Source organism: Ochotona princeps, chromosome 15 (assembly GCF_030435755.1).
Source record: "Ochotona princeps isolate mOchPri1 chromosome 15, mOchPri1.hap1, whole genome shotgun sequence".
In the NCBI taxonomy this organism is placed as follows: Eukaryota; Metazoa; Chordata; class Mammalia; order Lagomorpha; family Ochotonidae; genus Ochotona; species Ochotona princeps.
The window spans coordinates 6,409,205-6,529,629 of record NC_080846.1 but is presented as its reverse complement, the minus strand read 5'-3'; the positions used below and the strand labels follow the sequence as shown (position 1 = coordinate 6,529,629).

At 56.4% G+C, this 120,425-nt stretch overlaps 4 protein-coding genes across 11 annotated transcripts; 1 reads left to right on the top strand and 3 right to left on the bottom strand.

The window, feature by feature from the left end:
• The first annotated feature begins 20,678 nt into the window (after nucleotides 1-20,678).
• PICK1 (protein interacting with PRKCA 1) lies at nucleotides 20,679-32,693 on the top strand. Of its 5 annotated transcripts, none has more exons than XM_058673660.1 (13): nucleotides 20,679-20,960; nucleotides 21,195-21,292; nucleotides 22,539-22,650; nucleotides 25,653-25,781; nucleotides 26,718-26,784; nucleotides 27,475-27,564; nucleotides 29,170-29,223; nucleotides 29,832-29,894; nucleotides 30,473-30,624; nucleotides 30,715-30,807; nucleotides 31,206-31,256; nucleotides 31,601-31,745; nucleotides 31,948-32,693. In XM_058673660.1, the coding sequence occupies exons 2-13, from the start codon at nucleotides 21,252-21,254 to the stop codon at nucleotides 32,214-32,216; spliced, it is 1,266 nt and encodes a 421-aa protein (XP_058529643.1). In that variant the 5' UTR covers nucleotides 20,679-20,960; nucleotides 21,195-21,251; the 3' UTR covers nucleotides 32,217-32,693. The 5 variants fall into 5 exon arrangements, with proteins under 5 accessions (XP_058529643.1, XP_004589569.1, XP_058529642.1 ...); XM_004589512.3 differs by having other exon boundaries at nucleotides 20,680-21,102; nucleotides 30,491-30,624; XM_058673659.1 differs by lacking the exon at nucleotides 20,679-20,960 and adding an exon at nucleotides 20,967-21,102.
• A 1,440-nt stretch (nucleotides 32,694-34,133) lies between these two features.
• On the bottom strand, nucleotides 34,134-38,106 carry SLC16A8 (solute carrier family 16 member 8). Its single transcript, XM_004589754.2, has 5 exons — nucleotides 37,893-38,106; nucleotides 37,338-37,481; nucleotides 36,943-37,218; nucleotides 36,361-36,897; nucleotides 34,134-34,468 (listed from the first exon to the last, which is right to left on the bottom strand). Exons 1-5 carry the CDS (start codon nucleotides 38,104-38,106, stop codon nucleotides 34,134-34,136), a joined length of 1,506 nt encoding a protein of 501 aa, XP_004589811.2.
• A 1,667-nt stretch (nucleotides 38,107-39,773) lies between these two features.
• On the bottom strand, nucleotides 39,774-60,873 carry BAIAP2L2 (BAR/IMD domain containing adaptor protein 2 like 2). 3 transcript variants are annotated; one of them, XM_004589511.2, is made up of 14 exons: nucleotides 59,744-60,873; nucleotides 58,821-58,896; nucleotides 58,011-58,097; nucleotides 57,470-57,531; nucleotides 46,562-46,633; nucleotides 46,279-46,395; nucleotides 45,824-45,970; nucleotides 43,057-43,209; nucleotides 42,660-42,798; nucleotides 42,378-42,546; nucleotides 40,934-41,056; nucleotides 40,605-40,800; nucleotides 40,201-40,244; nucleotides 39,774-40,090 (listed from the first exon to the last, which is right to left on the bottom strand). In XM_004589511.2, exons 1-14 carry the CDS (start codon nucleotides 59,792-59,794, stop codon nucleotides 40,015-40,017), a joined length of 1,512 nt encoding a protein of 503 aa, XP_004589568.2. In that variant the 5' UTR covers nucleotides 59,795-60,873; the 3' UTR covers nucleotides 39,774-40,014. The 3 variants fall into 3 exon arrangements, with proteins under 3 accessions (XP_004589568.2, XP_058529640.1, XP_058529641.1); XM_058673657.1 differs by having other exon boundaries at nucleotides 40,605-40,779; XM_058673658.1 differs by lacking the exons at nucleotides 39,774-40,090; nucleotides 40,201-40,244 and adding an exon at nucleotides 40,254-40,383.
• Nucleotides 60,874-60,882: 9 nt separating this feature from the next.
• On the bottom strand, nucleotides 60,883-106,299 carry PLA2G6 (phospholipase A2 group VI). 2 transcript variants are annotated; one of them, XM_004589509.2, is made up of 17 exons: nucleotides 106,179-106,298; nucleotides 93,724-94,099; nucleotides 88,306-88,521; nucleotides 87,209-87,392; nucleotides 85,342-85,529; nucleotides 82,002-82,098; nucleotides 80,835-81,017; nucleotides 76,249-76,357; nucleotides 75,230-75,391; nucleotides 73,638-73,716; nucleotides 72,025-72,188; nucleotides 70,435-70,585; nucleotides 63,931-64,067; nucleotides 63,495-63,649; nucleotides 61,720-61,887; nucleotides 61,208-61,281; nucleotides 60,883-61,113 (listed from the first exon to the last, which is right to left on the bottom strand). In XM_004589509.2, the coding sequence occupies exons 2-17, from the start codon at nucleotides 93,930-93,932 to the stop codon at nucleotides 60,969-60,971; spliced, it is 2,421 nt and encodes an 806-aa protein (XP_004589566.2). In that variant the 5' UTR covers nucleotides 93,933-94,099; nucleotides 106,179-106,298; the 3' UTR covers nucleotides 60,883-60,968. The 2 variants fall into 2 exon arrangements, with proteins under 2 accessions (XP_004589566.2, XP_058529639.1); XM_058673656.1 differs by lacking the exon at nucleotides 75,230-75,391 and having other exon boundaries at nucleotides 106,179-106,299.
• Nucleotides 106,300-120,425: the final 14,126 nt, after the last annotated feature.

Genomic DNA, 120,425 nt, shown 5'->3' with positions numbered 1-120,425 from the left:
GACTTCCCCGCAGCTGCAGGCCTGGGGAGACAATTGGGTGTTTTAGAGAAATACATTTTTGGGCTAATTTGCCATGCATAAGTTTTCTCTTACTCTTTAAAGACAGAGAACAAAGAGGTCTTTCTGTGCCCAGGCAGGCTGCTGGGGAGGGGACCGCAGCTGTACTGGACTGGTGACCCTCCTCCCTCTCCCCTGCCCTCCCCCTAGCTTGCAAGCACCCCATCCAGGCTGCCCCCACCTCCTCCCCCACTCCCACCAGCACAGACAGCCTGGACTTTCCCAGCCATCCCTGTCCCCTGCCCTGGCTGCCTCTGAGGACCCTCTGGTCCTACCCCACTTCAGCCCCCCTCCCACCAGCTGCCCCAGGCTAGAGAGAAAGTGTGGGTATGGGGTATGTGGGGGGTGGCTGGATGGGGAGGGGTTGCACTAGGAGAGAAAGCAGGGATCTACGCGGCTGGGGGCTCAGCTCCTGGGGAAGGAGGGTTGTCTGGCTACGTGTATGCTGGCGTCCCCTTGGTCATGGGTACGCAAAGTGGCCAGTCAGCAGGTGACTTATCGGTCTCTAGGGGGATATGGTTCACTCTGGCCATTCGTTTGTTCATTCGTTCATTCAACTATTCACTGTCCTGGCCTCTTAGGGGGTCCCCATCTGCGGGGGGGTGGGGAGATGGCAAGGGGCATCCCATTTGGGGGGGTGGCACCACTGGGCACGGCCACCAGAAGGAAGGACAGTGCCAGCAGGAGGGGTATCATGTGGGGCTGAAGGCCAGCCCAGCATCCCAAGGCCTGTATATTGCTTTGCAGGGTATTGATGTTCCTGCAGTGCTGGCCACACCTCCCTGACCTGACTCTGCCCTTCCCTTCTCCGGAGGGTCACTTCCCATCCCCCATCAGAGCTTGGCCTACTGCCCACCACCTTTGCACATCTGCTCGCCCCACTCCTGGATGCAGACGTGGCTCACACGGGCACACCCGAGCGTGCACATGGAGGCCTGTGGGCGGCGCTCCCTGGTCTGCCCCTTCTCCCATCTTGGTCAATTCAGGGTCGCCTTCTCTAGGCACCCAAACCTGGGTGAGAGCCTACAGATAGAGAGGGACACGGGGCTCCTCCCCTAACATCCTACAGCCTGCTGGGGAGGCACGCGCCCTGGGTCCCAACTCTGCCCTGAGTCACAAGACACAGAGCAGAACATGACTTAGAGAAGCAGGGCGAGGGTTGGGACTGTGGCAGGGGATGGGAGAGCTCTTGGCACTCAGACGTGGTGACCCATGAAGGGTGGGAACCCTTTCTAGCAGTCCTGGCGGTCTCCCCCATGGCCAACAGGCTCACCTCTGGGGGCTACTTCAAATGCCAGTGCAGGGTGGCTGATTGGGGGCTGCTGGCTGTGTGTGTGTGTGTGTGTGTGTGCCCATGCATGGCACTCATGCACATGCATGCCTGTCCCTGGGCATGTTCGGGACATGGGGGTGCAGGCAGACACTGGCAAGCATGAGGTAGGGAGGAGGGGCAGCCAGTTACCCCCTGCACATCCCCCAAGGTCGAGGAGGGGATATGGCTGTTTGTCCTGGGGCCTCGACGGTACCCCACCCCCACTCATTGTGATGGGCAGGCGGCTTCCGGGCCTGTCTGAACGGGGAACCTGCCAACCCGCCCAGGGCTCCACAAGCCACGGCTGCTCTGTCACAGCCCACTGATGCCGACCAACCATAAGCCTGGCTGGTGAGAGGCCCAGGTGGGCGGGCCAGGCCTCTGCCCTTACACGGTCTGGGGGCACCTTGGAAAATGGGGTGCAGGGGTCCCAGGAGTGGCTGCCCACTGAGTGGAGGAGCAGTGAGTGAGCTGGGTATGGAGGGTAGATCCTTCTGGAATCCTGGAGTGGGAGGTAGAGGGAATGACTGAGGGTGCGGTATGGGTTCTGTCTGAAGATGGTGCCAATGCCAGTCAAGTCCCCTCCTCACGCAGTTGCCCAGTCCCAGCTGGCTGAGGGCCTAGTGGCTGGTGGACACACAGGCCTTGTCTGTGAGTGCAGCCATCAGAACTTGTTCCAGGTGGAAGTGGGATGGTGAGGTTCTGGTTGGGCAGGAGAAAGGAGCAGCTGGCTTGGACTGTGAGGGATGCAGATGAGTTCACCAGGCTGACAGAACTGGGAGCTGCCTCCTGCCTGTCCTTCATGAGCCCCAATGCAAGGAAGGAGCAGGGACTGGGGACAGGATCCCCAGGGTCCCCAACCACTACCCTGGCAGCTGCTCCCCGTCACCGCAGTCCCCTCCTATCACACAGAGCCCTGCCGTTCCTGCCAGGCTTCAGCTTGAGGGCTGATAGAGAGCAGTTGGGTTTGAACCCAGCGGATGTGCTGGGGTCAGTGAGGGGGTGGGGGACTGAGCACCCTCAGGAGGAGCTGGGAATTTCATCAGAAGCAAATGGGAGGCGCACACAGCTCAAGAACTCCAGTGACTCCCCAGGAGCCGGAGCCTGGGCTGGGGAGAACCCTGAAGCCTAAAGGTGGGAGCCTCAGGCAGGGGGTGCTGGAAGATGCCCAGCCACCAGCTCTGTCAGAGTGGGTGTGGGGCAGAGGGCAACCGCCGCTTGGCACCGTCAGGGCAGGCTCTGAGAGCCCCAGGCCGCATGGGCAGGTCTGGGAGAGGGTGTGCTCAGCCTGCCACCCTGGTCTAGATGCTGCAGCGGCCTAAGGGTCAAGCACTCAGTGCCCCTCCTCCTCCTCCTGACCTGCACGTGGGAGCCCAGGGATGGAAAAGTCCCCTGAGGCTTGTCCCACTGTGGTCTCACACCTGGACTTGGCAGGCTCCAGCCTCAGCCCCAGCTGCTGATGACACGCCCGTCTGCGGTTGCGTACTTTTGGGCGACAGGGGGCCGTGCAGTGGGCAAGTGTGGTTGAGGGGGTGCTGGCAAGGCCTGTGGAGCTTGGGCTGTGGTCCCCCCAGGAACAGGAAAACACTCTACCCCTAGCTCCTTTGGAGTGATACATCTGTCAGGTCACGAGACTGTCACCAGATCGGGCAGCCAGTCTGTGAAGTGGCTGGTGGGGGTGGGGGAACAGACAGCCACATGCAAGGCCAGTGCAGGAGGTCAGGAGTGGGCACTCAGCAGCTTCCTGGACCCTGCTGGTGTAGGGTGGGACTGTGGCCTTGGCACAGGGTGGCCTCACCCCTCCCGGGCACCCAGCAGGCATTAGTGCCAGCTCAACTTTTCTGAGAAGCAGGGGCAGAGCATGCGGGAGGACTGGGTGGAATGTGTGACCTTTCTCAACCTTGGCCACAAAAGCTGGACGGTGCTACCTTGGGGCCTATAGCAAGGTGCCATGTGGCAGGCATGGAAACACCTGCTTCTAACAGTAGCTATTCCCTCATGGCCGGCCCTGTGGGAGCCTGGGTGCCTCGGGTCCCCACCATGCTTAGGGTGTCCCTTAGATCAGAGGCATAGCAAAGCCTGAAGACAGGGAACGGTCAGCCCAGCCCCACACCTGGTGCCAGCCTCACCCTGCCAGGGCCCCTTGCAACATGCAGTTCCCTCATCCTGCAGGAGGCTATGCCAAGAAACTACTCCTTCCTTGGCCCCCACCTCCTCCTCCCGTGGGACCCTGGTGACCTCTGAGGTGGCTTCCAGTCCCAGACGCCATGTGAGTCCATGGCCCAGACCAGCCTGCCCCCAAACCAGCCCACCCCACTTCCCTGCCCCATCAACGGCCCCACTGTTCTCCAGTGACCAGGCGAGAAAAACTCTGGAGTCATTTTTGACTCATCTGCCCCTGTGCCCCTCCCTGTCACCCAGGAAAGTCATCAGCTGAGAGCGAGCACTGTCCATGTCCATTGTCGTCCCCCACCCCCGCCTGCCCCCCGCCCCAGTCTGAAGTCTGACGCTCCCGTCTGCTTGGTCCCCGTCCCTCCTCTTCCACCCTGGCCACCTCCCCAGAGCAGCTCTTCCATCCTATGTCAGGGGCTGCAGGGGGCTGTGGAGTCACGAACAGTGGCCCTTGGCAGGAACCTACCTGGGGCTCAGTGGGTCCAGCAGCAATTGTGGCAGCAGGACAGAGAGAAGCACTTTCAACTTGGACTTTCTTTGGAGCAGGGCATGGGGCAGAAGGACCTGCACTGGCCAAGACAGGCAACTTGTCCCCAGAGAGCCCTATGCACTTGCAAGGGACAGCCAGCTGGGCCGGGCCTGGAAGGGCAAGGAAGGATCTATGGGTATGGATTTGGAGGGGCTGGAAGGGGCCAGGTGGGGCTGAGAAGGGTTGGAGAGGTGGCTCCCAGCCGGAAGTGAGCAGTCTTAGCGGCTCCTGTTAGCTCCCCTGCCCTTCTGCTTTCTGTCCCCAGCTGCAACTGACTTCCTAGTCCAGAGGCACTTCCTATTGTAAGCGAGGCCCCCCTCCCCAAATTCTCAACAGCCCTGTGTGACTGGACCTGGCAGAACTTGGGGTTCCTATTTTATAGAAGGGGAAGCTGAGAGCCACTGGGGTAGGGAGGACGTGCCCAGAGTGACCCAGCAAATTCCTGGCCCTGCATCCCAGAAGTGGCTGTGGAGGAAGCTGCTACAGCAGCCTGTTGTCCCAGGATCTTCCAGGGAGGGGTTAGTTTATACCCCATCCTGCGCACCAAGTGGCAGGACCCACAGGGCCTTGCCAGCGTGCACCACCTGGAGGACCTGGCCTCTAGCCGGCTTCTTTCCACTTGATTTCTTACTTGTCTTCTAAGGACTGGAGAGGGATCCTGGGGTGGTGGGGAGGAGGGGGCGGAGGCTGGGACACCACCGGAAGGCGCCACAGCCCCCGTGTGATTCGACCAACTGACGACAGCGCTGCCCACGTGGACGGCCTCGAGGCTTCCGGGCTGCCAGGCGGGTGGATGACGTGGGCCAGGGAAGCATGCTGGCACGGCCACTGCCCATGTGACGGCACCAGTGCTAAGTGCTTTGCCCTTTTGGGACCCCGACCCCTTTGATTCTGTGAGATGAGACAGACAGGCCATGAGCACCTGCCGACCAAGTTCTTAGTGGTGCTTGTGAGCAGGTGCCTGGGGCCAAACCTGTGCAGGGTGGGACAGCCCCGACACTGGGGCTTGTGGAGCATCCTCAGGTTTGCCCAGCTTCCTGCTGGCTCCTCTTCCTTTTGTACTCTCCTTGCTGAGGCCACCGTGCCCTGTCTGGCCGCCTTGCCACCTACCACGTGCCTCCGCACTTCTCCTGGCCTTGCTGCTCCGCCCCCAGTCCTCCGGACTTGGGACACAGAGTGAACAACCTTCCCCCTACCTCCTCCCAGGGCAGAAAGTCCCAAGTGGGATTCCTACTGGGGTTGGGTCCTCCTCTTCATCTGTTTCTCACCTTCATCTTCTAGGGGAGAAGCCTTCTGTTTGGTTGCTCTCGTCTCCCGGGGCCAGGTAGCCTTCCACTGCTGCCCTCGGGCCTGGCCTCTGTACCAGTACCCCCTCCCCCATGCCCAACACTCAGTGTTTCTCACAGGTGCTGCCTGGAGCCCAGTGGCCCTGCTGCTCATCCAGGGCAGGGAACACTGGGAGATGCTGCCTTGCCTAGCAGGTGGCCGTGAGCAGTACACTTTCCCTCCCTCCTTCCTGCCTGGGAAGAATCAGCTGTCTTCTCGGAGCCTACGAATCGGCCAGGTGCATGTAATTTTTCTAGAAGAGGAAAAGGAGGCTGCCACAAGCGATGGTGCTCTGAGGGTGGGGGTCCCCATGGGACCCCAGCACCCCGACACCAGTGACCCCGTGGGGATGACACCAACTGTCCTAAGGAGACATAGCTCCCTCTTAGCATGGTGGGTGCTTGCTGGGGGACAGCCCGGAGAGGAGCAGTCTGGGGGGTGGGGGCTTTGGTAGCGATCTGTTCTCCAGTTTCTGCCCCTGACCTCTGCAGCCTGTTGCCCACACAGCAACCAAAGCTGTGGGCTGACCACACTGGCCCCTGTTCAAAGTCTCCCTGTGCCTCTCCCTCACACTCTAGCCTGTCCTGCATTGCTCCTGGTTTGCTCTGCTGCAGCCACTTCTGGCTGTCGCTAGGCCCTCCTAGAACCTTGGCCCAGGCTGCTCCCACCTTCTGGAACATTCTCTCACCCTCTATCATTCTTTTCCTTCTGATTTCTTTTCTTTTTTTTTTTTTTTTTAGATTTATTTATTTTTATTACAAAGTCAGATATACAGAGAGGAGGAGAGATAGAGAGGAAGATCTTCCGTCTGATGATTCACTCCCCAAGTGAGCCGCAAGGGCCGGTGCTGCGCCGATCCAAAGCCGGGAACCTGGAACCTCTTCCGGGTCTCCCACGTGGATGCAGGGTTCCAAAGCTTTGGGCCATCCTTGACTGCTTTCCCAGGCCACAAACAGGGAGCTGGATGGGAAGCGGAGCTGCTGGGATTAGAACCGGCGCCCATTTGGGATCCTGGGGCGTTCAAGGTGAGAACTTTAGCTGCTAGGCCACGCCGCCAGGCCCTGATTTCTTTTTTTAAGATTTATTTACTTGAAAGGTAGAGTTGAGAGAGACAGAAAGGTCTTCCACCTGCTGGTTCACTCCTGGCCCAGCCGCAAAGGCTGGGGCTGGACCAGGCTGAAGCCAAGAGCCAGAAGTAGTTTCACCAGGGTCTCTCATGTGGGCGGCAGGGGTCTAAGCATTTGGGCCATCTTCTGTTACTTTCTCAGGTACACGAGCAGGGAGCTGAATGAGAAGTAGAGCAGCTGGGACTCCAACGGGCACTCACACAAGATGCTAGTGTAGCAGGCAACATCCTAACCTGATATACCACAACTGTGGCCCTCATCTTCCTCCAGATTTTGGTCAAATGTCACACTTCTTGCAGGGCCCTCCCTGGCCACCATATAACGTCCTGCCATGACTCACAGTGCAGTGGGTGCCACCTGGCGTTGGCTGGCAGGCTGGCCTGCCGCCTGTCCAGCTCCTGGCTCTACCAGGGCAGGAGTGGGTTGCTTTGTCCCCTGCCACAGCCCCAGGCCTGGAACAGTGCAGGGCACAGGGCCAGCGCTTGAGTTGTCTTGAAGGAAGGAAGGGAGGGAGAGAGGAAGGGAGGTGGGAAGGAAGGACAGCAGGGGGGAATCTGGAGGGGAGGGCGGAGGCAGACCAGCCAGGGAGTGCGACCTGACCAACCTCTTGCTCGGGCCTCTTCCGTGTGCCTTGCGTTGGGGGTCTCCTGTTCTGGCGGCATCAACTAGGGTAGCTCAGAATTGGCCCTGCCATGGCGCCTGAGAACAGGGTCGCCCTTGGTGCTGGGGTGGGCTAGCTCCTTTAAGTTCAAGGGAATCTTATGTCTGACCAGGGCCCTGGCAAGTGCAAGGAGCCCATGGTTCCAGGCCCCCCTCACCAACCCCCAGTCCACAGACTGCCGGGATTCAAACCAGCAGCCATGTTGGGGTCCCGTGGCGCCCGCCACGGAATGGTTCAGTGCAGGGCGCCGAGGACCCCCACCCGCCAGGACGTCCGTGCTCCATGGTGGCGGTCTCCCCCAAATACCCCCGTGCCCGCGCCCATGGGGTTAACTCTCTCCCTGTCTCGCTCGGCTCCAAGTTGTTTTCCGAGTGAGGCAGAGAATGGTTCTCTTGTTACCAACATGGCTCCTGGGCATTGGGTAATGCGCTCCCTCTTCTCTGCCCGCTCCACAAAGGGACCCTTTGTTCCCCTCCCGGCCCCTCGCTCTGGCTCTTTCCCGGCCCCCCACCCAACCCAGCTCCCTCCTGCCCACGCCTCCCGCCCCACTCGGCACCCTTGGGCTGCGAGGAGTGACCGTGGCCTGGCCCGTGGCGCCCTCCCTCTCCCTGGGCACTCTGGGAAGGAGACGGGGCCTAGGCGGCCGCGGCGGCCATTTTGAGAGCCGCTCTCGCTGGCAGCCCTGGTGGCCCAGGCCTGTGTGAGGCGGCCCTGGGGGTCAGGGCAGCCACCTGCCGCCCTGCCGCCCACCTTCCGGCCTCCAGGAGGGTCCCTGTCCGCCTGCACCCGCCCAGGCTGTCCCGGGAGGACCCAGCACCCTGCGCCCTGGCCAAGAGCTGACTGGTGGCTGCTGACCCTGCCTGTGTGAGTGGCCTTCCCTGCCGGCTCACGGGCATCTCCCCTCAAACCTGTACGGAAGAAGTGCTGTTGGGCAAAACCTAAAGGTGCGACTGCTGGAAGACTTTGAAAATGAAACCCGAGTGTCTGTTATGAGTTGGCCCCGGGTCTGCCTTCTGAGAGTTCCTGTCAGCCCCGCACCCTGATCCACACACAGTCCAGCATGGCAGGCAGGGATGGACTCGGGACCGCATTTTCCAGATGGGGAGACTGAGGTACGGCCTCGATGGTTGATTCCAGCTCTGGTCCAGGGCTGCTGCTGTTCCTGCACCGCCACCCCGGGCACTTGGTAGGTCCCAGCCCCTGTGCCCTGGCCTGGAAGGGCAGGAGCTGGAGGCCGAGGGAGTCTGTTGGCTAACCACTGGACTTCCGGCTGCTGCTGTCTCCTCAGGCCGCGGCCTGAGAACTCTGTGGGTTCACAAGGGCCTGAGATGACACAGGGTGGCAGCCGGTAGCTGCAAGACAGGGAGCACCTGGGAGTGCTAGGGGACTCTTGCCCTAACAGAAGTTAGGATGGGAAAGGAGCTAGCATGGAGGGTGAGGCTGGGCAGTGAACAGCAAGGGTAGGGGCCATGAGAGGGAAGAGCAGGTGACAGAGGGGCCTTTAAAAAAAAGTATTCATTTTGAAAGTCAGGAGTTACAGAGGGGCCTGGCACAATGGCTGAATGGCTAAATCCTCACCTGGTAAGCACTGGCATCCTAGATGGGTGCTGGTTCCTGTCTGGCTGCTCCACTTCCCACCCAGCTCCCTGCTTGTGGCCTGGGAAAGCAGTCGAGGAAAGCCCGAAGCCTTGGGACCATGCACTGGCGTGGGACACTCAGAGGAAGCTCTTACCTCCTGGCTTCAGATTGGCTCAGCTCTGGCTATTGCAGCCACTTGGGGAGTGAGCCAGCAGATGGAAGATCTTTCTGTCTCTCCTTCTGTCTGTAAAAATCTGTGTTTCCAATAAAAATTAAAAGAAAAAAAAAGTGGAGCCCGGCACGGTGGCCTAGCAGCCAGATCCCTTGCTTGCGCATTCCAAGATCCCATATGGGCGCCAGTTCTAATCCCAGCTGCCCTGCTTTCCATCCTGCTCCCTGCTTGTGGCCAGGGAAGGCAGTTGAGGACGGCCCAAAGCCTTGGGACCCTGCACCCATGTGGGAGACCTGGAGGAAGCTCCTGGCTCCTGGCTTCGGATTGGCTCAGCTCTAGCCTTTGCAGTCACTTGGGGAGTGAATCATCAAACGAAAGATCTTCCTGTCTCTCCTCCTCTGTATATATCTGACTTTGCATAAAAATAAATAAATCATGTAAAAAAAATTAGTGATTGAGGGAGGGGTTGGGGCTATGGCTAAGTCCTTACCATGCAAACTGCCTGGATCCCATATGGATGCCGGTTCATGTCCTGGCTGCCCCACTTCCAGTCCAGTTATCTGCTTGTGGCCTGGGAAAGCAGCAGAGGATGGTTCGGGGCCTTGGGACCCTGCATCCACATGGGAGACCTGGAAAAAGTTCCTGACTCCTGGCTTTGGATCTGCTCAGCTCTGGCCATTGTTGCCACTTAGGGAGTGAAGATCTTTGTGTCTCCTCTGTAATCTGCCTTTCCAATAAAAACACAGAAATAAGTGAGTGTGGGAAGTGCTAGGGAGGGGGCTGGTGAGGAGCGGTGGGCCACCGCGCGTCCCCTGTGTCAGTTTCCTGTGTCAAGGGCCGGTTGAATTCATGTGAACCTCAAAAGCGCCTGTGGAGAGAGAAACCAAAGCCCTTGGTGACCGTGGGCAGGAGAGCTGACGTGGGCAGGAGAGCTGACGTGGGCAGGAGAGCTGACGTGGGCAGGAGAGCTGACGTGGGCAGGAGAGCTGACGTGGGCAGGAGAGCTGACGTGGGCGCTGCCGGGGATGGTTGCTGAGAGCAGCTGCAGGGGTGTGTCTGGCCAGATGGGCTAGATGGGGGGCAGGCTTGGGCAGGGATGTCAGTGATGCCCCATGAGTGTCTGGTACCCACTTCCTGAGTCAGAGACAGGGTGGGACAGGCAGGCCAGGGGGTGGGCGCACAGGAATCCGCCAGCAGAGAGGCCTGGGAGGGGGACAGAAGGGACACAATGATCTCACAGGGCAAGCTGGGGGCACACAGTGAAGCGAGATGAAGGAACCAGGCAGCTGGAAGCGGCATGTGCCCCTCAGGGTTTCCTGCTCAAATCTCCCAGTCACCGGCCCCCTTCCCACCCCCCGTCATGCCGCTCAATTGCAGACCCTGTGATCAGCTCCATTTTATAGATGAAGAGACTGAGGCAGCAAAAGTTAAACCTAGAATACCTGGAGACAGAAAATAGTTGAGGGGTTCTTTGGGGCTGGGGCTTGGGATGTCTGTCAATGGCACAGAGCTATGCGGGGCTCGGGGCCATACACAAATGGGGATGCTGTCCCCAACGTTAAGGGGCAGGGAGGTGGGAAGACCCTCAGAGAAGGTGGAAGGCAGCCAGGGTGCCTAGGGGTGGGGTGGGCACACCCCTGGAGGGTGTGCCGTCTATGACGTCAGCACCTTGGGGCAGTGACCCCTGGGGTAGTCAGTCTAGGTTCCCTGGTAGCCTGGTCCTAGCAGGAGCATGCCAGGTCCTGCAGGGCAGAACTCTCCTTGGCAGGCAGTGTCCTTGTGCCCTAGTTGCCCCTGTGTGGGGGAGGGGGTTGTAGAAGGATGGGGGCAAGGAAGAGACTGCAGCTGCTCTTGCTGGAGAAGACCCCAGCTAGTAGCACCCAGAGGTTCACCCAGGGGAGCCCTCTGGGGGTGTCTGGGTGGGCGCTATGGCCGGGGACTGGCAAGCTGCTCCCTTGTGACATTCCTGGTCCCTGTAGGTAACGGCCGGAAGCCCAGGCAGGATGGCCGTGGTGGCCACCAATAATCAGATTGACACCTACCTCCTCATTCTGTGTCCCAGCTGTGAGCCAGAGGCCCCGGTGGCCTCGCCTCCTGGGGCTGGGACTGAGCTGTGGTCCAGTCCTGGTGTGGGGTTGAGTAGAAAAGCTCCAGGTAGAGGGGTTCCTGGTGTCATCAGGGCTGGGTGACAGAGGGGAGGGGAGGGAAAAAGGCAGCTGCAGACCTCCCCGCCCCACTGTCAACTCCTGGAGGACCTCCGGGAAGAGGTCACACTTTCACCAAGGTTAGGTAGGAGTGGCCAGCAGAGGGCCTGGAGGGACAGGGACAGGAGGGCTAGTGATGGAGGGGTCCCATGCCTACACTGTCACCTGAACAGGATGGGGGAAGTGGGTGGGAGTCAGTGTAGACAGTGAATGTAGCCAGTCCTTGAGGGCCGTCGAGGTGGGAAGGTTTGGGAATGTGGGTCTGCTTGTTTGGGAAGGGGCCATTGCTGAGGAAGGGGCTGCCAGGGTGGGAGCCTCCAGTCCAGGCTGTGTCCGTCATCATCCTGGGTCCCCCTGCCCCCGCTTCTGCTGCCCACCAGTCCCATTCATCTGCCTGAGTACACAGGCACAGTTCCCAAAGCTTTGGTGTTCTAACCTGGAGCAGTAAGGAAAAGGAGTGTGTGCAGGGAGAGGGGTCCGGGAACAGGTCACTGATGTTTGCAGCTTCCTGCGGAGGAAAGCCACAGGGCCACTGCTTAAAGCTGACAGGAGGGGAGGCAGGGCTCTCGCCAAAGGACGGGGGACCACAGGGGCCGACGCTGGAATGTCTTGGTCCCAGTGCAGATGCAGTTGGGTGAAATGAAATAGAGTGCCCAGCACCATGTAGGACAGTGGACAGAGCAGTGCAGACCCCACCTGCCGCAGGGTGGTGATGCGAATCGGGTTCAGCTGTCTGTGAGGAAGCCTCTCAAAGGCTTGTGGGGTCAGCGCTGTGGTGTAGTGCGCAAAGCTGCTGCTGTGATGCTGGCATCCCAAAAGGATGCCGGTTGAAGTCCTGGCTGCGCCACCTTCCTGTCCAGCTCCCTGCTAATGCACCTGGGAAAGCAGCAGAAGATGGTCCGAGTGCTCGAGCAGCTGCTCACACGTGGGAGACCTGGATGGAGTTCTGGCCCAACCGCAGCTTTTTCTTCCTTTCTTTTTTTTTAGATTTACTGATTTTTATTGGAAAGGCAGATTTCAGAGAGAGAGGAGAGACAGAGGGGAAGATCTCCCCTCCGCTAGTTTACTCCCCAAATGGCCACAGTGGCCGAGCTGAGCCGATCCAAGGCCAGGAGCCAGGAGCTTGTGCCAGGGCTTCTTCCAGATGCAGGGGCTCAAGGACTTAGGCCATTCTCCTCTGCTTTTCCAGACCAGCAAGCAGAGAGTTGGATGGGAAATGGGGCAGCCCGGATGTGAACCAGTGCCCAAGAGGATGCCAGCATTAGCAGGCTGGGGATTAGCCAGGTACACCACCTTGCAGGGCCCCCACGTGGCTTTTGGGAGAGTGAACCAGCAGATGGAAGTTCTCTCTCTTGCTTCTGCATTCTTTTTCTCTCTCTCTTTTTCTCAATATCTCTTCTTATCTTTCTGTGACTATGCCTTTCAAGTTAAGTATATATTAAAAATATGTAACATAAAACTAAGAACAACACATGAAAAATGAAAAAGCTAATTTAATCATTCCTGTGCTTTCTCTTCTGTATTTCCAAGTTTGTTCTATAAACATTTTTCAGATTTTGAAGTGATTGCAAATGCAGGCAAGGGCCCTTCCCTTTTCTTTTGTTGTTTTAGGATTTATTTATTTATAAGTTGGAGGGAATGACAGAACTCCTCCAGCTGCTGGCCCACAACCCCAAATTGCCACAGTAGACTCAGACAAAAGTCAGAGGGAGTCTTCTGGATCTCTCAAGCGAGTGCAGGGGCCCAAGGATTTGGACCGTCCTCTGCTGTTCCCCCAGACCACAAGCAGGGAGCTGTGTGGGAAGTGGAGCTGCCGGGACACGAACCGGCACCTGTGTGAGATGCCAGCATCACAGGTGGTCACTTTCCCTGTTGTGCTGCAGTATTCTGTGTTGAAGGTGTCACCCCACATGGGTCTTGAAGTTCCCAGTGCTGGAGGTGTAGCACTAAATCAGGTAGGAGGGCTTTTGTTTTCAAATTGAATCCCGCCCCCCTGTCACAGGAACTCTGCTGCCCCAGAGAACCCCTCACCCAGCATGCTGGGGCTGAGAACAGCTTCCCACACCTGCCCTGGCCGAGCCTCTACCCTCCAGATATCCGACACCTCCAGCCTTGGTTTTCTGACTTCCATGTGGGGTTGGGACTGGACAGCCCAGGGCAGGGCAGGGAAGTGACCTGGTCCAGGTGAGCCGAGGGTTGGCTGGTAGGGGTGGGGTCAGGATCCAGCTTGGGCAGTCCTCAGGAGGCTCAGCTCTCCTTGTGGGCTGCCCGGCTGCTGATACGCACTCTACTGGCTTACTTCCCTCAGTACCTTCGCATTGCTGCTCCCCCTACCGGAATGCCTTTCCCTGTTGCCCCACTCCTACTCACCCATCTTCAGGAATCAGCTCAACTTCCACCTCTCCCACGAAGCTTTCCTGATCTGGCACAGCTGCGCCTACCGGGCTTGCCGAGTCTGTCTCAGATCATGGGGTGGTGGGACTGTGCCTGGCTCACCTGAGTAGGAAGTGAGATGGGAACAGAGAGTGCAGTGTGGGCTGGGTGCTCAGCAGGGGAGGGGCGCTGCACTCAGCACAGCCGCCTCCAACAGGCTGCCCTCCCTGATTGTCAAAGCAGGGGCATCCCCATTGATGCTGTGGGGCATGGGGGAGGGGAGCGCCCTGGGATGCTGAAGTGAGCCAGGACACTGACAAGCCTGACATCCATCAGCCCCAAGCACAATGGCGTCATTAACCCCTGACCCCAGGGCCCCCTGGAGCCACTTCCTGTGGGAGGGTTTCTGGTCTGCAGGACTGCAGAGTGACTGTCTGGCCCAGGTTCTCTGGCGCCCGTCCCCTATGAGTGCCACCCTCTGGGGGCATCCCCTGGACACTGGTGCGGGGCAAAGAAGCAGGCGGGGTAAGGGGGATGGAGCTCCAGAGGCGCCCTGGAGCCTGGGGTGACCATGGGCCCACAGCGTGCATTTAGAGGAATGGGGTGCACCAACCGGGGGCGGGGCAGGGTTGCAAACTGGCCACTCAAACTCAGCAGTGTCCTGGTCCCCACCACAGTACCAGGTGGGGAGTGCTGCGTGGGGAGATGACCACGTGAAGAGTTGTGTCCTGAACCTGGCACTGGGAGCGGATTTTAGCTTCCATTTAGGGTGAATGTGGTTGTGCAAACTTGGGATAGAAACAAACATGAAACAATGTAAGGATTGAAACGGAAGAAGCAAAACTGGCATTTTTTACACGTTGGGATCCCATATGGGCACTGGTTCGCGTCCTGGCTGCTCCACTTTCCATCCAGCTCGCTGTTTGGGGCCTGGGAAAGCAGAGCAGGACGGCCCAGAGCCTTGGGACCCTGCACCCACATGGGAGATCTGAAAGAAGCTCCTGGCTCCAAATTGGCTCAGCTCCAGCCTTTGCTGCCATTTGAAAAGTGAGCCAGCATATGGAAGATCTTTCTCTGTGCCTCTCCTTCTGTCTGTAAATATGCCTTTGCAATAAAAATAAATACATTTTAAAAAGTCCAGTGATTGGGGCCAGCATTGTGGTGCAGTGAGCTAAGCCGCTCTCTGTAATGCTAGCATCTCCGTGTGAGCACAGGTTTGCGTCCCGGCTACTCCACTTCTCCAGCTGTGCACCTGCAAGGCAGCAAACAATGGCTGCAGGCCTTGGGGCCCTGCCACCCAGGAGAAACCCAGATGGGGTTCCAGGCTCCTTGCTTCAGCCAAGCTGTTGCTGCCATCTGGGGAGTGAGCCAGCAAATGGGGTTTGAGCTCTCCCCTTGCCCCCTGTAATTCTGCCTTTCAAATAAATAATTTTTTAAAAACCTCCGAATAATCTACAGAAAATGACCAGAACTATGTAAGAAATCCCACAGAGCAGCTATTCCTAATCCAATCAATGTCAAACATTAATTGGGCAGACGTGTTAGCTTAATGGAAAGAATCCAGACGTAGAAGGCGCATAGTAAACAATTCTGTTCATGTGAAACTTCCAGAATGGGCAAGGCCACAGACACAGTAGTTGCCTGGGTCAGGGAGCGGAGGATGGGCGTGGTGAGCGTGTTCTGGAATTACAATCTTGTTATATATATGTATATATATATATATACATATATTTATTATTGGAAAGGCAGATATACATAGAGGAGGAGAGACAGAGAGGAAGATCTTCCATCATCCGATGACTCACTCCCCAAGTGACCGCAACGGCCAGTGCTGCACCAATCTGAAGCCAATCCAAAGCCAGGAACCTCCTCCAGGTCTGCCATGTGGGTGCAGGGTCCCAAGGCTTTGGGCCGTCCTCGACTATTTTCCCAGGCCACAAGCAGGGAGCTGGATGGAAAGTGGAGCAGCCAGGATTAGAACCGGCGCCCATATGGGATCCTGGTGCATTCAAAGCGAGGTCTTTAGCCGCCAGGCCACAGCGCCAGGCCCTGGAATTACAATCTTGTGAGTGTCCCCCAGATGGGCTGCGTTGGATATGTGAAAGTGACACGTGTTCATGGTGTGGAAATTATGTCTCTGTAAAAAGCAGTTGCTTTTGTAAACATCAGAGTTGACACAAGAGTGTTGAAAAAACTCCCACTTACACCAACAGCATAGATGAAATGTAACATTTACTGACGTAAGTGTGCCGCACTCCCAAGGTGCAGCCACGCTGCCAGACCGCCGGGCAGCCTCTTTACAGCAAAGCAGCAGGGCCTGGCACGATGCCTTAATTGGCTAAACACTGATCTTCCAAGCACTGGAATCCCATATGGGATCATGTCCCGGCGGCCCCACTTCCCATCCAGCTCCCTGCTTGTGGCCTAGGAAGGCAGTTGAGGACGACCCAATGCCTTGGGACCCTGCACCCGTGTGGGAGACCCAGAAGAAGCTCTTATCTCCTGGCTTCAGATTGGTTCAACTCCAGCCATTGCAGCCATTTGGGGAGTAAGCCAACAGATAGATGGAAGATCGATCTCTCTCTCTCTCTCTCTCTCTCTCTCTCTCTCTCTCTCTCTCTCTGTCTCCTCTGTAACTGTGTCTCTCAAATAAATGAATCTTTCTTAAAAATAGCTGGCTGTGGGACCTGGTCCGGTGGCCTAGTGACTAAAGTCCTTGTTTTGTACATGCTGGGATCTCATCTGGGCGCTAGTTCGTGTCCTGGCAACCCTGCTTCCCATCCAGCTCCCTGCTTGTATCTTGGAAAGGCAGTTGAGGACAGCCTAAAGCCTTGGGACCCTGCACTCACATGGAAGACCAGGAGGAGGCTCCGGGTTCCTGGCTTCAGATCTGCTCAGCTCCGGTTGTTGTGGCAACTTGGGAAGTGACTCAGCGGACAGAAGATCTTCCTTTCTGTCTCTCCTTGTCTCTGTATGTCTGACTTTCCAATATATAAATAAATTAATTAAAAAATAATGGCTGACTGTGGCTCCTGACTCCTGCTTCCTGCTAATATATCCTCTAGGGAGCAACAGGTGACAGCTCAGATAGGGGGTTACTCCTGCCACATGGGAGACCCGGATGGCACTCCTGTCTCCCCTCTGCGGGCCCCTGAGACCAGCCCAGGGCTGTTGGGGACGTGCTGAGAGTGGAGTGGCAGGTAAAGACTTCTGTTTTCCTACCGCATGAGAACCCTGTGCACTTGAAAATACCAAAAAGACATGCGTGGACACAAGCAGTCACAAGCTCGCGCAGCCCTCATCCCACGCACGTGTCTGCTCTTGCGGGACTCAGGGCTGGCTCCTCCAGAACCGGAAGGAAGGACAGGGTCTGGAGTCTGTCAGCCTGCCCGCTGAGAGGAACAAGGCGCGTTTGTCCACAGAGGAGCCAGCTAGACCCTAAGGTGCACATGGGATGCAGTGTGAAGAGTGGGACAGGGAGCCCTGCGCTGTGGGAGGAGACGGAAGGGCCAAGCCCCTTGGTACCTGTCGGCCTGCCACTCCTCAGAGCCTCCTGTCTGTGGGGCTGGTGGGACCCCACTGCACAGGCTCTGAGGCCCTGAGAGAGCAGTCATGTCCATGGTCCTTGGGCTCCTGTCCCAGGCTCTGTCCCAAGTGTCTGAGCCGTGGAATGGTAGTGGTGGGTGGGGAGGGTGATGTGTCTTGGGGCTGCCTGGAGGAAAATGTCCCACTTGACCCAGACAGATCGGGGAGGGGGGCACAGGGAGGAGGTGAAGCCCAGAGCCGAAGTCCCTCTGCTGCCAGGGGCGGGAACAATCGGCCACTGTCCCTGTCCTCCCCACCCCCGGGCTCACACCGCTTTCATCACTGACCTAAGCCGGGGCCAAAGCGCTCGGGGGTGAGGGGGTGGACGGGAGGTCAGGGGTCAGCCCATGGCATGCCAGTCTGAGCCAGGAATAGAGCCTGCTTGGAGCCCTGTGGATACTCTCATCTCACCTCCGCCCCGAGGAGAGTCGTCCTAACCCCTAGGCTGGCAAGGCCCAGGGCTCCATCAAAGCTGCCAATGGCATTCCAGAAGGATGTAAAACCCCCTCCCCGCCAGCCCCGCTGCTGCCACGGCCTGGGGGAAGCTGCCCCTGAGACCCCCTGGCTCCCTGTGCCTCCCTTGCCCTGTGCTGCCCTGCTCTCGGCTGCCTGCAGGTGGCAGTGCTGGGGAGGACAGGGCCCCAACCCCCTCCACGGGGGGCCTCCGGCTCCCTTAGATGCCCACCAACCCCCGGCTTCTCACCTTCCCCCGCTGTGGTCTCCTGTGGGCCTCTGTTCCAGGCAGGTGGAATTAGGGGTATTGATTCTGACACTTGGACCCCCACATCAATCCCTGACTTTGCACAGCACATTGTGTCCCTGAGCTGCACGGGCACCACTCCCACACCAGGCATGAGGCCTGGAGCTGGGGGACAGCGGGTGAGTCCAACAAGGCCAGACCTCCACCCTTGGGAGCACTCAGTCCATTGGGGGGCAGCTGGGAAGCTGATGAGCAGGCAAACACATAGGTGCTTTACTGTATGCATGTGTGAAACGGGGTGACCGGCTCCCAAGCCTTCATGGTGTCGGGGGCACTTTGCTTGCCAACCCCTGTCTTTGTAAATCAGGAACTGTGGAGGCTCCTCGCACAGCACCCTGCCCCACCCATCGCTGACAACACTCCCGCAACACCCCTTCCCCTCAGCCCCTGCCGCCAGCTGCCTGCTGGTCTCACCCCTCCATGCATCCTAGACCTGGGCAAAGTAGACAATCGGTAAACGAACAGCTGCACCTGAAGGCTTTTGGGAGGAGGTTTGAATGAGAAACGGGATGTCAGCCGCGCAGGACGAGGCCCTGGCACACAGTAACCACTCAGGGTGTGCTGCTAGCCTTGCAAGCACCAATGCGGTGTGCCAATGTCCTGAACTCACCCCCACCTGTTCACCCCGGACTTCTTGGCCTTTACAGGAACCCTTGATTGATGGCTCAATTAGTTAGACACGAGCGGAGGGACAGCCAGGGCCTAGGGGTGCATGGACCAGGGCTCCCCAAGCCAGGGGCAAGCCTGGGAAGGTGGGGACCTCAGCGGAGCTCCGGGCTCAGGAGGTATTTCTCACAGTGGCCACTAGGTGGCAGCACGCCCCCAGGAACCTGGGAGGGTAATGGCCTGGCTGGCTTGGAGATACAGTTGGAGGCTGGGAGTCCCCAGTGGGCTCCCCGAGACAGTCCAGGTCCACAGTGTCCACAGCAGGGCTGGGTGGGAGATTCCCACCTGAGGGATGGACAGGGTAGGGGGCAGCAGCAGGGGAGACAGTCCACGCACCTGCTGGGCTCAGCCACAGAAAGTGGGTAGAAGTCCTTAACTCGCCATCTACGCTCACTGTGGAGGAAGGTGCTCTGGCACATCCCATAGAGACCCCCTGCACTGCCCCCGCTGCCTGGACCTCATCCCACATGGGAGCTGGGGGTGGGGTCTTGGCACCATCTGCACTTCCTCAGACCTGAGTTGATGTACCACTTCTGCCAGGAAGCCTTCCCTGGCTTTTGGCCTTGACAGAAGCCCCTCCCTCCTTTTCCCCAGAGAGCTAGATCCAACACGGTGGCATTTTTTTTAAAAGATTTATTTTGTATTAGAAAGGCAGATCAGATTTACAAAGAGGAGAGACAGAGAGAAGGATTTTCCATCCGCTGGTTTACGCCCCAAATGGCCCCAATGGGCAGAGCTGATCCAGGCCTGGGAAAGCAGTAGAAGACAGCCCGAAGTCTTGGGACCCTGCACCCACGTGGGAGGCCCAGAAGAACCTCCTGGCTTCAAATTGGCTCAGCTCTGCCCATTGGAGCTATTTGGGCAGTGAACCAGCAGCTGCAAGATCTTTCTCTCTGTCTCTCCTCTCTGTAATTCTGACTTCCCAATAAAAATAAATAAATCTAAGAAAAAAGAATTCAAAAGATGAAACAATGCTGTCATTTTCTTAAAATCTGTGGTGGTAATTACACCTTCGTCTTGGTAAGCAGACTCCATGCTGTGCCCGGTGGACTGTGGGACTCCCTCCGGTAAGCATGGTGAAGTGGTGCCCGTTGGCTTTCACAGGAACAGGTGCAAAACCATCAGAGCTTCCGCTCAGTTGTCCTGGTGACACCTGCCGTTGGCTTCCCAGGCTGCTCTGGGAGGTGGGCGTGCCAGGGGCTTACCATCTGAGGGCGGAAGGACAAAGCAACTTACCTGCCACTCAAGGTATGGCCCCATTTGGAAATGCCTTCACAGACACAGTCAGGGAATTGATATGGATGTGGCCCAGGGCACCACGTAACACATCATCTGAACAAGGACCCAGGAAAGGACACCCCAGAGTGTGAGCTGAAATTGTCTGGGAAGGCTGCCTGGAATACGAGAACTAGTACTGTGGCCTGGAGGTTATGACACAAAGTGGAGAAGAGGGTCTGGGTGTCCTGCCCCTACCCGGAAGGGTCAGTGGTGGGGCCTGGGTGTCCTGCCCCTACCCGGAAGGGTCAGTGGTGGGGCCTGGGTGTCCTGCCCCTACCCGGAAGGGTTGGGGTTTTAAGCTCTCACTGGCCTTAGTGACGAGGCACCTACACCTGCTTTTCTCTCCCCTGTTGACCTTCTTGAGGTCGGGATTCCCCAGCTGCCAAAGGCGGGGGCTGCCCCTTGGTGGTGGGGTGCACCAGGGGGTGGAAGTGGCCCTCCTTGCGGCTGCCCCTGCGGCCTGGAGGCTATGGCCAAGGGAGAGCCTTGCTCGGGGACCCCATTTCCTCTGCACAGGAGAGCAGACAGGGCTCGGAGGTGATGGGCAGCTCAGGCTCTGGGTGTGGCAGAAGGCTGCTGCCCTTCCACCTCTCGCCTTACCCCCTGGGCCCCAGGGCACAGGGGTGGGTAGGAGCACCACCGAGGCCTCATTTGCTCGGACAGCCCCCAGGGTCTGTTTAGGATTAAGGAAGCAAAAGGACCCCCAAATCCCGCACATCAATGCCTTTAATTTGCTATGGAGAAAGAAGAATGGGCGTAAGAGTGCCGAAGGGAAGGGTTTGAGGCTGGCAAGGTCTGCTGAACTTCGCCCGAGGTAACCCTGTTTCAGGGATGCTGCGTTGCCACGGCAACCGCCGCGCCAGCGTGGTCCCATGCGTGCCGCGGAGCGTGCCGGGAAGAACCCTGCCCTTCCCAAGATGGCGGCGACGGCTGGGACGCGAGCGCTCCGTCCCGAGCTGCTTCCATGCCCGCGTTTTCGGGCCGACGGCGAGGTTCCGCCAACGCCTGTGTCCTCGCCCCGGTTCTGAGAAGCCCGAGAGCCGAGGACGGACGGGCTGTCTCCGGGGGCCGGACCAAACACCCCGGGGGGACCGGGCGGGACTTCCGTGTCCCGCCGGAAGTGACGCGACAGTCGCAGCGTCCGCCAGGTGGAACGGCAGGTGCGTTCAGGTGCCAGGCTGGCGGGGACGCGGTTCTTCCGGTCAGCCACAGGGACAGCTCCCAGGAGAGCCTGGAGACCCGTGGGAGCGGCCTCTGGGGTCTGCGCCCACCGCCCTGGCCTGGAGCGCCCCTCAGTATCCAGTAAGAGTGCGCTGCCGGCCCGAGACGCCCCCGGCCCCCCGCTGTCGCCGCTGGGCGCGCCCTGAACCCCACCTTCTCCCTCCCTACTCCAGCTCCCCGTACCCGTGCCGAGCTGGGCCGTGGGCCAGCCTGCCCCAACTCTCGCAACCATGTTTGCAGACTTGGATTATGAAATCGAAGAGGATAAACTGTGAGTATTTTGTTCCTCCAAGATGCTCCCACCCCGCCTCCCAGGGGTCCAGGCGTCCCAGGGGTCTCTACCCTCGGCTTCTTGGTGGTTCTGCAATACCCTGGCTCACAGAGGAGGATCGGGTGTACTGAGGCAGAAACCGACCCTGTCCTTGCAGGGGGAGGGAGGCTCCTGGCCCATGCACGGCTGATGACAATTTAGGGTTGCTGGTGGGGTGACTTGAGGTGGGGGGCGGGGACAGATGGAGCTGGGGCAGTCAGGGAAGGCTTCACGGAGGAAGTGTTGTAGGACAAGTGGGATGTCAGCCATTTCCCTCCCCAGCGAGCGTCATCAGTGGGACAGATTTTCAAAAATCCCACTCCGCAGCACCAAGTGCAACCAAGGCCGTTTATTAAGAAATTCATATTTTATTAAGGCAAGAGAGGTACAGGAGATCGTGCGTCGGCTGGGTCACTCCGCAAACGGCCACCCCAGCCGGAGCTTATCCAAAGCCAGGAGCTTCTTCCAGGTCTCCCGTGTGGGTGCAGGGCCCCGAGGACATGGGCCGTCCTCTGCTGCTTTCCAGGCCGCAAGCAGGGAGCTGGATGGGAAGTGGAGCAGCCGGGACACGAACCAGCATTTCTGTGGCATGCTGGTACTTTCGAGCTGGAGGGGTTAGCCAGCTGAGCCACTTTGCCAGCCCCCAAAATAAATAGCTCTTAAACCCATAATAGTGTTCTGGTACAGGATGGCAGTGTCACAGATGGTGGCTCAGGTGCCACGTCACAGTGCTGGGCCTGGTCTGCCAGCCTTGGTGTACCCAGCACGTAGGGGGGTGTTGGACGTTAGTATACTGCCAGCAGTGTCTGCTGGGTGAGCATGTGGGAGTATTAACCGTGAAATTTCGGCAAGTGCTGGTTTGTGGTAAAAGCCACGGGGTGGAGGTGGCTGGGCAGGGTAGCGGTGAGCCGGGAGGAGGGTGATGGTCGGGAGGGCTTTCTGGAGGAGGTGGCCCTGGTGCTCCACCTGTGCCCGAGAAGGTGAGAGCAGCAGACCTCAGAGAGAGGACACCAGAGGGGCTGCCATGGGCTACCTGGTGTGCACGCCTCCTGGACTCATCCTTTTGCAAGCCGTGATGCCGAAGAGAGGGACCAGCCTGAACCCCACAGGGATGCCAGGCAGGGCTGGGACCTTCTTCCCCAGCCGCCTGTTCCAGGGTGGTGTGGGGTCCTCTCCCGTCACTTGCTGCACCTGCTTTCCTTGGCAGCGGGATCCCCACCGTGCCCGGGAAGGTGACCCTGCAGAAGGACTCCCAGAACCTCATTGGCATCAGCATCGGGGGAGGGGCCCAGTACTGCCCGTGCCTCTACATTGTGCAGGTACTGTGCCCCTGGGAGTCACTCTCCTGCGTGGGTGTGATGAGGGTGGACTGGTCCTCTCCACCCGGGCCCCCACCTCAGGCTGTGCCCTCCGTCTGGGCCCCACCTGCTCCTGGGCCGGGCCTGGGCACTCAGCCCTGTGGTACCCTGAGGGCAGGGCCCTGTGTGCACACAGTGGGCACGTGGCATGTGCTGCCCCCGGGTCAGCAGAAGGAAGCTCTGGGCGCTCACCCGAGTGAAGGCTTGCAGACGTGCTGAAACGGCAGCCCAAGTTCAGATGCAAATGACCCCACCTGAGGCTCCCGTCATAGGCCCAGCCGTCATGGCCATTTGGGGAGTGAACCAGTGCATGGAAGATCTTTTTCTGTGTGTAACTGTGTCTCTTTCAGATGAATACATATTTTAAAAAACACATGATCATTTAAAAGACAGAGTTACAAAGAAAGAGAGGTCTTCCATTTCCTGGTTCACTGCGCTTTGCAGCAATGGCCAGAGCTGAGCTGATCTGAAATCAGGAGCCAGGAGCTTCTTCAGGGTCTCCCATGGGAGTGCAGGGGCCCACACATGTGGACCGTCCTCTGCTGCTTTCCCAGGTGCATTAGCAGGGAGCTGGATCACAAGTGGAGCCGCCGGGACTTGAACTGGTGTTATAGGTCATGGCTTAGCTCCCTGCACCACAGTCCCAGCCCTGGCTATGTATTTATATGTTGGAGCTGAATGTTCCTCTGTGTCCAATTTTACTGTTTCTTCTCTTGCTGTGCCTTTGGTGTGAAAAAAAAATTACTGCTGGATCCTATTTTTTTTTTTTTTTTAAGATTTACTTATTTTTATTGGAAAGGCAGATTTACAGAGAGAAGGACAGGAATCTGCTGTCCAGTGGTTCACTCCCCACGTGGCCGCAACAGCCAGAGCTGCGCCGATCCGAAGCCAGGAGGTAGAAGCTTCCTCCAGGTCTCCCATGTGGGTGCAGGGGCCCAGGAGTTCTTATGGAAATAGGAAGGTAGAGTGATAGAGGCACACAGCTCTCATTTGCGGCTTCACTCCCCAGTGGCCTCCATGACGAGGACGGGCCAAAGCCAGGAGCCAGGAACTCCATCCCGGTGCCCGTCCTCTGCGACTCTCCAGGCACATTAGCAGCGAGCTGGAGTGGAAGTGGAACAGCCAGGACCCAAACCAGTGCCCATATGGGATGCCGGCACCAGAGGCAAAAGATTAGCTTGCTATGCCACTGTGCCAACCTCTGACACGCCTTTTTTTAAGATTTACTTTATTTTTATTAGAAAATCACATACACAGAGAGGAGGAGAGACAGAGAGGAAGAACTTCCGTCCGATGATTCACTCCCCAAGTGACCATAATGGCTGGAGCTGAGCCGATCCAAAGACAGGAGCCAGGAACTTCCTCCAGGTCTGCTACGCGGGTGCAGGGTCCCAAGGCTTTGGGCCGTCCTCGACTGCTTTCCCAGGCCACAAGCAGGGAGCTGGATGGGAAGTGGAGCTGCCGGGATTAGAACTGGTCCCCATATGGGATCCCAGTGTGTTCAAGGCAAGGACTTTAGCTGCTAGGCCACGCTGCCCGGGCCCACTGACAAGCTTTTTGTAGAAAACTTAGAAACTAGGCCTGGCACAATGGCATAAAGGCTACATTCTTGCCTTGCAACCGCCAGGATCCCATATGGGCACCAGTTAATATCCCGGCTACCCTGCTTTCCATCCAGCTCCCTACTTGTGGCCTGGGAAAGCAGTTGAGGACGGCCCAAAGCATTGAAGCCTTGGGACCCTGCGCCCACGTGGGAGACCTGGAAGAGGTTCCTGGCTCCTGGCTTCGGATTGCCTCAGCTCCAACTGTTGTGGCCATTTGAGAGTGAACCAACAGACGGAAGATTTTTCTCTCTGTCTCTTTTTCTAAATCTGCCTTTCCAATCAAAAATAAATCTTAAAAAAGAAAAGAGGGCCCGGTGCAATAACCTAGTGGCTGAAGTCCTCACCTTGCACATGCTGGTATCCCATATTAATGCTGATTCTAATTTCGGCGTCCATACTTCCCATCCAGCTCCCTGCCTGTGGCCTGGGAAAGCAGTTAGGACAGCCCAAAGCCTTGGGATCCTGGACCCACATGGGAGAGGCCAAAGAAGCTCCTGGCTCCTGGCTTCTAATCAGCAGCTCCATCCATTGGCGACCACTTGGAGAGTGAATCAATGGACGGAAGCTCTTTCTCTCTGCATCTCTTTCCCTCTCTAAATCTGCCTTTCCTGTCAAAAATAAATAAATCTTTAGAAGAAAACAAGCTTAGATACTAAAGACAGAAGGAATAGAATATCAGGTCCACTGGTGCTAATTTCGTTGTGTCCCAGTGGTTTCTTCCTGTTTCCGAAAATAGATTTATTATTAGTTTGGATAGTAGAATGACAGAGAGAGGAGACAGAGAGAGGAGACAGCTCTCCATGCGCTGGTTCACCCCCCACACGACTGCAAGAGCCAGGGCTGGGCCAGGCTGCAGTCCCTCGCAGGTGCCCGAGGGCCTGGGCTGTGGACTGCTGCCTCAGTTGCACAAACAGGAAGCTGGATCGGAAGCAGTTAGGGGACTGAAACTGGGGGGGCTCTGTGGGGGGGGTGTAGCATACCCTGGCACACCCCCCATAGTCTGCTGAACCCCGGGTGGTTTTCTTTCTGGGTGTGATTTTGTATTTTAGAGTGACCTTGCTGTCTCATGCATTTGATCTTTGGTGACCACGCCCAACCTCATGCAGCCAGTGAGCATGGACCCTGTGAAGGGGTCCCCTGGGAGAGGGGTTCTCCTGGCCCTTGCTCAGACAACCCTGGGCTGCGCTGTGGGCCCAGTTCCCTGGAGCAGCTGTACCAGGAGGCAGCGTGGCTATGAGAACAAGCCTACCCGAGGTGCCGTGGGGAAAGCGCTGGCTCTAGCGGCCCGGCCCTGGGCACGCACCTGGGGGACTGTTGAGTGCCCAGGTCTCACCAGGTCCTCCCCCGGCCCCCCTGCAGGTGTTTGACAACACCCCCGCAGCCCTGGACGGCACAGTGGCTGCTGGCGACGAGATCACCGGTGTCAATGGGCGCTCTATCAAAGGGAAGACCAAGGTGGAGGTTGCAAAGATGATTCAGGAGGTGAAGGTAAGAGTTGAGTGGGCCTGGGCCATGGGGCAGGGGCAGGTCCGGGACCCCTGCCGCCCCTCGGTCCCTCTCCCACATCCACCTCTAAGCCATGTTGAGGCCTTGGCAAGAGTGGGCAGTGTGCCCACCTTGGGACCTGGCACTTGGCAATGGGGCAGGCTGTGTGTCCTTGGCCAGGGCTGGAGTGGAAGTTCAAGTCCAGAGGGAGCCTCCTTTGGGAGATCAGCAGATGCCCATGACCTCAGCTGGACCTTGGTGGTCTTGGAGGGAGAGAAGCACCCCTTTGAATCCAGGGGTTCCTGCATTCCTGGGGTCACAGGGAGGAAGTGACATGGTGGCCACAACGCTGCACCCCTGCTGGGTGGATCGTCATACCTGCCCCGACTGCTGGTCTGGCTCGGTTTGGGTCCCTTTCCATTTGGCTGCATCCCAGGGATATATATGATGGGGCTGGCCTCCCGGGGGCGCTCTGTCCTTAGCAGTCACCTGAGGTCCACTCCTGCCATCCCTGGCTGGCATCGGCCCTGCCCCTTTTTCATTGAGCATGGTCTGACGCGTGGGTGTGGAGGGTGATGGCTTAGAGCAGGGGAGGGGATGTTTTGTGCAGGGGTGTGTGGTGTGGTGGGGAGGGGTGCAGGACCCCAGAGAGGCCAGTGTGCTCCATGGTGGCCGTGTCACTCTGGGCAGGCAGGGTCCCGCACAGGCCCGTGTCCTGTGGTATCTGGAGCTGTGGCTGAGTCCCCGTCACCCTGGGCAGGCAGGGTCCTGCACAGGCCTGTGTCCTGTGGTATCTGGGGCTGGGGCTGAGTCCCCGTCACCCTGGGCAGACAGGGTCCCACATAGGCTGTGTCCTTCTGCGACCAGGCCCCTTGGGCCCAGGCTTGCTTGTGACACACCCTGGGCAAGGTGTGTGATAGTTGCCCGGTGGTCTTGCAGGGGGAGGTGACCATTCACTACAACAAGTTGCAAGCTGACCCCAAGCAGGGCATGTCCCTGGACATAGGTAAGTGGTGACTGGCAGCCCTTCACACCCCTTGGGGACAGTGCAGCCACAGCCCTGGGGCTCTGGGCTCGGACCTCCTGAGCAGGGCCATCTGGAGGGGCCGCTTCAGACCTTGTCCCTCGGTCCTTACTGCCCCAGGTCCACCCCAGCTGCCCCATCCATGACCTCTAGGACTCGGCTGTCCCTCGCCTGCACACCTGATACCCCTCATAGGCTTAGGGTCAGCTGCACCCCTGGCATTGGGCAGAGGGGCCCTTCCCCCACTGTCTGCCCTCCCCCAGAGGAGGCATTGGGCCTTAGTTCTGCAGAAACCAAAACCCAGGCCCTGTGGGACCCCCTGCCCCTCATGGAGCCGACACTGCAGCGCCTTTCCATCCCCAGGGCCAGAGCTGCCGCCTGGTGTGTAGTGAGCAGCGTGGGTATACTGAGCTAACCCGGATTTTGCTCCAAATCCTTGCAGCCCGGGGCCCTTCCAGATGCTGTAGTGACTGGGTCTGGGGCCAGGTCACTGGTCACTCCTGGGGCCACTGCTCTGACATAGCCGGCCTGGGGACTTGAGCCCTTCCCCCTGCCCCACCTGTCCATCCTAGCACCTAACCACAGTGCAGCCCCTTGGCCCCCTGCTGGCCACTGCCAGCGAGCTGCGATGAGGCTGGGGACCCAGCTGCTGCCTTTTCTCACCTGGCCCAGTGTTGAAGAAAGTCAAGCACCGGCTGGTAGAGAACATGAGCTCGGGGACAGCCGATGCTCTGGGCCTGAGCCGAGCCATCCTGTGCAACGGTGAGTCCTTGCCTGGCGCCCCACCCCCGCCCTTGCCCAATAGGGTGGTGTGTGCGCCTGCCTCTTCCCGGAGGGCTGGTCACGCAGCGCTGCCTCCCAGCTCCCAAAATGTCCATAGCTGTGCACCCAGGTGTCTGTTCCTTGGGATCAGGAGCCCGCCTCTCATGGGGCGGGGCCAGCACCACCTGCTTCAGCACTGCCCACATTTCTCCAGGAGGTGGCGCTGATGCCCCTTCCTGTGCAGGGGTGGCTGCCTGCTGGCCCGCATGCCAACATGCACACAGACACGCAGGCACGCAGGCACGCTGGCCAGGGTTATAAATAGCGTTCCCACAGTGGGAGTGGATATAAATACCTCCAGGAGCCGAGGGCTGGGGGCTGCTATTCTGGGCCTGGGGCCCATAAACCCCGTTTCTGTGGTTACTGCGAGCTGTGATGGAATTGGCACTGGCTGTTGTGTTTTCCCCCCAAACCTTGCAATTGCCCAGCCGCAAATAGAGGTTCTAAAATTGAAGTTGTCATGATGTCCCGTGACCCAGCTAAAAACAAGCCCCGGTGTGCGCTGACGTGGCTGGCTTGGTGCTGGCTGGGGCCCCACAGAGCCAGGCCTGGGGTTTGCGAGGTGCCCTTTCCTCCCCAGTTGCCATCTGTCCTGCCCCAACGGGGCCTAGGCTCTGCCCCATCCACACCCTTCCCTCTTGCTCCCCAGAGGCCTTGACCCAGGTGGGCAGCGAGGACACCAGCCTGAGGGCGATGTGGGGGAGTCGCTGTGCCTCTTTGTGCCTCATCTCCTCTAACAAGGAGATGCAGCGCCGTCTCAGGCCCACCATGTCAAGAAGCCCTTGGTGGGCGCTGTGCCTCAGGCATGCCTCTGGCCGGGTGAGCTACCGGCAGGGGGCTGTGTGCCTACCTCAGGGTGCCAGGAGCCTCGCATGTCTTGCTGGGCCACTGCGCACCTGCCAGGCCCTGAGGAAAGGAGCTACTCCACCTTCATGGCACCTGCTTGCCCTTCCATTGCTGCTCTGGCCCCTACTGTGTCCCCGTGTCCCCACTGTCCCACTGCGGCCAGTCTTGGCTGTCAAGCAGCCCTTCCAGGGCCTGCTCCGTGGCCAGCACTCAGCACTGACTGAGCCTGCTGGGCTTGCCTGTGGCTGCCGGGGCCCACCTCTAGTTGAAGCCCTTCCTGAATTTCTCCATCTTGCCCGGGTCACAGCCATGATTGTGCCAGCCTTACTGGGGCAGGGGCAGCTGTGTGCCCCCCACACTGGTCCCTGCTGTCTCCGCTGGCTCAGCATTAATCTGGGGGTCTTGGCTGCGGGGCCTGGGTCCATGGGGTTATGGGTGCTGCCTGACCATTTTCTGCTGTCATGCTCTTGTCCCCGCTGCTCCTTGGACTTGTCCTGGCCCAGGGATGGGGCCGCTCTTCTGCGCACTTGCCTTTCAGGGACAGGCTGTTTGCAGACGGCTTTGGAGCCAGGCTCTCTGTGCCAGGGGGCCGGTCACATGGAGTCTGCTCTTGCAAGGGTGGGGGTACTGGTTCCCCAGCCCTGTCCTTCCCTGGCTTGGGGGCGTGGCGGTGCCTCACCTTTCCCTGCGTCCCCACAGATGGGCTCGTCAAGCGATTGGAGGAGCTGGAGCGGACGGCCGAGCTCTACAGAGGTGGGTGCTGCTTGGCTACGGGAGGCTCTGAATATCAGCGGCTTCCCCTACAATCCCTCATTCCCTCGCAGCCTGTGAGTCCTGCTCCTGTCCTCTGCGGGCTCCAGGCTCAGCCCCCAGCACCCTGGGCCATGCCACCCCTGGCCAAGCCATCCCCCGTCCCCCATCCCCACTGTCCCCCAGCCATGTTCTGCCCCAAGCCCCTCAGCCATGCCGTCCCCTGTCCCCTAGCCATGCCGTCCCCTGTCCCCTAGCCATGCCGTCCCCCAGCCATGCCGTCCCCTGTCCCCCAGCCATGCCGTCCCCCGTCCCCCAGCCATGCCGTCCCCCGTCCCCTAGCCATGCCGTCCCCTGTCCCCTAGCCATGCCGTCCCCCAGCCATGCCGTCCCCCGTCCCCCAGCCATGCCGTCCCCCGTCCCCTAGCCATGCCGTCCCCCGTCCCCCAGCCATGCGTCCCCCGTCCCCTAGCCATGCCATCCCCTGTCCCCTAGCCATGCGTCCCCCGTCCCCCAGCCATGCCATTTCCTGCCCCCCAGCCATGCGTCCCCCGTCCCCCAGCCATGCTCTGCCCCATGTCCCAGCCATGCTGTCCCCTGTTCTCCTGCAGGGATGACAGAACACACCAAGAATCTGCTGCGGGCCTTCTATGAGCTGTCGCAGACCCACCGGGGTAACGTGTCCCCTGGCCTGCCGCCCTGCTCGGGAATCAGTGTCTCCTGTACTATGGGGTCATGGCTGAGCTCCCTCCTGCCTGCCCATACCCGTGCCAACTTTGGCAGGGCCTGGCCTGGGGCAGGGCGATGATGGGCCTGTGGGGAGTGGCTGCCACTCCCCTCAGTGGTCTGCATTCCCCCAGCCCTGCAGCCAGGTAGGCCAGCTGAGCTGGCTCCTTTCCAGTTGAGAGCTTGGAGCCTGGGCATAGGAAGCGGGCACCCAGCTCCCACTTTCTCCTGTGGTCTGGCACTGTTGGGATGGGGGCCAGTCCCGGGGGTGGGCCGGAGGAGGGGCTGGGACCCAGGCAGGAGTAGGCCTGTGGTCTGGCACTGTTGGGATGGGGGCCAGTCCCCGGGGGTGGGCCGGAGGAGGGGCTGGGACCCAGGCAGGAGTAGGCGAGACCCTCCCCCCAACAGGAGGGGGCCGCCTGTCCCCAGGAGGACCCCACGCAGACCCTGCCTGCAGCCCGCCTTGCCCCGCACCATACCCCAGCAGACCACCAGCTTCCCCATGTGGTGGGAGGGCCGCCTTCAGGGCCCCCTTGTCCTGCAGCTTTTGGGGACGTGTTCTCCGTGATCGGGGTGCGGGAGCCTCAGCCAGCTGCGAGTGAGGCATTCGTGAAGTTCGCCGACGCCCACCGCAGCATTGAGAAGTTTGGCATCCGGCTCCTGAAGACCATCAAGCCGGTAGGCTCCACCAGGCGGGCCGTGAGGCGAGTATGCCAGGGTGAAGGGTGTGGCCTGGGCCAGGGCCTCAGGAGCGCCCTACTTCCCCAGATGCTGACAGACCTCAATACGTACCTCAACAAGGCTATCCCGGACACGCGCCTCACCATCAAGAAGTACCTGGACGTGAAGTTTGAGTACCTGGTGAGCACCTGTCTGCCTTCACCATGCCCATCTGTCACGCCACGCAGCAGGTGCAGGTGGACGGGAGGTGTGGGCCAGCAGTACCAAGGCCCCGCCTGGTTTGTCCACCATTACTGAGGCTGTGGGCAGGACGGGGATGGGGCTGGGCACAGCAGGGTTCCGGTGCTGTGCCCATAGGTAGTGCCAGCCATCAGATGCTTTGCCTGGGGCCTGTTGTCCCAGAGCCCACCATGGGGGAGGAGTGCCCACCCCCACCTCTGCGCCTGCCACCAGCTGCCCATGCTGTGTACCGGCTGAACACCCACAGGACCCAGGAGGCTTCCTGGGGAGCTTGGGACAGGAGAGTTGGGCCTCTGGGAGGTGGCGGCTGCTCTGACTGCTGGCCTCCCCTCCCGCAGTCCTACTGCTTGAAGGTTAAGGAGATGGACGACGAGGAGTACAGCTACATCGTGAGTGGTGCACGAGTGGGGGCTGCCCTGGCCTGGGGATGTGCACCCCCTTCCTCCCCACCTGTCTCAGAGGCCCCAGAGTGGCCTGGGCCTGCTGGGGTGTCAGGTGGGTCAGGCCAGCGCCGGAGGTGCTGGGGACTGTAGCTGGACTCTGTGCCCATCTGTCACTCCTCGGTACCCCGTGAGCTTGGGCTGCGGCCTTGGTCTTGTGTACCTTCCTCCCAAAGCAGTGATCACTGGTGTCTGTCAGGGGGAGCCAGCCCACAGCCTTCCTGCCCCTTTGGTCCCTTGTCCCCATGCCCCTGTGGCAGCAGGGTCACTGATGTTCCCTGTCTGCATCCCAGGCCCTGGGGGAGCCCCTGTACCGTGTGAGCACCGGCAACTATGAGTACCGCCTGATTCTGCGCTGCCGCCAGGAGGCCCGCGCCCGCTTCTCACAGATGCGCAAGGACGTGCTGGAGAAGATGGAGCTGCTGGACCAGAAGCACGGTGAGGGCCGCGCCCTGCTTCCAGCCCATTGCACAGATGGCGCAGGCTGGAGTCAGCTGGCAGCAGCCCACCCCAGCCCTGTTCTGTGTCCTGGCTGGTGGGCTTCACTGCTCTGCCTCCCCAGGGCCTGAGGGGGCAGGGGTGGCCGGGTGGCCACAGGCGGAAGCAGCCTGGCCACTGTGTGCTGGCCCTTTCTGTCCAGTCCAGGACATCGTGTTCCAGCTGCAGCGCTTCGTGTCCACCATGTCCAAGTACTACAATGACTGCTACGCTGTGCTGCGCCACGCCGACGTGTTCCCCATCGAGGTAGACCTGGCACACACCACACTGGCCTACGGCCCCGGCCAGGGCGTGTTCACTGATGGCGAGGAGGACGAGGAAGAGGAGGACGCAGTGGCTGGAGAGCCAGCCAGGGACACGTGTGGGGGCGCAGGACCCCTGGATAAGGGCGGGAGCTGGAGTGACTCCTGAGTCCCTGGGGGCGCCCCAAAGGGGGCAGGCAGCTGGGAGCAGGGTGGGGCCACAGTCGCAGCACGGACGGGTGGCGCATAAAGGCCTGCTGGCTCGGGGCGCCGCCTCCCTGCTCCTCTGTCCTGCAGCGAATTGGGCAAACCTGGACTCCTGCCCGGGAAGGCCCTGGGACCCTCAGCCTGTGCTCCCCTGCCTCCTGGCCATAGGGAGAGCTCAGACCCTGGAGCTGCCTGGGGATGGACAGCAGGCAGAACGGGCGTGGGGACTGGTGTCTGTGGCACCTTTGTTGCCCCCAACATACCCACTGCCTGCCAGGAGTGAGCCAAGGTGGATTGCACAGCGGGGCTGGCGTCTCCTGTGCCCCAGCCCCAGGCTGGTCCTGCCACATAGTGGCTGTCATTTATCCTGTCCCCAGCCTGGCCACGTGTGCTTAGGGCGGGGCACTGGGCCTGTACGGAATAAACAAACCCAGACACAGCCAGGCTCTTGGCAATGGCCTCAGCCCCTCCCCATCTCCCCGCTTGGGGCTGCCGGGCGGGGGCTGGTGGCATGCGCGGGCATCCCTGTGAGCTGGGGACGCGGCTGCAAGATCCAGAGAGGCTGCCTACTGAAGGCTATGCCATGCAGGGATGTGGTGCCCACTGAAGGCTGTGCCATGCAGGGATGGGGGATTTGGGCTTAGATCTGGTGAGAGTGAAGGCTGCTTGAGGGGCCTGTCCTGCCTGGGGCCAAGGACGGGGCCTGGGTACACTGCAGGTTGCTGGCAGTGGTTCCATGCGCCCTCCCCTGGCCTGGCAGAACAAGGGGACCACTCTAGAGATGGGCGCAATGTAGAGAGGAAGAGCAAGATTGTGGTGGCAGCTGGGTCGGTAGCTGGAGGGGTAGGCTCGGCTACTAGGCGGCTATCCCACCTCTCCATGGAGGCCAAGACAGGCTAGCACCCACTGGCCTGGCTTCTGGTCAAGGCTCTGTGACCTGGAGTGAGTTCCCAACGTCCACGCCTCAGTTTCCCTGACTGAAGTGGCTGTTTCCAGGCCAACCTCACCAGACAGAATCGTGTGAGCTGCCTCAGGTCTGTGGGACCATAGGGACTACAGTGTCAGCCCTGTGGAGCAGGGGGCTGTCGGGAAGTGACATCAGCTAGGTGCTCACGGGGCTGCCCATCCTGGGGCCCAGCTGGACAGGTGCGACAGGAGCAGGGTGTAAACAGTGGACAGGCTGTGTCCTACCCCCTGGGGCCTGCTTGCCGCACATAGGGACAGGCGAGATAGAGCGAGGGCTATGTGCAATTCAGACAGAGTGAAGCCACAGGGGGTCCCTTACAGGAGGCAGGTGCATGGGCCAGAAAATGACAGTGCTGTGCCCACAGCTGCCAGGGCATGGCAGGAACGATGCCTTGAATAAAATCCCTGGACAGACCTCTGGCCCCAGCACCCCTTCAGCTGTCCCCTACACAGGTGCCCACCAGGCGGCGCACAAGGTGCATGGTCACACTGTCCTGCCCAGCAGCTAGGAGCCTCATACAGGAAAAGGCTCAGCTGTGGGCCAGGAGTGAGCCCCTACCTGCCTTAGGTTCCAGGGGCTGCAGCCCTGGCCACCCCCACGGTGGGGGGATGAGAGAGGTAGCCAGCAGAGTCCACCAGCCCTGCTGTCTGCAGGGAAATGGCCTGCCTTCACCCCATCCCCACTCATCTCTGACTCCCTCTGCCCTCTACTCAAGGCAGCTCCTGTGGCCTTGGGGAGACCTCTACGGTCACACCCCTCTCCTCCCCAGGAAGCCCTAGGACAGGCGCAGAAACAGGACTTGGGGCTCAAGAGGGCTTTTATCAACCGCGGGGCCTGGTGAGGTCGGTAGGATGTTGGTGCCCAGCCTTGCAAAGCAGGCTCAGGCTGCCAGTCCCCCACTCCTGCCCTTCGCTACACAGACCCAGACTGTAGCCCACCCTCTGCCTCCGCCTTGGGCTCCCCGGTCCCAGCGCTGGGGCTCGCCTCCTCCAGGGCCTCAAGGCTGTAGGGCAGCTCTGGGTTGACCATAGGGGGCTCCGAGTCCACATCCACTTCCGCCTCTGCCTCCTCGGTGTCACTGGCTTCACCCTCAGAGCCCGGGCCCGAGGGGGCGTCCTGGGAGCCACTGGGGCGACGGCGTAGGCAGCACTTGGTGGACACAGCCATGAAGATGCCGGCCAGGGCCACCTCAGAGCCGGCCAGGTAGAAGATGATCTCGTAGTTCTTGAGCACATCCACCAGGCGGCCTGCAAGGAAGGCTGGGGCAGTCAGGGCCTGGGGCTTGCAGCCCAGGGGTGTCCCATCAGCCCTATTCCCACTTTACAGGGCCAGGTACCCCACAGGCTGCACCTTCTGGGCCCAGCGCCTGTGATGCCAGCATCCCACCCTTCCAGTCCCTGCTGCTCCAGCTCCGGTCCAGCTCCTCGCTCGTGCTCTGGGGGCTCCCAGTTGGCTCTCGACCTCAGCATCCCTGCACATTTCCCCTTGTCCTGCCCTGCCAGCTGCGCTTGTCCCTGTGCCTACGCACTCTGCCCAGCTCTGTAGCACCCTTGGATGAGCACTCTGCCCACTGGATCAGGGCCAAAGGAAAAAAGTGTGTGTAGGGGGGTGCTGGTGCAATTGCTCAGTGGCTAAATCCTCGCCCTGGGATCCCATATGGGCACCAGTTTGTGTCTGAGGCTGAGGTCCTAAGGCAGGCCCAGGGAGGGCCAGCAGATATGGAGAGGGACTCCACTTCCCATCTGGCTCCCTGCTTGTGGCCTGGGAAAGCAGAGGAGAATGGCCCAAAGCCCTGGGAGCCTGCATCTGCATGGGAGACCAGGAAGAAGCTCCTGGCTCCTGGCTTCAGCTCAGCTCAGCTCCAGTCATTGCAGTTTCCCTCTACTGCAGAAGTGAACCAGCAGGTGGAAGATATTTCTCTCTTCTCCATAAATCTGATCTGCCTTTCCAAAAAAAAAAAAAAAAAAAAAAAACCTTATTATATTTATTGGAAAGACAGGTACACAGGAGAGACAGTAAGATCCTCCGTCTGATGGTTCACTCCCCAAGTAGCCACAATGACTGGCTCTGAGCCAATCCAAAGCCAGGAGCTCAGAGTTTCTTTTGGGTCTCCCACGTGGGTGCAGGGTTCTAAGACTTTGGGCCATTCTTGACTGCTTTCCCAGGCCACAAGCAGGGAGCTGGATGGGAAGCAGGGCTACCGGAATTAGAACCAGCGCCCATATAGCATCCTGGCACATTCAAGGAGAGGACCTTCACAGCCCCAATAAGACTCCACCAGAGGCTCTGCCCTTACTGGTGGTTTTGAGATGAAGTAAAAAGTCACTAATTTGCTCTAATTGGGGGGGAAAGTCATTTTGCCTTAAATGAAAAGTATGAATGATAGGATATTTGGTGGGGAGAATGCAATCTAGGCTATCATGCTGGGCCCCCAACATTATTTTTTAAAAGGCAGAGGTGTATCCCTGAGCCTGTGGATGGGCTGGGAGCTGGGCTCAAAGCCACGACATGCAATGTTCATAGCAACCACCGAGCATAGCCAGGTCAGCTTGAGCCCCCCAAGAGCAGCAGAGTGGCCTCCCTGTCACTGTCACTGTGCTTACACACAGCCCGCCAATGCAGGGAGACCCCTGTGGACCCCACAGCCTCCTGCCAGGGTTCCTGCCTGTCTAACCCACTCCAGGACCCTATGGGGTCCCCTCCTACTGCTCTAGTGATGGACACTTCCTGAAGCAGAGATGGGTACCCAAGGCCACAGTGGAGGACGCCCCTGTGCCCTTCCTGGGGGGCCCTGCACCTGCCCTGGTCACCAGGTGCAGTGTCCAACCTGCTCCGTGCCTTTAGCATGGGCAGGATGTAAACTACACTCCCTGTGCTGAGCCCCGTGCCTTGGTTTCCCCATCTGCAAACCAAGAAATTACCACCTACCCCTTACTGGGCCTCTGTGCCAGCTGGCCAAGGCAGCAGCCAGCTCTTCAGCATTGCTGGTTCCCTCCTAGTGTGTTCCCTGGCTTTCCTGTGGCCACCTGGCCGGCTCTGAGCGGGGGTCCCCCACCGCCCAGCCACTCAGCGTGCCCTGCAGATGTGGCGCGATTCCTTCCCCTCATGCTCTCCCTCCTCCCACCCCTTTGAGGCGCACCTGCAGAAGGCGGTCCGATGAGCACAGCCACAGCCTCCAGGAGCAGCACCAGGCCCAGCGCACTGGGGAAGCGGGGAGCACCCACTGTGGCCATGAGCACCTCAAACTGCAGTGCACCCACCATGCCATAGGAGAGGCCGAAGGCCACGCAGAAGGCCACCAGGGCAGTGTAGGAGCGCGCACGTGCACTGCACAGATCCGTGAGCCCGTTGGCCAGCAGTGCCAGGCTGAAGAGGTAAGGCACGTGTGGGCGCAGGCGCGGCAGCCCTGCCAATGCACCACATGCCGGCCGCGCCACGATGTCCACACAGCCCACGATGGACAGCAGGAAGGCGGCTTCAGCGTCAGGCACACCCGCATCCTTGGCATAGTTTACCAGCAGGATGGCGGGAACGAAGAGGCCGAGCGCCATCAGGAACTTCGTGACCATGTATACGACAAAGGCACGGTCGGCGCACACGGTCATGTCCAGCAGGCGCCGGCGTTGCCGGCTGCCAGGGGACATCCCAGCCTCCGCCTCCCCGGGGCCGTGGGCACCTGTGCTGTGCTCCGCCTGGTCCTCGTCCGCATCCTCCTCCTGGCTGCGGTCCCCATGTGGTGGCAGTGGTGGGGCGCCAGGCCCGGGCGGCGGCCGCATAACAGCGCCACACGCACAGCAGTGCAGCAGGAGGCCGCCCAGCAGCAGGAAGCCACCGCGCCAGCCGAAGTGCTCCAGCAGCAGCTGGCCAAGTGGCGACAGCGCCGACAAGAACACCGGGCTGCCCGCCGCCGCCAGCCCGTTGGCCAGAGGCCGCCGCCTCTCGAAGTACAGCCCCAGCATGATGAGCGATGGCTGGAAGTTGAGGGCCAGGCCAAGGCCTGCGGGGCGGGGCGAGGCAAGGTGTGGTGTGCCTGCGGGGCTCCAGGCCCTGTCCCCTTCCCCACCAGAGGCCGGGCACCAGCAGCCAGGCCTCCCGCCCCAGGCGTCTGGCCCTCACCTGTGAGCACGCCCGCCGATAGGTACAGCTCCACCAGACGTGTGGAGAAGGAGGCCAGGACCATGCCCGCGGAGGCCAGCAGCCCGCCCACGAGCATCACTGGGCGGCAGCCAAAGCGGGTCACGAGGATGCTGGACACGGGGCCTGAGGGCAGGGCAGGTTCAGAGCCATTGGCACTGACCAAGGAGAGGCCGTGTCCTGGCCTAGAGCCCCACTCCCCACCGCTCATGAGAACCGAGGATTGGAAGGTTGAAGAGGCTAGGTGTCCTCACCTGTGTCATGGGTGGTGGCGGGGGGACACTTTGGATCTGCAGAGCCCTACCTGGGTTTGGGGGATTTGAGGAGTCTCAGTCTGGTGCTGGGGGGCCAGCCCTGGAAAGGAGGGACCCCAACGGGATCCCCTTGATGCTCCCACCCACAGCCCACTCCAGGAGGGGCTCCGTGGCTGCTGGCTGGTTGCATCCTTGGTCCACCTGTCTACCTTCCTCCCTTTCTTCGGGGGTTTCCGGGCTGTTCCAGGGGTGGGGGTGGGGTGGGGACAGAAGGAGCGCCAACCTGTGCCATAGAGCATGGCCAGCATGATGGAGGACACCCAGGCCGTGTCACTATAGCCAGCACCAAAGTCCTGCTTGAGCGCGCGGAAGAAGACACTCACAGCCTTGGGGAAGGCGTAGGCGAAGCCTGTGACCACGAAGCAGGCGCCCAGCACCACCCAGCCCCAGCCGCCATCCGGGGGGCCTGCACCCCGGCGGGGGCCACCAGCACCCATCGCCTCTGCCTCTGCTGGGGGTGGGGAGGGGACAAGAGAGAGGAGTTGGGTTGGATGGAGACCCTTGTGGAGGAGGCAAAGCTTACCCCCTCCCCCGCCTCAGGTGTCTGCCCCACTCCCACGCTGGCAAGGGGCTGGAAAGGTTCCCACCTGGGCCTGGACCTCTGGCAAGGGCGCTTGTTGGGGCTCAGGACCTAGTGATAAAAGGAGGAAAGCTGTGGTGAGTGTGAGAGCCTGCCAGCTGCTGTGTATCCAGAGATGTGTGTCCACTGGCTAGTCCCAAAGTGGGTCTGTGTGCATGGTGTTTCCCTCCTTGGCTCGCCCTCAGTCCCAGTCATTCTCAATGGCCAAGGGAGGCCAGGAGAGTAAGGCCACATTACAGCAGGAGCTAGGAGCTGAGTTCCAGTTCAGCCCAGTCCAGCTCAGCCCAGCTGGGAGTTTGCTCTGTATGTTAAGACTACTGAGCCTGTGAGATGGGGGATTCATGTCCCCACCAAGGTCCACTGCAGCTTGGGAAAGGCAGGGATGGGGCCTGGGGCTGGGGCTCCACTGGACAACTGGGGACTGTGAAAGGGGTGCTGGGAGAGAGGCCTGCCCCACGCACTTACAGCCCCCGCTCCTCACAACATGACCACTGGCAGAGGGGCTCAGCCTCAGAGGCTGATAAAGCAGCCCAGGGCTGGCTGGCAACCTGGGACTCAGCATGGCCACCTCCCCTCCTGCAGTGCCTTGGCACTCTGTGGGGCCAGGTTCCCTGCCTGAGCCCTCACCATCACTAGGGACAGGGAGTGGCAGGTAGTCCCTGGATGTTTCCATCCCAAACTCACCTGGGCCCTCCTTGGGGGTCCTGGTCCAGCTTCACATCTCCTGGGGCCTGCAGGGAGGGGCTGCTACACCTGCTGTTTGTCCTGATGGAGTTGGGCTGTCCGCAGGCAGGCAGGATGCTGGCCTGACTGTCCCCTCCCCCAGACGGCGGGCCTGTGCTGCGCCACCCTGCTAAGAGGCTTTTTGTCCAGGAAGGGGGAGGACTGAGCTCAGCCTCCACACAGGGGACTCCCTGTACTGTGCTGCATCCGTCCTGAACAGGCTCAGAAACCCCCTGCCCACCTGCAGGAACCCTGGCCTTTGGATCTGCAGAGCCCTGCCTGGGTTTGGGACTTTAGGGAGTCCCAGTTTGGAGTTTGGTGTTGGAGGGCCATGGGAAGGAGGGACCCTGCCAGGTCCCTCATCTCCTTGATACTCCCACTCACAGCCACTACATTCCAGGAGGGGCTCTGTGGCTTCCCTTGGATCAGACTAATCCAGCTCTGAGAGCCTGGGAATGTGGGAGGCAGACACAAAGGGTGCTGTGTCCCTGGCCACCTGAAGGTAACCTGCAGGGGTGGGGGCAGAGGGGAGTTCCTGGGCCTGGGCCACCTTCCCTCCCCCTCTGTTGGGAGTGGCCCCTGCTTCCTGAGTCGCGGGGCTGGGCTGCAGCCTGGTGGGGGGCTCCCTTAGGCTCCACTCCCCACTGGGACACCAATCAGACACCACCACTTCCTGCTGCAGTGTCCACTGCCTTTATTCCTCACCATTTACAAAAACTAACTGGGCACGTGTGGCGGGGAGGCACATGGGGTGCCCCACCTCCTGGCAGGGGTACTCCAAGTAGGGGCACAGAGAAGGGGTAAGTGGCTGGAGGACGCAAGACAGGCCTCCCAGGCAGAGTTCCACAGGCTGGCTGGGAAGGAAGGAGTATGCCCCATGCCTCATAGACCGGCCCCAGGCTGGGCGCAGGGAGGTGGCAGGGAGGGCAGCCACCCTGCTTCATCAGGCCTGGCCACAGGGATCTGCCAGTGCTACTATTGTCGCCGCCAGCTCCAGTCCCAGGCGGGTACAGTGCCCGAGCTGAGAGCCCTGGGGTCAGCCTCAGCGGATGAGGGGCGCTGAGCGGTCGTTGGTCACCGTGGGACGTAGCTTGACAGTGGCAAAGGGGTTCGTGCCCCTGTGGGGAGAGAGGTGGGGGTGAAGGGATGACAAGGAGGGCAGCTGGGCCAGTGCCCACCCTTGTCCCCCTCCCGGGGGCGGGCACCTATGTCTAGGGCGGGCACTCACCGTGGGAAGAGCTCCGGGGGCTGCTGCTCCAAGGACATCAGTTTCTGGGAGTGAGGGGTACACAGTGGGTGGTGGTTAGGAGGGGCTCTGCCAGTGATGTCCCCAGGAGACCCTGCTCCATGGCCCCTAGGCTCAGCATCTACGATGTCATCTCTGAGAAACTTCTGGGCCACAGACTGCCTCCTGGGATCCATGCAGCAAATACAGGGTGATGCCTCCACCACTGGGGAGGTGTCTCATGCCCTGCCAAGTCTCCCCCACACTCTCTTGCCATTTCCCAACCCTTTCTCCTTCTAGCCCAGACCCCATGGTGGTCCCTTGTACACGCCCTGCACATGTGAAGGTCGCCTGGCCTCCTGCCCTCCCTTCTCCCTCATCCCAGCTGCAGCCCAGTTGGGACTGACCTTGACATCACCGGCTATTCCCGTGCTGCCCATGCTGCCCCTCCGGCTGCCAGGCAAGGGTGTGGGCACGGGGCTCGGGACTCTGCTCGGGGTCCGTGAGCGGGGTTGGCCATCCCAGTACTCGGAGGGCACCGTGGAGCTGGCTGGCCGGTCCAGGAGGTCATCGAGGCTGTGGCTGCCGCGGAGTGGGTAGGACCTGAGTCCAGAAATGTGGAGGGCAGGGGGTTGGGCAGGCCCTGCACCTGGTGTTGGGAGGAACCGGGGTCCCAGGGAGTGCTGGGGGCGCAGGGAGGTCTGCTTTTCCACCCCTACCCTGCCCACCCAGGTACCTGGAGGAGAGCTCATTGGTGGGGACCATGGGGTTCATGGAGGCCATGGGGCTCAAGGGCTTCAGGGTGTTCATGGGCACCTCCTCCAGGGGCTTCACGTAGGCCTCAGGGAACCAGCCGCTCCTGGGGGGCGGAAGTGCAGGGTCTGTGAGGTGTGGCATGGATCACCAGCCGCTGGGAGAGGAGTGAAGGGCATTACACGCTGCCCGGGTCTGGCCTTGCTGGAGGGTCTGGTGGATACCAACTTGGCTCGTTCTATAGAGGAGGCCTTTCCCGGCCTTCAAGGCCTCCTGGAGCCTGGCCCTGACCTGTCACACCAGGGCCTCGGGCCCCTGAGGGAGGAGGAACTGGAGTGCTGAGAAAGAAAGGTACCTGTTTCCAGGCCATGTGGAGACCCAGGGAATGTCCCACCAGGCTCCTCACGCTCCTCATGAGCCCCACGCCAGAGGCTCCCAGCCAGTGGGCAAGGAGACAGGGATGAAGTTCCATGCTCCTGGTTCTGCCTGCCTAGCTCTGGCTGTTACAGGTGCTTGGGGGAGTGAAGCAGCAAGAGGGGAAAAAAGATGGCTACAAGACCATGAGCAGAGGGTGACCATGATGGAGACAGGTGGGTGTGGGAGGCACCCTGGGACCCCTCCCCCAGAGCACTGAGGCCCAGCACAAGGCTTGTTACTGCACCTGCCCAGGGCTGGGCAGGAAGGGGGAGCACATCTGGCCACAGGGGCGCTCGGGGCAGTGCCCCACACAGCCCACCTAATGACACTGTCAGCCAAGGGGGACGCATCTTGTGTCCTCTCTCACGGTGGTACAGGTCCCTTCTACTTTTACCTCACAGCATGTACTGTCCTTGAACCTGGCCTGTTTCTCCCTGACCGCCCAGTGAGACAGCACATGTCATGGGTCAGAGCGGGCACTATACCCGTTCCTGCCTCCCTGGGGTGGCGGTGTGGGAGTGCTGCCTGGCCCAGCAAGTGCCTGCCATCCCCTTTCCCTCCCACCAGCGAAGTGCTCCCTGCACACTCCTGTCTTGGCCACCAGCCTCGCTCCCCTCTAGGCTCCCTGGCACCTGCAATGGCCCCATTGCTCCCTGTCCAACTGGGTTAGGGTCTCTCAGGATTTCCACTGCATCTGAGTTTAAGGAAGTCAGCACTCCCACCCCCTCCCCAGACCCTCTGCCAGAGTCCATGGCTGATCCGGGGACACTGACCACGGCAGGTGCCCAAGCAATGAGGGCTCTGCAATGTTCCCCATTCTTTAAGATCCTTCCCCTATCCTCTGCCACCTCGCAAGGGCCACCACCCAGAGGTGCTTGTTGGCCAATGGCCACTTGGGGGAGTGACCCAGCCCACGGAAAGAAATACAAAGAGGCCTTGCCACCTGCCGCCATGGGCTGCGGGGGGGTGGCAGGCTAGTAGGGGAAGCCCCCTCCCATTGCCCCACTCACGTTGCCGAACCCTCCAGCTTGCCGTAGAGCCAGCCGTTCTGCGCCTCAGGCACGAGCACCTCCACGACGTCCCCAGCCGAGAAGCGCAACAATGTGTGGTTGGCGCCCTCCGAGTGGGAGACAAGAGCGCGTACCCTCCTGGCACCGCCGCCGCTGCTGTAGAGCGAGGCTGCAGGACGGGGCGGGTTGTGTGAGCGGCCAGCTCAGTCCTGGGTGCTCTGGTCCCCCTCCCCGCCCGCCGTCTCCCCGTTGCCATCCCGGTCACCCGGCACGGGTACTCACTGGCCGACGGCGTCCGGGGCAGGGACCGGCGCTCTAGGTCCAGCTGCGACGCGGACCTCGCCTCGGTGGCAGGCTCAGGGCCAGGGCCGTAGGAGCCGGAGCTGTGCCGGCTGCGGGGGGCGCCCAGAGGCCGCTGGGGCTGGGGGGGAGAGGGTGGGGAGGTGGGGCGGGGAGGGGCCGCAGGCTAGTAGTCCAGCCCCTACCCCCAGTCCCAGGCGGCGTAGGGGCTGCGGAGCCGCCCGGGCCACCAGGGCGGTGCAGAGACCGCGCCCGGGCGCCAGGGTGGGCCGAGGGGAGCAGCATAGGGCGGGAGGCTCCAGGCGGGGGGCGTCAGGCCCCAGGCCCCAGCGAAGGGTGCTGGGGGTGCGAACGGCGGCGGGGGCGCCCAGAGCCTCACCATGTCCAGGCGGGTGGGTGTCAGGCGGCCCGAGGGGTAGGGCGGCCCCAGCACGGGCCCCAGCAAGCCCGGGGAGTGGGCGCGCGACGGGCCACGGCTGGCCTCTGACTGCTCCTTCCACAGCAGCACACGGTTCTGCAGGGTCCCCCGGGCCTGGCCAAGAGGGACACTGGGGTCAGTCAGGTCCCAGTGGCCCCCAGAGCCCTGGTGGACCCGAAGGTGTGCAGGCTGGGAAAAGCCAGATGAGTGAGTTCAAACAGGTGGGATGGGGTGGAGGCTTGAGTCGGGCTCCCACCCCCTGCTTTTTTCAGGGTGCCCAGTTTTCCTCCCAGAGTATCCCCTGACGCCTAGCCAGCCTCGTGCCAACAGTGGGCCACCTTTGGCATCCAGGCATGGTACTCCAGTCCGCCAGCTTCCTGGCTGTGGTGGTGAGCTCAGGATTGACATCCAGAACCTGTGACCAAAGAACCCCATCCCAGTACTTAACTGTGGAACAATCTGAAAAAAAAAAAAAAAGCGGGGGGGGGGGGGGCCCTAGGTTCTTTTACCTCCAGAGGCTTGCTAATACGGGTGATGGGACTCGAAGCCCCACAGCGGCCTTTGTGGCTGTCTTCTCTGTTCCTGGACGCAGCTCCCTAGACACCCCTCCCCCTGGTGGCGGGCAGAAGTAGCAGCCCCCTTCTGTGAAGCCCCGAGGGTCCTGGAGGCAGCTTTGCAGACACAGCTGCCCCAGACCACATGGGCACAGGCTCCCCAGCTCAGGTCCTGCCTTCTAGGGCAGGAAGCAGCTGCCAAGCAGCCCTTGTCTCTCCAGCCCCTTAGCTACCCTTGGAGGGGCTGCCCCTTTCTGGCATAGGGGGCCTGGTATGGCTGGGCACAGCCCACACCCACAGCTCCGGCACACTGGCAGATCCCCTGCCATTCTTCCAGCCTTGCTCCCACTCGCCCACCTGCCTTGCCCATTCTCATGCAGACCACAGCAGAGGTGCTGAGCTCTGTTTTCCTCTTATTTTGTGTTTTGAAGATCTACTTCATTTATTTGAAAGACAGGGGGAGAAAGAGGGGAAGATCTTCCAGCCACTGCGTCACTCCCCAAATAGCCACAAGTGCCAGAGCTCAGCCAGGACGAAGCCAGGAGCTGGGAACTTGAATCTCCCATGTGGGTGGCTGGGCAGTCTCCTGCTGCCTTCCCAGGCGAATTAGCAGGAAGCTGGCCTGGGAGCGGAGCAGCCGGGACTCCAAGAGGCCTTTTGATACGGGCAGTCAGTGATGTCAGCAGTGGCCTCACAGGTTGTGCCCCATCCTGCCCTCACCCCCTTTTGGCCCCTTACCAGCCCCTGATACTTCCCTGTGGGCCATGGTGTGCCCCTTTCTTTCTTGGGCACTGTAATAAAACTTGAATGGGCACTGGTTTCTTCATGTTGTCACTCAATCTCCTCTGTAACTTAAATCCCAAATGCTCTCAAAAGATTGCTGTCCACACTGACCACTGCTTTTCTATTCCCAAGACCCCCGCAACCCCCAGGTCTGGTTTAAGATCATCATGTAAGAAACAAGAAGCACATTCCCTTGGCTGGACCTTTGCTCTGGGCCAGGCTCTGCACTAAATGCCCCCATCTCCAGCCAGGCGCACATGTGCAATACACAGCCAACCCAGCCTGGCCAGGAAGGCCCTGTCTGCAGCTGTGTTTCTATGAGCCACATGGCGGTGAAGGGGCACCAGGCAGTGGTGCTGCAGGCAGTCTGAGACCAGAGGGCCAGGCTGCAGAGAGACTCCCAGCCCCTGAAGAGCCAGAAGCCAAAGTCTGGAGACATCTGGGCAAAGCCGCGCGGCAGCAGGGCAGAGAGGAGGTGAGGAAGGACCCAGAAGCAAGTGCTGCTCACGTCATGGCTCAGGGGGCTGGGCAGGAAAGCGGGGGGAGGATGGGATGTCATCTCTAAAGATGGACATGTAGGCTGTGACTGTGAGGTCACCCTGGGACAGCAGCAGAGGACAGCAGAATCTGCACAGCAGTAAGAGGAAGGCACGGTCACGCAACCCAACTGCAGAGAAGGAAAATGGAAGGAAAGCAGAGCTGGCTCGGGCAATGGGACAGGGTGATGAAGACCACGCATGCAGGGGCTGTGCCAGGTGGGAGTGGCAGGGCTTCCCCTGTCTCCACAGACTATCAGACTGGTCAGAACCCCAAACTTGATTGTGCACAAGACTTACTAGGAAGAGAGAGCAGGAGTGTTATGTTAATTTCAGATAAAGTGAAACTGAAATTTTAAAGAGCGATATTAAGCACATAAATAGCAACATTTTGGCAAACAGTATAATCATCCTAATCTTCAAAGTGCCAACTACAATGATAAAAAAAGTCCATTAGAAAATTAAGGGGAGCTGGCAGAATCTGCTGAGCTCAGTGGGTATAACAGAGCAAAAGCCTAGCAGATTTCAATATGATGAAGTTCATTGACAGAACAGATCTGTCAATGACTGAATTTGTGAATGGTGGACACACACCTACAGCAGTGAACAACTACGTGACTCACACCTGAATAAGCACAGATTAGTGAATGCATGTCCATAGGTAATGAACAAATGAGTGAGTGTATGTGGCTACAAGGAACAGGAATGAATATGTCAAGAATGGATGGTGACATATAATACACTACTACACTGAGGAGAAGGTGAAGGGACGAGTGGCAAGGCAGGGACACCCCTGGGCTCACGTAGGCGCAGCCCTGAAGGGCCCCCATGCGCTCGCCCCCAGCCCCGGCTTACCCGACCAAAGAACTGCAGGAAGGTGTTGGACAGTAGCAGGTGCTTCTCGGCCAGGAAGCGGTAGCGCCGTTTCTCCTCCAGCTCAGCCGCCCGCTGGCTCTCGGACACAAAGGCCTGCATCTGGGCGTGCAGCCGGTTCACGCTCTCCTGGGGGACAGGCAGTTCTGGCTGGGGGCAGTGGCCGAGTGTCCCGTCCCATCCCCATGGAGGCCAGCTCTTTGCAGCGTTCTGTCCTTCCAGACCCAGCCCCCAGCCACCTCCTCCTGGAAGCCTTCCTCGCCCAAGTCCCCAGGCCATCCTTACTCCTGGGGTGGCTCCTTCGTGGGCATCCTCAGCCCCCTGAGTCTGGGCCCAGTACATCACTGGCCCAGGCACTTCTCCCCAGGCAGGACAGGTGCTGGGCCAGGTGGGCTCCAGTGGTGCTGGGGATCCCTGCCCCACCCCAATCCCCGCACCTTCATCTCACGCGCATTCTTGTCCCTCTTGCGCTCCATGCGCCACAGCTCGGACATGTACTTCTCCAGGTTGGCGGCTCGGTGGCGGTACTCGATCTCATAGTGCTGGCGACTGTCCTGCGGCGGAGTTGGGAAGGAGGGAGGATCCCCGAGGGTCACAGAGCTCAAGACACCTGACCATGGGCCCTAGCCTGGAATGAGGCATGACCTGGGGGCAGGCCTCAGTGTGCCCATCTGTGGAATGGGGAGAGGTGGCCCCCCATCCCTGAAGGGCCAGACTCACTTTGATGAACTGCATGTCCAGCTTGGTGTTTTTTTCCATATGCTGCAGCAGGTCCCCGTGGAAGGTCTGCACCTGCATGGGGTGCAGGGTGGAGGTGGTCAGGGCGGCCCCAGCACCTCCTTCGCTTCCCAGACAACCCTCTGCCCACCACACTCCAAGCACACCAGTCATAGACACAGGGATGTGAAGAGCCTGGCTGGAGGGAGGAGTGAATGGATTGGTGCAGGAGCTGGCCCAGAACATGCCCTTGAGGAAAGAGCTGGCATCTTCTAGTCCTTACCTTCAGTCTTCTTCTTGGTCTGTGTTTTGTTGATGTCACACCTTTGACCTGGAGCTCCCTCTTCTCTGCACCCTCAAATGCCAGCTGCCGCGCCTCCCTCTGCTGGGAAGCCCTCCCTGGGCAGACTCATTACCCTTTGCTTTGTTCCAGAACCATGCACACATTTGCCTGCTCCTCTCCCACACCGCTGGGTCCCTCAGTTGCCCCACTGTGTTAACTGTGGGTGTGAGCCAAGCCTGTAGCCTCAGCACCATGGAGATGGCCTTGTCCCTCAGAAGTGCTCATTAACAGTCGCAGGTTCACGCTGCAGGCGAGAAGTGGGTGTCTTGCCCCCAGGGGGCGCCGCTGAACCCAGCTCTGGCTCTGCTTGTCTTCTGCTCTGTGACTGTGGGAGCCCCTGTCCCACTCCGAGCGCCGGCTGTGGCATCTCTAAGAGGCTGTCTTTGGCCAGAGCCTTCCTAAGCACCTGTTGACCTCTGATGCTGAGGGCCTGCCCAGTGGGCCACCCAGAACATCACCTCTGCCTGCCACTGTTTCCCTGAGCCACGGGCACTGTGTACTGGTGGGGTGGGGTGGGGTTTTCAGGTCACACAGAAATACACAAGTGCTCCGCCCCTTTCTTGGACACACAAGTGCTCCGCCCCTTTCTTGGACACATCCACCTCAGGACCGACTCTCCTGCGCAGCCTCCCTGTGCATGTCTGCAGCCCTTCCCCAGCACACAGGCCTTCCTCCCACCCGGCAGGAGCCCTGTCCCACCGGGCTAGGGCATCACTCAGGACAGGAATACTGGGATGTTGCTCTGTGCACATTCAGCCAGATGGTTGGGATGCTAGGATCCCACATCCAGCTACCCGGGGTTCCAGCCCCGGCTCCAGCTTCTGCTAATGCAGACCCTAGCAGGCAGCAGGGGTGGCTCGAGGCGCTGGGTCCCAGCCAGCCCTCTGGGATGCCAGCTTGGGTTTCTGACTTCAGCCTGCTCTTGCCTGGCATCTGGCACATGGGAATGCCCCCTGCCTTCCATCACCTCTCAAACACACACATTTACAAAACATTAAAAAGACTTACGAATTGGGTGGCACTGCAGTGCATCAGGCTAATGCTCTGCTTTGTGCTGCCAGAATCCTACATGACAGTACTGGTTCATGTCCCACCTGCTCCACTTTCCATTCAGCTTCCTGCTTATGGTTTAGGAAAGCAGTGGAGGATAGCCCAAGTCCTTGCAACCCTGCACCCACGTGGGAAGAGGCTCCTGGCTCCTGGCTTTGGACCAGCTCAGTTCTGGCCTTTCAGCCATTTGGGAGGACCTTTTCTCTCCTTCTCTCTTTGTAAAATCTGCCTTTCAAATTTAAAAACCTTACAAGTTGTTGAGTCTGAGTTTTGGAGTCTTCCATTTAATATTTTCAGACTGGTTGGCTGAGAGTAATTTAAAAAAAAACCCCACATATTTATTTGAAAGGCAAAGTTACAGAGAGACAGGAGGAGACAAACAGAAAAAGTACAAAACCTGCCACACTTTTGTGCACTCTCCAAACAGCTGCCTGGGCTGGGACAGGGCCAGGCTGAAGCCAGGAGCCAGGAGCCTCACCCCTGTGAGTGCCGGGGGCCCAAGCACTTGGGTCATTTTCCGCTGCCTTTTAAGGTGCATTAGCAGGGAAATAATTGGGAAGTAGAGCAGCCAGGACTCGAACCAGAACCTACATAGGATTTTGGTACTAAAGGCAATGGCTTAACTCATTCTGTACAGTGCAGGCCTCCATTTAAATGTTTTTAAATATTTATTTGAAAGGCAGAGTCATACAGAGAGGAGAGAGAGAGAGAGAGAGAGCTTCCATCTATTGGTTCACTCCCCAAGTGGCCACAAATGCCAGTGCTGAGCCAGGCCAAGCAGGAGCCCGGAGCTTCTTCCAGTTCTCCCATGAGGAAAAAGGGCCCACGCACTTGACTCATCCTCTGCTACCTTCCCAGGCCATTATCAGGGAGCTGGATCACATGTGGAGCGGCCAGGACACAAATTGGTGCCCATGGGGAATGGTGGTGCTATAGGTGGGGGCAGTGGTGGCAGCTTTGCCTGCTATACCACAATGCCGTCTTCCCCTCTGTCCCACGATTTAAAAATTCTTAAAAACTTCCCAGAGTGAAGTTTTCCTCCTGCCATGACTTTGACGACCGCTGGTCTTCCAGGAAGCTTGAGCTACATGTATGTTGGGGAGGTGGGGGTGGATATAACACACAGGCATGTGTGGCTATGGGAATGCGAAACAGAAATAGCACAGAGAGGCTTCTGTCTGTGGTGGCACTGGACCCAGCAGGAAGGAAGAGTTCCCTGCATGGATGTGACCCTCACAGTTCTACCTTCTAGTTGCATCCTCACTTGTCCCACCCTCTTCCTGGCTCCGCCTCTCACCTGCTCCTTACAACTGCCCAACATAAACCACTCAGCTTACAGGAGCTGGGCAGGCCCTAGGCCTCCCAGGGTCCAGGCAGGCAGCGGCAAGCAGAGAGGGGCCAGCAATACTGTTGGGTGAGACAGCGAGGAGGGAATGACATTGTGGTTAAACCACCACCTGGGAAGCTGGCATTCCAGACTGTCACCAGTCCCTGTCCTGGCTGTCCCGCTTCTGATCCAGCCCCGTTAATGCGCCTTGCAAAGCAGCAGAAGAAGGTACAAGTGATTGGGTCCCCACAGCTACATGGGAGACCCAGATAGATAAAAGCTCCTGCCTCCTGGCCCTTGCAGCCACTTGGAGAGTCAACCAGCAGATGGAAGAGTTCTGTTTTCCTGTCTCTCTCTCTCTCTGAAACTCTGCATTTCAAGTAAATAAACAGACCTTTATGAAAACAACAACAAACAATCATACCACATGTAAAGTGCAATTCATGGCCTTGCTTTCACGATAATTTTTTTTTTTTTTTTTAAATCCAGGGAAAGAGTGCTTGCTGTCAGGGCAGGGGGCACGTTGAGTGTCAGGGGACCAAGCACCTGGGTTGTTTTCCACCGCCTTTTTAGGCACATTAGCAGGGAAATGATTAGGAAGTAGAGCAGCCAGGACTCGAACTAGTACCTACATGGGATTTTGGCACTAAAGGCAATGGCTTAACTCGTTGCCTTCCCCTTGGGTGGTCTTTATTCTGACTGTTCCTGCTAGGAAATGGTGCCCACAGTAAGATTCCTTCTGTGTCACATGATACGGCTCCGCGTACCTCCAGCTGTGCACAAACTGAGGCATACCACAGAAGCGACCCTTAGATGGGACAGCCCTGTCCCCTCTGGTGGTATGCGGCTGTGACCGCCAATGGGCAGAGAACACAGGCCTAAGATGCCTCTGGCCATGCAGCACAGGTGGATGGAAAGCTGTCAAGCCCCTGAGAAAATGGATCTATTGAGAGGCAGACACTAGGGACGGCTGCTGTGGCACAGTGTATCAAGCCATCATTTGCAATGCTAGTATCCCACATCAGAAGACAAGTTACAGTAGTCCCCGCTGTTCCACTGCCGATCTACCTCCCTGCTGATGCACTTGGGAAAGCAGCGGAGGAGGGTCCAGATGCTGGGGCCCCTGCTATCCACACGAGAGACCTTCTTGAAGTTCCTGGCTCCTGACTTTGGTCTGGCCCAGCCCTGGCTGTTGTGGCCATTATGGGGAGTGCTACCACTCCAAATCCCACAATCAGACTTCAGGATGCGGGCAACTCCGTCCCACCCCTTGACATGGCTGACTAGCTGACCATTCCTCCTCATTGCCATCCTCCTCTCCTCCCATCCTGGCTACCTCCATGACTTCTAAAGCCCTTGGCTGTCTGATCCCGTAAGCAGGGCCACCGTGTGGCCCAAGCCTCGGCCTCCTTTCTCCCTGTCAACACCCTGGGCGCACTCTCCTGCCTGTCTGCCTGGGCCGCTCACCCTGATCCCGCTCTCGGCCATGCCAAGGCCTCTCCCACACCTCTGACTGCCTTCTACAAAGCACCTCAGCTGACCACAAACCCACCTGCCTATGTGGCCTAATTATCCCTGACATGTCCCTTCCCATCCACCAGAAAGCCTACCTTTCCACAATGCTGCCCAGCACTGCCATGACAAGGTCAAGCTCATTGCCTTGGCCTCCTGACTGGTCATCCTGCTGCCTTCACCCTCCAGCCCTGAAGATTTATGCCCAGCGCAGTAGCCAGTCAGCCTCCTAAAGCGTAAGTAACGAACAACTGAAAAATGTGATGAATGACGCCTGGTACTATGGTTTCAGAAATCATCAAATAGAGGCTGCAGGTAGGCTGAGTAGTTCCACACCAGGGAGACAGCTGTGGTCCACACTGGGTTCCTGGGGTATCCAAGGGCCAACACTTTCCTGCCAATACAGATCTCAGAAAGCAGCGTTATAGCTCAAGTGGTTGGGTTCCTGCGGCCCACCTGAGAACCCTGGGTTGCATTCCCAGCACACAGTTTTGGCCTTGGTCTTCCCTGGCTTTTCCAGGCACTTGGGGGCGGGGGCGTGAATGCGAGCACTCTTGCTCTCAGTCTTTCGTCCTCTCAAATAAATAACTACAACTTTAAAACAAAAGAAAGATCAGATATTTAAGAATGAATCATTCAAAGATGTGTAAAGTAGGGACCAGACTGGTGTTTGCGGCACAGTACATAAAGTTGCTGCCTGTGGCGCCAGCTTCCTACATGGGCACTGGTTTCTGTTCCAGCTGCTCCACTTTTGACCCAGCTCCCTGCGAGTGGAAGGAGAGAGGCAGCAGATGGCCAACACTTGGGCTTCCGTCACCCATGTGTGAGACCCTGGTCTCAGTCTGGCTCTACCCAGGCTACCACACCACCTGGAGAGTGAACCAGTGAGATGGAAGATTTCTCTGTAATTCAAATAATTAAATAAAATAAATATATATGTTTAAATGTATAAGACAAATAAATGAAGAGGTATACCAGATTCATGGATTGCAAGATGTGATATCTTCAAGATTACCATTGATTTCTAGCTTAACACAATCCCCATAAAATTCCAGCAGGCTTTGTTGAAGGGATTGACAAGCTGATTCTATAACTGATGTGGAAATCCAAAGGTCTTAAATAGGTAAAACAATTTTGAAAAGAGAACATTCTGAGACTACTTGATTTTAGTACTTAGGTTAAAGCCACAGTAATTAACATACTGTGGCACTGGTTCAGAGCCAGGCAAAACTATCAACAGATTATAAACATAGACCTATTCAGACAAGAAAGATGAATTTTTTTTTTTTTTTACCAAGATTCAATGTCAATTCAATGTGTAAAAGGAAGTTCTTTATAAAATAGGGTATGGGACTTGTGGTGCACACTGAGTTAAATTGCCACGGGGGAAGTCTGTTTCCCATACTGGAGTGCTGGCTTGTGTCAATCCAATTGTCTGCCAATGCACACACTGGGGGCAGCAGATGATGGCTCAGATGCCTGGGCCCCTGCTGTTCACAAAGGGGACCTGGGGCCCAGCACAGAAGCCTAGCAGCTAAAGTCCTCGCCTTGAACACATCGGGATCCAATATGGGTGCCGGTTCTAATCCTGGCTGCTCCACTTCCCATCTAGCTCCCTGCTTGTGGCCTGGGAAAGCAGTTGAGGATGGCCTAAGGCCTTGGAACCCTGCATCCACATGGGAGACCCGGAAGAAGCTCCTGGCACCTGGCTTCAGATTGGCTCAGCTCTGGCTGTTGCAGTCACTTGAGGAGTAAATCAGTGGACAGAAGAGCTTCCTCTCCATCTCTCCTCTTCTCTGTATATCCGACTTTCCAATAAAAATAAATAAGTCTTTTTAAAAAAAGGGACCTGGATGGAGTTCTGGGGTCCTGGCTTTGCTCTGGCCCAGCACAGATGTTCACAGTGCATTTGAGGAATGTGCCAGTAGGTAGGATATGGCCCAAGTAGATGGAAGTAAATAACCAAACATTTTTTAATGGTGTGGGCAATGTGGGTGCGGCTACGTGTTACTTCACACACAAGATGAACTTGAGCCAGCTTGGATGGAACGTGAAGCCCAGAATGCAGAGCTTGGACAAGGAGATTTAAGAGAATACCCTTGCTATAGGGCAGGCCGCAGCAAGAACCCTTACACCAACTGCTAAATCAGTCTTTGTTTTTGTCACTTAAGGCAGAGACTGTTAAGAAAATGAAAAGAGGTACAGGACAGCAAATGATCTTCACCGACTGGCCTCTAATGAAGAACTCAGGACATATAAAGAGCCCCTGTAGGTCAACAGCGAGTTCAACACAACAAAACGGGCAAGAGGGGCTGGCAACATGAAAGGGCAGGCAACATGGCTTGCAGCACCCACATCACATATTAGAACACCTTGTGTTCCAGCTACTCTGCTTCCAATCCAGCTCTCTGCTAATGTGCCTGGAAGAGCAGCTGAAGATGGCCCAAGTTTCAAGTAAGGGCTCTGCTCCCTGTGTGGGAAACCCGGATGCAGTTCCTGGCCCAGCTCACTCTCACTCTGTCATTCTGACTTTCAAATAACTAAACCTTTTTGTGGTAAAAGATGGATGGAAGACCAAAACATCTTCTGAAGGAAGATACATATGTTTCCCAATGCCTATTAACAGTCACTAGTCAGCAGGCCCATGCAAGCACACACACACTGGGACACCACTCCATACCCACTGGAGCATCAAGCAAAAAAGATGCTGACAGTCAACACTGGTTGCGGTGCAGAGTGGCAGCTTGCTGCTGGCGACGGCGAGGATAGCAGAGGAATCTGATATCTCTGGCAGTTCACTGTCAAGTTTAACATGGTGGACCCATGACCCTTACATTCCACCCCAGGTATGATATACCCAGCAGACATGAAAATGTTCCAGACAGAAGCTGGGAAGTGGGTAACCCTGGGGGCAGGCTGGACGCACCTGCTGCAGAACTTTCTGCGGTGGGGATGGTGGTGGTTATGTAAGATATTCAACTGTCAAAATTCATCATCTATACATTGTATCTCAACAGAAAGAAAACCACAGAAATCAGCAAGTCAGGTTCTAGGATGGCATGGCTGCCAAGGGCGTGGGAGAGATCTGCCACCTGGGCCCAGCTGAGGAAGCCAGACACCCCAGTGACGACACTGTCATGCCTCCTGAGCTGTGGCTTTGCTTTTGGTGGTTTGAGCGAGCTGCAGTCAAACAGGGTTGTGAAAATATTGTATGGGAAAATCTAGAAATAAGCTTCATTAAGTGTCCTACCACCTTCATTATGGTATACTGTTGCAACTGCTCAAACTTATTATTAGTTCTTACTAACTTCTTACTGTCACGGGTATATATGTATAAGAAAAATAAGTGTTTATACAGTGTGGGATTATCTGCAGTTTGGGACATCACTGGGCTTTGGAATGGCTGCCTGCTACCCCCAAATCCAAACCACTCCTGCTGTGGGGGCCAGGGAGGCCCAGCGCCTCTGTGGGGCCCAGCACAGGAGTCCCCCACACAGCTGGGAGCCAAGCGAGGCCCAGGACTGGGGGCACACACAGGAGAAAGCACTGCAAAGGGAGCCAAACGCAGCACAAGGCCCAGAGACACCAAAAAGACACACAGGGCAGTCCCAAGCAGGAGACAGGCGCGGCTGTGTGAAGGAAGTGACTGTGTTTTGGGGACACCTTAGGAAAAGATCCTGGGAAAGTAAAAAAGCTTTCCTGGGGGTCAGTGCTGTGGCACAGCATGTAAAGACACCACCTATGACAACGGATCAGAAGTGGATCCGCCAGGACACGAACCGGTGCCCTAACAGGATGCTGGCAGAGGACTAGTGTGCTGAGCCACCATGCTGACCTACACCATAAACTTCTAAATTCCCACTTGCAAGGGGTGAATTTTCTGGCAGGTGGATGATCTCTCAACAACGCTGGTATCCAGAGTCATTTACAGATGGCGCTCACCCATCATGCCAGGGCTCCTTACACAGACCTTCCATCACTATTCCTGGTGGTGGGGACACAAAGAGAAAAACCAGCCAGGAGGAAGAGGCAAGGATGAAGGGGGACTAGGAGGCCTGAGTACCCGGGTTACAAAAGGCAGAGAGAGAACCAGAACATTCCAAAAAGATGTCTCTGAGATTAAAAAAAAAAAAAAAAAAAAAAGGTGAATCTACCCAAGGGTAAAGCACATTATTAGGGTCTGGTGTAGCAAGTAAAGCTTCCACATGCAACTCTGTATCCCACAGGGGCCCTGGTCCCTGTCCTGGCTGCTCCACTTCCAATCCAGCTCCCTGCTCATGTGCCTGAGAGAAGCAGTAGAGGATGGCCCAAATGCTTGGGCTCCTGCCACTTCCAAGGGAGACCTGGGTGGAGTCTCCTGGCTTTGACCTCGGCCAGCCCTGGATGTTGCAGCCATCTAGGGAACGAATCAGCAGATGAAAGTGTTCTTTTCTCAGTCCCCCCCCCCCCCCTGTATTTCTGATTTGCAAGGACATTTGTCACTGAAGACAAGCACTAAGGCTTTGTGCAGAAATGCCTGTTCCCAGATCCCAAGCAGCAGAAGCAGCAGCGGAGACCAGCATACCTGTCACACCAGGCAGCCAGGCAGCATGCTAACGAGCATTTTCTGTTTGTCACAAGGGTGGAGTGGGCAGGACAGAGAGGCTCCCCTGGTCCTACAACTCCAGTAGGACTAATGGCAAAGGAAAGGAATGTGACACAGCAGCTTAAATCTGTGGCTCTGATGACAATCATGCTAGGAAGAAGGAAAACAATCGGTCACTGCCAGTGGAAGGCAGGGAGTGAACGCCTTGTCTGGAAACCCGATGGCTCAAGGGGATGAACAGAATCTGTCCCCTGCCGCTGGCTAGCCCAGAGCAGGTCAGGGCAGAGGGGCTTCACAGAAGCCTTTGGGGCGAGCATCAGAAGAGTGTGCGTAAGATCTAAAAATTCGGCTAGCCAGAGAATAGGCTTGGAGTCTGCCAGGCCTCTGGATCCAGGGTGGGGCAGAAGAACTCACTGGCTTGTACCAGTGGTGGATGATCAGTAGCTTCCAGAACATGGGTGAGCCGAGTGGAGGGGCAGGCCAGGATAAGGGAGACGTAGCTGGCAAGGGAGGTGGCAGGTTGGGAAGACTCAAAGCATATTCATTTCAGAAGAGCAGAGTCAAATCCTAGCATGTAGGATACACGTGTGGCTGCCGAACCACGAAGGGAAAGGACAACACCAGCTCAGACCAGTGGCTGCTTCGGGAGGGAGGTTGGGAGGGAGGGAGTGGGAGGTGCTGGGATTTTGAGGAAGGCTTCCACAGAGGTGACAGTGTTCTTGACCTGGGCGACCCCTTCAAGGCTGGCCTGCCTGACAATGCATCATCATTCAACTCTAATCTGTCCTGTGGCATTTTCTCTGAGTTTTGGGTTGATAACAAAAAGGTAAAACAATGGCAGATCTAAGTCAGCTGCTGTCCCCTAGTGGTTTACAACCCTCTCATGGGGGCCAGAGCCCGGGCAGGGTCCCTGGGATGCCCGACCACCTCCTGTCACTCACACTTCCATACCTTCCCCCATGCTGTGCCCAGCCTGGAATGTTCATGTCAGGTCGCTCCTGGCAGCTCTGTCCCCAATGACCCCCAGCGTGCCCTCTGCCTGTCCTGATGGTTTCCTTGCACATTCTGCATCTCCCTGAGCATCCCACTTAGGAAGACAGGAACTTCTGACTGCTGGGTCCCCAGCACCTGGCACATAGCAGTACACAGTCACCAAACGAAGGAGGCCAAGCTGGCCTCTGGCCCTTCTGGCAGGAGGGCCCTGCCCATTTGTCACAGCCAAGACCGTGGTACTGGGAGAGGACAGCTCTCCTTACAGAGTCAGCCTGAGAGAGACTTGTCCCTACATAACCCGGGCATGACACAAGTGACACGGAGAGAGATGCTGGGCCCAGGGACAGGAAGCCATGTTCTCCATAACCCAAGCCCATTTTGTTCTCTGGGAACTCTGCGAGGCAATTAGTTACCACCAGGGTCTTAATTATTCAGAGACAATGGAGGGACAGAGCGGCTGAGACACACAGAGCCAGTGACTGCTAGGAAGAGGCTTGGAGTCTAGGGGGTTGGCAGTAGACTGCGCTTCCTTAACCCCACGTGCCCAGGACAGAAGCACCCCTGCGATCAGGGACTGGCAGTGCGTGTGGCCATGGATTCCTTTGGGAGGAAGGGAGAGTGCTGGACAAGGACCAGCTGCTCCTGGAAGCTAGGCTAGGGTGCTGGGAGTGGCTGCTGCATCCACAGGGCCTGGCACCCTCAGCATGGCGGCTGTGTTCAGCTCTGCAGAGAGCCAGGTTTGCTGGTGGAGGGAGTGACATAGCAGGCTCCTGGGGAGACTGGGGTGCGGGGTGGGAGCCAGGGGCCAAGGCCCTTCTCTTCCTGCTACCTCCACTCACTCTGGACTTTTGGGAGAAGACTGGGCTCTGGGACTCAGTTGTCAGCTCTGTCCAATGAGAGGATAAAGGGTACCAGCTTCCTGGGCCATGTGCGCCTCGAGCAGGCTGTGCAGGTGGATGTGGCCTGCAGAGCTCGTCCCTGGCAGGTACTGGCCAGGGCAGTGGTGGTTGGGGTGTCCTCCTGCCTGAGGAGGAGGTCTGCAGGCTGAACCCTGGTTCTGCCCATGGAAGACAGCCTGGTTTCCGAGGCTCTGGTACTCACCACCACCTCCAGGTCAGAGTTCAGGTGCCGCTGGGTGTCAGACATCTGCACTAAGATTTCCCCTGGGGGCAGGAGAGAGCCACAGCCTCAAAGCCTGCCCCCCCACCCCCCCAGTGTCCTGTGCCCGCACCACCGCTACCACAGTGACGAGAGGGCCTGTCCAGGGCTGGGTTTCAGGGCCAAAGTCCAGGTACTTCCTGTGTGGCTCTAAGGGACTCAGGTGCCTTGTCTCAGTGTTTGTCCTTTCCCAGCCCCAAGCAGCTTTATAGGATGGGCTGGGGGATGGCTGGGGCATCACCATCAGAGTCTGGGCCCCAGATCACTTTGGGGGTGCAGGAGAGAGTGAGAGATTGTCTGAAAGGGCATGTGTGCAAACGGAACCTTCTGGACCCCAGGATGGTGTGCAGAAGCAGGCTTTGGTTTTGCGTGGAGCATTAGAACTGAGGTGGGGAGAACCCAGGCAGCAGTAGGAAGAGGCCTGGGAAAGGCGCAGTGGGGGCTCGGAGGGGTACCCCCAAGGGCAGGAGAGGGGGTGTCTTACCAAGGATCTGCGAGGTGGAGCTCTGCAGGGCTTGCTCTCCAATCTTCTGGATGGCGTTGAAGTAGACCTCAGCTGCCTCCGACAGAGCTGCAGGCAGGAAGGTCCGATTACCATTCTACCCCCTACTTCACGCCCCCCCCCCCGAGTGTGTGTGGGCCGGCCACTGAGGGTCCATGCCAGGGAGGGTTCCCCTGGGTGGTGTGGGCAAAGGTAGCCTTGGCCAGATGCCAGCAGGGATGCGCGGTGTGGGCTCTCCCCAGGGACCTCATGTGAGGATGAGCTCAGCCTGTGTGACCTGTGGGTGGGGCACAACACCTGTGTGCACCCACGCAGATGTGCTGTGCAGGCCAGGGGTGGGGTGAGGGCAGAGCCATGTGCTGGAGGGGAGCACACTCTGGTTCTGAGGTTCTTAGAGGTCCCTGGCCTCAGAATAGATTGGCACTGTTGGAGGGGACCGTGTGGGGACTCAGGCAGCCATGGTGGGTGTGGACAGGTTAAGTGTGGGGGCTGGGCTCCATGGGTGGCATTGGGGGTACACGGGCATGGCTAGGGTTGTATGGGACCCAGTGTTAGATCTCAGGAACAACCAGGGCTCCTGCAGGAAGGGTGGCAGTGTGGCCTGGGATGCAGGCAGGGGATGGGTTGGGGGTACATAAGTCAGCTGCAGCTGTAGGGTTGAGGATGAGCTATAGGGCTAGCGATGGGGTGGAGAGGGGTAAGATGGGCTGGGACACTGATGGTGGCAAGGAGAAGCCCGGAGGGTGAAGCCGGTGGGGCTGGGGCTGGGCACCCCCTGGTCCCAGCACGCACCGTGGAAGGCCCGCAGGTAGTTGTTCCCCAGGTACACGAGGTTCTCCAGGGCGGGGTTGAACTGCTCCATGATGCTCTGGACACGCAAGGATGGGACGTGCAGGTGAGAGAGGAAGAAGCAGCTGGGCCGAGGTCCCTCCAGGGGGCCTGGCGAGCTCCCCAGGAACCTGGGTGGGGCAGCATCAGGACCAAGGGCCCCTGGCGACCAGCTTCTGCTCACACACCTGCCCGGCTGCACCTTTCACCTTGAAGGTTCTCCTCCCGCTGGACTGAAGCCTGCTCCCCTGCCAATGGCCTTGCCTGGACATGGCTCTGCCATACCTTGTACCCAGGCCTCCTTGGGCCCAACACATGGGGTTGCCAGTAGTCACCTTGGGGTCAAGGGCAGATGTTGCCCTCCTCAAGGACAAGCTCTCCTGGGAGCCAGGTGGTGGTTGGGTCACCGCAGGCCATCTGAGGCCAGGGGTAGGTGAAGTGCACTTTGGGTGGTGAAGGCAGCCCTGAACTTGGCCTTGGAACTGGGTCTGGATTCTCATGGCAGCATCACCTGTTAGCTTCCTCATCTCTCAAAGGCAGCAGTAATTACTGTCTGTGTGAAAGAGCTGTGCATACAGCAGGTGCCAATAAATGTCTACAGTGACTGCGGCAACCCCTCTGGAAGCAAAGTGTCAAGTCTGAGGGAAGGCATGGAAGACAGTGAGAGAGAGGGCAAGGCCATGGCCGGCACGCAGCTCCCATCTTCCTGGGCATCGCCTGTAGGCTCAGCTCGTAGGCCGCTGCTCCCAGCTCCAGCCACCCTTGGTGTCTCAGCTTGGGAGTAGGAGTCAGGGGCTTGGCCCCATGGCTGTAGCCAGCCAGGCTTGCCTGCCCGCCCCCGTTACCCCCTAGAACCTGCAGCCTGCACCCCTGGGGGAGGGGCTCACCTTGTAGATGGCCATGGTGGACCTGTAGAACTGGTCCATCTCGGGAGCCATTGGGCAGCTGCGCTGGTGCTGAGCAGGACGGCGAGACGGTCGAGCTGGGAGCGTGGGTCCGTTCCTGCTGCGTTGGCTGTGGAGTGGGCTGTGTGTGGAGGCTGCTGAGTGAGCAGGCCTGGAGCTCGGGGCTGCTCCAGAGGAGGTGGCCGCTTAATTATTCACCAGCTGGGGATGTCAGAACGCGATCTGGGGCGTAACCAGAGCCGGTGGGGAAGGCGTCCTGTGACGCTGCCGGTGGGCTCATGTGACCTGCCCTTCAATTATTTACCCCCCTGCACCATTGGCCAGTGGGCACGTGCGGATGGCTGCTCTCCCAGGACACCTCCTGGCCCTGGGGACCCTCCCTGCCAGAGCCTGGGGGTGGAAGCATCACTTCCCCAGGAGCTCCTCACACCCGTGGTTACTCCCCTTCCCTCCTCCCTGCTGAAGACCAGACCCAAGTCTCCTGGACTGCAAGCGAGGCTCCCAGCTGAGGTGCAAAGCCCCCCCACCCCCGTGGGCTTGCCTGGACCAGCAGCCCTGAAGGGAGAGGTGGGGTCCCCTCCTCCAGACTGTGGAGGGGAGCTGGGTGGGGGAGGTGTGGAGTCAGGGCACTCACACGGCAGTCGTGTGTGAACCCAAATGATTTATTTCACAGTTTTGAAGCAGCTCCCCGAGCCTGACCCACTGCCGTAGGGAAAGGGTTAACTCAGAGTGACCTTTGAGAATCAAGGATGGGCCTCCAGGTGCGGCAGCTCTGAAGGGTGGGGTGGCTGGGCTTGGGTGGCAGGGCAAAGTCGAAAGGGGCACCCCGCTCCTAAGGCCTGGTGTTTTCTTGCTGATGGGATGAGGGATACCCTGTCTCTTCAGAACCCACTCCCAGGGCAGAGGGCAAGACAGAGGTGGAGGGCTGCTCCTGCCAGAGAACCTGGGAGCCAGCGACACAGGATGGGGCACTGGCAGCCCTTGCAGGCCCTGTGGGCAGAGCTGGGGGATGGGCAGCCAAGAGGGCACAGAGGTCCTGGGTCAGTTGTCCTTCATAGTTGAGGAACGGGGGTCTTGGACCCAGTTCCCCCACAGACTGTAGGGAGCTCCCAGCTTTGGCCCTGGAGCTGCAGGCCCTGCTGCCTAGTTCTTCAGCTTTGCCCTGGGGGGTTGGGGTGGGGGTGGTGGGGTGCTGGCCTGGGGGGCCTCAGGGTGACAGCAGCAGCTGGATGAGCTTCTGGAACTGCTCCCGGTGCTCATGGATGTAGACCTCAGTCTCCCACAGGGCGTTCACCAGCACAGCATCGCTCACCTCGTCCAGCATGATGTCTGTGCTCAGCTGTGGGTTCAGTCTGTTCCGGAAGGGGTGGGGGGTGGGGAGGATGGAGTCACCTCAGGCTGGGGACATAGGAGGGGTGAGCCCATGCTGGTAGCGGGGGGTCTCACCTGAAGTACTGGATGCCCACCATCTCACACCAGGCCCGAGCACGATCCACGGCCCTGCCATCGGGGTCTGTGCACTGTGGAGAAGTGGCCGCTGTGAGTGCCCAGCCCCACACCATAGATACTGCAGTGTCCCGGCATCTCCCACTCCCCAGGAGCAGGGTTGGCACCCACACCCAGTTGCCCTCAGCAGAGGGACGTTGGGCAAGTCCTCCCTCTTTGAACTGCTGTGCTTGTCCCAGCTGCACCAAGGGGCAGGGTTGTGATTATGCAGGTTGGCAGTGGGTAAGGAGGCCAGTGATGGTATGGCCACACCTCCGAGTCCCTCTCCCTGCAGTTTCTGTCCCTGGCCCATCCTGAAAGCCACCTTGGGTGGTCACAAAGGCCCCCGCCTTGCAGTGAGACTCCAAATCCAGGTCACTCTCCACAGTGGGGGCTCTGTGGGGAGATGGTGGAGGCAGTCCCTTACCCCACCCTACCCCAGCAAAGGTGCCCAAGGCTGGGCCCAGACTCACACAATCCACCACCATCTTGCCCAATTCCTTGGCCCCAAAAACAGTCTTGGCCAGCTCCCAGGGGTTGCTGGGGCGGAAGACGTCCACACAGGTCACAGGCACCTGCGGGGACCTCCCTGTCCCCAGAGAGACCACGATGGAGAGTTTCTTCACCTTTTCGCTCTGACCCTGTTGGGAACGGGGCAGACACAAGAGGGGGTGTCTCCCCACAGAATTGGAGGGGGCACTCCTGTGCCCCACTACACCAGGCACAAACCCCAGCCCAAGCCCTGGGAGACAGGGCAGCCTGTGTCCCCTGGAAGCACTGGAATGGGTGTCTCTCACACACACAGGCTCACATTCACAACTTACACAATACACTTGTACACACACTCATACACATACATTGTATGATATATATACATTCCCATATAGTTTATACTCTTGCGCACACATACACATTCATAAACTCCTGCTGATACACACACACACGTACCCACACTCACACACACTCATCCACTCTTACATACTAACACAATACACACGTATTCACACATATCCACACTATCATATACACACATGCACACTCACACACATACACACACTCCTGCTGTGATATACATATACACACTGACATTCACTCTCACACACACACACTGACACACACTCAAATGCACACACACCAGGAGCTGCTGCCTCCCTGAGTCAAAGCAGGGGCCAGGGAAATAAGGAGGCAACAGGGGAGGAAGGAGACAGGGTGGCCTGTCATGGGCCATTTGTTTGATCGCTGCTGTTTGTTCACATTATCTCACATAGGCTCCAGGTCACAGAGTGTGGGCTGCCACGGGCCCCACTTCCCACGCACAGACCCTCGGTGAGGGAAGCCACCAGGTGGGGCCTTGTGCTGGGAAATGGGGGACTGAGGCTTGACCAGGGCTCTGGTGCTGGCCCCTCCCTCTGCTGCAGAACCAGCTCTGGGCCCCAGGACCATGTCCGAGGGCAGTTGGATCTCCTTCCTCCAGAAGGCCACCCTGCCTAATCTGGCCCCAAGAGGATGCTCCCTTCTCTGGCCCCTAAGACCTGTCCAGGGGCTTCCTCACGAAGAGATGGGTGGCCAGGAGCCAGGTGCCAGCACTGAGTGCCTGACAGCCGGCAGCACAATGAGGTCCCACGACAACTCCTGGGTGGCACCACTGCACCCCCGTCCCCACTGCTCAATGGCTGGGCCCCTGATCCCACCTTTCCTGGACAGGTGGGACAAGGCTTTGCCCACTGCTGCTCAACTCCTTGGGGAAAGGATGGTTTCTCTTCCTGGAGTCGCTGCCTCCGCACATCCCTGTCCCCCAAGTCCTCAGGAGGACCCCCTCCTCCATGGAGCCTCTTCCAGGTCCCAGTCTGTAAGCCAGGCGAAGTCAGTGCAGTCAATCCCAGCACTAGAGACCTTGGAGGGGCGAGTCCACCTGCAGACCCTGCCCTTCTCCAGATGGGAGTTCTGCAAGGCAAGTGTGTGTCCCCAGGGCAGGCACCCATGGTAGGCACATAGGATGCCTGATGCTCTTCCCTGATTCTGACAACTTCCATCACTTAGTGCAACCTGAGCCTCAGCATCCCTCTTAATCCAGTGTTGCAGGCACACAGTGCCCAGCAAACAGGCTCAAGTGTGAGAAAACTGGTCACCGTGCAAGGGAATGAACACGGGGATAATAGCCAGTTGTGGAGCTGGCCCTCGGCAGGGCCGACAACAGGCAGTTGTCCTGTCCACGCCCTCCCGCCTGCCCATGCTGCTACCCACTCACCTTGCGGATCAGGTCCTGGTTGTACTCATGGATCTCAGTCATGGCATCCAGCGTGGGGTTGTTGGCCAGGAGCCCACCATCCAGAAAGCGCCCATTGGGCCGGAAGTAGGTGGGGGCTGCCCCACTGCTCCGGGCTGCCCGCCACACCAGCTGGTCTATGAGGAGGAGGGGAGAGGGGAAAGGGGCCCATAGGCACAGTGTCTGGTGTAAAACCCACATACTTCCCACCTCAGGACATATACGAATGTGTGTGACATGGTGTGTGGGACCGTGGCACCTGTCATCTCAGGTGGTCTGGCAAGGACTATGCTCAGTCACTGGAGACCAGGGCAGTGGGTGGCAGAGAGGGCTTGTGGGGGGCACCCAAGGCCAACCCTGTGCCTCCCTTGGGACCCAGCAGCACCTCCCCCGGGGAGTCAGCTGCAGGGGTTTGAACCTGCAGGTAGAGTCGGAGGCTTCAGGTTAATGTTCTGGGTGAAGCGAGGTTCCCGGATGCACTCAGGAGCGTCATAGTTGCGGAAGAGGTGGAGCTCGGCTGGCTGCCGGTCAGAGAGCGTCCCCGTCAGCATCACCCTGGAGAGGGACAGGAGGGACAGCTGGCCACCACTTCCTCTTGCCCAGGGAGGGGACCTGGCAACGCTGGCTGATGGGCTGGCCCTGAAACAATCACACCTGCAGGAGAAGGGCCATTCCTGCGGACAACAGCGTGGGTTGTCTCAGCGAACAGCTGGAGACCACTCATGTGCCCACGGGAGGAGGATCTGATGTGGCTCACCTACCCACAGGTCCCATGACGCCACAGGGCAGAGGATGCATTCTCCATACTGATGCAGCATAAGTGCCAAGGGCAACAGGGAGATGTGTCCATGCACCACCAATTAGTTAAGACGAAATAACCTCCGTGCCTGCTTGCTTGGGCAGCAGAGGAGGTGTGTGTTGGGTGACTCTAAAAGAACCTAGTGGCCGTAGCCGGTGGTTATAGGAAGGGGAGGAGACTTTTCGCCACATGACCCTGGATGCCTTTGCATGCTTTGCCAGGGGAGAGGGTGGTCCAACATAGTGGACACTGCTTGCCATACACACCTCTATCCCCCCACCTACCACCACGAAGCCCCTTTCAGCCATCCTGGCTAACTGATCTCTACAGTGACTGACAACTCTGTCATCGGCTCCTTGCTGCAATGTACACAAGCAGGGAACTCAAAACTACTCAGGGAAAGAAAAGATAACAGTTTCCCATTTCTCTGAAATACCATGGGGAAATTATTGGAGCAACTCTGGCCCACTGGACAAAGTTGAAATGCTGGGGACAAAAGTACTTTTGAAAAACCTCAAAAACATAGAAGGTCTAATATGACAGAAAGGAAATGCCATGGTACACTCAGGACAATGAGAAACTCTGGCAGATAAACCCTACAGACTCAGCTTTTGATCTTCGAAGGCTGATCGCAAACTCAGTGAACTTGAACTTCAAAGCAGATGGATTCCGAGGCCAAGGAGAGCAAAAATCAAAGTCCCAGGACCCACCAAAAGCCAAGGAGCAGTCCCAGCTCTGGAGCAAAGTCCTGAACTCCCATGCCAAGAGCCCGAAGCAGCCCTGGATAGGAGTACACCTAGGTCCTGCAGACAATGTAAAGACACCGTCAGCAAAGATGCTCTCGCCTTGGGCTCTAAAGACCCTGCACTCTCTCCACATATGTCTTCCTCTCTCTGTGTCACTCTGTGTTTCAAATGCATAAACAAATTTATTATTTAACAAAGTAGGCAGGCCCCGCGCCCAATGGACTAGTGACTAAATCCTTGCTTTGCATCTGCCAGGATCCCATATGGGCGCCAGTTCTAATCCCAGCAGCTCCACTTCCCATCCAGCTCCCTGCTTGTGGCCTGGGAAAGCAGTCAAGGATGGCCCAAAGCCCTGGGACCCTGCACCCGTGTGGGAGACCTGGAAGAGGCTCCTGCTTCAGACTGACTCAGCTTTAGCTGTTGCGGCTGCTTGGGGAGTGAACCAGCGGAAGGAAGATCTTTCTGTATTTCCTTCTCTCTGTATATCTGCCTTTCAAAACAAACAAAAAACACACAAAGAAAAAAAGAAATAGGCAAACATGGACTTTCGAAAGCCTGACGAAGCCCAAGACAAGCCTGACAAGAGGAGGTGCGAGTATTCAGGAACGCAAAGGAGCAACTCTATGCCAGTAAACAGGAAGGTTTAGATGAAACGGTCATATTCCCAGGAAAATAGCACAGGATCCAAACTAACTCAAAACAATCCGTTAGATACATTAATTCCAGCATCAAAAATCTTTCTACGCAGCAAACTCTAGGCCTGGAGAACTTTACTGCCAACTTCCACCAAACACTCAAGAAAGAGATAACCGCTACTGCATTCTTCCAGAAATGCAAACAGGGGAGACACATTCTCAAAACCAGATGGGTGAAGCTCACTCATTCACATGAATGCAAAACCCCTGCGCTGAATACTAGCAGTGTGAACTCTCTACAAAAGGCTTCCAGAGGCGCAGGCACTGCAGTGTGGCGGTACAAGCCATGACTGGGCTGCCCGCACATCATGCTAGAGTGCTAACTAGAGTCCTGCCTATTCCTCTTTCAACCCAGCTCCCTTCCAAACCCTCCTGAAAAGCAGTGATGGCTGCCCCACTCACATGGGAATTCCAAACAGAGCTCCAGGCTCCTGGCCCGGCCCTGGGCTGGCCCTGGCTGTTGCGGGCATTCAAGGAGCGGACCAGGTGATGGAAGATCGCTTTTGTCCCCTCTTCTACGTCACTCTGCCTTTCAAGTAGATGCAAATGAATACACAAACTTTATTTCCTGAAAGCAACAATGCAGACAGATCTTTGTACACCACGTTCCCAGCAGCAATATTCACAACAGTCAAATGGAGTGCATAACCCATGTGTCCGTCAGGGCATGTACAGTACGTCCACATGCGGGAGTGTTGCCAGCAATGATGAAGGCAATTCTGATGCATGTACAGCACAGAGCCTGGGGACCTAAGGCTGAGTGCAACGAATCAGCCATGAGAGGACACCTGCTGCGCCACGCACCCACACGGGGTGTCTTAGAGTAGTCAAAGCCACAGCAACAGAGGGCAGTTCCAGGGGTGGGGGGCTGTGGGAGGAAGGAGTCGCTGGACAGACACAGTGATGACAGAGCCCTGGTCACTGGCTAGACAGCTATGTGATTTTGATTCCCAGCACTGAGCCCAAACATAGCTAAGATGGCAATTTTGTGTGCTATTTTACTACTATGAAAAATAAAATTTTAAAACACACAAATGTGTGTTACTTCTGAATGCCAAGGACAGTCAGGAAATGTCCCATCTGCAGGCCATCTGCTGCGGCACGAAGCGCAAGGTGTGCCCGGGACTAGGAGTGACGGAGGTGCAGGATGGCTGCGCATGCCTCCAACCATGTCAACTGCTGCCGCACTGAGCGCTCCGACAGGAAGACTCGGCGTGTTCAGGGACCAGCTCTCTCACAAATGCAGACTTGGGGTAATTTCTGCTCAAACCCCGCCAGGCCCTGACTGACTGCAGAAGCCAACACCATGACTGTGCACTTCGTACCGGGGAGCAACCAGCTCATGGGCACACAGCAACCCTGTAAGCATCAGAAACATTGACCTTGGACCCCCTCAGGAAGGCCCTGGGAGGCAGGCTGGGGAGGAAGAACCTGCACTCTGTGCTACCATCACTGCTTGACCCCACCCGTAAGAGCAGCCATTGTGCAGTCAGGGTAGGCAGAGGGCCTCAGAAAAGTGCCAGCCATTGGCGGGGGAGGGCTCTGGGGTCCCAGCAAAGACATGGAACCAATGGGACTGAGCACAAGCCTGGAGCACCCTCTGCCACCACCGAGGCAACACGCCCTGCAAGACAGGGCTCAGAAACTCAAGGAACCACACGAAGGAAAGTCAGGTGTATCTCCAACTTTACCCCCTCGCCCCCACAGAAACTGCTCCCAGACTGAGAGAAGATGCCAATGTAACAGCCAGAGCTGAGGGCATTGGGCCTGGCAGATGAACCGTTGGCCAGGGCACCCATTGCCTAACTAGGGTGCTTGATACCAGGCACTGCCTCCCAGCTCCAGCTTCCTGCTCATGCAGGCTCTGCAAGGCGGTAGGAACGGCTGGTGGTACTGCCACCCTGGGAGACATGGGTTGCAATTCTGGCCCTGGCGCCCAACTCTAATGCAGGGATGAGCAGAGATGGAAACTCCTGTCTAGACTAGGTACCTTTCTTCGCCTCTCAATTTTAAACTACCACCACCACAACAACATAGCTATAGAGACAGCTTCCAAATTGACACTGGCGAACCCTGGGAAGCCTGTGAGACACGGCACTGGAAACCAACCACCGGGGCAGGCGCTATGGTGCAGTGGGTCACACTGCCGCATGGGAGGACCTCATACATTCCACAGTTCCTGCTCTGAGTCCTGGCCATTTTTCTTCTGCTTCCACTGCAGTTCCTGGCTAATGCCCATCCTGGAAGGCAGCAGATGACAGCCTAAGAGCCTTGGCCCCTGCCACCTGGACGCTGGTGCTGGCCCTGTCTTTAGCTTAACCAAGGTCTGGCTATTGTGGGCACTTGGGGAGATCTAGCTCTCTGCTTTTCAAGTGAAAAAAAAAACATTAAAAATATTTTTTTTAAAACACAAACTGGACAACAAAAAGGACAATATCTATAAATTCTCTATATTAAGAAGACACAAGAAGACCAGCTATGGGATGGGAGAAATACTGCGAGCCCATTAGAGGATGCACCTGCAAAACCTACACAGATCAAGATGTCCATCACTCAAAACACCACCAACGAGGTGTCAGTGTGGCAGCACAACAAATGAAGCTGCCAACTGCGACACCAGCCTCTCCTGCTGGAGCACTGCTTCCTGTCCCAGCTCGGCTTCCAATCCAGCTCCTTGCTGACATGCCTGGGAAAGCCGCAGATGACTCAAGTTCTCCGGCCCCTGCACTCACGTGGGAGACCCCCATGGAGTTCCTGGCTCCTGGCTTCAGCCTGGCTCATATCTGGTCATTGTGGTCATTTGGGGGAGTGAATCAACAGATGGAAGCTCTTTCTCTCTTGCTGTCTATCCATCTCTGTCACTCTGCCTTTCAAACAAATGAGTCTTTTCAAAAACAAATCACGGGGCTGGCATGATAGCTTGATTGCCTAATCCTCTGCCTTGCAAGCTCCAGGACCCCGTATGGGCACCAGTTTGTGTCCCAGTTATCCCACTTCCCATCCAGCTCCCTGCTTGTACCCTGGGAAGGCACACGAGGATGGCCCAACCCCCTGGGTCTCTGCAGCCATGTGGGAGACCCAAAAGAAGCTCCTGGGTTTGGACTGGCTCAGCTCCAGCTGTTGTGGTCATTCAAGGAGCAAATCAGAGGATGCAAGATCTTTCTATCTGTCCATTTGTCTGTAAATCTGCCCTTTCCCACGAAAATAAATAGATCTTTAATTAAAAAATTACACAACCTAATTTTGCCAAAAACTAGGCAAAACACTCAAACGAGAACTTTACAGAAGAGGAAATCAAAGTGGCCATACTACATGAAAATACATTCAGTGTCACTGCGAACCGGGACAATGAAAATTCCAACAACCGCAGTGAGACAGCGTGTTTCCCTGACATCCTGTCCTGGTACAGGGACATCAGGGAAACGGGAACAAGAGGGCAGACTACGGAGCTTCCAAGTCCTGGGACCATGCCCAGGGCCAGAAGACAGCAACCAAAACAGTAGACAGGCAAGACCCTGCCGTGCTGAGGCTGCGCAACACCAGGATGTGGTAGCCCTTCCCAGACACGCACCCCGAGAAAGGCACGCATGAACGGCTCGATGCAGGGCTCAGGGCAACAGCCCCTGATGGCAGCAGCCCTAGTGACCACCACAGGCATGCGCAGCAGCCAGCAGCAGGGCTGTCCACAGGCAGGGCCCATGGCAGGGAGGTGTGAAAGGTGGAACAAAGCAAGAGGGAAGTTTCCAGGGCCCGGCGCAATAGCGTAGTGGTTAAGGTCCTCGCCTTACACGCCCTGATCCCATATGGGTGCCGGTTCTAATCCCGGCAGCTCCACTTCCCATCCAGCTCCCTGCTTGTGGCCTGGGAAAGCAGTCAGGGACCGCCCAAAGCCTTGGGACCCTGCACCCGTGTGGGAGACCTGGAAGAAGTTCCTGGCTCCTGGCTTTGGATGGGCACAGCACCAGCCATTGCGGCCACTTGGGGAGTGAATCATCGGACGGAAAATGTTCCTCTCTGTCTCTCCTCCTCTCTGTATATTTGACTTTGTAATAAAAATAAATAAAATCTTACCAAAAAAAAAAAGGAACCCTCTCTAACATTCTGGTCCTTCCTCCATGAAGCCCTCCCTGAAGCACACTGTGGCAGGCACCGTGCTAGGTGCTTGGGACACAGAAGCGGCTATCATTCAGGGTGGGGCCCGTGGGGTGGTGCTTCTGAGGTTCTGGGATCATCTAAGCATACCCCGGCCTGCCTGGATGCCCCATGTGGGGGTCTAGGTCTTACACAGAGGGCTCCCCCGGGACAGGGAAGGACTGACCCCCCTCTCCTTGGACCCCGGGCTGGGCTGCTGGGGAGGTGGTGAGACACAGCCAGCTGCAGGATGAGGAAGGGCCGGCTGACTCCAGCCAGGCTACTGGAGGCTGGGTGAACAGGCAGGATCTCCTGTAGACACAAAGGGCCTGGGGCACACAGGGATGTCCCAGCCCGGGTCTCCATCCAGGGCGGACATGATGTCAGGGGCAAGCCCCCACTGTGAGCCTCCTCCCCCACTCTGGCCTGCAGCCACCCTGCTGTGGCCCCCAAGCCCCTGCTGGAAGAGCTGTTCCCGCGTCCTCCAGGCTTTCCTCTGAGCAGGACCAGGCAGATGCACGGTACAGGTGGGGAGGGGATAGTGCACTTACTTGGGTTTCTTGACATCTGTCATCTTGGTATGTTCCCCAAACTCCCGCTTCAGGAACTCTTCTAGGGGCCCCGACTCGTAGGGCCGAGAGCCCCGGAATACCTCGTCCTTCATGCGAAAGTACACGCCGCGCATGTAGGCCATGGACTTACCTAGGAAGGGGATGGGGAGGTGACAGACCCCAGGGTCACAGGCTGCTGTGGAGGGGTGAGAATGCTGATGGGCTGGCTATGGCAGAGGGGGCCTAAGGGGTGCCAAGGAGCTCCCAGTCCTTCCTATGACCACACACGCACACAGAGGCAGGTGAGCCCCATCAGTCCCAAGGCTATGCTCCTAATTTTGCATGATTTTTCTTAAAGAAAGGTCCCAGTGTGCACAAGTGAGTAGGGACCAGAGCACTCCCCACTGACAGCCACAGAGGGGCAGCCCTATCCTTCACGCCTGCACAACAGACTGAGATCAAGGGTCAAAGGATGAGAAGGAGAAGCTGCCCTCTGCCTTGACAATTCCCCATGCCAGGGGCATGCCAGTGGAAGGGTAGGCAACAGCTGAGCTTCTGCCAGTGGGAGAGACTGAACCAGCAACCTATCAACTCCCTTCTGTGGCACCCAGGACTCCGGAGAGTACTGATGGGCAGAAGGGCCTCTGGGAGGAAAGATCCCCCCAGGAGAACAGGTCACGGCCTTCCAATGGGCTCTCCATTTCTAAGAGCCTCGGAGGCTGGGGGCAGGGAACCATGCTGGCTCTGCCCTGACTCACAGGTCCTTGGCTGCCCTGGATGCTCGCAGGGCCAGCTACCTTGGCAATCACCAAGACTACAGGAAACCCTCACCCAGAGGCAGTGGGCTTGAGCACGCCCCACCTGGCCTCCTCTTCCCTGAGCTCCTGGGGCACTGCTCTGGGCAGCACATCAGCTCGCCCATCATGGCCTTTTCCTTGGGCCCATTCAGCCCCCGGAAGCCTGCACCCCTACTATGAGGTGAGTGTGGGCACCACTCAGACCCTGGTGCCCAGCACAGACACCTCCAGGGTCTCGGGTTACAGGATGTGACTTAGAGGACACTCAGGGAGAACAGAATCGAACCAGGTGGGGATAAGACTCATACTGGACACCCTTGTCCCCTCCCCAACAGCCTGAACAGCTCCCTGGGGAAGACACCAGTGGAGTTGCGACACCAGCCCAGCCAGCAGTCCATGGGCAAGGGTATAATTAAGGGATCTTCTGCAGGGGCCTGTGGTCTTGGAAATGCTGGCCAGGGAGTCTGCTGTGGCCTAAGCCATCCCACAGAAGAGCCATAAGACACTGGCCACCCATCCCCACTCAGGGCCTTAATCTCCCGTGGGTCAGTGCTGTGTTTGTCTGTAGCAAGCAAAGGCCCAGCCCACCGGCTTCTGAGAAACAAGACAGCGTGGGGATGGTTGGCTGGCGTAGGCAACTTCTCTGGAAACAAACACTTCCCATTTAGAAGCCGGTACCAGTGCTGTCCATGTGGCCAAGCCAACTGCCAAGACCCACTGTAGCCCCTGTGAGAAGCTTTCAGGGCTAGTCTCAGCACACACCCCCTCCCCAGTCCCCCTGGGGTGGGCTCACTGTGCAGGATGGCCAGGGCCAGGATGCCACCCGTGCTGGTCCCTGCCACCCAGTCAAAGAGGTCCTTGGTGGCCACGCCTGACGCCCTCTCGATGGCGATGAGCAGCTGGATGATGACAAGGCCTTTGACGCCCCCTCCATCCAGGCACAGCAGGTGGTCGTGGCTGTAGTGGGCACAGCAAGCGAGTTGGAGGGTCACGGAGGCCTTGCATGCTCTCAGCCCGTGGCCCCTGCGTGTCGTGTGATGTTTGAGGGAGTAGACAAGACCTTGCCCTCGTGGTGCATGAGTGCTCTGAGTCGAGGGGAGGCAGGGAGAAGGGCCTGGGATCCATGGGTGGTGTCGACCCCTCCCCCGGCACAGGGCGCTCTCCAGGGCCACCCTGCCCCCACCGACCAGGCTTGACTAAAGCAGGCACCTAATCTGTTCAGGTTAAACAGGCTTGGGGAGGGGGTGGAGGTTCAGGAACCTCTGCTCAGGGTGGAAGAAGAGGGCAAGAGAAAGGCACACAGGCACGCCAGGGGCTCACTTCATTGTCCTAAACCCCTCTGAGGTGGCACCTGCTGCCACCGCCGTCATCTTTTTGGAAGGAGTCAGCGTCACACACAGTGACACGCTGACTTGAGCCTACCATAAACTCAGAGGCCTCCTGACTCCCCTCAGCACTGCGTCCCCCACCAGTCCCACGTGGTAGGGCTGTACCATCTGCCTTCCCTCTTCTGGGGCCAGGAAATGCCAGTTCTCCCTCAAGTGCAGCTACCCGTGGCAGCCCTCCATGTACATGTGCGTGTGTATGTGCGCTGAGAGAACGACCAGGACATTCACGGTTACAGGCGTGTCTCCAGGTGCACATTACAGGATGAGCAAACATCGTAAAGGTCATGGACCATGGCTTCCTGGGAGTAGGAGTGGCATCTGACTCCAAGAGAAGAGAGCTTCCCCTCTGACAGGTCCGGCACCAAGGCCATGGGGCTGGAAGCCAGGGCCAGGGCCTTGGCTCCGACACCCGGATTGTGCAGCCTGAGTGAGTCACGTGGTCTCCCGGGGACTTGGCTCCATGTCTGCACATCACCAGTGCTAATTCCTCCCCACCCAGGCCGGTCACTAGGAATAGCAGGAAGTCATAAAAAAACAACCTGTGCTATCAAAAGGAGGTTACCGACAACACAGTTGGAAACACATGTGTCTGAGTAACTTCTATACTGCCTGGCCCTGATTCTGGGTACCAGCTGCTGTGCCTCTAGGGCCTGGGCACACAGCAGGTGCTTGGAAAAGAACCTGTCCACTACCCTGGGCAAGAAGGAGGGGCAGAAGGAAGACTGCTGAGCTCACCCCCCAGCAAGGGGGTGACTTTTCCTGAGGAAGGGAACAAGAAGATCCCCTAAGCCCATCTTGTCCCAGCTGCCCAGCCTGCGCTGGTGCCCAGGGCTGACATGGGCAGGTCAGGAATAGACACACCACTGTGGGCTCTAGACTCAGCCTCTGCCAAAAACCAAAGAACTAGGAGAAGAGCATCCATCCCCTGTCCTGCCAGGCCAGGGTGGAGCTGAGACAGAAGCCTTGAGCAGGCCGCGGGTGCCAGCAAAGGCTTGGTCCCAGCCCTCGGGTCACTTACGTGCGCTTCTCGTCCCGCAGGGAACTTAGGATGAACGCCGGCTTCCGGGCCCGTGAGATCTGCACAACATCCTGCAGTTCTGCAAGGCACAGGGCAGGCGTGGGGCGAGGCTCGCCCCCACCCCACAGCCCGCAGGTCCCCACAGCCAGTCTATGATGGGGTCCCTGGTCCCCATAGCTGAGCTCCCACTTGTAGCTGTGGGCCATGCTTGACCCACAGCCTCCCATCATCTGATTCTGCTTACAGAACCTGAGCCACAGGCCACGAGCTTGATGGGGAGAAGTAGCCTGGAGCCATCTGGGGACCCTCTTGCTCTGGGGGCGACTCCCCTCACCCCAGCCCAGTCAGGATGAACATCCTACTCCCAGGCACACAGCGCCCCTGCCGTGTGCTAGGCCTGTAGGCCCCAGGGCTGCTGAGAACTGCCCTGGGATTATCCCCAATGTATAGACCAAGCTCTGAGATGCCATAACTTGCTGAAGTTACTTGGCCAAAACAGCTGATGTCTACAAGTGGCAAAAGATAAACAGCCAGTCTTAGACGGTCCCTGTCCTGGTCCCCAGGGGACAAAAACACCCTCACTTCTTCACCCACTATACCCATGTTGTCCCCCGTGCCCACCCTCCTGGTGTGCAGAACAGCACCCAGGCGCCCCACCCCACGGGGCCTCCCACGGCTGCATGGGAAAGCTGGAAGCGGCAGGACAGGGCAGGGGGCAGGCAGCATGCATTCATCACTAATGTGAACAGCAGGGGAGTGGCCTGCGCCGCGGGCAGAGCAGGCACTGTGTGGCGTGCAACTTGGGGGAAGGAAGTGAGAACAAGAACTATGGCTAATGTGGGTATGACTGGGCTCGGCGACCTCTCTAGGCCTAGGCTTTACCAACGTGCCGCTACGCTCCAGGCCTGCCATCAGCCTGGCTTGGGTGACTGCTGGCCTGCAAACGGAGAGACAAAGATGGGGTGGAGCCAGCAGGAGCAACTACTACTGGGTTTGCCTCACCAGGGCTCCAGGCCTGGCAGGACCATGTGGGCTGCAGGTGCCAGGGTTCTGCCTCCAGCAGAGTCATGGAAAAGCCGCACTTGCTGAAGATCAGTTCCTACTGCCCTGTGTTCAGGAGGTCCTATACAAATCATCAGAAGGGAACCTGGAGCAGGGGGCCCATCTCTTCTGGGGCCGTCTCCATGGACATACAGGATGGCTGAGGCAGGTGTGCACTGTGCTTAGCTGGAGAGGCCAGCAGGGGGCGTAAGGGCTACAGGCTCAACAGATGCAAATGGGAAGGAGCTAAAGCCAGAGTGCCCATTTGAGCCGCCCGGGCACAAGAAAGGGAGATTTGACTGCCTGCCTCTTGGAGGCCATGACACTTCCTGACCTGGGACCCGATCTAGGACATGCTGTCACGGTGAAGGGCCGCTGGACCTCAGCCAAGGCAGAGACTGACCTGCCTTTTCCTTACTGGCTCTCTTCAACTGTGTTCACCCTGGGGCAGGATAGGGTGTGTAGGGGGAAACCCGGGTTCTTTACAGTCAAGACTGTTTCCGATCCAAGGTCCCGGGCAGGTGTTGGGGAGGAGGGCACATGAGGCCTACCTAGGTTGTTTAGGCTGATCGGCGGGGGCTGAACTCTCTCCAGGGAGAAGGGGTGATGTGATGTCGCGGAGCCCTGCTCTGCGGGGACCCCTTGGAGGAGTGGGAAGCGGTGGTCGGTCCCCACTGTCCTCAGCAGAGTCAAGAGCGCCTTCCTGGTGACAACTAGCCATGGGTTGGGGGGAGGGAGGGAGATGTCAGCATGCACGTGAGAGGCCCCTCCTCGCCACACATGGCTCCCTGCCCATCTTCTGGGTCCCATGATGCAAGAAAAACCGCTCTGCCTCCACCCACATCCAGAGCAGCCTCCTGGACCTGGGGAGGGCTTCGGGGGCCAACCGCGGGGATAACAGGAGGAGGACAGAGCCGAATCCTTTCCTTCTACTGAGTCTAACCAGCAGAGCTCCCACTGCCACAGTCAGCAGCTCTCAAAAATGCTGTGTGGACAGTTCCTTTCAAAGGTCAAAGTAGATGAGCCAGCCAGCCAGCCAGGGGGCATCTACCCTTGTTTAACAGCTGGGAGGTCTGCAAAGGGTACCACAGGAGGCAGTGTGTACACACAGACACATGCAGACACACCCACGTGGACACAGGCACCCACACTCAATGGCAGTCCTCCAGAGGGGCCCAGACATCTGACGCCAGCTCTCCCCGCGAGCATGCCACACATGCACAGCGGCTCACGTGCAGTGCATGCGTGGTGCCGGGCAGTGCACATGCTGACCCCACAGGGGTTTCTGCAAGTGGTTCCATCAGGGGGTTCACCAACCATTGCCGACCCCACCCTGCCCCTGCTGGGAGCTAGAACCCCTGAGATTGGGAGCAGCATGGAAGGGGATCCTGGCCTGGCAAGTCCAGGGCGGGCCTCCCTTTGCTGCTTGGTCCCCGGCTTGGGGAACAGAAATTCCCTCTCTGGCCACTGCCAACATCCAGGATATTCCCAGGGCCATCAGCGCTGATCCTGAGGTTCCAACCTCCAACCCCCACACCCTGCCTCTGGACCCAGAGAGCCCAGCACATACGTTTGCTGATCTTGGAGGCTAGGAATGCGGGAGTCTCCCCAAAGTCATTGGGCGTGTCCACCTCTGCCCCAAACACAATGAGGGCCTTCACCATCTCCACGTTGTCTTTCTGTTGGGGACAGAGGAAGAGGAAGACAAGAATGGAGCCCTCAACTAACCAGCAGCACTGGGAGATGGGAGACGGGGCATTCCTGGCACCCACGTCCAGGGAGTGCACTCACACATAGCCTGTGGACTGAATGTGGGATCCCTGATAGGTGGGCACAAAAGAATCGCCAGGGCTGGGCCTAGCACCCCGCCAAGCACTGGAGGCCACCAGGTGCTCACAGACAGCACTTTCTGTGGAAGCTTGGGGGACACTAAACAGTGTTGATAGCTTTGTAGGAGGAGGACAGGAAGTGGGTGAGTGAGGACAGGTGAACAGGGGACCTGCCCAGCTCGCCCAGCCAAGGCCATCATTTCTGCAGGGTAGCTGCACATGCACCTTCTCTGAGCACACCTCTCAAGGGCAGCTTTAGTCTGCAGGATGTTGTGCAGTTAAGCCACTGGGGGTGAGTGAGGCACAGGGCAAGGTATGCTCACCAAGGACAAGACCAGCCACCTGGAAATCTAAGCTGCAGCCTTGTCACCTCCCTCTTGTTGGGGTGCTGTCTAGAGTGAGGTTCTCCAAACAGCTCCTCGCCACCCCGTCAGGATTCTTACAGGCAGGTGAGTGTGAACAGAATCACTCGCTCCACATCCCTCAGAGCAGGGACAGTGGTTTCCCATGTGTGGTAGGGGTCAGATATTTCCTTCCTGCTTAAGTAAGCTTCAAAACCTTAGCCAGTACGAAGCGTCACTAACTACCTGATCAGGTGCTTGATGAACACACCAAGAGCACTGAGAAAGGGGTGCAAGGGACTAGAGTGTAGACAGCAGTGAACTATGCCAGCCATGAGACCTGTGGATCCCGGGGACGTGTAAGACCCTCTAGTAAGGTTAGAAGTGCTTTCCTAAGGATACTGATGTGTTCACCTATGTCTGGGCCATGCTGACATTTCCACTGATGGTGCCTGAACACGGTGGATAAAACTGCTGGCAACTATTGGGTACTAAACTGCTGGCAACTATTGGGTACTAGCGTGGCAGTACCCAATAGTTGCGTCTCTTCACTGCTACGCACTCAAGGTATTAAGGAGGGGAGTCCCTGAAACAGTGCACATTATGAATTTTATTCAGTTTGGACCTTTGTTTACGAAAAAGAGTGGACATGAGGCATTCCACAGCATTGCCAAAGCATGGTGGCCACCTCAAGGAAATGCACTTTTATGACCACTGGAGTTACCAGCCCAACTAGCTGCTTTATTGCACGGACACCACTTTTCCACGAAAGAATGACTGCCAGACAAGCCATGACAGCCGAGGGTGTTCAGGAGATAGTTTCTCAAAAATTAATGCAGTGAACTTGTTATTCCAAGAAAGGAAAGAACAGAGGGGCTGGTGTTTCGGCACACTAAGTTAAGTCACGGGCTGAGATGCCAGCCTTACATGTTGGAGTGCAAGTTTTACCTGCTATGCCACAGCACTAGCTCCCTGACTTTTTTTTTTTTTTTTTTTGATCCAGCTTCCTGCTAATGTGCCCAGGGAGGCAGTAGATAGCAGCTCAAGAGCTCAGGCCCCTAATCATATGGGAGGCCCCAAGGAGACTCCTGGCTCCTGGCTTTAGCCTGGCCTAGTCCTGGCTGTTGCAGCTACCATGGAAAAATCTTTCCAGCTGATGGAAAATCTTTCTCTCTGTTACTCCTCGAGCTTCTTTCAAATAAATCAACAAATAAAAAAAAAATAAGTGCTTTTAATTAAAATTGATAGTATTCTTTGTCAATGAAAAATCTTATAATTTTTTAAAAGATTTATTTAGCTTTTATGGGAAAGGCAGAAATACAGAAAGAAGGAGAGACAGAGAGGAAGATCTTTCATCTGCTGATTCACTCCCCAAGTGGCCACAATGGCCAGAGCTGAGCCAATCTGAAGCCAGGACCCAGGAGCTTCCATAGGTCTCCCACGTGGGTACAGGATCCCAAAGCACTGGGGCTGTCCTTGACTGCTTTCCCAGGCCACAAGCAGGGAGTACACACGGATTCGGAATGATACAATCACACATCCCCGGCCACACATCTGTGCACACCAGGTTCTGCTTGCCATCTTCCTGTAAACCACCCGCTACAACCCGGCCAACGTAACAGGAGATAGGATAACCCACTGGGCTTCTGCAAAACTGGGCACAAACGGATTCATCAAAAAATGCCCAAGGGCACAGTCTGTTCTTACTCACTGACCACTTTTTGTTTGGTTGTTTCAGAAAATAAAATTTCTTCATTAAAAAAACTGCTGCTAACTAACGTGGTAATTTATGAGTATTATTTCTAAATGAATAAGTACTTGGAAATTTTTGCTCTTCAAACTTCTGATCTAGATCAAATACATACAAACAAAACATCTCTGGGCTCCTTGACCACTGCTAACAAGAATTGTCCACAGGGCCTAGAGAGAGTGAAAAATTTGAGAACTGCTGGAGTAGACCATTTTAAGGGCCCAATTCAAAGCTAAATATACCCATGGCCTTATTTACAGTTTTGGCCTCTTGGGCAACAGCATCTCCACAGTTAGGATCTTTGCTACAAAACAGCATGTCCTGAATCTGTCCTGGAACATGGATTTGGCCTGGCAGTTAAGATGCCAAGTGTCAACTCTGGTGCTGGCTGCTGATGCCGGTTTCCTACCAAGGCAGACCCTGGGAGGCAGCAGCGATGGCTGAAGAACCTCGGCACCTGCTACCTACGTGGGAGATCCTGCAGCAGTCTGTAGCTCCTGGCTTCAGCCTGGCCCAGACCTGGCAATTGCAGACATCTGGAATGAATCCGTGAATGGGAGCTTTTTGTCTATCTGACTCTGTGTGCGTGTGTATGTGTCTCAAATATATCTTAAAAAATGTAATGAGGATCTGGTTACTGGTACTGCATATTAAACCTCTGCCTATGGCCCCAGCATCCCATATTGAAGCTGGTTCAAGACTCAGCGGCCCCTGTTAATAACGGTCAGGGAAATGCCTGAGCCCCTGCACCAATGTGGGAGACCTGGAAGAAGCTCCTGCCTTCTGGCTTTGGACCAGCCCAGCTCTAGCCACTGAGGTCACTGGGGAAGTGACCCAGCAATTGAAGATTTCACTTTCTTTTTCTTGCCTTCTCTCTTTGTAACTCTGCAATTCATTTTTTAATTTTTTTTAATTCATTAATTACATTGTATTATGTGACACAGTTTCATAGGTACTGGGTCTGCAATTCATTTTTAAAAATAAAAACATTTTAATGAACTTGTCCTGACTGCGTTCTCAGCTGTCACTGCAGTAGATGCTAAACAGACGTGGGCCCACATGGTACTACCACCGAGCACTTGCTCTGCCCTGTGTGTCTTCCTGCCAGTACCCTTCCCTGAGTCTAACGCATCCACCCTACAGCTGTCTGGCTAGTCTGCAGGCCTTTCTGGGCAGGACTCGTGTTCCGACACCTGCCCAGCTCCCTGGTTGTTTCAGACCCATGAGAGTGACAGGCAGGTGCTTGTCCTGGTGAGGAGAGGTGCGCTGGGGTCGGCAGGATGCCCACTCTGGGCAGTGCATGCCACGCACAGCACAGGCATTCTCCAGTGTCACCCAGGCCCTCCTGCTGACGTCCTTTCCCTCACCCCGCCTGGCACCACTCCCTAGGAGGCATGCACACCGCCACCTTCAGAGGAGAAACCGAAGGCAGAGGCCAAGTGCAATGGCTCAGTGCCTAAAGCCTCGCCTTGCATACACTGGGATCCTGTATGGACACTGCTTTGTGTCCCAGCTGTTCCACCGCCCATCCAGCCCCCTGCTTGTGTGGCCTGGGAAAAAAGTGGAGGACGGCCCAAAGTCTTAAGACGCTGCACCCGTGTGGGAGACCTGGAAGAATCTCTTCGCTCTCGTCTTTGTATCAGCTCAGCACTGGCCACTGCAGTCACTTCACAGTGAACCAGCAGATGGAAGATCTTCCTGTCTCCTTCTCTCTGTAAATTAGCCTTTCCAATAAAAACAAATACTAAGGGCTCGGCAGCGTGGCCTAGTGGCTAAGGTCCTCGCCTTGATCCCATATGGCTGCTGGTTCTAATCCCGGCAGCTCCACTCCCTCTATATCTCTCCTCCTCTCAGTATATCTGACTTTGTAATAAAAATAAAATAAATCTTTAAAAAAAAAACAAATACTAAAACAAACAAACAAGGCAGACAAGGGTCATGTGATGTGTTCATGGCCACAGCTGGCAGCCAGAGCTGTCCTGTGTTCCCTTCTCATGAGGCAAGTGTTCAAAGCATGGCCTAGGAAGAAACAGTCCTGCAGCACACTGGAAAGAGCCTGCTTCTGACGCTGTAAAGGTGCTTGGAAGGCTTCCTGAGTGAGGAGGCAGGGTCTGAACCAAGCCTTGACAGCGATGGGGAAAGAACATGACATGGAAGTGAGCTGGGGCCCCTGTGTCCGTGTCCCTTGGGCATCCAGCATGGGGTGGAGATACATGCGTGGGGGTCAGGGACTCACCGACATGGCCAGGTGCAGCGGGGTGTTACCATGTTCACCACGGGCGTCGGCATTGGCCCCGTAGGTCAGCAGCACCATGACACACTCAAAGCGGTTGCGCATCACAGCCACGTGCAGGGCTGTGTATCCCGAGGAACTGGTGCTATTCACGTCACAGCCTCGCTTCAGCAGCATGCGAGCCATCTGTGGGGATGGCGATGGACCCGAGTCAACACAGGCATAGAGGAACTGCTGGGCCCAGTGGTGCCAGGGCATGCCTCCCCCGCCCAGAGTAGTCCTCATGGAACTGGCACTTTCAAGGAGTTTGAGGAGTGGGCCTTGAGCCCGGCCTCCCACACCTTCAGGGACCAATGCTCAACAGCCCATAGGACCCCAGCCCTGCCTGCAAGGGTGCTGTCCTGACATGTCCCACTCCCTGCTGCTACTGTCCTGGGCCCCACAAATGCTCATCCTGCCCTGGCAACTCACACCCTCATTCCTGGAAACCTGGGGGAGACCTGGGTGATGCCTGGGGCCACCTATGCTCAGAGGAGCAGCAACAACCCCAGGCACCTTAGTACTCTCCTCTGCGCAGAAAGGCATGCCAGTTCCTGCCTTGCCCAGCGCAGTGCCTCCGAGTGACACACGGATGCAGGATTTGGGGACCAGCTTGGGGTGCATGTAGATGTCCCTTTTTTCTGGGTTATCAGGCAGATGGGCAGCTGGCACTTCTATGCATACCAAGTCATGCTCCCTAGTGGTGAGACCAGAGGCCTCCATCCTGCTCAGTGGCCAAAGCTTGGTTTAGGGAAAACCTCCAAGTGGGCATCCAGATTAGCTCCCTGTGGCTGCTGCTGGGCCAGCCTCCTCAGCCTCATCCCTCTCACCCTCAACCTCCTCATCACCTCTACCCCTCAACCTCTCATCGTCACCTTCACCCTCCTTGCCATTGCCCTACCACCAGCTGTTTCTGAATACTACCTCAATGAATTTACAGCGTGGCCAGAGGCAGGCTCTAAGACCTTAGATTTATGGATATAGGAGCCGGGGCATGGAGGGAGTCCCACCCTGCCTGGACCGCAGCTCTTCCGGGCTTACGTGCCTGGGGACACCATGAGCCCAGCACCCCCCAGTGCCCTTGCCAGGGTCCCCACAGGAGCCTCCCACACCTCGCGTGAGCCTGCCCACCTCTGCGGTCTTGGCCCAGTGCAGGGGGCTGGCTCCGTAGCGTGGGTCCTTGCTGTGCATCTGGTTGCTGTCCATGCTGATGATCATCTCAGCACACCTGCAGACAGACAGCAGGTGCAGCAAGGGGAAGCTGGCTAGGCCCAGGACCAGGCTGGCATAGCTAACGTGGAAGCATTACTGTGCTTTCCAAAGAAAGTAAACACAGAACTGCCGTTCGAGGAAGCAACCCCTCCTTCAGGCATATATGCCAGGCTGATGACATCAGCGCCCTGGGAAGCTACGTGCACTTCCTCCCACTGTCACCGTGGCACTAGGCATGGCAGCTGGCATGTGGGAACAACCCAGGCGCCCACAAAGAATCTTGTGACACACACAAGTCACACACATGCACACACAAGCACATATACATATGCACATGTGCAAATATATATGTACACACAAGCACACAAAAGTGTGTGCACTTTCACACACACACGAGAGTGTCAAAAAGTTCGTGGGAAAAAAAAAGACGAGGAGAATCTCACCATGTTTATGAAGCCCTCAGCCACCTAGATGCACACAGTGCAACACAGTTTAGGGTGAGCAGGGGAGGAGATCCTGTCATTAGCCACAGCGGGGGTGGCACACACAGGAAGAAAACTTGGGTCAGAAGTACAAAGATGGTGAGCAATGGGAAATGGTCTAAGGGTGTGAGGGTGCAACAGGCGGCTACAATTCATAACCTTGTGTCTATTCAGCCATTACACTCAGCCACCAGCTGACCTGTGCTTTGGCCACTGAGGGGAAAGTAACTTCTATGAGATGTTAACTTGTTTCCAGACAGTAAAGAGTATCATGTCAATATCACTTCCCTCCTATACCTTAAAATACACATAGCAACATTTATGACTTGAAAAAAAAAAAAAAGCCGGCCCTGCCTGATAACGTAGTGGTTAAAGTCCACGCCTAGCATGCGTCCAGGACCCATTCGGGCGCCGGTTCTGATCCCGGCAGCCCCACTTCCCATCCAGCTCCCTGTTTGTGGCCTGAGGAAGCAGTTGAGGAAGGCCCAAACCTTTGGGACCCTGCACCAGCCCGGGAGACCAGGAGGAATTCCCGGCTCCTGGCTTCAGATTGGCTCAGCTCCAGCCATTGCGGCCATTTGGGGAGTAAGCCGTCGGACGGAAGGTCTTTCTCTCTGTATATCTGACTTTCCAATAAAAATAAATAAATCTTTAAAAAAAAATAAGGCAACCAATCTGTATATTAAGGTACGACAAGGGCACCCTGAACCCCTGTAAGGCACACTTCCTCCAGAAAGCCCTCCCGATGACAAAATCAGCCACAATGCAGCTCCCTGACACTGGCTTTAGACTCACAAACTGGAGGTAGAGTCACAGTTTCCTTGCTGGCAACCTGCGGATGCAGAGCCTGTCCGCAGGGAGGGTGCAGACCCAATGCAAGTGGGCACTGCAGAACCTAGTTCTAGGTGGTGGCACATGGCCACCCTGAAGCTCCCTGCATTGTCCCCTGCCTGTGTCCCTGCCCTGCATGCCTGGTGGCTCACAGGGTGACCTGCTTCACAGAGAGCCATAGGGCAACCTGAATCCTCGCTTCCCACTCTTGGGAGCGGAACCTCAGAAACAACCAGAGCTGGTGATGCAGACCCCTGCTCATTGAGGCAGGATTTACACAGGCAAGAGCGTTGCCAAGAATGAATGGGGCCAGGCCCGGCGGCGTGGCCTAGTGGCTAAAGTCCTCGCCTTGAGCGCCCCGGGATCCCATATGGGCGCCGGTTCTGATCCTGGCAGCTCCACTTCCCATCCAGCTCCCTGCTTGTGGCCTGGGAGAGCAGTCAAGGACGGCCCAAGGCTTTGGGACCCTGCACCCGCGTGGGAGACCCGGAAGAGGTTCCTGGTTCCCGGCTTCGGATCAGCACACACCGGCCGTTGCGGCTCACTTGGGGAGTGAATCGTCGGTTGGAGGATCTTCCTCTCTGTCTCTCCTCCTCTCTGTATATCTGACTTTGTGGTAGAAAATAAATCTTTAAAAAAAAAAAAAAAAAAAAAAGAATGAATGGGGCCGCCAAATGTGATAGATGGGCATGTGCACAACTGAGTATTCTCCAGCCTTGAGGGGGCATGGTCCGCTCGCACCTGCAGCAACGTGGAAGGGGCCTGAGATGGCACGCCATAAGGCCTGCCTGCCTGCCTGACCTTGAGCAAGCTGCTCGATCTTTCTCTAAGCCTTGGCTTCCTGTCCTTTACAACAAAGACAACACATCTGCTCACAGGGTGCTGAGAAATGGCCGCCCTGAGGCTGTGCCCAGTGACTGGAGCAGACTGGCATCCAGGGGCATGGCTAACCTGCCCCAGCTGGCCATAATGGGGGTGTAGGCCCACTCCCAGAGAGGGTGCAAGATCTGTACCCTCCTTTTCCTCAGTCCAACCCACAGGCTGGGCCTCAGCACCAGGTCTGCAGGCTGAGACCTCCTTTGTAAAGCAGCAGAGGAGGCTGCCAGTCCGAGCTGTGACAGAGCCACCAGGAGGAGATTGGAGCTCCCTGCGGGCCATTCCTGGGAGGAGACGCTTGGCTCGGCTTCTCTCTCATTGTCACCTGTAGCAGGGGCACAGCACAGAGCGCAATGCAGGACGGGAGGGCCCAGCTGCTTGCTCCTTCAGTCAGTCCACCCGGATACTGACCATAGGAGAGCGATGGGAGATTTCTTGTCCTTCACCCCATGTCCCCTTCTCCTCTCCACATCCCCTTTCCCCCTCTGGAGGAGGACATTCCTGAGACAGGCTTTCCTAGGTGTAGGGAACTGGGAAGAAACGAGAAACCACGCCTGCCCCGAGCACTGCACCTGCTAGGAAGGAAGGGAGGATTCCCAGGAGCACACGGACCCTGGGACCACCTGGCCAAGCATCTCAGGCTTCACGCTGGGCACAGAGGCCACCGCACACTGCAGTTATGAGGCTGCTCAGAACTGTTGGCAGCAGAGACGCCAGGCCATGGGCTCCTTCCAGCCTTGCACTTGTGCCAGGCTCCGACACCAGAGCCTTGCTCAGGGAGCTGCAAAGGTAGACCTTGCAGAGGGCAAGGACTGGGGTAGGAGGACTTGTTCAGGGTAACAGAGGAAGGGGCATGGTCGGAGAGCAGGGCACCTCCCAGGGAAGAACAAGGTCTATTGCTTGCTGGCACTTTGTGCATCGAGAAGTCTCACAACATGATTACCAGGCGCTTTCCTGTGTCCAACCAGCTCCCAGAGAGGCCTCTCCCCAGAGTCTGACATGTGAGGATTAGCAGAGGGGGTTAGGAGGGTGTGGAGGACAGGTGATGGGCAGGCCAGGAGAGCACTTACCCCCGCTGGGAGAACTTCATGGCCGTGTGGATGGGGTAGCCATTGGGTCCCATGATGTTGCACCGGGCATTGCAGAGCAGCAGCACACGTACCATCTCTTGCTTGCCCATCTGGCAGGCTAGGTGCAGTGGCGTCAGCCCTTGGTTGTTCACTTGGTTCAGGCCTGCTGATGCATTCTTGCCTAGGAGCTGACAGGTAGGAGGACAAGGCTGGGTGGAGCCCAGGACTGAGAAGGCCCCCTGCAGGGTCCCCCACCTTGACAGGCGTGGAGGCCGTGTGTCTCTCTCTCTCTCTCTCCCTCTCTCTTTCCCCCTCCCAGAGGGATGGAGATGGGATGCCAGGAGCACACTGATGAAAACCTTAAAAAGGAAGCAATAGGCGAAAGAGGGTCCAGAGACAACAGACACCAACCACACACAAGGGCACTGGTTGGCAGGGTGGGGGTGCTCGCCTGGCACAGCCATGGCTCACATGAAAAAGATTCTGAATCATGAAACAAATGGGCACTGGGAGTCTAGGTAACAGTAATCCTGGTTCTTCACTGTACAGCCTCTCCTGCTTGAATTCTTTCTGTTTCTATATGTAGATATTGTTTTCAATTAACCACTCCAAAGATAACTGGAGGGTTTTTCTGTTTTTCTCACTTTTGACTGAAAGCTCTCTCTCTCTGGAGTTAATTACCACCACTGTGACCCTGTGTTACACCAAGGCACCTCATGGCACCCCTGCTTGGCTGGCAGGCAGACTGTGGGGATACAGGAGTGAAGGGAAGAAGCATGGGGGCTGGAGAACAGGGCCGACCCCATTCTCACAGCTTTGTGGCCCATATTTATGAAACATTTTTTCTTTGTTTATTTGAGAGGCAGAAAGAGAGTTCATTCCCGAAAGGCCTGCAACAGCCAGGAAATGGGCCAGGCTGACGCTGGGAACTCCACACAGGACTCCAGGTGGCCACCTGGGCCATCACCTGCTGTCTGCCATGGTCTATGTTAACAGGAGCTGGAGTCAGGAGCCAGAGTTGGGATTCACACCCAGGTCCTCTGGGAAGGCGTATCAGTGGCTTAGGTGGCAGCGTGATCACTGGGCCAGAAGCCTATCCCAAGATAAGGGCACATTTCTCAACTCCACCGAGTGGCCAGGAAGAGAGAGTGAGGACCACCAGGGTGTTCTGAGAGTTAACTAGAACACACACAGGCGCTGAGGACGGGGCCAAGTACCCAGCAGCACTGGCGAAGGACGGCTCCAGCAGTGCGCATGCTCTCTGGCCCCATCTGGAGACAGGGCACATGTGGCACTGAGCTGGGTCCTGGGAGCATGCCCAGGGCAGGTGAAGAATGCCCTCTGCTGAGAGCATGGGGTATAGGCTCAAGGTCCCCACTCTGTGGGATACGCCAAAGTTACAAGAAGCACAACTGCTGGAAGCATCTGCTCTTCCTAGACAACAAGCCACACCCCGAGGGTCTGCCTTTCCCTTCCAGCCTGATGACATCATGCCACCTGCCCAAACACAATTTCCTTCTGAGTTTCCTTCCCAGGGAATCAGGGAGAGGAACAGAAGTGTCTGGAACAAAACTTCCCAGAGGAAGCTGTTCTTGTGGTTGGGGTTCCTGTAAGAGGTGATGCATTCCAGACAGCCATGAGCTCCTTCAGGCAGGGGGTGACCCATCTTCCCAGCACAGGGGCCCGGCTGCTAGGGAAAAAAAGCTAAACTAAACTGACTGGAGCTGGGCCTGGAGTTCATTTTGCAGGAGGTGTGTGCTCAAGGCCCCAAGGACGGAGGGCACGGTGAGGCCCGAGGGGTGACATCTGAGCCCAGGGGCACCTGCTGGGTATGGGGAGCAGGGTGGGGCGTTGTGGTTGGACTCACCTGAAGCACCTGGGAGCTGTCCCCCTGCACGGCATAGTGGAAAGCTGTCTCCCCTTTGTTGTCAGTGACATCCATCTGGGCGTGGCAGTACTGCACCAGCTCTAGCAGCATCTCCCCGTCGCCCTTGCGGCAGGCCAGGTGCAGGGGAGTACAACCCTCTTCATTTTCTGTGCTGTTGGCAGCGCTGCAGGACAAGAGCCAGGGAGGGAACAAAAGAGGGTACAGGGGGTGGGGGCTGGGAAATCCAAGCACAGGAGTGGGGACTCGAGCTGGGAGCTTTGGACACTCTGTTCATGTGAGCTCAAGAGCATACACAGGCACGCAGGCTCGAGCCTATCGGTTCACAGTCAGGGTTGACTCACAACCTGTCTTCATGTGATACAATATGCTTTAAGGTTACCTTGCACAGCTGTGAGAGATGCCCTGGGCACACACTTGCTTGAGGTGGGCAGCGGGGTGAGCAATTCTCTCGGCCTCCTTGGGCCCCATTTCTTTACTGACCACATCTGCCATGCCTGCTCTCAGAAATGGACACATGGTGCCCTGTGACACAGGGCACCATGCTGTCCAAGAGCATGCTTGCCCCCTGCAGAGGGCAGGGGGCCGGGAACTGTCTGCCCTGGAAAACCAGAGGAGCAGGGGCTGCCCCTGGGCAGGGAAGCCAGCTGGCATTCTAAGCAAGGATGGCCTCATGCCCTTGGCAGCAGCACCTGTTGATGGGTCTGCTACCTGAATGGACAGACAGTCCAGCTTCTAGAAAGGCAGCCAAGCATTTGGAGGGAGATGCCCTGTATCTTGGCCCCTATCAACCCTCTGTAACTGAGCAGCCCTGCATAGGGCTGCAACCTGTCTTTGGGATGATGATGCTTCAGGGCACTGCTGTCTGGCACCTGTTAAACCCTGCAGACTATGGCCATGCTCCTTGTCATTAGCTAAGTTGCTGTGATTGGATCAGGAAGCAATACTGCTTCTTTTTAAGGTAAACTACAAAGGGGCACAAAGGCAGAACCTAGAGATTTGCCCCCAAGCCTCTCCTTCCTCCTCCCATCTCCCCACCTGCCCGCCCCTGCCAGTCCACCTGACCTGCCCCAGAATACCTGATGATGCGGCTGTGATGGAAGCACTCGCGGATCCCCAGCTCCACCGCCAAGTGAGCCACTGACCAGCTGGGGTGGTTGCGGATGAGGTCACACAGGTGCTGCAGGACCTCCACATGCAGGACCTGGGCAGAGCTCTCGTAGAAGGGAGGCAGCTGGGAGGTATACTGCTGGAAGTTGACCAGAGCGTCTGCCTCCAGCTCCAGCTGGAAGAGCCTGAGAAGGCAGAAAGCAGGAGGCGGACAGAGGTGTAAGGGGCAGGGCTCAGCCCACACCCCTGCTGGGTGCCCCAAGCGACAGTGAGAGGGAGAGAGGTACAGACAGAGTTAGAGAAGGAGATCTTCCAGCCATTAGCTCACTCCCCCAGATGGCCAGGACTGGACGAGGCTCAAGCCAGGACCCCAGAATTTCATCCGTCTCCCACATGGGTGGGGGGGCCTCTAGTTCTTGGCCCATCTTCTGCTGCCTTTCCAGGTGCACAAGCAGGGATCTGGATGAGAAGCAGAGAGGCTGGGACTTGAACGAACACTCTGACGGGGATGCTGTTACAAGTGGCAGCTTAACCCACTGCACCTTGATGTGCCCTTCAGACGTCTTTTTGTTTGAAAATATTTCCCCCTCTCCCCTCCTGCCTTCCTTTCAGTACCAACACTTTTGTATCTTATTTGACCAAAGCCTTGTCATATCCACTTTCTAACTTGATTTTCACATCTGACAGTCCTCCTTGCACTTAACAGAAACTAAGTAAGCGGGAGGTTGGTGTTGTGGCTCAGCAAGTTAAGCCGCCATCTGTAATACTGGTATCCCTTAGCAGCCATGTGGGAAATTCGGATGTAGCTCCTTGCTCCTGGCATCAGTCTGGTCCAACCCCAGGCACCATGACTATTTGGGGGGAGTGAACCAACAGACGGAAGATATTTCTCTTTTCGCCTTGCCTATTCACTATTCTGCCTTTCAAATAAATAAAATAAATCTTAGCAAGAAAAAGGAAACTTATTAACTGAAACGTCCAGCTAGAGAATATCATATGAGTGGTGGTACACCTACAGGATGGGCTATTTTGCAGCCATTACAATGAAATAGTGCGAAGACAGGGGGATGTCTGTGCGGTGATGGTCGGCAGTGAGGTGGTCACCTGGGGCACCCCCAGCCCTCACCAGCCTGCTCTGATCCATCTGCCTAGGGATTCGCACCCCGGGAGGCAGCAGGTGATGCCTTGGGTCCCTGCCACTCACACAAAGGCGGTGAACTGAGCTATTACCACTGCCTTTCAGATAAAATGAAAGTAAATACATAAAATACATACAGCACAGGTCTTTCTGACTAGAAAAAGCCGAATACAAATCACACACAGTTGTAAAGAACAAAAAACTTAAAGGAACATATCCCTTGGTGTACAATGGTAGCACAATAAATAAATGCTCTTCTTTATCTGCTTCTATAGCTTCTAAATTTTCTCTGATGAGCACACTTTATGATTTTATTCATTTCCAGAGATGGGTTTCAGTTCATGCTTTGTTATTAAGCTGCTTTACGTCCTTGGGGAAAAAGTTTTTCTTCTCTTAGCCCCATGGGAAATATGAGACCAACAGCCCCTACCCCACTGTCTCAAGCAGTTCTGTGCCACAGACCACGTGTGCAGACCTCGTGCTCGGGAAGGCGACATGCAGTTCTGACCAGGCCTCCAAAGGCACCAAGGGCATCTGCATCTAGTTCCACAGGTGCACACACCAGCCAGGGGCTGGGGGCTAGTGCACACCCAGGCAGCACGTCCAGCCAGTCCTCCCTGGCTTAACAAGCATCTACAGAGCAGGTGACCTGTACCCGACTCAAATACTTCCATGCCAAGGACAGATAAGAGTGCAACACACATCAAATATCCTGCCCTCCCAATGCTTGTGTTCTAACTGGGAGAGCCACAAAATAATAAAAAGTCCAGAAACAAAGTAACCAGGGGTGGTAACTGGACCCCCAGCCTCCTGGAATTGTGGGCCACATGTGCCCCGGGCATGTTGGGGAGGACAGGGCACCTTTCACTGGGACTGTTCTCCTCAGAGCCCAGCACGCTGCTTTGCTGACCATGGGCTCTCCAGAGCGCTCCTGCACCACCCTGCCCTGCCTTGCCCTTGCCTGCCACGTCCCTCTCCCTGCAGGGCCTTCTCTCGCATGCCTCCCACCCGGCAACGCATTCTGGCCCTTGAAGGTCTACCCGCACCCCAACTACCCCAGTGCAATCCTCTTCAGTGCCTCCTGTCACACTCCCTTTGGTGATAACGGGCTCGGTCAACCGCACAACAAATATTTGCTTTGCACCTGCTGTGTGCCTGCTCCACACCTGGCACAGGGGACACAGAAGGGGCTCAGCAGGGCCCTGCTTCTCAGTCTCAGCCACCTGGCCAGGAGGAAGTTCACGTTCAGGGGCAAAGCCGTTCAGGAACTGAGGGGTTCATGGGTCCCACTGGAGTGTTTCCCACACACAGTGCAGGTTCACAGCTCCCCCTGCCGGCTCTTGGCTGAGTCTCTGGAGGGCAGAGCCAAGCCATCTCTGCTGTGCCCACTGATGATGCACACACGGGGTACCTGAGGTACGTGGCTGCAACACCGCCTCATGCTCATCCGAGGTCCCCTAACATGCTCCCCTACAGTACGGTCACAGTCTGGCCCACCTGCCTAGGGAGACCAAGGTCTCCCACTCCACACACTTTCTTGAACGTGCAGTCCTGTTTCTGCTATGACACCAGCAAGAGGCTGGCTGGGGGCATCAGGAAGCAGCTATTGGCTGGAAATGTTAGTGGCAAATGATTAATCGATCCCAGGAACAGGAGTATTGGTGCTAGAAGGACCAGGTACACAGCCACGAGTTTTTCAAGGCTTGTACCTGCTGTCAGACACGGGGTGCCCGGCTGCCCCTGCCCCAGCTGGGCATCCTGCCCTGGGCCAGGAAGAGGAGGAAGACAGGGTCTAGAGCCAGAACCCTGGAGCTGGAACAGCTCGGCTGCTGATCCACTGGGAGGTGTCAGGCGAGGCACTAGAATTCTGCATGCCTGCCTTCTGACAACCAACGGCAACAATCCCCTCCTCCTTGGCATCCTGGGACTGCAGTGAGGCAGGAACTGGCCACTGTCTGTGGGGACAGAAGATGCTCAGAGGAAATGTGGGTTCCATGGGCACTGCCCTTGTACCAGCCAGGGTCTAGGCTCCTGACCTGGTAAGGAAGTCACGGGGCCCATGGCCTTGGGGGAGAAAACCTGAGGATGCGGTAGATGCTGACGCTGTACCTGACACAGCCAGCACACAGGGTCATGGCCCCGTCTCCGCCAGGCCCCGCATGTGACACGGCAACCTAATGAGCTCTCCAGGGGGAATGAAGTGGGGCTTGAGGGTGGGGGTGGAATCTCAGGGCCTGAAAAAGAAGGTTGGTAGGCCAAGCCCGTTTCTCACAAATGGTGGGGTCCAAGGTCTCATGTGCAGAGCCCAGCCGCTCCTCGGCAGCTTCGTCCTTGCCCCATGACAGCCCTCCCTCCCCAGGCCCCGGCAGCACCAGTTCTGCAACCTTCACCCTCCTCTTCTTGTTGCCTGCCTGCCTCACTCCCTCTACTACCCTGGACAGACTCCTGCCCCTCTAGGATAAGGAGCCTGGCACATGGCAGCATTGGGAAACTCTATTAAAATGGAGCAGATACAGCAGATCCATCCACTCCACAAAGCTGCCCCCCTTGAGCAGGGTTCTGGGCACACTGTGTGAATAAGACATTGCCTTGCCCCTCCTGCGGTCTGTGGGGATGGGGTGCTTTGGAGACACGCAGTAGAAGCCTGTACTTCTTTCTAAGGTCAGGGAAGGTGGGGCAGAGGGAGTCAGGCACAGGGCTGTAGCCGCTGCCTTGGATGCTAGCATCCTATACTGAAGCACCTGGCCTGGCTCAAATCCTGGCGCCTCCACTTCAATCCCAGTTGCCTGCTCACTTACACCCTGAAAGCAGCACATGATGGTTCAAGGACTTGGGTCCTGGTCACCCACGTGGGAAGCTCAGATGGAGGATCAGGCTCCTGGCTCTGTCTAACCCAGCCCTGAGTACGACAAGCATCTGGGAGAGTGAATGAAGGGCATTTAGGGAGTGATCCAGCAGCCAGAGGATTTCTCAGTCTCTTTCTTTCAAGACCAGTTTAAACAAATTTTAAAAATTCAGGAAGCTTTCAAGGCCAGGATAAGAGCCTGGCCAAAGGTCAGGAACACGAGGTGGCAAGAGCCGGGACCGGAGAAGCAGAGGCTCAGTCACATGGCGCCCTGTTGCTGGGTCAAACACTTGATGTCAAGGAAACAGGAAGCTCTAGAAGCATTAAGCTGGGGGAATGACGTGATTTGCCCTCAGGAAACATCACTGTGAGAGCAGCATCAAAAAACGCTGGGAGGAGGGGCAAGGGGAAAGGCCCAGACAGCAGGGGCTTGCATACACAGTGACTGTGGCCTGGAAAGTGCAATAAAACTTCCAGATTGGAACAACTGGGCATATTTCTGGGCCTCCCTTCCACTCCACTGTGTCTAAGGGGGCCAAATGAGGGTGCCCCTCCAAGAACTGTTCCTAAAGAGAGGGAGATGCCTTCCCTGCTGCCTGGCTGGCTGGGAAGGAGGATGAAAGAGCTATATCTGGTGCAGCCATCCGGGACCTTGTGGTGGTCTGGGGAAGGGAGGCCACTCAGGGCAGTGTAACAGAACAGCAGATGTCACCCCAACCCTCTGCTGCCACAGCTGCCACGTGGGGAGAACTGCACTTCTATCCCAAGGGTCAGAGGGGATTCAAGAGGGACTCGGGAGGAGGACTGGACGACAGCCCAGCCCTGGTGGGGTTAGGGGAGCCCATGGAGGGGTGCTAACGGACCCTACAGCAGAGCATCTCGCGAACCAGAAGGTACCACCCAACTAAACAAGAGAACAGGAATGTGGGAGAACTAAGTGCTGGCCTGAGCTAAGGTCTGCCCACACAGTGGCCCGGATCACCAACACAAGTCTGGAACCCTGGCAAGAGACACTGCTGCTACACTGGCTGGCTACTTGCAGTAGAGGGCAGGTGAGTCCCCCAGGCAGGACATGCCAACAGCAGGGCTGAGCATCTCTCCCAGACCCACCGCCCTAGGCAGATGGGCCTTCCCCACAGCCCTCAGTGGCAGGTGCAAGCCCGTCCTGTCCCTCGGCCAGTCCAGCCATGGCCAGTGGAAGGACAGACTGCTTGGACTGTCTGCACTCACACTGGGACTGTAGGCTATCACTAGCAGCTGGCCTCCCAGCGGTTTCTGAAGCCCAGGTGTCCAAGGTTTGCCTCCATTTCCCTATGGAACCAGACTCCTGCTGCCACACCACCCCGACCAGAACTACTGAGGCATGGGAGGAGAGAAAGGGTGGAGGTGGCAGCCAGCACCCACCGGAAGGCACTCTGTGAGTTCCTGGGGTTGATCAAGATGCAGTCCCAGGTGCGGTTGGGCGTGTTCCGGAACAGGATCAGCTGTCCTTCCTCTCGGATCCACTCGGTCGAGGCGTAGTCAGCCACAGCCACCTCCTTCACCCGGAACGGGTTCGAGAACAAGTTGGAGACGCTGCTAAGGGTGTTGACCAGGCGGCCGAAGAACTGCATCTTGGGCGAGGTGTGAGGGGAGGCCCTCTGCCTTTCCCCCTCAGTCTAGAAGAAAACAGGGCCTCTGCTCAGCTGGGCTGTCTCCTGTGCCCACTTCATCAACTTCCTGCGCGGGCACCTGAATCGGTGCCCACCAGCGCTGTCCCCACCTTTGGGCCTGCTGGGACCTGAAGAGGGGCAGAGAGAAAGAGATGGTGCTGAGTGCGGGTTAGAGCCCTAGGCTAGCAGCGGATTGAGATGGCTGCCCTGTTGGGTTGCCCCAACCCAGGGGACCTCCACTGGCCATGCCCTGCCCCAGTGTCTCCAGAAGGGACACTGTGGCAGGGAGACGCACCGTGAGTGCCCAGTAGGGGCAGGGACACACTGGGATGGATGGGGTCCCATAGACCACTCTGGGACACACAGAGAGCTTAGAGGGTGTCACTGCAGGGCCTCCAGCAGTACCAGCGGCTCCTCCTCTCTGTGTAGGAGATGGCAAAAAGGCAACAGGCTCACAGGACATGCTGGTGGATAGGAGGGGGGACTGGTAAGCATTTGTCTAAACCCTGTGCTTCCTGCTACTGCTGCCCCCCAAAGAGTTCAATGAGATGGACAGAGACCCCGAATGTATACCTGAGATGGACAGAGAGACCCCAAATATACACCTCAAAATGAAGGTCAATAGCAAGACTTTCAAACAGCAAGCAGGTATTGGGAGGTGATGTTACTTGTCAGTCACACGGCCACTTTCTGCCACGGAAATTGTCCCTGGAGCGGATGACAAAGCTAACCCTGCAATTTCCTAGGATCCCACTGCCTTCCAGTGCTGCCACCAAAGCCAGGTGATGGTCACGGGCCACCTTAGGCCTCTGACAGAAAGCTACCTGCTAAAAGAGCACATCAAGCAAGCTGGTACTGTGGCGCATTAAGCCGCTGCCTACAGCGCTTGTTCCCTTCCATATGAGAGCTTCTTCAAGTCTTGGCCCAGCTCTAATCAGTGAGACTGTTAGGGAAGTGAACCAGTGGATGGATGACATCTCTCTGGTTCTCCTTCTTTCTCTCTGCTTTTCAAATAAATAAACCTTTAAAAAATAAGGAAGCCAAAAGCAATATATGAAAAACCCAACGCCAGCATCATACTGAATGGAGAAAAACTGGAACCCTTCCCACTGAGATCTGGAACAAGACAGGGATGTCCACTTTGTCCACTACTATTCAACATAGTCCTAGAGGTACTCGCTGAGGCCATAAGACAAGAAAAAGAAATCAGAGGAATCCAAATGGGAAACGAAGAAGTCAAGCTCTCACTATACGCAGATGATATGATTCTTTATGTAGAAGAGCCAAGAGACTCAATACAGAGACTGCTAGAACTTATACGAGAGCTTGGTAGAGTGGCAGGGTACAAAATTAATGAACAAAAATCAACAGCCATAGTGTATGCGAACAGCCCCAAGATGGAAAAAGATTTAACCAGCAAGATACCATTCAAAATAACAGAGAAAAGTATGAAATATCTGGGAATAAATCTAACCAAAAATGTAGGAGACCTATTTGAAGAAAACTACAAACTACTTAAAAAAGAAATTGAACAAGACCTCAAAAGATGGAGTAACATCCCATGCTCCTGGATAGGTAAAATCAATATCATTAAAATGTCTATACTGCCAAAAGCAATATATACATTCAACGCAATCCCAATCAAATTGCCCAAAACATTCTTCATGGAACTGGAAACAATGATCCAAAGGTTCATCTGGAAACACAAAAAAACATGGATAGCTAGAACCATCCTGAAGAAAAGGAAGTTAGCAGGGGGAATCACAGTTCCGGACCTCTCGACATACTATAGGGCAGTGGTTATCAAAACAGCGTGGTACTGGCACAAAGATAGAGAGGAAGATCAATGGAGCAGAATAGAAACACCAGAAGGGAACCCACACAGATACAGCCAAATAATCTTTGACAAAAAGACAAACGACAATCCAGGCAAATGGGAAGGTCTATTCAATAAATGCTGTTGGGATAACTGGTTAATAGCCTGCAGAAACAAAAAGATAGACCCACATCTCTCACCATACACTAAGATCAAATCTAAATGGATAACAGATCTAAACCTACATCCAGAAACCTTCAAACTTTTGGAAGAAAATGTTGGAAATACTCTGCAAGATCTAGGGGTAGGTCCCAACTTCCTAAAAAGGACACCAAAGGCAATAGAAATCAAGACCAGAATAAACAAATGGGACCTCATCAAACTAAGAAGCTTCTGTACAGCAAGGGAAATAATCAACAAAGTAAAAAAGCAACCCACAGAATGGGAGAAGATCTTCGCGCACTACGTAGGTGATAGAGGGCTGATCTCCAGAATATACAAAGAACTACAAAACAACCAAAATGTCAAAACAAACAAGCCACTCAAGAAATGGGCACGGGAAATGGGCAGACACTTCACAAAGGAACAAACCCAAATGGCAAATAAACATATGAAAAAATGCTCAAGTTCCCTGGCAATAAGGGAAATCCAAATTAAAACATCAATGAGGTACCACCTAACGCCAGTAAGACTGGCCCACATGAATAAAAGCACCAACAACACTTGTTGGCGAGGTTGCGGGGAAAAGGGAACCCTACTCCACTGCTGGTGGGGCTGCAGGCTGGTACAGCCTCTATGGAAATCAGTATGGAGAATATTCAAACAACTCAAATTCAACATACCGTATGATCCAGCAATAGCACTCCTAGGAATATATCCAGAACACTTGTTTTATGAGAAACCAACATGCACTCCTATGTTCATAGCAACACAATCAGTAATTGCAAAAACATGGAAGCAGCCAAAATGCCCATCAGCAGAGGATTGGATAAGAAAGCTATGGTTCATCTACTCCATGGAATACCACTCAGCCATTAAAAAAAACAAAATGCAGTTCTTTGTAGCCAAATGGGCCAAACTGGAAACCATAATGCTAAGGGAAATGAGCCAATCCCAAAAGGTTAAATACCACATGTTTGCCTTAATTTAAGATGATATGATGTTATGTATAACATTTTATGTTATGTATGTTATATGTTGTGTATAAACTAAAGTTGAAATGTCAATGAGGTAGTCACAGAAGGTGGTTAAGAACTTGCATTTATTTTTAACATAAAAAAAAAATAAAAATAAATAAGGAAGCCAAACCCAGGAGGGTTAGGCACAATACAGGACCGTCGTGGGAGTCTCCCGAGGGTGTGCGAGGCAGGTGCATCAAGATCTGTGGTCAGAGCCTCACCTCAGTGCTGACCAGCCGCATGGCTGCGGGCAAGCTACTGGACCCGTCCGCGTCTGTTTCCTCACCTGTACCCTGGTGAGTGAAGGCCCCCAGCAGACGGTGAGTGCTGGCTCACCTTCCTGGGCTCATCCCTACCCCAAGTCTCCCTGGGCCAGCACTCCAAGACTTACTGAACCACAACCCCGGAGCTGAGGGTGTGACCAGATATGCCGCAGTGCCCTTCCCTGAGCAGCCACAAGATGCAGCGTGAGCAGGTGAGTCTGTCTCCTCCTTTCAAAGAAATGGCACTCCTCACCCCCTCATGCCATGACCCCAGGAAAAGAGCCCCACACTCCCAAATGGAAGGCAGGGCACCCGCCTCAATGTGCACTGTGGCACAAAGGTGGCTTTGGTCTCCACTGGGGTAAATGACTACACATGTGGTTACCAGGCGACCCTGAGCACCGTGGGTGAAACCACACCGGCACTGGCACAGGGGCATGGAGACTGTAACGCAGCAAGGCAGCGTGCAAGCCACCTGCTTCCCTGCACAGCTTGGCTCACCCAATCCCCTTGCAGCCCTGGAGCCCCTGCCTTGTGCACTACAAACTATGCACAGTTCCACCGAGCAAGATCACTCTGCCCAACCTCGGCACCTGCCCTGGCTGCTCTGGCAGGAGTACTCCCCACCCCTTTTCCATGTGGAGAGCCCCAGTCCTCCTTCCCAGATGTAGCTCAGTTCAGTGTCCTGAAGGTGCTGTTCCCCCTGCCATGTCACCTGGTTGTAGGCTGGCCTAACCTTAAACCCAACTCCACTGCTGCACCCCTGTGGCTGAAACTGCTCCTAGTGCCAGATGGCATGCTCCATGACAAACACCATCCCGAACACATGTGTGCTCCTGTGCCCTGTCCTGAGAGCCCAGCACGTGCTCCCTGCTTCCTCCACAGGTGAGGAAGCCAAGGCACAGAGAGCATCCCTGACCAAGGTCACACAGCACGCCTTGCAGCCCTGAGCCTTCCCCAGGCAGTTGCTGGGCCTCACCCAACAGGCCTTGGCCACCAGCAGGAAGCTTCAATGTTACAAAACTGACGGTTGAGAGAAAACAGACCCACATTTTCCAGACAGTGTACAAAATGTTTATGACTTCCCAAGAAAGTAGGGGCACTGGCTGAGCTATGGGAGCTGCAGACAGGAAGATGGGGGCCCTCACACAGTGTGGGGGAGTCAGTCCAGGCTTGGAATAGCAATAGGAATATTCCCGCAAGTACCTGGGGAAGGAGAGGGGTTGGAACCAAGAGCACCCAGCACCTACAAGCCGACTCAGGTGAGGGTTCTGCCTGTGTCAGAGCCTCCCTGCAGTGCCCCAGCCCATGCGCCCACCCCCTAGGCTGGCACAGGTGCCTCCCAGGCATTGCATCAACAGCAGCATGGTCTCGGGGGCAGAACAGCCTGAGACAGCTGTCTGGGGCTGGCGGGAGGGTGCAATGACGCAGCAGAGGGAAGGGCACACAGCGGGCACACAGCGGGCACCATGGTCATGGGGTGGAAGACAGGAAGTGCATGCTCGGAGCCACATCTTGGAACATCGCCAATGAGGACGGGGTGAGGCAGGAGACAGCCCAGGTTCACACTGCCCTCTCCTTTCTGTCCTCGGTTCCCATCCTCCTGCACCCTCCTCTTCCCACCCCCACACCCAGCCCAGAGCCAGGTGGTTCTCACAGGCAGTGGGGAGGTCATGGCACCCTTCTACTCCATGCCTCCCCACCCCTCAGCATCTCCCAGCCTCTCCCAGCTGCCTACTCTTCATGTTAACCCCTACTTTCCCTCTTGCCCCTCACCTGGACTTTTGAAGGGCCCACTAGTGACACGAGGGTCACCTGAGCAGACCGTGTGTCCCCAGGCATGCTGGCTGCACCAAACAGCCTTCTCAGCACAGCAGAAAGTCACAAACCCAAGCCAGGCCCTTTGTGGTGCTGGAGACTGTGGCACCAACTATGTGTCCCCTATAGTGAGGGTCCCCTACTTCCGGTTCTCCCTACCCCCAACTGCTCCCGTTTCCTGTCCAAGGCCAGGCTTGCCTGCTTGTCTCCATCAAAGGAGATGGGAAGGGACTGCTGGAGGTTCCGCAGGAGGGATCGGGCAGAGAGAACAAGGGCTACTGGCCCCATTTCACAGAGAAAGAAAATGGGGCCCCAAGAGGACACCACCTTGAGTACCCAAACAGCAAATGTGAGCGGGATGTGGGGCAGGCTGAAGGTACCGCCTGGGACACCCCCATCTCCTACCACAGGGCCTCCTGGCTCTGCCTCCCAGTCCAAATTCCTGCTAATGTGCACCTTGGGAAGCAGCAGGTGAGGGCTCAAGTACGCAGTCCTTGACACCCACATGGGCCGCTGACTTCTGCCTGACCCAGCCTTATTCATTTGTAGGTACTTGGGGAACGAGTCACAAATAGAAGATCTTTGGTCTGACATAAATGAAAAAGAAATGACTTGTTAAAACCAGACAGTTAAAGTGAACATGTTTATGTCCACCAAAATAAAACCCTTTCTAGCCCAAGGGTCATTTCTGGAGATACAGAGGGGACTCAAGACAGGCTCAAGAAGAGGACTGGGTAGTGGCCCAGCCCTGCTGGGGGTGGGGGAGCCTGCGGAGCAGAGGGCCCATCTCATCAACTTCCTGTGTGGGCACCTAATTCGGTGCCCATGAGCACTGCCCTCTCCCACTGCAGCTGACGCCTCTCCTGAGCTCACTCATGGGCCCAGATGCTTTCTCCAGCACCTGTTGGGCTTTGTGAGTGGCCCTCAGGCTCCAGTCTGCAAAGTTCGTCCTAAGACGCCATCGTCAGGGCACTGACAGCTGAGCTGTCTCACTCTCAGCCCTTCTGCTCCCTTCTCACCTGGGTCAAAGTCAACTGCTGGATTAGGGCGCAGGGTGTGTGTGGCCCAGCCCCCAAAGGCCAGGGGCCAGGAAGCAGACCGCCCAGCAGCGACCATGTGGGGATTCTCTGGCACCCACAGAGCTGCCTGTGGCAGAAACCAGGCCTCATGTGGTCCCAAGCACTTCCAGCAGGATGACGAGCACTGGCTGGAAGCAGGATGGGGATGTGCCTACCGCCCCATCATGGCAACAGCAGAGCCAGGTGAGAGTGCAGGGGCCTGATCAGAGCCCCAAGTGTGCTGTGGCCCCCAGCTTGCTTCCTGCAGCAGTCACGCCCACACCACTCCAGCACGTGAGCATGTCACTCCCGCTGGGTGACATCCTCTCACTGCCATCTCCCTTGTGGTGAGGGATGGTTCTCAGGTCGGCTAGTAGCCTCCAAGGTCATAAAGAAACAGGGAAGGGGTGATCGCTATCCTTATTTGCCACATAGGGAAGCTCTGTGGCCCACTGTGCCACACTGGAAATGGGGGACGGGGTCTTACCGAAGGGCTGGACCCATGCCTTCTTCATTTAACTCCCAAATGGCCATGAGGCAAAGGGCCTGCATAAAGTGGGTACTTTAGTGTGAGGAAAGGCTGATGAGGGCAGCGGTCAAGTCAGAGCTACTTCTGAAGGAGTTATTCAAATATCTCACCACGGACTGGGCGCCATTTCCTTTTCCTTACAGCTCACGAAATTCGCTCTGGTCTAGCCATCCACCAAGCAGATGTAACCTTGCATTCCACCTGAGAATCCCACCCTCAATCTTCTAGCCCCTTCCCCAACCCCGCCCACTCACCAATCATCCCTAGGCATTCACCTGCAGGCACCAATCCCCTGGGGCCTGCCCTCAATCCCTCCCAATCCCCGCCCCACACACCTTGCAGGCCTGCCTGCAGGTAAGAGGCCCAGGTGCCTCCATCTCCCCTTTTCCCTTCCCTCACCCCAGCTGATCTCCACCACCTCCACCCTGTTCCTGCCCCGCTGGAATAAACCTCCTAAAATACCTCATTGCATCTGGTGTTTTAAGCTCACGGAAAAGAACCAGGCTGCGGGAATTAGCTGCGCGTAATATCGTATGAACTAGAACTCTAACCTTTTTTAAATAACTAACAACTGCCACCTCCCCTCGAGCCTGGGGGCCTCCTCATGAAGAACTGTCTTTCCAAAGTTCATGCTGCCCCCAGCTCCTGCTAGACTCTGCCTGGCGTGATTGGGGACAGTGCGTTCCCATCACCTAACACCCTTCACCCTGGTAGGCCACATCAGCACCCACTGAGGGCTAACCGCCTCCTCCAGTTGGAGGAACTCCAACTGAACCCTCAAAAGAGCCACATGCTATGATATTGTTCTCGCCACATTACACTCTGCAAACTACATATTACACACACACACAAGGGGATAACACAGTTCACCAAGGACCCACACCAACAAGTAGGACTCCAGGGCACCAGTTCCCAGCATGCAGGACCAAAGTAGCTGAACCGGACTTGCAGTTATTGTCCCTTCAAAGTCAAGACCCTTGAGCCCAGAGTGATAGCCTAGTGGCTAAATCCTCACCTTGCTTCTCATATAGGCACCGATTCATGTCCCGGTGGCCCTGCTTCCCATCCAGCTCCTTGCTTGTGGCCTGGGAAAGCAACTGACAACAACCCAAAGCTTTAGGACTCTGCACCCACGAGGGTGATCCGGAAGGAGCTCCTGGCTCCTGGCTTCAGATCTGCTCAGCTCTGGCCACTGCAGCCACTTACAGAGTGAACCAGCAGGTGGAAGATCTCTCTTTCTGTATCTCCTCTCTGTAATCTGACTTTCCAAAAAAAATAAATAAATCTTAAAACAAACAAAAAATAAAAATAAAAACCCAGCCAAGGTCTTTTCCAGAAAGGCCCTTCTGTTCACATGTTCAGGGACACCAACAAAGGGCATGTAACCTCCCCACCAATTCCACATGGCTAGACCAGTGAAAAAGAACTGTGGTTGTAGCTCCAGGAATATAAACCATAGGCAACCCACAAAGACCTTAGGGGCTGATGTCATGTGTACAGTGGGCAATTTCTGATTTGCTGCACAATGTTTATCAAGGACTTCAAGTGGCACTGGTGTAGGCCGAGCATACAACAGCGAATAAAACAGACAAAACCCTTGCTCCTCCCCTCCCGGGACTTGCACTCCAGCAAGGGCTACAAATAGTAATTAGGGGTGAACTTGTGCCTGTCTCTGCCACAGCACTTCTGAGCCAGCCTCCTACCAATGCACTGCTGGGAGGCCCCAGGACAGCCCCTTTGGATTTGGGTCCCCACCATTACACATGGGAGACCAGATGCAGTTTCAGACTTGGGCCCAGCTCTGGCTGCTACAGATAGAGAATGAACTAGCAGACAGAAGAGCAGTCTTTCTTTCTGTTGTCCTCTTTTTCAAATAAATAACACTACACTTTTAAAAAAATGCGTGGAGAGCCCAGCAGGATGGTTCACCCTAAATCCTCACCTTGCAAGTGCCAGGATCCCAAATGAGCACCAGTTAGTATCCCGGCTGCCCCACTTCCAATCCAGCTCCCTGCTTGTGACCTGGGAAAGCATTCAAAGATGGCCCAAAGCCTTGGGACCCTGCACCCACATGGGAGACCTAGAAGAAGCTCCTGGTTCCTGGCTTTGGATCAGCTCAGCTCCAGCCATTGTGGCCGCTTGGGGAGTGAACCAGTGGACAGGAGATCTTTCTCTATCTCTCCTTCTCTCTGTAAATCTGATCTGCCTTTCCAATAAAAATAATTTTTAATGCATGGAAAAATGGAATTTTAAATGATGGGTTTTAAAATACAGATTTTAGGCACTGATTATCTGCTAAGGAGCAAAAATGAAAGCAGAGCTGGGGGTCAGGAGTGCTGAGGCAAAGATGGCAATTTCAGAGATGGCAAAAGTCACACGAAAATCAAGGTGAAGATGGGCAGGTGCTAAGGCCCTGGAGCTGCAGCACATCTGGTGAGCTCTGGGAACAGCAAGCAGTGATGAGGGAGGTCACATTGGGTCGGACACACACAGCAAGGGGAGGACCCACAGAGGACTTGCAGCCGGCAAGCAGCACATTAACCCAGCACGTGGTTGGGCGCTGGGGGGGTGGGGAGGGGAGAAACTGGAAGGTTTCCAGAAGTTCACAATTTGGCCCTCAACAACTTGAAAGAATAAGAGTGCTGCCATGTAGGGAAGTGGCTAGCTTAGGCTGGGTAAGGGACGGAGGAGAAGGCTGTGGGGACCTCAGCTTGATTCTAAATGTGTAACATCCTCACTGCAGCTGCTGAGTGGGCAACTAGGCACATGGGCCCCCCACTCAGGGCAAGGCTCCCACTGGACTGGGTTACATATGCGTGGGAGGGCTGTCCCAGCAGACACAGCGCTAAAGACGTGAGACTGGAGGAGACCAGCAGAACATGGGTCCGGACAGTCATGGCAGCACAGGATTAAATCCTTGGGAAAGACACTGAGTACACACCCTCCCAGAAAGCCACTGCCCAACAACACAACACCCACAGGCAAGGTATGTATGCACACACAGCATTTATACGCTTCCTGTCCATCTCTCAGGGGCAACCTGTCACCTAAGAAGGGAACCCAGGCCCAGCACGGTAGCCTAGCGGCTAAAGTCCTTACCTTGCATGTGCTCGGTTCTAATCCCGGCAACCCCACTTTGCATCCAGCTCCCTGCTTTGTGGTATGGGAAAGCAGCTGAAGACCCTGTACCCACGTGGAAGACCCGGAAGGTGCTCCTGGCTCCTGGCTTTGGATTGGCTCAGCTCTTGCCACTGCAGCCACTTGGGGAGTGAATCAACGGACAGAAGATCTTCCTCTTTCTCCCCTCCTCTCTGTATATCTGACTTTTTAATAAAAGAAAATAATAATGAATCTTTGAAAGAGGAAGAGGAAGAAGGAACTCATGGAAGGGAAGAAAATGTGTGGACACGGGGACCGCAGCTGCAAGCGCAGGGCTGTCACCAGCCTCCATGATTCAATGCACATTGAAAACCAAGTGAGTCCACGAGGCAGGCGCTGACACTCACCCTCCAGGCTGTCCCTGCTAAGCACCATGGGTCTTGGGCCACAGCAGCTCACCCTTGCGAGGGCAGGGCTGGCCAGTTCCTGTCATCCCTACTAATGCCCTGCACTCCATCACTAACCCACAGAAAGATGCAAATTTACAAACCGGATGTGTGTTGCTTTTGTAAAATCAAAAACCACTTTCCACTGAACCGTGGTCTTCACTCATGCTCCAACCTTTCATCAGCACAAACTCTGGCGGCTCCTCCTCGCGGCTGACAGGGGCAACACCGGCTACACATCGGGCCACCTAGCGCTCTTATAGGTCCAGATCCCATACCAGAGTGCGTGGGTTCAGGATCAGCCTCTGGTTCCAAGTCCAGCTTCCTGCTAACCCACTCAAGCACCTGATTCCCTACTGCCTCCAGGGGAGAGCTGGGGTAATCCCAGGCTTCTGGCATCCACTGGACCCAGTCCCAGCCATTGCAGGCGTTTGCAGGGTGAGTCGGAGGATGGCAGACCTCTGTCTCTCTGTGTGTGTTACACTCTGTTTCTACGTCTCACTGCGTTTCAATAAATAATTTTTTTTTCTTAACAAAAAGGTTTAGGGCCCAGTGTAGTAGCCTAGCAACTAAAGTCCTCGCCTTGCATGCACTGGGATCCCATACGGGAGCCGGTTCTAATCCCAGCTGTCCCACTTCCCATCCAGCTCCCTGCTTGTGCCCTGGAAAGCAGTCATGGATGGCCCAAAGTCTTGGGACCCTGCACCCGTGTGGGAGACCCGCAAGAGGCTCCTGGTTCCTGGACTGGATCAGCGCAGCTCTGACCACTGTAGCCACTTGGGGAGTGAATTATCGGACAGAAGGTTTTCCTCTGTCTCTCCTCCTCTCTGCGTATCTGACTTTCCAATTTTAAAAAATGTATAAATACATATAAATCTTTTTTTTTACGTTTAAGTCAATTCACACTTGTTGAATGACTCAGTGACAGAGATAACAAATCTAAAAGGACAGGTACACAGGTGTGGTGAATAAACACTGCTGAGGTACACACACTGGACAGGTGCCTGCTGCTTAACTTCCTCTGCAGGCTGATACTGCATCCCTTTTCCTTTCTGCTCCTTTTCCTTCTTGCCAACAACACAATACTGCACCTACACACCTGGATGGCCTGCCACTGTGGCAAAGCTCTGCTCCGTGCATTTTCTCACTTAAAATTTAAGTCACTCTATGAGGGCAGGAGACACAGTCATGCCCACCACAGGTGAAGAAAATGAGCCTCCTAACTCCAGAACGTTTTAAGTCAGCCAATAACAAAAACACCACGACCAGCCTCGTGGTGGAGCTTCAAAGCTGCCAAGTCAAACAGGCCTGTCGTCCGGTTTGGCTAGGGAACAGGGCAGGTGAGGGGAAGGCCATTTGTCCAAGGTCATGTGAGTAGCCCATTAAAAAAGGAGGAGGCAGATCCAGAGCTGTCCCCACTCCACACCCAGCAGCCTCCTCTCCTATGGTCACTTGGTCACACGCACCAACTTCCAGGTCATGGGATGGGCGCAGACAGGAGGTGGACGCAAAGCGGGGGAGAAGGGCGTGGGTAGAGAGAGCTGGTCAGGTGAGAGCTAGAGGCATAGGGGACAAGATGCGCGGGCGAGAAGTGGGGGCGGCTGGAGCGACAGGGGGAAGTAGGGGAGCACCTGAGAGGGGGTGGGAGACCCCGAGAGCAGCAGGGCTGAGGGGAGCTGAGAAGCCGGAGACGGCCAGAGGGGCCCCGGAGGGCTGCGGTGGCCGAGAGCTGGGGGAGGGAGCTGGCTGATGGAGCTGGGAGACTGGGTACCAGGGTCCAGGCTGGGGTCCCTGGGGAACACAGATTGCGGCTTAACACCAGCGGTCACAGGGTGGGAGTTGGGGGTCGACGGGGCACCGAAGAACGGACACTGAGGGGGCCACACAAGGGTCACTGGCGGGCACGAGGAAGGGTCCCGCCGAAGACGTCCACAACCGAGGCGCTGAGGAGGTGAGGGATGGGGCGCCCCGGGCGCCGCCCCCGCTGCGCCGTCACTCACCTCGGCTTACTCAGCACTTGTACTTCCTCCTACTTCCGCAAACAAGTGAGCCCCGCGTCACGTGTCGATCAGGGCGCTGCTTTTCGCCAATCGCGGAACCCAGGTCTGTGGCTCCGCTGCGGCCCCGCCCCCGTGCGCGCGCGCGGCCGGCGGGGGCGGGGCTCCCAATAGAAGGAGCTCTCGTCCCCGAGAGGGGACGGGCTTTAGGCTGGAGCCAATCTTCGGCGGCGGCGCTCGCGGCCATGTTTGTGCGGGGCGGAAGGTGCGCGTGACGGCTCGTTGGTAGACATATTGATGAGGGGCAAGGAGACCCGACCTGCGTATTCGTTTCGACTTGCTATAGTGGACGTGGGTGTAGGATCTGAACTTAGCTTAATGACTGCTCGTAAAGATAAAAATAAAATCAACTAAGGCATAGGGTGTAACAGGGAGGAACCAGTATTGATTTTTGCCCGATACCCTCGAGCTAGGGTTGACACATTTAGCCAATAAAAAAATATAGGTTGTGCAGGGGTTGTCCAGTTAACTGGAGTTCCAGCTAACCAACCAGTAACTGCTTTAGTCTGTGATGTAAGACTGATAGAATGTTGTGTAGTGCTGGAAAATTCAGTATAGGAAAATTGCCATGTGAGGATCTGTGTCACTCTGCCTTTCAAGTAAGTAAAAGCAAGTTGGGCAACAGGCACACCAAATCCGAAATGCTGAAAAGGCCCATGAAAATTGGGCCAACTATTACATACACTGCAAGAGCCACAGAAGAAGTGGATAAGCTAGAATCTCAGCGTCTGATGGAGCTAGCTATTCTTTTTCTAGGTACTCCTGGTGGAAACTGTTGAGTGAGTAGTAAACACAAGTAATAGTTGCAGAGAGAGAGAGGGAGAAAAAGAGAGTTCTTCCATCTGCTGGTTCATTTGCCATATGGCTCCAACAGCTGATGCTGGGCCTGGTTGAAGCTGGGACAGGATCTCCATGCTTGGTCTCCCCTGTGAGAGGCAGGGTTCCAAGCATTTGGCCCATTTTCTTCTGCTTTCCTGGGTGTATCAGCAGGGAGCTGGATCAGAAATGGAGCAGCTGGACTCAAGCTAACACCCACGTGGGATTCGAGTATTACAGACATCATCTTAATCCATTGTGCATAATGCCAGCCCCAACTCTGCCTTTTAAATAAATCTTTTTTTATTTTTGAAGTCATTTGAAAGGAATAAGTGAATAATTTCTAGAATTCTCAATTATTTTTTCATTTTATTTGAAAGGTAGAGCGATAGAGACAGAGATTGTCTGTTTGTTAAATGACTCCCCAAATAAATACAGCAGCCAGGGCTGGGCTAGCCAAAGCCAGGGCCTCAGAACTCAACCAGGGCTTCCCACAGGGGTGGCAGGGCCCCAGCTAATGACATGCCACCTGCTGCCTCCCCGAGGTGCTGGGTCAGAGGTACAGGAGCCAGGACTCGAACCAGGTACCAGGAGGCATGATACTAGTGGAGCCATCTCATCAAATGGCTGCCTGTGGTTGTCTGTGGGTACCTGGGGTGGCAGAAAGCAAGTGCACAGATATCGGGGACTGCTAAAGAGGGAACAAAGGGCCGCAGGCTCAGGGAGGGAATCAGGGAAAGAAACAAGGGCACTCGGCTGCTTTCCTGGACAGAGGCACATGCACAGAGTTCAATCACGCGTCTCCCGTCTTTTGGGTGCTCTTGGCTACCCCCAAGAAGCAGTGCAACTATGAAATTATCCCCACATGGCACGTGAAGACCCTGAGATCCCCCAAGGGGAGATGCCCTCCCCTGGGAGAAGAGGAAGTAAGCCTTGCCTTCTCCATCCCCCAAGCCACAGGAGTTTCCACTGCGTGCCAGGCAGGGTCTTTGGGGCCGTAAATAAGACAAAAATCCCCACTTGTGTGGTGCTCACATTCTAGGAGAGGAAGACCCACAGACGGTAAACCAGGTGGAGAAGTGAGATGTTGAATGTGACTGGCTCGGGTCTGAGACGGGCTTGTCCTGCTAAGACGGAGGTGTGCCCTGCTGAGCCAGGGGGTGTGTCCTGCCAAGATGGAGGAGTGTCCAGATGTCAGTATCTGTCCTTCGAAGACCCCAAGGATGGAATCTGGGCTGTGTGGGTGTGAGTGTCTGTGCAGCTGTCCCTTTTCCACACGCATCCTCATATTTTTTCTTTTTTAAATTTTTAGGCCCAGCGCGATAGTGGTTAAAGTCTTCATCTTGAACGTGCTGGGATCCCATATGGTTGCCAATTCTAATCCCAGCAGCCCCGCTTCCCACCCAGCTCCCTGCTTGTGGCCTGGGAAAGCAGGCCCAAAGCCTTGGGACCCTGCACCCATTTGGGAGATCTGGAAGAAGCTCCTGGCTCCTGGCTTTGGATTGGCTCAGCTCCAGCCATTGTGGTCTCTTTGGGAATGAATCATGGGACAGAAGATCTTCCTCTCTGTATATCTACCTTTCCAGTAAAAACAAATACATCTTCAATTTTTTTTTTTTTAGTTTTGATGATGTTTACACAGTTGATCAAGGTGGTAAGGGTCGAGGACTAGGGGAAAGCAGGTGAGACCAGCATTTCCATACCTTCCTTATCTTCTTCCTATATCTGGGGGAAAAGGGGAGACAAGGGGAGAAGCTACACCCAGCTTCCCAACTGCCTCCGTACCCAGGGATGGGGAATGACCACCAGATGTCATCTCAGCATTCCCAATGTGCAGCATGCTCTGAGGGTTCTGTTCAAGTGACTTTGACGGTTCTGACATGTTGTCAACCTCCCAGATCCAAGGATGAGGAAATCTTTCTAAAGTCCATTGGCTGACACAGTCCACACCAGCGTCTCCACTCACCCAGAAATTTGCTGTCAAGCTTCTCTGGGGTAGTTGATCAGTTTGGTCTGCCGTTCTTCCTCTGGTGTGGTACCAGATGTCTTCTGCAGGCTCCAATGGACTGCCTAATCCATGTGCATCTGGGTACGCAGTACTCCACACAATCTTCAGTAACTGAGGAGACCCCGTTAAGACACATGCATTCCACTGTCAGGTCACACAGGTCCTGCCACTCTCCCCATGGTTGGAGTTCTAAGTCCAGTGGTTCAGCTGGGGGCCCTCAATGAAATCTTGTCTGAAGTGATCCCAGATCTGACTCTCATGTGCACCTGCCAGTGTGGGTTCTGGCTTTTTCTGTCACCCACATCAGCTTACACACACACACTGATAGTTGCAATTGCTAGGTCAGATCTATCTCCTACCCCGTCTGTTACACAAACCTTTGGGTGCTACAGCCCAGCCCAGTCCCTCCCCCACACACTCAGCCACCACATACACCATCAGGAGTTGCAGCCCAGTCAAAGCAACCTCCTATAACCCTCACTGGGCCAACCCCCAGCCGTCGTTCCTGTGCCTGCCAGCATGTGCGGTGAACTGGACTGTTTTGTCTCACATCCCATTCAGCTCCCATACACATCATTGGGCCTTGAAGTCTAACACAACACAACTGACTCCACCCACCAGCCTTCACTCTGCCAGCAGGTTCCACTATCTGTCCAACCAGGCCCGCCCCCAGTCCTGGTTCTCATGCTCACCAGTGGGAGCTGCATCCCATCAGAGAAGTGCCCACAGTTTCCCTACTGGACCCACTCCATACCCCAGATTCTGCACTTTCCAGGTGGTTCTGCAGTCTAGCTCAACAGGACTTACCCCTCCAGTCCCAGCACTTGCCAGGTGATGCTGCGGCAAAGCCCAACCAGCCTGCCCTTACTCTGGCTCATGCCTGCACTAGTGGATACAGTTGGTTAGCCCAGCCTGGCTTTTGCTCAACTCAGTTCACATGCAGGCCAACAAGTGTTGTAGTGCTGCCGGGCCTGGTCTGTCCCCAGTCCCAGTTCTCACACTCACCAGCAGCATCAGTAGCTCAGCATGACAGTACCCACATCTCCCCTACAGAGCTCAGACCCCCACCCCTGGGTTATGCGTGTGCTGGTGGGTGCTACGGCCCAGGCTGGCATGGCTGTGGGTGCTGTAGCCTGGCCCAGACTAGTGTGCCATTATTTTTATAATTCAGAAGTTGAGGGGACTAGAGAATATGTTAGAAGGTGATAAATGTCATGGAAGAACATCAGGCAGGAGAAGGGGTTACGTAGTTTGCGAGGGAGCTATAGGAAGGGCCTCACTGAGAAGGGAGATATCTGTAAAGACAGGATGAAAATTAATGGGTTGTTGGGCCCGGCGCCGTGGCCTAGCGGCTAAATTCCTCCCTTGAATGCACCAGGATCCCATATGGGTGCCAGTTCTGGTCCCGGTAGCTCCACTTCCCATCCAGCTCCCTGCTTGTGGCCTGGGAAAGCAGTCAAGGATGGCCCAAAGCCTTGGGACTCTGTACCGATGAGGGAGACCTGGAAGAAGTTCCTGGCTCCTGGCTTTGGATCAGCATAGCATTGGCTGTTGCGGTCACTTGGGGAGTGAATCATCGGATGGAAGATCTTCCTCCCTGTCTCTCCTTCTCTCTGTATATCTGACTTTCCAATAAAAATAAATCTAAAAAAAAAAAAAGAAAGAAAGAAAAGAAAATTAATGGGTTGCTTGGATCGCCTGGGAAGAATGTTCCAGATGGAGGGAACAGCAAGTGCCAAGGCCCTGAGGCAGGAAGCTGCCTGGCTGGTTTCAGGAAAAGCAAGGGGTGGAATCAAGGAGCAGGTGTAAGTGTGCCGGCATCAAGGGGCTGTTAGGGGTCAGACTGGCGGAACATTAGAAGCCATGTTAAAACCAGTTTTCCTTCTCAGGAAGAGGGAGCCATGGAAAATTTTTTGGTAGAGGAGAAACCTAACTGGACATTTTATTCTTTTTAATTACTTATTTATTTTACAAGGAAGAGTAACAGAGAGAGAGGAGAAGGAAAGACAAAGAGATCTTCCAACTGCTGGTTCACTCCACAAATGGCAGCAAAAGCCAGCACTGTGCCAGTCCGAAGCTGGGAGCCAGGAGCTTCTTCCAAGTCTCCCAATGGGTGCATGAGCCCAAGGACGTGGGCCAACCTCCACTGCTGTCTCAGGATATTAGTAGAAGTGGATCAGTCAGGACTTGAACCAGCACCCATATGGGATGCCAGCACTGCAGGTGGAGGTTTAGTGTGCTAGGTGACAGTACCAGCTCCATGATTGGGTGGTTTTTAAGCAGGGCACCTGGCTTTGATATCTTGCTTCAGCTAATGAATCCTATTACATTCTCTTGCATACCCTGGGAGACAGAGGGGACGGCTGAAGAAACTGGATTGTTGCTGCCCACATGGGAGACCTGGCTTGCGTTCCAGCTCCTGGCTTTGACCTGGCTTAGCTGTTAATTGTGGATGTTGGGGGAGTGAACCAGCAGATGTGAGCTCTCCATATCTTTCTGTCTGTGCCTTTTATTTACTTACTTAAGGGGGGAAAAGGGAGGAGAGAAAAAGAGAGAGAGCGCTACCATCCAGATTCACTCCAACAAATGACCACAACAGCCAGAACTGGGCCAGGCTGAAATCAGGAGCCTGGAGCTCCATCCAGGTCTCCAATGTAGATGGCAGAGGCACAAACACCTGCTCCCTGCCAGGGTGTGCACCAGCACGAAGCTGGATTGGAATCAGACTCAAACCAGACATTCTAATATAAGGTGTGGACATCCCAACCTGTAGCGTAACTGCTGCGCCAAATGCCTGACCCAGTACACACACACACACACACACACACACACACACATCAAGCCTGTGAGGTGTAACAGTCATGGCCAGAGGCCTTAACCTTGTCCTGAGGGCAGCTCTGTGAGCTGACTCCAGCAGCCTGCCTGCCACCTGTCGCTGTCAGCGAAGCAGAGCTGCGAGACGGCTGCATTGCTTGCTTACATTTGGCTGTGTTTCCTGCAGCCACAGAGTCAAGTGATCCAGGCAGAAGCCACACAGCGTGCAAAGTCAAACTATTTCTTCCTAACCCTCTTACTGTAAATGAATTTCCTGCCTCCTGCTCTTGTGTTGGGTTTACCAGATTGGCCAGGACTTTGCTGGTTGTATTGGGAAAGGCAGGAAGGCTTTTGAAGAGAAGTGATGTGGAAAAATTCCCCCTTGCCACTGTGGGAGCAGTCAGTGGAGGGGTTGAGGTCACAAGGCAGCTGTGTACAACAGGACTGGATGGGTAACTCCTGCCAGGGAGTCCCTGGCGCTTGCACCCTCCAGCGGAAGGAAGCAGGTGCAGGTGACCTGGGCTGGGAGGTAGCCTCTCTAAGCATTCCTTTCCACAGGAGGAAACCCTGCCCCGACTGGGAAAGAGAGGGTGTCCCGTGATCTGGGGCCCTGAGGCTGGCTCCCGGGGTCACTGGCCAGGCTGTGGCTTGAGGAAAGCTGGTATTCAGGCCAGGGTCCTGAAAGGGGAGGGAGCCCTCCACTGCCCTGGAGCCTGTTTTTCCCACCTGCCATGTGAGGTTTCAGCCACAAATGAGCACCCCTCACCAGGGACCAACCAGCTGGCTTCCAGGGCTTCTAGGTTTCTGACTGTGCACAATGCACAGTGGTTACGAATCACTCACTTTAGGGCCGGTGCTCAGTAGGGCTAATCCTCCATCTGCAAGTGTTGGCCTCCCATGTGGACACTGGTTCCTATCCCAGCAGCTGCATTTCTGATCCAGCTCCCTGAAGCTCCTGGCTCCCAGCTTCAGTCTGGCCCAGCTCCAGCCATTGTGGCCATTTGAGGACTGAACCAGTGGATGCAAAATCTGCCTTTCACTTGGGTTGCCCGGGATCCGCCTACTAGGTGGGTTCATGAGCTCCAGGGGTGGAGGATCTGGCAATGCTTGGGACACCTGGCCTGAGTCCTTCTACTCTCTTGCAAGAACATGTCCTACTTAACGAAAAAGGTGAAGCAGTGGACACAGGCCCTGTTGTGAAAGGAGAATATGGCAGCTCGTTTGGTGCCGTAGAAGGAGAACAGAACAAACTGGACAACTACCCCAAGCAAATGATGACAGCAAAAACCTGGTGACTGGAGCCAGTGGACATTGGGAGGGTGACATCATCCTCGGAGCAGTGAAATCTGCAGCATTTCAGAACTGCCCAAACAACGTGGGCGGAACCCTCGAAATACGTACACATTGAGACTCTGGGTTGATACGAGGTGGCGGTTCCTCATCCCTGGGCACTGGACGTGGGGAAAGTCATGAGTGGTTTCCCCCTTTGTCTCACCCCTTCCCCCAGGAACAAGAAGAAATAGCAAACTTGGAAACAATGAGTTCACCCAATTTTCCCTAAACCTCAATCCTTCCCACCCTGATCCACCATATAATCATTCTAAAAAATAAAATTTCTTAAAAAAAAATTTTAATCTGCCTTTCAAATAAAGGAAATAAATCTTAAAGAAAAGGGGGTGGGACTCAACAAAAGTGGGTAAGGAGAAGGGCACAGGTGACAGAGATGACCTGGAAAAGCCAGGGAAGACAGGGGAACCTGCCAGCTGTGCTTGGCTCAAGCAGACGTGCCCTCCACACACACACACACACAGGGACAGCTGCAACCCCAGGGTACATTTGGGAGCCAGCCCATCAAACAGCACCTGGTTTCGAGGCAGGGAATAAACAGGACTCAGTTCCCATGGAGAAGAAAAGGTGATAGAGGGCCCGGCACGATAGCATAATGGTTAAGGTCCTCACCTTGAACGAGCCAGGATCCCATGTGGGCGCCGGTTCTAATCCCGGTAGCTCCACTTCCCATCCAGCTCCCTGCTTGTAGCCTGGGAAAGCAGTTGAGGATGGTCCAAAGCCCTGGGACCCTGCACCCGCATGGGAGACCCGGAAGAGGTTCCTGGTTCCCGGCTTCGGATCGGCGCAGCACCGGCCGTTGCGGTCCCCTGGGGAGTGAATCATTGGACGGAAGATCTTCCTCTCTGTCTCTCCTCGTCTCTGCATGTCTGACTTTGTAATTAAAAAAAAAAAAAAGAAAAGAAAAGGTGGTAGAGGCCAAGGTTAGGCACCCACCACTAATCAGGAGGTCAAGAGGGCCCGGGATGAGAGTCAGTGCTATGGCATACTAGGCTAAGCTTCAGCCTGCAGTGCCAGCATCCCCTATGGGCACCTGTGCATGTCTTGGCTGTTCCTCTTCCAATCCAGTTCCCTGGGGTGGGGGGAGCAGGAGAGGATAACCCAAGTGTTTGGACGCCTGCACTTGTATGGGAGAACTGAAAGAAGCTCCTGGTTCCTGGCTTCGAATCAGCAACCATTGCACCCATTTGGGGAATGAACCAGCAGATGGAAGATGTCTCTCTCTATTTCCCTCTCTGTTACTCTGTCTTAATAATAATAATAATAATAATAATGAAAGATGTTGAAAAGTTAAAAGAGGGGGCCCAGCATGATGGCTCATTGGCCAAATCAGCCTCACAAGCGCCAGGATCCCATTTGGTCATTGGTTAGTGTCCTGGCTGCTCCACTTACCTTCCAGCTCCCTGCTTGTGACCTAGGAAAGCAGTAGAGGATGACAAAAGCCTTGGGATTCTGCACCTGCGTGGGAGACCCAGACAAAGCTCCTGGCTCCTGGCTTCAGATGGGCTGAGCTCTGGCTGTTGCGGCCATTTCGGGAGTGAACCAGCAGATGGAAGATCTTTCTTTTTGTCTTTCTCACATCGCCGGCTTCCACACCTGTGGAGATCCTAGGGTTCCCATCTTCTGGCTTCTGCCTGGCCCAATTACAGCTGCTGTGGGCGTTTAGAGAAGGGCTCAGCAAGTGGAAACTCTCTTTCTGATTCGGTTACTTCGCCTTTGAAGCTAATTATATAAGTAGAACTTCTATTGACAAGGGAATAGAGTGCGTAGGGCCACATGCTGTCATAGGAGAAGGCGGGTGCGGGCTGGATATCTGCAGCGGTTCCTGCAGGGACGCAGGGGAGCTCTGGGAAGCAGAAGACTGGAGGTCCGGCCATAGCAGGGGAGACACCCCAGGGGGGAAGGAAAGAGCAGGGGTAGGGCTGCAAGCTGTCAGCATCTGGAGTAGCCTCAGTGCTTGGGGTGGGGGAGGGCTGGGCAGCAGGCAGGAATGTCCTGTGAGAAAGACAATGAGTTTGGGGTAGAACAAGGGACAGCTGCTGAGAGGACTGGGAGGAGAGGAAGGAGGCCAGGTGCAGGGGTAACCCACCTCCTCTTGGAAGCACAGGGGCTGCCGAGGCAGAAGGAAGTGAGGGTGGAGGAGGGAGGCAAAGGAGCATGAGGACTCTGGGGCTGATGGTGATTGGGAAAGACCCTGCATGGCACCAGCTGTCACTGCCCTGATGGTTGTGGTGGTAACAGTAGATTCTGCCAGAGCTCAGAGCCAGGTACAGGAGTGGGACAGTGGGGATGGCACGGCCCCAGATTCCCATGGGACAGGCTTGAGCACAAGGGACTCACATTAAGGTTGGCAAATCTCCAAGAATACAAATGCTATCGGGGAGGGTCGGGGTGAAGTGTTGCTTTACTTGAATCATTCACTTGGGAGGCAGACATGCACTGGTTCTCTTTGCCCAAATACTCTTGATGGCCAAGGCTCAGCCAAGGCCAAAACCATGAGCCGAGAACTCAGTGCTGACATTTCAGGGAGCAGCAGGAGCCCAATTGCCAGAGCCGTCGCTGCTGCCCCTCTAGACCAGGAGCTAGAGTCATTGCTAAAGCCAGGCACCTAGATGCAGGATGTGGGCATCTTTTTCTTTCTTTTCTTAAATGATCATTTATTTTATGTGAAAGGTTGAGTTATAAAACAAGCTAGAGAGACAGAGATATTTTCCACATACTGGCTCACCCCACCCCCTACAATGGCACCCAAGGGTGGCAAAGCCAGGAGCCCAGAACTCCTTCTGGGCCCCCTATGTAGGTGGCAGGTGTCCAAGCACCTGAATCCCCTTCTGCTGCCTTCCCAGGCTCATTAGCAGAGAGCCAGGTCAGAAGTGGAGCAGCCAGGACTCGAACCAACACCTATACAGATGCCAGGATTAGAACCGGCACCCATATGGGATCCTGGCGGCAGAAAGACATGGAGAGCTCACTTCTGCTGGTTCACTCATCCGGCGTTTTCAGGGCAAGGACTTTAGCTGCTAGGTTATCATGCTGGGTCCCAAAAGTAACATTTTTTAAAAAGTTTTTTGGCAATAGCCTTGTGGCTAAATCCTCACCGTGCATATGCTAGGATCGCATATGGGCACCAGTTCATGTCTCCAACTGCTCCACTTCCCATCCAGCTCCCTGCCTGTGGCCTGGGAAGGCAGTCACGGATGGCCCAAAGCCTTGGGACCCTGCACCCATATGGGAGATGCAGAAGCTGCTGGCTCCTGGCTTCAGATTGGCTCAGCTTCGGCCGTGGTAGCCACGTGGGAAGTAAACCAGAGAACAGAAGATCTTCCTCTCTGTCTTCTCTCTGTGCATCGCTCTTTCCAGTAAAAATTAATAAATCTTAAAATATATATATTTTTAATTTTTAGACATGCAGAGTTACTGAGGGAGAAAGGGACAGAAAGAGAGATCTTCCATCCACTGGCTTACTCCTCAAATGGCTGAATGGCCACAACTAGGCTGGTCTGAAGCCAAAAGCCAGGAGTTCCTTCTAGTTCTCCCACGTGGTGCAGGAACCCAAGGACTTGGACCCTGCTCTGCTGCTTTCCCAGGCAAATAGCAGGAAGTGGGATCAGAAGTGGGACCAGATCCAGTACGGTATCCTAGTAGCTAAATTCCTAGACTTGCACGCTCTGGGATCCCATATGGGCACTAGTTCTAATCCTGGCAGCTCCACTTCCCACCCAGCTCCCTGCTTGTGGCCTGGGAAAGCAGTGGAAGATGGCTCAAAGCCTTGGGACCCTGCACCCATGTGTCAAAGACCTGGAAGAGGCTCCTGGCTCCTGGCTTTGGATTGGCTCAGCTCCAGCCGTTGCGGTCACTTGGGGAGTGAATCAGCAGATGGAAGATCTTCCTCTCTGTCTCTCCTCCTCTCTGAATATCTGACTTTCCAATAAAAATTTTTTTAAAAAAATCTTTAAAAAAAAAAGGCGTGGGACTGCCAGTACTTGAACTAGTGCCCCTATGAGATGTTGGCACCACAGGCAGAGTCTTAGCCTACCACGTCACAGCACCAGCTCCAACAAATAACTTTTAAAAGAAGCCCAGGGCTTCTTCTGCCCAGTGACATAGTCATGCCAGCGGGTACCTGCCTGTGCACACCCCTACTTTCCTCGCTGCTGGGCGAGCACACCTGTTGCCACACTGAGCAGCCTTGTACCTACGTGTGGGCTCCCTCCCCACTGGCCCATTTACCTTAGGATTTACAGAGGAGGAGGAAAGGGAAGGGGAGCAAGAGGCAATGGAGGGGGCACAGGATCCCCCCGTGGGAGCCTCTCGAGTGACCCATGTGGGCCCACCTGACCCTGTCCCCAGCAAAGCCCCCAAGGTAATTCCTGGCAGTGGCAGAGGAAGAGGTGACCTGCTCCCTGGCTAGGCGAGCCCAGGTTCAAGTCCCTCCTCCTTGGCAGGACCTCACGTGCCATGTCTCAGCTCCCTGTCTGCGGCACAGCCTTGGCCGTACTCAGCTGCTGAGGTGGAGGGAAGATTGATTTTGAGTGACTGGGTCCACAGGAGCCCCACCCCCTGCCACCAGGGAACCCTCAGCCTGTCAGCTGTCCAGCCTGATGGCTTGCACCTGCCCCACCTTTGCATGGGGCAGGCACATCTGTGAGAAGCAGCATGAAGCTCAGTGGCAGGCCGCCCTGTGATCAAAGCCCAGAGCCTTGTCTTGGGATGGTCAATCTCTACCGTGGGAGGACAGATACTTGCAAACAGGTCTCGCGGTACCGAATGCCTGACTCAACGGAAGTGCCTCACACTCACTGATTGTCATCAATTTTGGATGTGACAAGAAACTCAGGCAAGACCTGTGGTGGGTGGATGTGTTCCGAGCAGGTGCAGGTGCCAAGGGATGCGGAAAGGGTCCCGTTTGGCAAATGTGGGAACTGGCTCTGTGCAGGGAGACCCAGGACAGGAACTCCAGGAGTCTGTAGATTGGCAAACGAATCTCAAGGTCCCCTCTCAAGCATCCACGCAGGTGCTAGCCAGCTCTGCTCTCTGCCATGGTGGCAGATTCACTCCCAGGTGCTCTAGAACATGGGGTGGCACCCACTCTGGGTCAGAGATCCAAGGGGCTGGGCAATGAGGCTTGGGTGTGCTTTGGACACCTCCTCTGGCAGGTGGGCAGGTGGACCAGCTTAGCTGGATGGTGCTGGCAGAGGGCAGTTTCCTCTGTGGAAACTGCACCCTAGCCCTGCCCTATTGGGAACAGGTAAGGTCTCTGGGCGGGATGAGGCCATCCCCAACTGTGTTGCTGAGGTCACTCGTGGGGGAGGAGTGGTATCTCAGAGGGCGTGTCCCAGGGGACTGCCCTCGCTCTCCTCTTGCACAGCACACCTGGCACCAGCAGCTTCCAGGTGATGGCATGTCTAGCTGCGTCCCAGCCCATGACGCCGGTGCTGTGAGTAAACCCAGGTTACAGAGGAGAGCGGGTCGTCTGCGGTGAACCAGAGCTAGGAGCTTCCTCCAGGTCTCCCACGAGGGCACAGGCTCCAAAGGTTTTGAGCCGTCCTCTACTGCTTTCCCTGGCCACAGAGAGCCAAATGGGAAATAGAGCAACCAGGATTTGAACTAGCACTCATATGTGATGGCAGGGTACTAGTCCTAGTGCAATTTCAGATGTAAAAAAAAAAAAGAAAGAAAGAAAAAAAGAAAAGAAAAAAAAGACAGGAATATTCAAGTATTTCTTTGGTGTTCTAAAAGATTCCCCACATGTTAATATTTTATACCATTTCCTTGAAGTTCCCCTCCTCTCCCCGGCTGTCCATGTCAGCCAGCTTGGGCTGCCCCAGGGAGCACAGCCCAGGGCTCACAGGGTAGAGCTGTGCTCCCTCGCAGTCCCACAGGCTGGAAGTCTGTGATCCCTGGGCAGGATTCCTAGCAACCCCTGCCTCTATGGCTTGTGTAAGCCGCCTTCTTCCTGGGTCTCCAACCCCAACCCCACGCGTGTGCACCCCTGCCGTTTCTTAGGCATCCAGGTGCCCTCCCCTTTGACCAAGGACATTGGTCAGATGGGATCAGGGTCTACTCTAAGGACCTATGTTTTCATTGACCCACCTCTTTAAAAACCTTATTTCTAGGATTCCACATGATGACTCAATTTTTTAATCCTCCCCTTGCAAGCGCTAGTATCCCATATAGGCTCTAGTTTGTGTCCCAGCTGTTCGATTTTCCAACCATCTCCCTGCCTGTGGCCTGAGAAAGCAACAGAGGATGGCCCGGAGTCTTGGGACCCTGTACCCACATAGCCAACCAGGAAGAAGCTGCTGGCTTCGGACGGCTCATTTCCGCCTATTGTAGCCATTTTGGAGAGTGAACCAGTGAATGCAAGATTTCTCTCTCTCTCTCTCTCTCTCTCTCTCCCTCTCTCTCTCTCTCTCTCTCTGTGTGTGTGTGTGTGTCTCCCCTCTAGCTCTGCCTTTCATATATGAGTCAAATAAGTTTTTTTTTTAATGTAGACTATAGAGCCCAGTGTGGTAGCCTAGTGGTTAAAGTTAGATTGTCTTGCATCTGCCAGGATCCCATATGGGCGCCAGTTCTAATCCCAACAGCCCAGCTTCCCATCCAGTTCCCTGCTTGTGGCCTGGGAAAGCAGTCGAGGACAGCCAAAAGCCTTGGGACCATGTACCCATGTGGGAGACCCAGAAGAAACTCCAGGCTCCTGGCTTTGGATCAGCTCAGTTCTGGCCATTGCAACCACCTGGGGAGTGAATCAGCGGATGGAAGATCTTCCTCTTTGTCTCTCCTTTACTCTGTAAATCTGACTTTCCAATAAAAATACATGTTTTTTTTTTTTAAATGTTGATTGTAGTGTTAAAGGCAAGTGTTACAGACTAGGGTAAAGTAACTGCAGTGTTCAGTGTAGACTATAGTATTCAAGGTTGAACTGTATTCTCCTAAACTCGCATGTTGAGCCTTAACCCATAGTTCCTCTAGGATTACTCTGAGTGTGTGACAAAGCTGCCTCAACATTCAGGCACGTGGGGAGCTAGTGGGCCAACTGTGCAAGAAGCCCAAGGCCTCTGAATGAGACAGGCCAGACGTCACAGAAAGAGGGAGTTCCAAGGCCCTGCGACAGAAAAACCTAGCAAGGGCTTTCAAATCGATCATGCAGCATTGCGGGTGAACGGTGGCTGGGGCTGTCCCAAGACCTCGTGTTGGGGGTGCTC

Coding starts and splice junctions, on each gene's coding strand:
- BAIAP2L2 (XM_004589511.2), bottom strand. CDS start 59,794: ATGGCTCCCGAGATGGACCAGTTCTACAGGTCCACCATGGCCATCTAC. Junction 46,634..57,469: donor ACTCTGACCTGGAGGTGGTG/GTGAGTACCAGA, acceptor CACCCCATGCAG/GTGCAGACCTTCCACGGGGA. Junction 40,091..40,200: donor CCCCCGGAGCTCTTCCCACG/GTGAGTGCCCGC, acceptor CTCTCCCCACAG/GGGCACGAACCCCTTTGCCA.
- SLC16A8 (XM_004589754.2), bottom strand. CDS start 38,106: ATGGGTGCTGGTGGCCCCCGCCGGGGTGCAGGCCCCCCGGATGGCGGC. Junction 37,219..37,337: donor ATCGGCGGGCGTGCTCACAG/GTGAGGGCCAGA, acceptor CCCGCCCCGCAG/GCCTTGGCCTGGCCCTCAAC. Junction 36,898..36,942: donor GCCACCACATGGGGACCGCA/GCCAGGAGGAGG, acceptor AGCACAGCACAG/GTGCCCACGGCCCCGGGGAG.
- PLA2G6 (XM_004589509.2), bottom strand. CDS start 93,932: ATGCAGTTCTTCGGCCGCCTGGTCAACACCCTTAGCAGCGTCTCCAAC. Junction 64,068..70,434: donor ACAGATGTCAAGAAACCCAA/GTAAGTGCACTA, acceptor GTCCCTCTCCAG/GGTGATGCTGACGGGGACGC. Junction 61,888..63,494: donor ACCAGGACCTGATCCGCAAG/GTGAGTGGGTAG, acceptor CGTTCCCAACAG/GGTCAGAGCGAAAAGGTGAA.
- PICK1 (XM_058673660.1), top strand. CDS start 21,252: ATGTTTGCAGACTTGGATTATGAAATCGAAGAGGATAAACT. Junction 21,293..22,538: donor GAAATCGAAGAGGATAAACT/GTGAGTATTTTG, acceptor TTTCCTTGGCAG/CGGGATCCCCACCGTGCCCG. Junction 27,565..29,169: donor CCGAGCCATCCTGTGCAACG/GTGAGTCCTTGC, acceptor GCGTCCCCACAG/ATGGGCTCGTCAAGCGATTG.